Source organism: Kogia breviceps, chromosome 6 (assembly GCF_026419965.1).
Source record: "Kogia breviceps isolate mKogBre1 chromosome 6, mKogBre1 haplotype 1, whole genome shotgun sequence".
NCBI lineage: Eukaryota > Metazoa > Chordata > Mammalia > Artiodactyla > Physeteridae > Kogia > Kogia breviceps.
Genome location: NC_081315.1, coordinates 77,057,855 through 77,202,033, shown reverse-complemented (window position 1 = coordinate 77,202,033; position 144,179 = coordinate 77,057,855). Strand labels below are relative to the sequence as shown.

The 144,179-nt window shown below is 41.9% G+C and overlaps 1 protein-coding gene across 4 annotated transcripts; it reads right to left on the bottom strand.

Annotated features, from left to right (window-relative positions):
* Positions 1-57,294: 57,294 nt before the first annotated feature.
* KIT (KIT proto-oncogene, receptor tyrosine kinase) lies at positions 57,295-142,261 on the bottom strand. 4 transcript variants are annotated; one of them, XM_059066440.2, is made up of 21 exons: positions 142,111-142,261; positions 104,746-105,015; positions 101,026-101,307; positions 99,803-99,939; positions 93,422-93,593; positions 89,490-89,679; positions 86,955-87,070; positions 74,484-74,598; positions 72,644-72,825; positions 71,343-71,449; positions 71,122-71,248; positions 70,739-70,843; positions 70,348-70,458; positions 68,973-69,123; positions 67,007-67,098; positions 66,346-66,473; positions 65,149-65,271; positions 61,596-61,707; positions 61,381-61,480; positions 60,926-61,031; positions 57,295-59,570 (listed from the first exon to the last, which is right to left on the bottom strand). In XM_059066440.2, the coding sequence occupies exons 1-21, from the start codon at positions 142,175-142,177 to the stop codon at positions 59,442-59,444; spliced, it is 2,922 nt and encodes a 973-aa protein (XP_058922423.1). In that variant the 5' UTR covers positions 142,178-142,261; the 3' UTR covers positions 57,295-59,441. The 4 variants fall into 4 exon arrangements, with proteins under 4 accessions (XP_058922423.1, XP_058922421.1, XP_058922424.1 ...); XM_059066438.2 differs by having other exon boundaries at positions 72,632-72,825; positions 93,422-93,590; XM_059066441.2 differs by having other exon boundaries at positions 93,422-93,590.
* Positions 142,262-144,179: the final 1,918 nt, after the last annotated feature.

Here is a 144,179-nt window from a genome sequence, read left to right as displayed (position 1 = left end):
GGCTTAAAGAGGTTAGGTAAGCTTCCCAAGGTCTCAACACAAGAAAGTATCTGAGATGGAGTTTGAAACTGACCTAGCTGACTTAAAATATGGTATCTTAACCACAGCCATTGCTTCTACATTCCATCCAGGAAGAAAGGAAGGTAGGAAGTGGGGGGGAAAAGGCATGTGCCATCTGGGTATTACCTTTTATAAGGAAAACAATAACTCTGCCAGAAATCTCACCTGGTAGAAGTGCTCATCAGCAGAACTGGATGCATGGATAACAGGGGAGATAACTTACCTGGGCATATTGCAACACCCCAGATAACTGAAGCTCTTTTAATAAGGGAAGGGGGGAGAAGAGATACTTAATAGGCAACCAGAAGCATCTGCCACATTGGGCATCTTACATATGTGATGGCAGGATGTGAGGTTGCTAGATTCTGAACTAGGATTTTGGAAGTCTGAATTAGAAGAAACTAAAAAGATCCAAGAAACATTTTAAAGAAAAAATAACTCACTTGGAAATAGATTGGGTAGAGGTCCTGAAAAAGAAGGATGAATGAAAGATGATTCCAAGGAAAATGGGAGTGTAATGTATAGTGAAAAAGCAGGTTACACTGGACTGATGATGGATGAGGTTTTGTATATATTGAGTTTGAAGTGATGGTAGGACATTCCAGTAGATATGCCCTCTGAGTTGGTGCCAATCACCTGGGGGCAAAGGGTTAGTCAGGGCTGGAGGCATCAGCCTCAAAATGATATTGTAGGGAGCTTCCCTGGTGGCGCAGTGGTTGAGAATCTGCCTGCCGATGCAGGGGACACGGGTTCGTGCCCTGGTCCGGGAAGATCCCACATGCTGCAGAGCAGCTGGGCCCGTGAGCCATGGCCGCTGAGCCTGCGCGTCCGGAGCCTGCGCTCCGCAATGGGAGAGGCCACAACAGTGAGAGGCCCGTGTACCACAAAAAAAAAAAAAAAAAAAAAAGATATTGTAGGGATGGATGAGTTCCTCAAAGCAGAGAACGGAACTGAAGCAAAAGCAGGTCTGAGGACATTGAGGAACATTCCCACTTAGATAAGAAGAAGGAAGTAAGCTGGTAAAATGAACACAAAACTTTGCTAGGAGTTCACAGGAGAATCAGGAAAGTAGATTTTCACAGAAGACTGGGTTAGAGGGAGTTTGGTGGTGGTGGTTAACTGTCACAGGCAGCCGAGGAGTTAAAGAGGAAGAGAGCTAAGGAAGACCCTTGATTTGGCAAAAGGAGATAATGATTATCTGGAGGCCACAGCATGGAGAAGAATGGAGGGGAACAGAAGCCAAAAGATAGTTTTTGTTCTCAGCAGTGGCCCAGAGGAGCCTTCAGAAATACCTTCGAATGACCCATGGTTTTACTATATCCCCTAATTATATATTATTTTGTGACACTGAGAGTCTTTAAAATTTTGTTGTTCTTACATAGCAGCAACTTTTTATAAAACTGAATTAATTACTTCATTGCCATTCCCCTATCATAGCAGAAAACTTGTATTTAATGAGATTGCATAGATTAGGTGATGGGACAGATAGATAAGAAATAGTTTTATACTTTGTGTTTTTATTTTATCCATAGTTCACTTCTGTTAAAAACCATCCACCTGTCCCAGCCCTGAAAAGCATTCTCACACGCTCCATGCCCACTTCAAAGGCCTAGCACTCCCCAAAGTCCAGTTGCCTTTGAAGTCTTTGAAGTGTCAGTGGGAGAAACTGGAGTATTTGAGACAAAAAAAATGCCTTTAGGTCATCTGAGTGCCAAGTCTCCATCACCATTTCTTGAGACTAAAGGCTATTTTTAAAGTGTGACGGACAAAGCACCATCCTGAGCTATTGATGCTACAAGGACAAGGGCCAGGGTGGCAGGAAAGCTGTAGTCCATGATTTGTCAGGATATGGGTTATTCACAGGCTGTAAAAATTCCTTTCAAATAATTTCCCCAAAAGATTAAATCACTGAGTCATTTGAAAAAACACAGAGATGGCTTACAGTCGCCTCCTCATTCAAGCTTTCAGAAACTCAGAAATGTTTCTCAAAAGGCATAAGATTCTCAAAATCTTTTTTTTTTCTTAATTAATTAATTTATTTTTGGCTGCGCTGGGTCTTTGTTGCTGCACATGGGCTTTCTCTAGTTGCAGTGAACAGGGGCTACTCTTTGTTGTGGTGCATGAGCTTCTCATTGCAGTGGCTTCTCTTGTTGTGGAGCATGGGCTCTAGGCACGCGGGCTCAATAGTTGTGGCTCACGGGTTTAGTTGCTCCATGGCATGTAGGATCTTCCCGGACCAGGGCTCGAACCCATGTCCCCTGCATTGGCAGGCGGATTCTTAACCACTGTGCCACCAGGGAAGTCCCGGGTTCCCAAAATCTTATTATGTAAAATGACTCTAGGTAACATATGAATGGACATTTGATTAGTCAGCTTAGATGAAATTTGGATGTGGTAACCAATGACCTGTAAGAAAAATCTCAGTGGCTTAGAATAATAAACATTTATTTCTCACTCACATACATGTAAGTTGCCAGCTGGTTTCAGATATGCCTCATGTTTTCTTTATTTCAGGACCGGGTTAAAGCACAGATCCTGATTCTTGAGGCAGGAAGAATCATGCAAGTGCAGAAAATGCCTCGTAAATTGTCTGCTCAGGAGCACCATATGTCACTAGGCAAAGCCAGTCACATGGCTAAGGCTGACCTCAACAGGGCTGGAAATACATAGAATCTTTCCCAGCAGAGTGGGGCTCTGGAGGGTGCAGTACTGAACATTTTGAACAAATAATTTTAATCGTAATATATATGTCATAAAAACATAATTAGATCTATGATTTCACAGATAATTTTAAAAAATATTTAAGTGAAAGCATGAATCAATTTAAAGGTGCTTTTAAGTAAACAATTGTACATTTGCTCTAAAACTATGACAAAAATTATGACAGTGATATGCAAATGACTAGAATCTGAAAAACAATACACTAAAATTTCAGGTGTTTTTTCTTTTCCTGTTTTAGTAAAGAGCGTATGTTAAACACCACTGACTCATTTGTTGATTGAGAAACAAGCCATGACTCAGGATCCTTAATCATGCACCCTGGAGATTGTCTACCTATAATTTAGAGAGATACAAATGGAGGTCAAAGAGGATTTTATGGACTGAATTGTGTCCCTCCAAAATTTATATTTGAAGCCCTAACCCGCCCCCCCCCATGTAACTGTATTTGGAGACAGGGCTATTAGGGACATAATTAAGGTTAAATGAGTTCATAAGGGTGGGGCCCTAAACAGATAGGGCTGGTGCCCGTTTAAAGAGAGGAAGAGACCTCAGAGCTCTCTCTCTCTGAGCATAGAGAAGACGACACAGCAAGAAAGTGGCTGTCTACAAGCCAGGAAGAGAGGCCTCACCAGAAACTCAATTTTCGGATACCTTGATCTCGGTTTTCTAGTCCCCAGAAATGTGAGAACACAGATTTCTGTTGTTGAAGCCACCCAGTCTGTGATATTTCACTGTGGCAAGCCAAGCTGGCTAAAACAGAGTAATATTAAATAAGCATTTATACCAATTAAGTCCAAAAGTATTATACTAGAGCCTATGGAGGATACAGAGATAAATCATATGTGTGCCCTATCCTCAAAGGAAATTAAAGCATGTACATAAATCATGATGATGCAAGTGGAAAGACCAGTACAGGAAAAATTCAATTGGAGTTCTGAGTGAGAACAAGTGAGATTATGGAAAGCATCATGGCAGATGCCATTTTATGTTTGGATAGAGTATGGATACATGAAATAAAGGAAAGGTCATTCCAAGTGGAGGGAGTAGAAGATACAGAGGTACAAAGGTGGAGAAGCTTGGGTCACGATGTGGTCATAGAGGAAAACATTAGGAGGCTAGTTGGGACCTCCTAATGAAGGGTATGAGAGACATTAAATACCATAACAGAATGAATGATTTTTATTCTGTAGGTACTTTGAGAACATCCCCCCACCTGCCCCAGTTTAAGCTGGAGAGTGACTGTGATCAGATTTGGAGTTTATAAGAGGATCTTTAGGCTGTGACAAGAATGTATTAGATGAGGGAGAGCTGTTTGGTACAGGAAAGAGCCAAGAAAAGAGGGTGGGAAGGAGAGAGAAAAGGAGGGGTCTAGACAGTAAACTTCACAATTTCCAGGTGAAAGGTGAAGAGGCCCTGGCATAGAGAAGTGAGTATGGAGAAGAGATGGAGACAAGACATAAACCAGATTGATGTGAGGGGCAGTGAAAAAGAGAAACAAGAAATGATGCTGGAATACAGGAACCACACAGCAAGACACACACCCTGGAACAGTGATTCTCAGGCTCTCTTGAATTAGGACCCATTTGGAAAACATACACAGAAAAACACACACACACACACATGCACACACATGGGCGCACACACACATGCACCATTTTACCTTCCATTTCAAGTGGTTCATAGATCCTCTAAAGTCTATCTGTGGATTCCAGGTTAAGAAACCCTAGAAACTGGTTGACTGCTTGGTTTCCTGATATCAGATTATTTTCCTATGATTATCTTTCTCTCCTACAATTTGAATAGAGCCCATAGTGTTCTGGAAATGGAAGAATCTGATTAATCAAGGTTTTGCTCCTTCTATCTTCTTATTTATATATTGATATTTCTCTATAGTTGTATCCAGTCAGTGCACAAAGTGGTCCATAGGACAGAGACAGTGATCTTTCAGGAAGATGACAAAAGAGGCCACAGACATTAGCCAGCAATCCAGAAAATCACTGGTCATCACTGTGGGAGTGAGAGTCAACAGACTAGAGGAAGAAGCAGCAGCTGGTAAAGAAAAGGCAGGTAAGGCCCTCAGGTGAGCACAGCTCGTGTATTTGGCAAGTGTTGGAAAACAAAAAGAGGATGAAGAGGAAGTGAAGTGACAACATAAGATAAGCCAGCTTCTTCCAACGAATTAGCCCCTAGAAAGCTGAGTACTGGTGCCATCTCATCCCCATCACACATTCTCACATCAACCAGAGAGGTGACCTGTCAGCTCCCAGAGCCTCCAGTGGATACGGCGTCTTCAGGGATCACTAATCCTGATGTAAGAACCTACAGTCATCCTTTGCCGCCAGTTGTCTTCAACTCTGGCTTAACATTAGAATCATGCAAAGATCTCAGAAGAAAAAATAAGATGTTAAGGGCTTCCCTGGTGGCGCAGTGGTTGGGAATCCGCCTGCCGATGCAGGAGACACGGGTTCGTGCCCTGGTCCGGGAAGATCCCACATGCCGCGGGGCAACTGGGCCCGTGAGCCATGGCCGCTGAGCCTGTGCGTCCGGAGCCTGTGCTCCGCAACGGGAGAGGCCGCAGCGGTGAGAGGCCCGCATACCGCAAAAAAAAAAAAAAAAAAAAAAAAAAAAAAATAAGATGTTAAGCCTTCACCCCCGACTAACTGAAATAAAACTTCTGCAGGTGGGCCCCGGGCATCTGTATTTTTTCCACTCATCCCAGGTGAGTCTGATGCACAGTCAGGATGAGAAAACCAAGCTAAACTCTCCACAAGTGCTGAAGAGCCACCACACGCTCTGTTGGTTGAAGACCCTGCCCTGTTTTCTATGGAGGCACCCACAAAACTTCTAGATTTCGGTGAACGTGGAGTGTTCTTTCTTTTCTAATTTTTTTAAGTTAAGGGAAATAAATATTTTTTGCATAGATTACATATACACCTATGTATTTGGAAGAAAATACACTAAAATGTTAAGAATTTTCATTTCGGGGTAGCAAGATGATAATGCTGGGGTAGTAGAACTACAATGCTGTACACCTGAAACTTATATAATAGAAAAAGATTTTAAAATTATAGGTGATTTTTACCTTTTTATTTGTATGTTACATTTTCTATAGGGATGTTTTACTGAATGTTACTTTTTTTTAATAGGGACCATGTATTTCTAAGCAAAAGTTAACTAAGGAAATATTTGACATGAAAGTGCAGGGAACCCCAGAATCTAATATGTTCTAAGGAGAGGTCCTGCTAGAAAGAAAGTTTTGAGCCAAATCAGGTAGAGTTCAGGTGAAGTTGGGGAAAACAAAGAAGGAAATAAAAGAGGACAGAGGGAGAAAACTTAAAGAAAGGACGTGATAACAGAAGACCCTGGCAGTCCAGAACAGATGAGGGTGGACGTGAAGGCACAAAGACAGAGTTACAAAGACCAACTCTTAAAAATAAGGGGATTCTCAAGAACAAAAATTCCTCCTAAATGTGATGGTTTTTGAACCAGAGGTCAGTGGATAGTTTGACAACCACAAGATATGTTTGGAATCCTAAGTTGAACACCGAACATGGAAAGTGAATTAATCTAAATCCTCAAAGAGAATAGCCCATTCATCTCAATGCATCCCTCAGTCAAAAGCAAGCTGATGATAAATAAAGTTGGGTACTGGTGAAAGAAGTTGTTAAAGCAAAACTGGAGAGAATAGTTGAAGTGAGGAGAGGCGTACAGGGGGTAAATAGAAGATGAATGATGCGCAGGGAAGAGAGATTTGTTTTTTGAAGTCTGATGGCCATTATTTTACTCTTTAATTATCCCATAGGTATCTGGCATACGTCTGCTTTGAGTAAAAATTTTCCAATCGAAAATACAGAAGCAACAAGAGAAGCGAACGCTGACAGCTTTATCCTTTGAAGTTTAAATCTGAGCCATCAGCAAGCCACCATCATTGCCCTGACCAATGGCTGATTCCTTTTTCTAAGCCTTGTCCTTTTGACATGAGTGGTGCAAACATGACTTTTAACCCAGTTAGAGCAGCTCTCTAGATGCCATTTTCTGTCCTTGCACAGAGGGAAGATTTGTTGAAAGCTGACACTTCACCTCCCAGAAGGCAGAGCAACGTTTGTGGTCCTTGGGCACCCTGGTCCCTTGAGACTGTCTCCCTTGTCACAGAATTGTCAGGAACTGTCCTCTGCTGACGTTTGGGCTGCCAACCTTTCCAGATCAGCACAGACCAGAGTAAATTGGCACTAGGGAGCTCTCCTTGGCTCTCCTAGCTACCTGAGAGGAAAAAAAGTGCCTGGTGCCCAATTAAAAATCCCTCCATACCTCGAGGACCTTTCTCTTGCCCTGCCCTCCTAGAAGCCCACCCTTTCGGTCAGTGCTGGAGGTTACCAACCCCCTCTCAATGTTCAATCCTGTCCTGAACACTCACCACGTGAATGGACAGGTGGAAATGGTACTTTTTTTAAGTCGGTAATTTGTAGAAAGAGCTTTGGGGGGAAACCAGATTATTGCTAGCATTATTTTCTTTTTATAACCTAGTCTAACAAGGCGTTACCTCGTTGCCACTTATCATTAAAGAAATCAGATGTGATTACATTCTGTTTAGGGGCTTCTGTGGACATGTTGGACATCCCAGGCTGCAGGACTGGAAAGGACATTGACCTCACATGGGCCGCTTAAACCTTTTTCATTTTCTCAATCATCTGATGATCCTGTCTCTCTTTAAACATCTTCATTAATGGCAAGCTTATTATATTCCAAAACGCTCTGGTTCTGGACAGCTGTGGTGTTGGAAAATCTCTCCTTTCCTGTGCCTCCAAATCAGGGTGCCTTTGTCTAGATTTCTTCCATCACCTCGGTGACTGCATCCTGACATTCACCTCTTCGCCTTGTAAATGTTCATTAGCTTCTGGGGTTCCAACTCTGCTTTCGCTGTGATGAGAAGACGAGCACCGTGTCCCTCTGCAACACTGTATCCTTAGCTGAGAGCACAGAACACTTCCTTACAAGGTAATTAGGAACTGTCTGTCAAATGACTAAATAAATAAATGGTGTGCATGGGTCAGCATCCTTGCGCTTACCAGATAAGACTGGAGGAGAGTATTAACGACAGCTGTTTAAATAATATGCAGCAAACGTGCGAGCAGCCGCTAAGTGCCTTCTACTTCTGGTGTCTTCATTTTCCCATCTATACAGGAGAGGATTAAACTTCACTGTTCCCCACCAGGGGCACTACTAATCCTCCCCAGGGGGTGTATGGAAATATGTGGGGGGCATTTTGGTTGTCACAGGTTTTACACATGAATACTGCTGGCCCGGCGCCAGGGATTCAAAATGTCTTGTAATATCTGGGACAGTCGAGCATAATAAAGAACTGCTCACCTCCACTCCCACTGAACATCAATAGCACCCCATGGAGAACCACTGTGGATGCAATACAGAATGTGAATCAGGGACTCCGATTCTAATCCTGCCTCCGCCACCCAACTAGGCGTATGACCTTGTGTGCACTGATTCACCTCACTGTGTGTCAGTTTCCTCATCTATCACGTGAGCGTGAAAAAAAAAAATGCCTGATGTTTTTACCTCCCTGGGTAAAATCAAATAATGGTGGTGAACACAGTGCAAAAATGTCAGAGTACTATACACGTACGAGGCCTCACTGCTGCTAGATGAGGAGTCTAGCAATTGAGCCAGCATTTCTAGAAGTAAGAGGGATTATCCGTAGAGTGCTGCTTAGGAGTGACGTCTGTTAGGCCCCTGATTGTGTACCCTGACCCTGACCTCATGACCATCTCAACAGCACTGTTGTGATGGGAAGGAGGGGAGGAAGAGGCAGAGAGGGGCCACGCTGACCAGAGAAAGTACACACGTGGAAGGGGGCATACTCCTCCTCTGGCTGGAGCTGCCGGCTTCCGGACTTCCGCTGGCTGACTCCTGGGCAATCATAAAAGGCTGAAATCAGATCACACTCCTCTCCTGGTCTGAACCCTCCCATTGCACTGAGGATACTGTTTGCCATGGCTCATAGGCAAAGAGACCTTCCGATCTGACCTTATCTCAGACTATCCCCTCCCTCCGCACACTGGCTTTGGCATGGTTTTTTTCAACTTTGTTTTGTTTATGATTAGACCAAGCTAGTTCTTACCTTAGAACATTTACTCATTTCCTCTGCCTAGTGCTCTAAACTCTGGATTTTTGCATGGTTTGTCTTCTATCCTGTTATTCTGGTCTTGACTCAGTTTTTCCTCCTCTGGGGAAATTACCTAAAAGACTCTCTTCCAGCTCCATGTCCTGATTAGAAGCATCACTCCTCATTTTCTTCATAGCATTTATCTTGCTACCTGAAGCTACTTATATTTATATATTTATTATTCACTCATTTATTTTCTGTCTTGCTTCAGCAGAATGTAATTTCCATAAGAGCAGAGACTTTATCTGCTTGTTCACCACTCTAACCACAATGCTTAGAGCAATGTCAGGCACAGAGTAAATACTTAACATATATTTGCTGAATAAAGGGAGGGCTGTGTGGAAGGATGGATAGTTGGATGGGTGGGTGGGTGTGTGGATGGATGGGTGGATGGATGATGGCTGGGTGTGTAGATGGGTGGGTGGGTGTGTGGATGGATGGGTGGATGGATGTTGGGTGGGTGTGTAGATGGGTGGGTGGGTGTGTGGATGGGTGGATGGATGGATGGGTGGGTGTGTGGATGGATGGGTGGGTGGGTGGATGGATGGGTGGATGGATGGATGGGTGGGTGTGTGGGTGTGTGGATGGGTGGGTGGATGGATGGATGGGTGGATGGATGGGTGGGTGTGTGGATAGGTGGGTGGGTGTGTGGATAGGTGGGTGGGTGGATAGATGGGTGGGTGGATGGATGGATGGGTGGATGGGTGGAAGGGTAGATGGGTAGATAGATGCATGTGTTCTTCCAGATTTAGTTCAGGCATCACCTCCTCCAGAAAGTTGTTCCTAATTCCCCCAGGCCCATAAGTCTCCATGTTCACACACCAGTCACAGAGTTGACTAGCTCACACAAAATTATCTGTTTATCCATCTGTCTTCCCACCAGGCTATGAGCCCCTCAAGGGCAGGGATCATGTCTCCTTCATGTTTGTATCTTCAGTGCCTTGGGCATTGCCTTTTCCATAATCATTGAACTGAATGGAACAGAACGAAACAATGGCCATGGGCAACACACATTCTCTTCTTGGCAATACGCAGTGAGGGAGTGGAACAGGTGGTCTGCTTACTTCGTAGTGAACGAACCCCGCAGCCCAAAAGTCTTTGGCAGGAAGTAGCATACATTGCCGGCTGACTCCAAGTTGTCCCGGTGGCAGGGGAAAGTGAGCATAAGATTTCAGATATTCCTGCTATCTGTTATAAACTTTCAGGATTTCCCTTTTTTTTTTTTTTTTTGCTTAATTGATACATTCCTAGAGAAATACATATAAATTAAGATTTTGCCCTTTAGGTGGAAAATTATTTAAAATTCAAATTCAGAATTAATGCTGAAAATTTTAATCTTTAAAAGAATGAAAAAGATTTTCAATATTCATTTTGTGCCGGGTATATAGTAGGTATTTTGAAATCTGTTACCTCATAGCAGCCTAAGACATAAGTACTGAATATGCCCAGAAGATGAGACTGAGATTCAGAGTGGTTAAGTAACTTGTACCAGGTCTCATGGCTGTTTAGTAACTGGATCTGGCTTCGAATCCATAACTCCTACATGTAAGTTCTCTGTATCTCCCATAGCACCACTGGAACACAGCAGGAAATCACTCCTAATTTACTTGCTTTGTTGGTTAGAATTCTTGTATTCGGGCTTTCTTAAAGAAATTAAGGAATCCTCCAGAATTCCCCACCTCACTGCAGCTGTCCATCTCCACAACTCAGCTCCTTTAACTGCTAGCAGGGTGTTAGCACCATGAACTATACTGATTTCGTCTAACGTATGAGTATTCCTACTTGAATGATAGATCGTTTGTGTAGCAGGTCCCTTTATGATAAAAGTGAGGTACCTGAGAAGACGGAAAGCAATTTGGATTTAAGTCATTGTTGGCTTTGTGAGCCAGGGGGAATCAGCAAATGGACGAACATGTGCCTTCCTTAAAAATTGTATCAAAAATGTCATCACTGGGCAAAAATCAAACCTCCACAAAATGGAACATTTTTGTTTCAAATCCCTAGAACAACGATCACATCGTCTGCAAGTTCTGGCCGTACATTATTAATAGATTTTCAGAGAAAGGGTTTTAGTAAATGCAGGTTTTATGGATTTGACTTCAAGCACAAATACTTTAGAGATGTTTCAGGTTGCGTTTCTTCACTGGATGGGTTTTGGCAAGGTAGCTGGGACTCAAGAGATTAGCTCTGTTTTATTTTAGAATTCAGAATTTTTTTGAACGCTTGTATAAATACAATAATGTGGACTTTAGATCTAATATAAGTGTCATGTTTTCTTTAAGCTGACTCTGCACCCTTCCTGTCATTCCTCCTCGGCAGCCCTGTTCAGAATTCCAGTGGCATTCAGGGTGGGAAGGCAGCATGGTGATGTCGTGAGATGAGTGCTGGGGTCACATAGCCTGTCACCTGGGCACACCTCATTATATCAAAAGTGTTAACGTGTTGTGTCCAAATCTTGGCTCCACCCTTTATTAGCTGTGTGACCCAAGGCAAGTTGCTCAACCTCTCCGAGCCTCAGTTTTCTTAACAGTAAAGTGGAGATAATAGTGCCTACTTCAAAATAATGTTGCAAGGATAAATGAGATGATACATGTGAAAATGGCTGGAATGGTCTGAGACCTTGGGGGCACCCCTTACTTTGCCAGTTATGGGATAGAAAGTACTGGTACATGGACAATGCAACCTTGTATTTGTCAAGCTTTTTGACAAATTAGGTTCATGGGTTCCTGTGGGACTCATCCAAGGCCAGTCTTCGGAATGTAAGTTTATGTGTCCACATCTGCATGCTGTTTGGGAGAAAAAAAGATTAAATTGTGATACTTGGAGAAATGGTTAAGAGCATGAGTTCTGTAGACAGACTACATTGGTTTAACTCCTTGCTCTGCCTTGTACCTGCTGTGTGGCCTTGGGCAAGTTCCCTAGCCTCTCTGTGCTACAGTTTCCTTATCTGTAGAAGGGGAGAAATAATCTAGGGTTGTTGTGAAGAGTCATTGAGTTAATACGTATAAAGTACTTAGTAGCAGCTATTTTTATTTAACCTTATATTTGTGATTGAGCTGGAAATAGAGCTCTCTTTGGCTTTTAATCATCCAAGTCAACAGCTATGTTCTCCATTTTTAGGATCAGCAGGACATGGCAGAGGAGAAAACTGGGGCAATGAAAGTGACAGATTCCAGGGAGACTTGTGCTCAAGGAGGTGCTAGGGCAATGATCTGTGATGGGCACAGGCAGTAGGATAGAAGCCAAGTGCCTGCAGAAGTATCACAAGAGTGGGGGAGGAAGCAATTGTATAGGGCAGCATCCAGGACCCGTAGGCTGGGGTCACTCTCTGCCTCCCGCTGATGACTCAGAATTTGAGACTTGGGGTTTGGGAATATGGCAGGTTTCTAGGGTCACCCACATAGAGACGTAGTGAGGTAGAGTGGAAGAAGCTTGTAGCTCCTCCTTGATGTCTGTATAAGTGTTTAGGTCTCTTCCTAAAGCATTGTGTTCAGGGCACTGGCTAGTGGGGAAGGGAGAGGGCTCCAGGGGGTACATTTCCCCAGGAGCTGGAGGAATGAAGCCACTGGGGCGCTTGGTGGTGACCTGGGTTAAAGGCCCCCTGGACAATTAGCAGGTGACAACCAGGGTTAAGACAAAGGAGAAGGGTGATTACATAAACCTATCCCTGCAAATCTCAAATCTGTGTTTATAGATTTACTGCAACTTAGACCATTAAATGTGTGGAGTTCTGGGAACTGGGGGCTTATTGTCGAGCTAAATTTATTAGAGATGATAACATGGAATGGAAACACAGAATGTGCCATGTTTCATTGCCTGGACTCAGGAACCAGACTTCTGTTACTTCCTCACTGTGTAGTTTTGGGGAAAATTACTTCTCTTCTGACTCAATTTCCTCATTGTTATGGGCTGAATTGTGTTCCCCAAAATTCATATGTTGAAGCTCTAACCATAGTACCTCCAAATATGACTATATTTGGAGATAGGGCCTTTACATAGATGATTCAATTAAAATGAGGCCATTAGAATAAGCCCTAATCCAATCTGACTGGTGCCCTTATAATATCAGGAAATTAAGTCACATACACCAGGGATGTGCAGGCATACAAGGAAGACCATGTGAAGAGGCAGCAAGTGGGCAGCCACCTCTAAGCCAAACAGAGAGGCCTAAGAGGAAACCAACCCTGTCAACACCTTGATCTTGGACTTCTAGCCTCCAGAATTGTGAGAAAATTCATTTCTGTTGTTTAAGGTACCCAGTCTGTGTTGTTTTGTCATGGCAGTCCTAGGAAATTAATATACTTGTCTATAAAATGAAAGTTTAAAATAGTACCAACCTTGTGGGTTTGTTGTGAAGTTTAAATGAGATATTCCATGTAAGGCACTTACTATCTTGCCAGGGACATCGTTAACACTCAATAAACGTTAGCATCACAGAAGGTGCATCTGCAAGTTCTGTTATATTGTGGGGGTTGGATGGGATGCGGAGAGGTTCTCCAAAGTGCATAGGTGATGACTTAAGTGACACCTATCATGTACTAAGTGATTATTATGTTTAGGGTCCTGTTTAGGATGAAATTTGACTGCAAGCAACAGAAAAATAATACAATACTTAGATGAAATGTATTTCTCTCTCCTCTGCCAACTTCTGGTGGCAAAAAATCCAAGGCAGTTATGGTGCTCTATTATGTTAGGGACTTGAGCTCTTTCTATTTTAATTGTCATGTGTGGATTTCATTCACTAAGTCTCCTCATTGTTTAAGATGGCTGCAGGAGCTCCCACCATTGCATCCCAATTTTATACAAGACGAAGGATGAAAGGATAAAGTACAAACCCAGGACTTCCCTGGTGGCACAGTGGTTAAGATTCCACCCGCCAATGCAGGGGACATGGGTTTGAGCCCTGGTCCGGGAAGATCCCACGTGCTGCAGAGCAACTAAGCCTGTGCGCTATAACTACTTAGCCTGAGTGCCACAACTACTGAAGCCCGTGCGTCAGAACCCATGCTCTGCGACAAGAGAAACCACCACAATGAGAAGCCCACACACCGCAATGAAGAGCAGCCCATGCTTGCCACAACTAGAGAAAGCCCGCGTGCAGCAACAAAGACCCAACACAGCCAAAAATACATAAATAAATAAATAAATAAATAAATAAATTTAAAAAGAATAAAAGAAGTGCAAACCCTCAACTTAAAGACACTTCAAGGAAATTACCCACACTTCTTCCACTTGCGTTTCTTTGGCCAGGACTTAGTCCCATGGCCACACACAGCTGCCATGGAGACTGGGAAATATAAACTTTATTCATTCCAGACAGCCAAGAAGCCAGCTGAAAATCCAAGATTCTATTATGGAGGATAAAAAGGAGAAGAGATATTCAGTAACAACAATTGACCTCTGTCACAATGGAATGTGTGTGTACTTATGAAACAGCCACCATTATTATGTTACCTTTTTCAGATGAGGAAACTGAGGCTTGGATTCTTCTTCAAGGGCCATAACAGCTAGGAAGTGGCCAGGGTTTGATCTGATCCCCAGTATTTTTCTGCTACAATCTGTCCTCTTAACAAGTAAGAGCGACTGCTTCTCACACAATCAAGGTCCTCAAGGTGATGACAACAAGCTCCCAAAGCCCCACTGCCATCAGGTGGGTGATTATCAAGTTAGACGGCCATCACTTGTCAGACGTGAAGAAGAACTTTCCACGTCTTACCACAACGATGCATGGAAATGGGTCTTGAAGAAAAGTCTAACATCATCTTGCCCTTCCTTGGAGATGCTCAGAGATGGGTAAGAGAAAACTGCCTGGGATCTGGGGGGCCTTCTTCCCTGAAAGTTAGACTGCTAGTGCACCTGTGATTAGAAAGAAAAGGGCATATATACATGAAGAAGAAAACAATAATAAAGATTGCAGGATCTGGTTAGCTTAAAGGTTTCCAGGGAAAAATAAGTCTGACTGAAAAGCTGAAGGGGTAAATGTTAAATTGGAATAGGAAAAAAAAAGCTTTCACCAAAATGTCAGGGGAAAAAGAAATGCTGGGAAGCGAGGCCATTAACAAATGAGCGCCAGGTAAATTTGGCGACAGTTCTTCAAAGGGTGAGCTCCTGGGCTACTTTTCTTGAAATGCTCATTTCTTTTGCTTTTTCTTCAGTTCATTTATAGGTGTCCATTACAGAACATCTACTCTCTTACAGGCAAATAGACTAACTGGAAAACATGAAAGAAATCTCACTCTGATGAATTAGGACAAGACTGCAGCTCCAGGCAGCCCAGGAGACTCTACGGGGTGTTGGGAATGAGAGTCTCAGAAAAAGAAAATCTTGCCAACTCCAAAGCCATCAATGAGGGCAAAAAACCAACAGTGATGCATTGGACTAAGGGAGGATGGGTGGGGTGGAGGATGACTGAATCCAGACACTGTCAAGGTACATGGACAAGAGAGAACAACCAGAATCTTGCCGGAAAGCTAAGATCTTTGTTGGACTTTTGTTTTAAGGTTTATTTTATTTTATTTTATTGAGGTATAGTTGATATACAATGTTGTGTTAATTTCTGCTGTACAGCAAAGTTACACATATATGTATTCTTTTCATATCCTTTTCCATTATGGTTTATCACAGGATACTGAATATAGTTCCCTGTGCTATACAGTAGGACCTTTTTGTTTATCCATTCTACGTATAATAATTTGCATCTACTAATCCCAGCCTCCCAATCCTTCCCTGCCCCATCCCCCTTTCCCCTTGGCAACCACAAGTCTGTTCTCTATGTTTCTTGAGTCTGTTTCTGTTTCATAGATACATTCATTCGCATTGTATTTTAGATTCCACATATAAGTGATATCATATGGTATTTGTTTTCTCTAAGGGGTTCTTTAAAAAGGCCCTGACTAGCATATTCTTTCATTGGCTCAGAGGAGAAAAAGCAATGCTAGGACTCATGGAACGATGTCCCTCACATGCCAGGAATCCTTCAAACCGCTAGGCGGCCCCGATGTGGTCTGAGGGATAGAGAGCAGCCAGTACCCCACACGGATCTGTCTCTGGCCCCGCCCTAGTGTCTGATACCTTCTTGTGCTAACCCTCCTTTGGGGTAAAGTGTTGTTGATTCAAAGCACCTGTCGAAAGGCAACGATTCCCCAGGAGGCTAAGCCATTAGCCCTGCAGGGCATTTAGCAGGTAACTGTTTCTGAGATTAGAGAGCTACAAAGGCCTGAAGTTGGGTGAGTTGACCTGATTGGAACATTAGTGTGGAGTAGGGAAAAAGGAGGGGTAAGGGAAGGGTCCTTACAGGGAGAAGCATCGGGCCCTTGAGATGGGAGGGACTGGGAGAGGGTGAGATCAATTATAAATGGGAATATGTGGGGTTCCTGAAGGTTTCCTATTTCTCCCCACAAGTTCTACCAGGGTTAGACCTGTTCTCATGTAAGGGCTCTTATTCTTCCTCAAGTCTGCTTATGAATTCACCTTGGGGTAGTGCCTGGAGAGGAGATGCCTCGCTTTCTTTTAATGATTAAAACAATAAAATAACAGCACAATCATTAAGCTTTGGTTCTTAATTTGGGAGGGAAGTGGTCATTCAACTCATCTGAGAATCTAATGAAAATTATGCTTCCACTTCTCAAAAATGCATTTTATGCGCAGCCACACAAAATATTACATATTTTCACTTGATTTATGGACACTGTGGGAACCCATCTCTGGATCCCATAAGAAGTATAGTCCCCTGGTTAAAATGCTCTGATTTATTTTTTAATAACTCTAACAGAGATTTCATTTTTGCACATTTCTTCTAAGTCTTCTTCCATATGTATGCATAATTGTTAGCATGCAATCATAATCTGCATACAATTTATGTGTTCTACTTTATAAAATCTAACATCTTGTAAACAATTTTCTGTGTTGCTATATAGTCTTCATAATTATAAATTTGAATGAATGCATATTATATTGAATTGTGCAGCATACTTTTCTTTTTTTTTTTTTTTTTTTTTTTTTTTTGCGGTACGCGGGCCTCTCACTGTTGTGGCCTCTCCCGTAGCGGAGCACAGGCTCCGGACGCGCAGGCTCAGCGGCCGTGGGTCACGGGCCTAGCTGCACTACGGCATGTGGGATCCTCCCGGACCGGGGCACGAACCCACGTCCCCTGCATCCGCAGGCAGACTCTCAACCACGGCGCCACCCAGGAAGCCCGAGCATACTTTTCTTAACTGTTCCTCAATGATTAGGTGTTCAAATGGCTTCTAATTTTGTAGTAGAGGTAACTCTGCTTTGAATATCTTTATACATTTATCTTGCTTCTGTTGAATGTTTCCTTAAGACACATTCCTAGAAGTGGCTGTACCGAATCAAAGATTAAGAGCATTTATACAGCTCTTGAAATATGATGTCACATTGGTTTCCAAAGGGGTTATAATTTTTGCTACTGCCAACAACACAGAAGTGTCCCAGCTTCACTATACCTTTTCTTATAACGGATATTGTTGGGAAATTTTTTATTCTAATTTAATGTTTGTCAGACCCTCAAAGGGACAGCCTGATGTTAGGTTACCAAGGGGTGAAGTGGAGAATGAGAAGAATGGGTTGAGAGAGTGGGAAAAATCTGAGTCTATAATGGGAATGGGTAAAACTTCTCTATTTTTAAAAGGAGCTGGATCCAGGCAGGAGATGTGCCTTAAGGAGAACATCTACTCACTTAGGAAACAGTGCATCCCCGTCGCCTGCTTGTTCAATCCCTTCTCAAGCCTTCATTGTAAATTCCACCAGTCAGAATGGAAACTGGGAGCTGAGGTTCGGGCAGGACCAGCAGAATTACACTGGATCGCTTTATAAGGCTACTATGATACAGTCCATGTTAATGGTCTATCCTCATGGGTATGCTGTTCTCAAAAAATACCTTGTTCTCGATAGCAATGCTGTCCAATAGAAACATGCAAGTCACTGGTGGACTTTTCAGTTTTCTAGTAGCCACATTAAAAAAAAGAAACAGGTGAAATTAACTTGAATAATATATTTTCTTTAACCTATCATATCCAAAACACTCTCATTTCAATATGCAGTCGATGCAATGATTAAGTGGATATTTTACATTCCTTTTTTCCATCCTAAATCTTTGAAATCTGATGCATATCTTACATCCGAGTTCCGACCAGCCACGTGTCCAGTCCTCACCACTGCACGTGATGCTGGCCTGAGTGCGGCTCTGAGCCTCAGCCCATCATGGGTAAGTGGGTGGCACCTTTTAATGTTCTGAGCTACTGGGAAATCCGAACCATGCTCTTCATTAGGAAGGAGCACTTCATTAACAGTATAAAATATCCTGGATCAGAAAGCTCACAGTGGTTGTAGGGGAGACCCCAGGAAACACTGGCCATGGGCTGTGATACTGCAAAATATATAGACTCAGGTGCCACTTCAAACACTGAAACAGGATCTTTGGGGGGAGTCTGGAAGTCTGTACTTCTAAAGCAGATTTTTAACTACAGATTTTAACACGATAATACATGGTGCCGTTATTAGTAGGAGGAGAGTCCCAGAGAGAGGGAGTGACTCACGTGTATTCTCACAGTTGAGGGTCAGCCAGCCTTTGAACCTCAGTGCAAAGCACCAGGTTCCTTTCCACGCCACCAGCCCACCCCTGCCCCGCCCACTCTTGCCGGCACAGATCCTGCCAACAAAATACCTGCTGGCGTGTGACAGGCATCAGTGGTTTTCAGAACAGTCAAAATAACTTTCTGGGAAGGTAAAATATGTTTACCCAATTAACCCAAATAAGAAGAGGAAGAGGGCTTCCCTGGTGGCGCAGTGGTTGAGAATCCGCCTGCCGGTGCAGGGAACACGGGTTCGTGCCCCGGTCCGGGAGGATCCACGTGCCGCGGAGCGGCTGGTCCCGTGAGCCATGGCCGCTGAGCCTGCGCATCCAGAGCCGGTGCTCCGCAACGGGAGAAGCCACAACAGTGAGAGGCCCGCGTACCACCAAAAAAAAAAAAAAAAAAAAAAAAGAGAGGAGGAAGAATGAATTTCTTCCTCGAATCTGGCTTTGTCTCCGGTTGAAATTGCTCTCTTGTCAAACAGTAATAAACAAATCACGTCATAAGATTAGTGGGCCAAAAATGACACTCATGGCCTGTCTCTGACAAAATCTATAGCCCTAGCCCCTCTTCTTGTTTTCACTGTAGAAATACACAGTTGTATACTTAGGTCATAAGGTTTGAAATAAATGCCTCAGAGAAGTTTCAGTAACAGAGACGACCTAGGCAAATTGCCTCTTTGGCTAGGGCCATGTGGGAAAACGCTCTTCATACCCAAGTGTGATAATGAAACAAGAATGGCCAGAACAGCAGGTCTGTAAACATCCTGAGGACAATGGGGAACAAACAGCTGGGCTGAGACCAAATCAGTTCAGGCAAATGTACTCATGCTTTTGATCCAAGTGCAAGATGAACGGATACAGGGGAGGCGGCAGCTGCAACACAGCTGGACTCGGGATACATGTGATAGCGTGACTCGCAAATCATGCTTGAAAAATTCATCCTACTGAGCTTGGACATGAACATGGCCACATGGGCCCCCAATCAGCTTACACACTGCAGCCAAGAGGGAGACAGAAATGCAACTAGGCTGATGAGAAGCATTAGCCCTCACTTTGGGTTGGACATGGCTGTCTTTCAGGGAAGGAACTGCCCAGGAAATGTTCTATATTTGGAAATGACCCTAAATTTAGAGTAATTTGAATGATGGACTCTGGCTTGAATGGAGAGAGAGCTCGACTGAGAGATGCTTAAATGCATTCCCGAAACATGTAAGGTATTTATGAGGGTCTCTATCCCGGGGTCTGAAGTGAAAGGTGATTCTGAGCCCTTCTATTGGTCCAGCACTTGGGGTTTGCAAAGAGCCTCACATTAACTTTCACTTCACAAATGAGGAAATGAGGCTCAGGGAGATTAAGTAAATACTGGATGTTGTGTTGGGGGGGTGGTATGCACACTGTTATATATTCACCCCATGAATATACACAGTGTATTATACACACAGTTGACCCTGTGACCCTGTTGACAACACAGGTTTGAACTATGCAAGTCTGCTTGTATGTGTTTTCTTTCAATAAATATTTTGGAAAATTTTTGGAGATTTGTGAGAATTAGAACTGACTCACAGATGAAATGCATAGCCCAGAAGTATCAAAAAACTTTAAGAAAAAATTATGTCATTAATGCATAAAATATATGTAGATATTAATCTATCCTTATGTAGGCATAAGGTGAGTGATATTTAATATAAAATAATAACATTTTAGTTTCCTTACTGTTTTATAACTTTGCTTTCAAAAGAAATTGCATATCAGCCTATCATCACAGGTAAGTAGTTTTTTAAAAAATGTAACAATGTTTTCAATAGTATATTATGACTATGATATGTGATGACTATGACTGTGATGCTGTATGCCATAAAAATTTTATAGTGGTTCATTCATTAGTATATAGGCTAGGCTACCATAAAGCAATCATATTGCTGCTTCTTCGTTATCAGTGCATGAATGTTATACCTGTAAATATATATGAATTTGTTTTTCATATTATTTTTTTATTTTGATGAGTAGTGTTAATAATACATATGGCATCTACAGTGTTTTGTATCATATAGGACAATATTGATGTAGGTACTGACAGACAAACGATTCATCTTGTAAACGGTATCAAAAAGACAGTACAGCACTGAAAATGTATTTTCTCTTCCTTATGGTTCTCTTTATAACGTTTTGCTTTCTCTAGCTTACTTTAAGAATAAGGTATACAATACGTATGAGATACAAAATATGTGTTAATTGACTGTCTACATTTTCGGGTAAGGCTTCCTGTCAACTGAAGGCTATTAGTAGTTAAGTTTGAGGGGAGTCAAGAGCTATACACAGACTTTTCAACTGCTTGGGGGGTTGGCGCCCCTAACCTCCACATTGTTCAAGGGTCAACTCTATTTATGCCTCCTACAGTATAGGACTATGTGCATACATGCTTATATATAGTAGTATAGCATTCATTCAACAAATATTTATCAAACAATTACTATGTCCTAAGACCTGTGTAGCTGCTGTCTCAACAAGGGTAAGGGATACAGGTATGGCCGCAGCTCTCATGGAACTTGCGATCTAACAGGGAAGAAACCATTACATAAATAATCGCAACCTAAATATATAGAGTCTGGAGTAAATGCTCCAAATGAAAAGCACAGGGGTCCTGAGAATGTATCAGTATAAGAGGGGTCGGGCCCCGCCTGAGGGAGGGGCCTTTGAGCTGAAATGTCAGGATGAGCTGGTGTTAACTACAGTCTCTACGCTGTGTCTGCTGAGGATGTGGAAATAAAAACCACCGGCTCTGGGGTTTCACCATGGTTGAGGCAGGAGATTCTCCACAAAGTTCCAGTTTCGCAAAGTAAAATCATAATTCTTAGCCCAAATCGAAAGGTAGGGCTTCATGGAAAACGAGGTTAAAGCCCAATCAATTTACTAAACACTAAGAATGGGACATACTATAAAAATGGAAATCTGCGTGCAGACGAGGCCTCCAACTTGTTTGCTGCCCTTAGAAGTTGCGAAAAGACACTAGCAAGAAGCACAACGCTTAGTTCTGGCACCCAGAGCTCTCCTAGTTTTGATGTGGTCTGTTCTCTCTTCTCTCCTTCCCTTCATTTCTCTACTTGTCTCCTCTTCCCTCTACCTTCTTGTTCACTTTGATTGATTCATGTCAGCTAGTCTATTCATCTTGACTATAAATAGCTATTTTTTCATATTAAATGCTTATCAGGCATTTCTAGGTTCCAAAATTTTAAAATGTGTATACAACATGGCAAAATTTTTATTTTACCACAAAAGCAAGTTTTATTTATATTTACACATGCACACACACAGTAAATTAAAAGGGTTGCCTAGGTAGAGGCTAGAATCAAATAGTTTCTTAGTGTTCAATGCTTCAGGCCACACAAATTCTAGTTAGCTCAGCCGTTTCTAGATGACTATCTAATTAACCTTGAGGGTCTTTTTAAGCAAATAGTAAAATCAACATACTATCACAGCTATTTTCTCAAACATAACAAGTTTGAATTCTTGTTGTAGTCGTTCCTAAATTAAGGAGAGACTTCCTGCCCCTGGTTGCTCAAATTCAGCAGTTTCCAGAAGACAAGGATGCCGACAGTCTGGCAGAGGCAGAAGGAAACAAACCAAACAAAACAGCCAGTGGAACTCAAGTGAAGTTTCAACACAGTGGTTGCCTTGGAACCCATTTAGAGGTTAACTTGCTCTTATTTCCCCAGCATTTCCTTGCTTAAGGACACTTGTACTCCAATTCCAGCAAACTCCAATAAAATCGAGATAAGATGCCCTGGAGGGTTGAAGGCAGGGCTGTGGGTGTGAGCAGGGTCACATCACATCATGGGAACTAATGAGATGGGATTTTACAGAGTTTGAGTGTTGGTTGTTTTTCACTTGCCAACAGTGGGATGTTTGTTCTAGTTGTTAAATAATTAAATAGGCAGTTTGCATTCATTTAACATACAGATTCTAGCCAATTCCTGCTGACAGCTACCAAAATAACCCCACATTCCCTAGCTCCGAATTGCTCAGAAAACTGTTTCCTGACTGCAGAGGCATCACCGCAGAGCGAAACTCTCCTCCGAGTCTCCAAACACCCTTTTTCATCACTTCAAACAATAAATCAATTCACAGCCTGTGATCCAAAAACAATAGCCCAGGTTTATTGGATGAGGATCCTTCTCTGAGGGTCTTCCCACTACCAGCGCTGAGCTGTCATGAAACTATGCGTGGCTGGGGACAGAAGAAAAAGTCGCCAAGTTTTCCTTATTTGTGCGTGTCCAGTAAAGAAAGTGAATTTTGACCTAATGATTTAAAAAAGGAAAAAAGGATGATAACTTGAAGCAGAAAGTAAGGAGTTTGGGAGAAGCAGACCAGCTGGAGAGTCAGGAAAGGAAAATATTTAAATGCCACACTGGGTAGTCTGGGGAGCTTTGGAACAATCTATGGTAAAGTAAGGGCTGGTCCCCTGAGCTGGTAACGGGAGAGGGAAAAAACTGAGCTGCCAAAGACAGCATCCTCTTCACTGTTGGAGGATGATGCTAAGAAACATACTGGGAATATTTATATATTATTAAGGCTTTTACCCTATCACATGTGCAGAAAATGTTATCAGAGGAGATACAGACCAGACCCCTCCTGAGGGTTCCTGGAGCTCATACATAACGTTTGGGCTATTTAGGCAGTACGAATTAAAGAGAGGTCTTTAGTAGGGGAAGGATGCTATTTGCCTTGTCCTATTTGGCTACCCAACAGCCAGCAGCATGGCAATGTGTGGTACCACTGCACTGTACCATCTTCCTCCTGATGCCCTCACTAAAGTGGGCATCAAAGGACCACCCTGGAGGAAGAAGCAACCAAAGGTATGAAGCAGGAAGGAAGATTCTTTTCCTCTCAGTCACCGCCTCCCTGACTCTTGAAAGGTCTCTCCACTGTGCAATTTGCCTTTGAGTGATTCTCTTGACTGGCAGACACTGTGAAGGCCTCTGTGTGGTCAATATTAAAACTAAGCATTGATGAGTCAAAATGGCTCCACTTTGGAACTGTTCAATTTCAGCAACACCACAGAGATTGGAACTCGGGTAAAGAAAACCGTTCACACAAGTAAGAAGGAAGCAGCCTGTTAGGGAGGCGTCCACATTTCATCTGGACTGTCTGAAACAGGAGGTCTCTCTCCCTATTATCTGTGCGTTTTCAACCATCTGAACTCAGTTTCCTCATCTGTGAAGTGGGTCTGCCCCACTTGTCCTTGTCACTGCAGCATTATTCTGGGGGTAGAAATGAAACACCTCTGCCCTCTGTTATTCGTTAGTCTTGTCCTGTTAATCAAGCTTGAGGCAACACAGAGTTTATTCTACCTCTTCCAGAGATGCAGAACTATGGATGCAAGCTCAGAAGTCGATTTTTTTTTAAGTTGTCACTCTGCCTCTCATTTTCCATTTGCATTATAAAAGGAAGAAAGTTTTTAGTAAGATCTCCAAGGTTTCTTCCAACCTTAAAAAAATAAAATGCCAGCAGTCCATTAAAAAATGTCAGTCATGGAGTCTTGACCTCCTTTGGAATGAGAGGCAATGTCTAAGTAAACTTCAGCCTAATCTCTATAACTCAGCCAAGGAAACAGGTATTTTGGGCTTGGATGTCTCAGAAGCTGGGGAAGAGATTTTGGTGTATTTCTGAAGCATAATAAAATGGGTGTAGATAACAGAGAAGTGTGTCATCCCTGCTCATTATTTGGGGCCATATTCCTAGGAGGCTAACTCAACTAATCAACAACCAAGAAACTTTTTTTTTTTTTTTTTTTTTTTTTTACGGTACGCGGGCCTCTCACTGTTGTGGCCTCTCCCGCTGCGGAGCACAGGCTCCGGACGCGCAGGCTCAGCGGCCGTGGCTCACGGGCCCAGCCGCTCCGCGGCATGTGGGATCCTCCGGGACCGGGGCATGAAGCCGTGTCCCCTGCATCAGCAGGCGGACTCCCAACCACTGCGCCACCAGGGAAGCCCCAAGAAACATTTTTGATCACAGCCTCAAGTCTCCCATCAGAAACCTGCTCCTGACATATCACCTAAGGTGCTGTAATCCTTTCAATTCCCTGGATCATGAATCAATTGATTGCTGTCAGAAGCAGTCAAGTTGCTGGTTGTAGATTTTCTGGAAGGGTCCCTCACCTCTCTCTGCATCTGATCTCTTCTCCCCATCTTGCCCCAGCCCCTGGGACCCTCTACAATCTTTATCATCCCTTTTCTCCCCTACTCCTTTCTCTCTGCTCCATTTTTTTCCTTCCTCAGCACCTCTGATGGCAGATACTATTTTCCATATTTCTAAGTTTCGACTGGAATTGACATAGTCAGCTTCACTCACACTGCCCTCCACCTTTCCTTCCCTGTCCCATTTCAATTCCTTCCCATGGAGGACAAGGGCACTGTGTCCAAACTCGGACTGAATATAATCCACAAGGAACCTAATGATCCAAGCCTCATGCCCACAGTGCACTATATTCCAGTATAATATTCAGCAGATTACAGGACCAAAGATCAAGCCCTTATTAAGATGGAAGATTGTGGCTCCCTGTGCAGAATTAGCCTCTGTCAATTGAATCCCTTGACATCCATAATACAGAACTGGATAATGGGCAAAGAAAAAAGAAGATCACAAGTTGGAGGTTATGGGAAAGAAGGCAGAGAAAGAAACCAAGTTAATCTAAATACTGAGGGAGACACAAAAAGCTAAATGAGATGGAGAAGCGTTTTGTGGGAAGAGGGGCTGTTAGTGACTGTGAATGCAAATTAATATGTGGTGCAAGAGACTCAGGGGAGAAAAAAGGGGAGATGAGTAGTGTCGCTCAGTTATAAGTTGGATCCTCATAACCTCTTTTTAAAGATATGCAATTTAGAGCCTGGTTTCCTTCTTGATTACTTTTGGCTGTTTGATCCATAAATCCTTGAATAAAAGTCTCTCTACAAACTGAGCCACGTCGGTCAAGGAGTCATACAGGTTACACACCGAAGTTCAGGTAAGTATAGGGACTTCTGAGTTGTCTTTGGATTAAGGTCAGACCACTGAAGTTTAGAAACAATGATATCTGCAAGAATTTCCCCTACAGTACTCTCTCATCAGACAGATTTTTCAAAGGGCAGTCATTTCAGCAGGATTGGAAAGAGATAAATGGCAGCCCCATGCATTTGATATTTGATACATTCTTCCTCCACTGAGAATCTAATGCTTTAGTTCCAGACTTACCTGAAGCCATCAGGAGACTCTCAAAGATGTAAAACTCCTGTGCTATGCTGAAAGGAAGTAGGTTTTAGAGTTAGAAGAATTGTCTCTCTCTGTAGTTCAAATGGCATTCAGAAATCCAATTAATGTTTGGTTTTTAAAGCAGAATCTGTAATTGTGTTCAATACTGCCAGCTGTTCAGTTTGATAATAAAATGGGCTACTCTAAAGATGGCTTATAGTCATTAGGGAAAGTCTCGCTCTGTAGGATAAACTTTCTCTTTGGAATAATAATATTTTATGTTTTTATAATGTCTTTCATCCAAGAATTTCAAAGCATTTTAAAAGTTTGGGGTGATGGGAAATGTAATGCTTCATAAGTTAAGCTACATATGTCAATACTTTGCCTGGGGACAGAAATTAATTATTCCATGGAAGTAATGTTGGTAACTAATTTTATTCCATTTACACTTTAAAGGCATCATTATTATTAATTATGATAGCTATTATTTATTGAAAGCAGAATGCTTATTCATTTAGGCATTGCGTTGTTTTACATGTAGTATCTCATTTAATCTTCATATGGGTCTAATTCTTAATCTAATGTCATTCTAATATGATTCTTTGAGAAAAGTACTACTTTTATCCTTCTTTCACAGATCATGTAAATTAGGTTCAGAGAGGTTAAGTAACTTGTTCATTATCATAAAGCTAGTAAAAATGATAGTGTCCTTTATTTTATTTTTAAAATTTTATTTATTTATTTTTGGCTGTGTTGGCTCTTCGTTTCTGTGTGAGGGCTTTCTCTAGTTGCAGCGAGTGGGGGCCACTCTTCATCGCGGTGCGCGGGCCTCTCACTATTGCGGCCTCTCTTGTTGCAGAGCACAGGCTCCAGACGCGCAGGCTCAGTAGTTGTGGCTCACGGGCCTGGTTGCTCCGCGGCATGTGGGATCTTCCCAGACCAGGGCTCGAACCCGTGTCCCCTGCATTGGCAGGCAGATTCTCAACCACTGCGCCACCAGGGAAGGGAAGCCCCGATAGTGTCCTTTATTGAGTGAGGATCAGTTAGTAAACGTTCTGGTGGTCAGTTTCCTTTCCAAATGTCATTTGCATGGAATTTCATGATCATGAAGAGATGGTTTTCTTAATCCTGGAGCAGTGTGGTTGTAATCTTTGACGATCCTTGAATGTGTCAATGGTTTTGTTGTCCTTCGACACCTAGTAAGTAGAGAAAACTCAAGGGTGATTTTTAAAATGTAGTAAATAACACCCCTTCGCAACTGTCAGCCAGGTCTCTAGAATTACAATAATAGCGCACACCATAGCCAAAAATTCCAGGATTTAAAGATATAAGGCCATCAACTTTCCCCTGGATTGTTGCAACTTCCTCCCTGTAATTGGTCTCCCTGCTTCTACACTTGTCCTCTACAATCTAATTTTGATTGAGCATTTAGAATGATCATCTTAATGTGCAAAACCAGGTCAACTTCCCTGCTTCAAATCCCCCAATGGTTTCTCATCACATTTAGAATAAAACCCATGGCTAAATGCTCTCTGTGATCCAGCAAAACCTACCAATAATCTGATCTCATCTTCACATCTCTCTTTTCCTGGCTCACTCCATTCTAAGCCAACTCACCCAGCCTTCTTCAGATCTTCAAGCACACCAAGTTTGTCCTGCCTAAGGGTCTTTACACATGCTGCCACCTCCTGCTGAAATCCCTTACCCCTCCTCTTCTTCCAATTCCCTCCCCCTGTTTCTCAGGTCTCAAATGTTATAGTTGGTCTTCAGTGATACACACATCCCTCCCAACCAGCGTACACACAGACACACACCACATCTAAATTACATCCTTGCTACACTTTCTCCTAATACCCTGTGTTTTCTCTTCAGACCTCTTGTTCATATTGATCATTTTCTTTTTTTTCTTTTTTTTGCGGTACGCGGGCCTCTCACTGTTGTGGCCACTCCCGTTGCGTAGCGCAGGCTCCAGACGCGCAGGCTCAGCGGCCATGGCTCACGGGCCCAGCTGCTCCGCGGCATGTGGGATTTTCCTGGACCGGGGCACGAACCCGTGTCCCCTGCATCAGCAGGCAGACTCTCAACCACTGTGCCACCAGGGAAGCCCGATTATTTTCTGTTTTTTTGAGTACTTCTCTGTCTAATGAGTGTCTCCCCAACTGGACTGTAATCTCTACGAGGGAAAATTCCTTATGTCTTTGATCACCATTGTATTCCCAGTGCCTGAGACCTTGTCTGAACATGTTAGGTACCAATGAAATATTTGATTAGTTGAGTGACCCTTAAGTCTGATTCCCTCTCAACCACCTAATTGTTATGTGACCTTTGGAAATATATTCAACCTCTTCTCTAAGTCTCAATCTTTTCATCTGTGAATGGACTTCATAATAACCATGTTACAGGATCTGTAGGGAGAAGATATATGATAATGTATACAAAATGTTTCATAGATCATTAAACCGTATTATAAAATTTCAAACATTAGATCCAGCATCATGTCTTTGAAGCAAAGGGCATTCCCTCCCGTCTACCAAGCTAAACTTGCAGAAGAAGCAAATGTGGACAACATGTAGGCAATTTTTACAAGGCTTGTAACTGGGCTTCAGGGCATTCAGAGGTTCAGTAAGGAGAGAAACTGACCCAGCTCATGCCCCAAGGAATAAACTGGTCCCTTGACTGAGCCTACAGGCTCATGTTGCTGACTTAGGCTTCATAAACTCAACCACCTCCTGTCTGACCTTTTGCCCTCTTTCCTAACTGACTTCTCCTCCAAAGCACAAAGCCAAAGGGAAACCCACAGGGACATGTGTATCGACAGAGTAAATGCCCTTGGAGGATCAGAGTGGCTGGTGATTACTTTAAGGGACAACAAAATGGAAAAGTTCTGCAGGTACATGACACATATGGTTCTCATCTGTCCTTAAGGTAGACATCACTCTCTTAAATGTTTAACAAAGGAAGGGCTGTGTCCAGTGTAACCTAAAACTTTTCTCAGGGGCTTTGATAAAGTCTTATTCCTCTTTGTTGATCTAGATTTGAAAAAGCAGTAGTATTTGTAACTATGTTAGGGAAAAGGTCAGGATGGCTAGAGGTCATCTTCTGTGGGACAGATCAGAGTAGGTAGAAGTCACCTGTGGAGACCAAAGTATAGGATATATGTTTTCCTTTGACTTTCTTCTCTCAGCAGTGAGCAGACTGGTGACCTGGGCATCAGCATCCTTGGAACCTTCAAGAAGTTCTTTAATACCTTCCAGTATTTTGAGACAAACAGAGTGCCTCAGAACAGGCTAGATCCAGAGTTCTCCATTCCCCACGTTTTGGCTTCTGAAACAGGTGAGAAAATAATCCACAGTACAAGTGGTATTCCAAATAGCTATTTGGGGTTCTTTTCTGGTATTGAAGGGAGGAAAGCTTGTGAAGAGCCCCAGGGTCTGCTGGGTACTGGGAATCCCCCCTTTCTTTTCTACTACACCGAAACCTCATTCCAGGACCTCTCCCGACCCAGGCCCCCATCATCTCTTGCCTGGGCCACTGCAATGGACTCCTAAGTGGGCTCCCTGCCTCTGGTCTGGCCTCTGCTCCACGCCACCCCCATCCATTCTCCACACTTCACACAGAGCAACCTTTCTGAAACTTACCCAATCACGCAGCTCTCCTGCTTCAAGCACCTCTACTGTTCCCCATTGCTCTTGAGATAAAATCCACGCCATCACATGGCCTAAGAGGCCTGGCTACCTCGCCAGCATTATCTCTTGTTAATTCTACCCACCAATCACCCCCCACCTCTGCCTGCCTCTATTCCCAGCCAGGATTCCCTGCCCGCAGGTCCAAAACTGGCCAGGCTCTCTTTCAAGAGTCTGGGGCTTCACAGATGCTACCGTCCATGAATTATAAAGTCCATCTTGGGCTTCCCTGGAGGTGTAGTGGTTGGGAGTCCGCCTGCCGATGCAGGGGACGGGGGTTCGGGCCCCGGTCCGGGAGGATCCCACGTGCCTCAGAGCTGCTGGGCCCGTGAGCCATGCCCACTGAGCCTGCGTGTCCGGAGCCTGTGCTCCGCAACGGGAGAGGCCACAGCAGTGAGAGGCCTGTGTACCGCAAAAAAACCCCCCAAAAATAAAGTCCATCTTCTCACTGTTGTTTATTCCATACGTTTTCCCTGAGACCCTACGCTGCGCCTAACACTGTGCTTGCTAATGAATAAGGCAAAATTCCTGCCTTGAGGAGATTGCTGGCCAGCAGGGCAGACAGGTGGGTAAACAAAGTTCAAATGTGATAGAGGGAAATAGGTACAAAATGACAGGAACCCAGAGGAAGGGGCCACTGAGTGGTCAAGGAAGAGTCAAGGAAAACTTCACAAGGAAACTATAAGAAGAATACAAATCATAATAACATGCATTTATTGAACATCTCTTTAGCTCTGTGCTAAGCACTTTAGGAACATTATCAAATTTGTAAAACAATCCAATGAGAAGGGCGCTATTAGGAGGCAGGGGAGCATAACTGTTTAAGCAATGAGCCAGACCTTGGCTCAAACGATCTCTTTCACGTATCAGGTTTATGGCCTTTGGCGAGTTATTTAATGCCCAAAGCATTCCATCGTCTTGAAGATGAAGACGATAATTTTAAAATAAATCAGTGTTGCTTGTGTGTATTAAGAGAGAAGAATACATGTAAATAGCATGGTGCCTGGCACTAAGCGAGGGTCCATTAAAAGTTGGCTACTACTAATAGCCTTCTTCTTAGTTTACAGAGAGTTTAAGTAATTCCCCAAGGTCACACAGCTAGTAAACACCGGAGCCAGGGTAAAAACCCGGAATCGTCAGACTCCAGAGTCCAGGCTCTAATCCAGGATGTTTCTCGTGAACCTGAACAATGAGTAGAACTTTGGGATGAGTATTTGAAAGTACTTCTCAAACTAGGAGTCATAAAGAAAAAAGAAAAGGTGGTGTTGACATGGCACCAGCTTGGGAACAAATACTTGGAACTGAAATCTGCAAAACGGTGTGTCCTGCCTAGAGAAGAATGTGCTGAGGCTGATCCAGCTCAGGTGGGCCGTGCACACCTGCTGGGCAAGCAGTCCGCAGTTTACACTGGGCCCAAGGCCAGCTGTGCGGGGCTTGGGCGGCCTCCAGTAACGCAGGACCCACTCTCTCTCTCTCCCTCCCTCCCTCCCTCCCTTTACCCAGGCTGCTGCTGCTAGGATCTACCTTAGTTCCAAACAGCTCCCTCCTTAAATACCAGGCTGGGCCTTTCCCTGCTACTCTGGCTGTAATAAGAGCTGGAGGGCTCCACCAGTGAAACAGCAGAGCCAGGCATCCATTCCGCAAACTTTAATTGCTCCAAAGGAGCGGTTATGCTGTGTCTGTGTGAAAGACCCTAATTATCTGTTAACCCAATAAAACAAATTTCAGAGGGCCCACAAAGACCTATTACCCAAATGTGTAATCTGTGATTACAAATCATCCATTGGGCAATCAATAGACATTTTAAGCCATTGTTTGAAAGTTATGCCCTTCCGTGGGAGAGGGTTTTCCTGAGGACTTTTATATTTGTTTTTAAACTGAAATATACATAAAAATTGATCATGGGTTACCCATTTTTATGGAACTCACACATCAAGATGGAATATCTGAACTCTGATGAGTTTATTGAAATAGATTATGACGTTGAGAACAGTCCCTGAATCATACTAAAAGCAATGGATTTGGGGCCTTGAAAGTTGAAATTGAGTCTGCACTAATCAAATGCTGGTTGCAATCCAAGAACTAGCCGCTTTCAGTGTGTCCCAGCCATGAAGCCAGAGCATGCAGTCCAGGCAAAATGATCCTGGCTCTTGGGCTAGTAATACCCCTGTGAGGTGGTCTCATTCACATATTCATTCATTAGGCCAACAAATTGCTCCCACTGTATTGTGTATTGTGGTCCCACTCCATGCCAGACCCCACACCAGGTGGGGAGGATTAGATGGACAAGGTCCTGCTCCCATGGAGCTTATATTTGGAAGTTGGAAAGAAATAAGTAAATAGATAAGATAATTTCAGAGAATGGTGGTGGCTGTTAAGAAACTAAAAAGGTGATGAGACAGTGACTACCCAGTAGGAGGCTGGAGAGGGCCTAATTTAGATTAAATAGAAGGCCTCTTTGAGAATGTGATTTTTTTAGCTGAGGACTAAGTGATGAGAAGGATCCAGTAACATAAAGATCAGCTGCGAGCTTGCCATGTGTGAGAAACAGAGGCCAATGTGGCTGGAGAATAGTGAGCAAAGCGGTACCAGACAGTAGTGGAGGGGCAGGCAGGGACTAGCTCACCAGGGGATTTGTCATTTGGGATAGGGAGTTTGTATTTCGTTTTTAATGCAGTGGGAAACTGCAGGAGTGTTCAAGTACAGGGATGATGTGAAAATATACATTTAAAAAGAACATTCTGGATTTCCCTGGTGGCGCAGTGGTTGAGAGTCGGCCTGCCGATGCAGGGGACACGGGTTCGTGCCCTGGTCCGGGAGGATCCCACATGCCGCGGAGCAGCTGGGCCCGTGAGCCATGGCCGCTGGGCCTGTGCGTCCGGAGCCTGTGCTCCGCGATAGGAGAGGCCGCGTAGGTGAGAGGCCCGTGTACCGCAAAAAAAAAATAAAGAACATTCTGGCTGCTGAGTGGATAATGGATTCTAGTAGAGCAAGAGTAGACAGGGAGACGGCTGAGAGATGATTGCAATCATCCAGGTAAGAAAAAAAGCATAGGCTTAGATTACAGTGAGAACAGGGGAGATGGTGAGAAGTGGTTGGATTTGGAATGTATTTGGGCATCAGAGCCAACAAGACTTATTTTATATGGAAAATGAAGAAGGTGACAAATGGAGGCTAACTCCTGAGATTTTGATGTGAGCAATTGGGTGGCTGATGGAGGGAGTCACTGAAATAGGGGAAGATAGAGGAGGAAGAAGTTTCGGGCATGCAGCTTCAGGAATCAACAGTTCTGTTTTGGAAATGCGTTGTAGTGCCGGTTGGACTTCTAAATGAACATGGCACGTTGCACTAAAGGACTTAGAGCCCAGATGAGAGGTCAAGGCTGGAGCTTGAGCATATTGAAAATTACCCCCATTTTAAGAAAACTGAGACTTAGGAAGGTTAAGGGATTTACTTAAGGCCATGTGGCTCATAAGTGTGACCTGTAAAGGCCCCCAGAATGTGCTCTCCTTCTGCCCCACCAGCCACATCCATGACTTCCTGGCCTGGGCTGTCAAATCTCTGGCCACACGGACTTTCACTCCATTTCTCAGAGGTATACAGCTCTTTCCTGCCTTGGAGCCTTATACACAATCTATCTTCTGCCTGGATGTTCTTCTAGTTTTCCATCTACATCTACCACAATGTCACTTCTCAGGAAAGCTTTCTCTGACCCCCTGAGATAGATCACGTATTCCTAAAACATGCATGCATGGTTCCTTTTATGTGTTACATGTCATAATCAAATTTGAATATGTATAATTATTTTATTAATTTCTGCTCATGTACTACAATACAGGCTTCATGAATGGTCTCTTACTACTGTATACCCAGAAACCTGGGTAATCAAGGAATATAAGTTGAAATTGATCATTGATAAATAATGGTAATCAATAATTATGTGTGAAAGAATGAATAATTTTAAAAATTAATTGATGACTAGATAGATGGGTGGTTTTATTATCTGGATAATGTTGGAGGAGTTATTTAGCTTATCTTTATCTTCTACCAGATGTATAAAATTAAAATGAAAAAATCAAGGAGCTACTGTATAGCACAGGGAACAACTATACTCAATATCTGATAATAACCTATAATGGAAAAGAATCTGAAAAAGAATATATATATATATATATTTATATTTATATAACTGAATCGTTTTGCTGTACACCTGAAACTAGAAAACATGGTAAAAAAAAATTAAGATGAAAACATCTTATTTAACCTTTTGGGGATATTAAAAGGCTAAAGATAAAGTGCTTTGTTAGTTTAAAAATAAGAGCAATATAAATACAAGGTATTTTTAAATCCAGAGTAAATACCAAGACATCAATTACTTAGTAGCCACTCTACTTTACCAAACCTTTTCTTAGAGTTGCAAACAAATCCATTTCTACAGATTCCCATTTCCCTTGCCTCTACTCCTTTGTTCATTCACTTTTAGGAAAGAGAAATACTTTTAGAAAATGTACCAACTAAGAGCGGCCAGGAACGTCCCAAGTAATCCTCTAATAACTGCAGAATTAATCTCCAGCCAGACGTTAGAAAAGCTGACTGCATTTTTCTCTCCTGTTACTTTTTTCATTGATGTCCAAATGACCTGGGACCCAATAAAGTTTTCATAGGGCATCTGTGGGCCATGAGAAATAAAGTGCCATTTATTTAATAAATGAAATGAATAGAAATAAAGAGCCAGTTGGAGCCAGTCCAGCTACCCTGCTGCAAAGACCATGTGCAGTGGGAGAGGTCCTGAGAATATGTGGAGAGTGAGAGAACGGCCCAGCCATCCCAGCATCTCATCAGAACCCAATCTTCCTGCCATCCCTACCAAGTTACCAGAAATGTGAAAGAACAAAGTCTGGAGATTTCAGTCATCAACCCCTCAGGACTACAGGCACAACTGACACTATATGTGAAGCAGAAAGACTGCAAAGTCAGCCCCCAGAATCATGAGAAATTAAAAATTATTGTTGCTTTTACTCTCCAATTTGTGTAGTGATTTGTTAAGCATCAATAAATAGCAGAAGTAGAAATTGCTACCGTCAATGGGATGCTCTACAACAAAAGCCTAAAATACGTGGCTTTGAAACCAAATGGCAGGTAGGTACCAGAAGAGCCTTGAGAATACTTTTAGAAAAGGCTGGATGGACACTAAGAACAATTTTTACTGGAGCCTACAGAAAAGGTGACCTGTGTTAAGCAGTTGCAGAAAGTTTGGCAAAACTCTTACCCCGTGTCACAGGGAAGACAGAAAGCCTATGTAATTAGTTAGTAGTTGGTCAAGGAAATTTCCAGGCAGAATGTTAAAAAATGTCAACTTGTTTCATCAAGCTGCCAATGGTAACATAAGAAGAGAGGGTTTAAAGAAGGAACTGTGCAGTTTTCAAGCAGAATTTAGAGGAAATACAGAGATCCCAAAATAGTTTTTCCAATCTGAAAAAGGTTCTGAGAAATTAAGAAATGTTCTCAAGGAAAGATCAAATCCAAGGCACTGACTCAGATCAAACGCGGGGTAAGACTTTTTTGTTAAGACTCTGAGGAAGATATAAGGTAGTCCCTCATAGATCCTCCCAGTTGGGGGAAAAAAGGACTTCTATTCTTCAAGCACTGGGAAACAAAGGCAGGTTTTTGAGTGTCTAAATGGTGAGAAGAAAGAGATGCTTCATAGCAATTCCTCTGGCAGTGGAATGTAGGATGGAAAATCCTGAGAAATGAGGAGACCAAATAAGAAATAACCACCTTGGTGCTGGAGATTCCTTTTCAAAAACAGTTGCATTCTGTGTATAACTCTAAAAGAATACAGAAGATTCAGCACCTATTGTAGTGCCTAACACATAGTAGACATGCAAGAGATATTTATCAAATTAATGAATATATGAATTATTCAAAAATATTACACAATATTAACTGTGAAGGATAAATGGGGCTAGATTAACGCTCACAAAGACCCAGCTTCAAATCAGCTCATTGGATTAAGGTGATCCAACCCTAATCTAACTGCCTGCAGGAGCAAAAACAAACCTTCAAATTTATAAAGCAAAATCTGACACAGCTAAAAGAGGAAATGGAAAGATTCACAAAGACAGTGGGAGACTTTAACACATCTTCCTAGTTATTGATAAAATAAGCAGACAGAAATATTAATACAGATATAAAAGATTTGAATAACACTAATAAAATTGACCTAATTTATAAATATAACAGATATAAATGTATAAGTGGATAATGGATCTAAGTTGACCATTTGTATATATATATACATACTCATATAAGCATACATATAGTACACTATACCCAATCGTAGAATACATGCATTTTTAAAATGCACATGGAATATTTATTTAATGTATCCAAATACTGAGCGACAAAACAAAGTTCAAAAATTTCAAAGGATTGAAATCATATAGAGTATGCTCTCTGACCACTGAAGAATTAAGCTAGAGATCAATAACAAAAATATCCCTAAATGTTTGGAAATTAAGTGGCTTGATTAGAAAAAGAAGAGCAAATTAAAACTCAAGAAAGTAGAAGAAAAGTAATAAAAAGACAAGAGCAGAAATTAATGAAAGAAAAACAATATATAATACAAAGGATTAAAAGTTGAATCTTTGAAAAGACTAAAAACTTTATAAACTTCTTGATAACTGATTAAGAAAACAAGAGATGATGCTCAAACAACCAATATCAAGAATGAAAAAGTGATTGTCACATCTTACAGACACTGAAAATATAATAAAAGGATATTATGATCAATTTTTTGCCAATAAATTTAAAAATTTAGATAAACGAGAAATACCTAGAAAAACAAAACCTACCCAAACTGATTCTGGAATAAATAGAAAAATCTAAACAATCCTGTATCTGTTAAAGTCATTGACTCTGTAGTAAAAACCTTCCAGATGGCTTCACCAGTGAATGCTTCCAAATATTTAAGATATTTAAGGAAGAAACAACATCAATCTTATACAAACTCTTCCTGAGAATAGAAAAAAAGGGAGCATTTCCCAACTTGTTTTATTAGACCAACAAAACTTTGATAGTAAATCCTAATAAGCACATTGCAAGGCAGGTCAGAGTGTTTCATAAACATAGATACAAAATCCCAAGACGATTATTAGCAAATTGAATATAAGAAAGAAAACACATCAGGACCAAGCTGGGTTCATTCCAAGAATGCAAAGTTGATTTAATATTTGAAAATCAATAGGTGCAATTTACTACATTAATAGAACAAAGGAAGAAATAATATAAATTATCTGAATAGAAGCAGAAAAATCATTTCACAAAATTGAACACTAAGGCAAAATAAAAAACTCTTGCAAACTACAAATAGAAGTACACTTCCTTGGGCTTCCCTGGTGGCGCAGTGGTTGGGAGTCCGCCTGCCGATGCAGGGGACACGGGTTCGTGCCCCGGTCCGGGAAGATCCCACATGCCGCAGAGCGGCTGGGCCAGTGAGACATGGCCGCTGAGCCTGTGCATCTGGAGCCTGTGCTCCACAACGGGAGAGGCCACGACAGTGAGAGGCCCGCGTACCGCAAAAAAAAAAAAAAAAAAAAAAAAGAAGTACACTTCCTTAATTCGGTGAAGGGTAGCTACAAAAATCCTGCAGAAACTGTACCTTGAAATCAAGAGCAAGATAAGAATGCCCGCTTTATTACTTCAATTCAACATTATATTGAAGGTCCTAGCCAATATCATATAATTAATGTAATAAAAAGGAATAAAAGGTAAAAGAATTGAAAGACAAGAAATAAAACTGTCAGTATTTACAGATGATGTGATTTGTATCTATACCCAAGAAATCTTCATATAAATTATAAATAAGTTAGTTTAGTAAGATTGCTAAATACAATTATTTATATTTTTATATACCAGTCATAGTTAGCAAATAAATTTTTTTTTAAATATCATTTACAAAAGCATCAAAACAATCAAATACCTAGGACTAAATATAATAAAATCTGTTCAAGATCTACATTCTAAAAATTATAAAATGTTCCTGAGAGAAATTTAAGAAATCCTAAATAAATTGAAGCATATGCCAATTTTCATGAACCAGAAGATCAATTATATAAAGATGAAGATCTCCTCAAACTGATCTACAAATTTAATGCAATGCCAATATAAATTCCCATAGGTCATTTTCTTAAAAATTGATAAGCCAATTCTAAATTTTATATGAAAATACAAAAGGTCAAGAATAGCCCCTTGAAAAATTGGGAAGAAGACCAAATTTAGAAAACTTAGACATCTAGACTTACTATAAGCTCTGGTAATAAAGACTATGTAATGTTTGCACAAGGATATACAAATAAACTGAAGGAACATAATTGAGAGCACAGAAGTAGATCTATACATATATGGATAATTTATTAACAATAAAAGTGGCAAAGTAGAGCAGAGGGGAAGGCTTTCTGTTTTCAGTAAAAGGAGCCAAGTCAATGAAATATCCATACAGAAGAAAATCCTGCTTGACTCTTACACCACATACAAAAATCAATTCCAGGTGGATTCTAGTTTTAATGTAAAAGGTAAAGCTTCTAGAAAATAAAATATGAAAATATTGTCACGGTCTTGAAAGAAGAAGCCATTTCTTAAACAGAACACCAAGTGTAATAACCATAAAGGAAAAAATTACTATATTAGACTACATTGAATCTCTGATTCATCAAAAGATACCATTAAGGGAGTGAGTGAAGAGGCCAGCCACCTAATAGAAGAAATTTGCAATATAGAAAACCAGCAAATGACTTAGTCCACACTATGCATAGACCTCCCACCAATCAATAAGAAAATCTCAGAAAAAATGGTAGAACAATACACAAAAGACTTAAACAGGAACCTTACAAAAGTCGATGACCAAATGGCCAACAGGCCTAAGGAAAGGTCCTCAATAGGGAAGATGCATATTGAATCCACAATGAGATTGTGTTATTAATGCACCAGACTGGCCAAGTCTTTAAACTATAGTCAGTAAATTCTAAGTGTTAGGTGAGATGTGGAGCAATAGGAACTCTCACACACTGCTGGTGTGAGTGAAAATTAATATAACCCCTTTGCAAAAATGTTTGGTAATATCTACTAAAGCTGAATGTATTCAAAGACTATGATGCAGAAATTGCACTCCTGGGAATGGGCTCAACAGAGGTACATGCTTAGGTTCAACAAACTATATTTTCAAACCTGTTCTGGCAGTACTATTCTTAATAGCCCCAAACTACCAACTCAATTTGTCAATCAATTGTAGAATGGATGTACTGTGTTGTATTTTAAAATGGAATATTATACAGCAACATGGATGGACTTAGAGAATATCATACTAAGTGAAGTAAGTCTGACAGAGAAAGACAAATATCATATGATATCCCTTATATGAAGAATCTAAAATAATGATACAAATGAACTTATTTACAAAGCAGAAATAGAGTCATAGATGTAGAAAACAAATTTATGGTTACCAGGGGGGGAAAGGGTTACCAGAGGGATAAATTGGGAGATTGGGATTGTATATGTCAATATATACTACTATATATAAAATAGATAACTAATAAGGACCTACTGTATAGAACAGGGAACTCTCCTCTGTAATGTCCTATATGGGAAAAGAATCTAAAAAAGAGTGGATATATGTATATGTATAACTGACTCACTTTGCTGTATAGGAGAAACTAACACAACATCGTAAATCAATTCTACTCCAATAAAAATTAAACAAAAAGTAAAATGGAATATTATACAGCAATGAAAATGAATGAATTACAACTATATCAATAATGTGGATGAATCTTACAAACATAATGTTGAGCCAAACAAGACAAATGGGTCAAAACATATATATGACTCCCTTTGTAAACATACAAAAATAGGCAAAACTAATCTATGATATGTGAAGTCAGGTTAGTAATTACCTTTTGGGAAGGAGGAGAGAGGAAGGAGTGACTGACAGGAGACCCAGGGTGGGGTTTGGGATGCTGCTAATGTTCTACTATGATCTAGGTGGTGACTATATGGGTGCAATCACTTTGTGATCTCCAACTGAGCAGTCCATCGATTATTTGTGCACTTTTGTGTATGTATAATATGCTTCAACAAAAATGTTGCTTAAAAAGTTGCTTTGCCAGCACGGGACAGGTGGCTCTCCTCTGCCTTCATATGTGCGTCTTGAGACAAGCATGACATCACTCAGTAGCAATCCAGCCTGGAATGCGACCGCGAATCTAACCTTGGGGGAACGTCACTCAGACCCCAAATGAGGAACAATCTACTAAAAAGAGGGAGGAAGGATCATATTATTAAAAAATATCAGTGTCATGCAAGACAAAGAAGGTTGTGGAAATGTTCCAGATCAAAGGAGACCAAGGAGACACAATGGCTAAATGCAATCCCTGATCCTACACAAAAGGAGTCCAATTATGAAAGGTATGAGGTCAACTGAGAGAGAGCGAGAAAGGGAGGGAGGGAGGAAGAGAGACAGAGAGAAGAGCCAATAGATGGCAAATGGGGCAAGTATTAACAACAGGTAAATCCAGGTCAAGGATATTAATTGTGTTTTATAGACCATTCTTTTTTACTGTATCTATTCTCTTTTTTTTTTTGGCTGCACTGCGTGGCATGCGGGATCTTAGTTCCCTGACCAGGAATCAAAACCGTGACCCCTACAGTGGAAGTGCCGAGTCCTAACCACTGGACTGCCAGGGAATTCCCTATATGCTATTCTTATTCTTGCATATTTTCTCCAAATTCAAAGTCGTTTCCAGATAAAAAGTTTTCAGAATACATTGGCTTATTGGACAACTTCACTGCACTGATGCTAGTTGACATGGTTTCTGAGTTTACAAGTATTATGAATAAATCAATGACTGAATATCCTGCACAGCCCATTCTATTCCATTCTATGTTACTGAGAAGTATGCCAATCCCAGCCATATAGCTAAAGTTAAAGAAAAAATTGTCCCCAGTAACCCTGTCAGACTCCTGCCAGGAGAATTAGCAACGATTTGCGATTCATTTTTTAAAAAATTTATTTATTGATGGCTGTATTGGGTCTTTGTTTCTCTTTCGAGGGCTTTCTCTAGTTGTGGCAAGCGGGGACCACTCTTCATCACGGTGCGCGGGCCTCTCACTATCGCGGCCTCTCTTGTTGCAGAGCACAGGCTCCGCACGCACAGGCTCAGTAGTTGTGGCTCAAGGGCCCAGTTGCTCCGTGGCATGTGGGATCTTCCCAGACCAGGGCTCGAACCCGTGTCCCCTGCATTAGCAGGCAGGTTCTCAACCACTGCGCCACCAGGGAAGCCCCACGAGTCATTTTTAATATCCCTTAAGTCTGAGAAAATGTAATGTCTGGGACGCTTGAGTAGCTTTTCACATCATTTATCAATTCAATTATTGAGCAGCTGCTATGTATGTGCCAAGCCCAGTTTTAGGCACCAAGTGTAGCACTGAAAAGTAGAGAGAATATATGCTACCTGAAGTCCAAAAGGAAACCTAAGAAGGTAACAATATAAGAACAATAAAATGCAACCAGTATTTAATTTACAAATGCTTATCGACTGAATTCCAACACAATGCAAAAGGTTCCAAATGACAATTAAATACAAAGACAGTAGTGTTCTAAAAGTTTTGTTTCTCTAACTCTTATGGATCCAGAATTACCGTGCTAAGGAAGCATGTGTGTTGTCATTGTTGCTTTCCACCAGTATGTTCAGAACTACCCCATCACCATAGCTTCCCATGGAGTCCATACCAAAGAGAACAGAAAGAATAGGAGCAATCATTTATTGAGCAACTATTATGTACCAGGTAGTTAAAACAGTATCCCGTGTTGTGAGATAAATTGTGTTCCCACCAAAAGATATGTTGAATTACTAACCCCTGAACTGTGAATATGATTTTATTTGGAAAATAGGATCTTTGCAAACATAATCAAGCTAAAGTAAAGTCATACTGGATTAGGGTGGCCCCAACCCAGTGACTGGTATTTCTTTTTTTTTTTTTTTTTTTTCCTGGATGTATACCCAGGAGTGGAATTGCTGGGTCATATGGTAGTTCAATTTTTATTTATTTATTAATTTATTATTATTTTTTCTATTTTATTATTATTATTTTTTACTAAACATCTTTATTGGACTATAATTGTTTTACAATGGTGTGTTCATTTCTGCTTTATAACAAAGTGAATCAGTTATACAGATACATATGTCCCCATATTTCTTCCCTCTTGCGTCTCCTCCCCTCCCACCCTCCCTACCCCACCCCTCTAGGTGGTCACAAAGCCCCGAGCTGATCTCCCTGTGCTATGCGGCTGCTTCCCAATAGCTATCCACCCTACGTTTGGTAGTGTATATATGTCCATGCCACGCTCTTACTTCATCCCAGCTTACCCTTCCCCCTCCCTGTGTCCTCAAGTCCGTTCTCTAGTAGGTCTGTGCGACTGGTGTTTTTATAGGAGAAAGGAGAGGGAGATTGAACACAGAGACACAGAGACATACAGAAAGGGCAGAGGAGAATGCTATTTGATGTCAGAGGCAGAGATCAGAGTGATGCAGCTGCAGGCCAAAGAATGCCAAGGCTTGCTTGCAACCACTAGAAGCTAGGAAGAGGCAAGGGAGAATTCTTCCTTAGAGCCTTCAGAGGGGGCCTGGCCTTGCCTACACCTTAATTTTTAACTTCAAACCTCTAGAACTGTGAGAGAATAATTTCTGTTATTTTAAGCCACCCGTTTGGTGGTACTTTGCTAATGCCGCCCTAGGAAACGAGCACAACCCTGCTTTATAATTGAGGACACTGGAGCTCAAAGATCTTATGCAAGTTACTCAGGATCATACCACTAGTAATCAGCAGAAACAAAAGTCCAAGCAAAGCTGTCTGGCTCCTAAGCCCATCCTGCCAATTGCTATCTCCAACCTTGCCTTCTCTCTTGAATCATACCTGTAATATAATCATACCTGTAATGTCTACTTTATATTGTCATTTGCATGACGATAGGCATCTCTTCCAAGCCGTGCTCTGGGACAGTGTCTTGGAGAAGACTAGTCTTTTCCTGCCTTCAGACTTGGACTGAAACTTATGCCATAGGCCCTCTTGGTTCTCCAGGCAGCCAAGTATAGAGCTTGGCACTTTTCAGCCTCCATAATCATGTGACTCAATTCTAGAATAGAATAGAATAGATAGACATCCTACATCCTATTGGTTCTGTTTCTGTGGAGAACCCTAACATACCCACATACCTACCATTTGAATCAAGCTTCAGTGACTGCAGCCACTCTCTCTGGAAGGCAGCCAAAGTGGCACTGGCTGCTGTCCAGTGGAAGTGTCCAGTGACCGGGATGGTAGCACAAGCTCTAGCAATGTCAGTGTCCAGCTGCTGTCCCTTGCTCTTGTCACTTTTCCACATATGTCCTTGACAATCCTGTAGGCTACCTAAGTTCCTTTCAGTAAACTCCTTTTCTGATAAAATCGTCCAATCCGTCTCTGTTACTTACTGTTACTTACAAAGGGACTTGTAAATGTGTCTGATAAAACCCGGTCATTTCCTGCTTATCCAGTTTCATCACATATCACCTCTCCACTAGGTCTCTACACGCCATCCCTCCGGGTCTTTTTCTCCAAACTCTTCCCACGTTGAGTCTTTGGTGCTTGCCTTTCCCTGGGTTACATGGAGGCTCCTTTGTGTTATTAAAGATTCAGCTCAATGGATCCCTTTCAGGGAGAACTTTCCTGATTGTACGATTTAAAGTGAACACTTCCTCACCAAGATGCGTTTACTAATTACTCTATTTTTTTTCTATATTGCACTTGTAACTACCTACAAGTTTATTAGTCATGCTTTTACTTGTTCATGGTCTGCCTCACCCATTCGAATTTATCCCAGCAGAGCAGGGACCCCCTCTCCCTCTGTCCTGTCAGTGCTGCCTCCTTAGAGCCTCGAATGGTGTTAGGCACGTGATCAACGTGCAGGAATCGTTTGCAGAATAGAGAAAAGGGAGACCCCTCGAGGGAGATGCCCAGGCCAGACTTCTCGGAGGGAAGGGATCACTCTTCATGCTTGAGCATTAATTTCTGAGTGCAGTAAACTCGTGAAATTTGTCTTTCTGTGGATCCAGTCTTTGTCCCCCTCAGGGTGTCAGCAGGGGTGGTTCTGTCCATGTCGATTTCTGCCATTTAAACCCTGAAAACTGCTAGAGTGTTTGACAGTAAAAAGTTAGCAGGCCAAAAGCCGTGATCACCCCAAGCTACAAATGTCATCAAGAGAGCCCTGGCTGTGTTGGCAAGAAAAGGCACCCAGGGGTACTTTTCCCTGAGAAGCAACAATAACAACAACAAAAAGATTTATTTATTTGCTCTGGTCTGTCTTCGTTCTATTCTGATGCCGCTTGCTAGAGGAAGAGGGATGGATGAAGAGCAGAGGAGGGTCTGGTTGTCCATGCTTTGGAGAATGTTTATAGGGCCAGCTGGGCTGGGCTGGATAGGGGCAGGAAGACCAGGGATACAGGGAGAGGGTTGGTGGGGAGAAAGGGAGGACGAAAAGAGCAGATATCAGGGCTTCCCCGGTGGCGCAGTGGTTGAGAGTCTGCCTGCCGATGCAGGGGACACAGGTTCGTGCCCCGGTCCGGGAAGATCCCATATGCCGCGGAACAGCTGGGCCCGTGAGCCATGGCCGCTGAGCCTGCACGTCTGGAGCCTGTGCTCTGCAACGGGAGAGGCCACAACAGTGAGAGGCCTGCGTACCGCAAAAAAAAAAAAAAAAAAAAAAAGAGCAGATATCAGAGGTTGAAGGGAAGGAGAGGGGGGAGCAGGGAGAAAAATAAGAGAAGAAAAGAGGATGGAGCAAGGGAAAAAGAGAAGGGAGGGATGGGGTAGAGCATGAGGCTGGGGAAGGGAAGGCAAAGCAAATTCAGGGAACTGTGGATCCTGGGCCAGATATTTTTGTGTTTTTTGTGGTACGCAGGCCTCTCACTGTTGTGCCCTCTCCCGTTGCGGAGCACAGGCTCCGGACGTGCAGGCTCAGCGGCCACAGCTCACAGGCCCAGCCGCTCCGCGGCATGTGGGATCTTCCTGGACCGGGGCACGAACCTGCATCCCCTGAGTCGACAGGCGGACTCTCAACCACTGCGCCACCAGGGAAGCCCCTTTTGGTTTGTTTTTGAATGCTGATAAGAGCAAGTTCCGTCTGGGAGTTACTGAAAGGAACTCCTGTGTTTTTAATCTGGATTCCATCTTCCCCTCCTTTCTCTACGCTACCTACTCCTGTTCAGTACCCAGGGTCATCAGCACTGACCCACTGACTGCGTGACAAACATTGATTTGAGGACCTCATCTGTGTTGACATTTAATCCTCATAGCAACTCTGTGAGGTGAAGTCAGTACTATCAGCCCCATTTTTTTTTTCAGATGAGAAAACTGAGACACAGAAGAGTTATGTAACTTGCCAGAAGTCTCATGTCTGATGAACTGAAGGAGCTGGGATTCAATTCTAAGCAAGTCCACCTTCTCAAACACCCCCTCATTCAGGACGTATTTACTGAGGAGCTACTATATTCCACGCACCATAATTCCCCTTCCAATTCCCCAGGCAAAGCTAACTGAGCCCTTCTCTGTGCTCCCAACGCACTGTGTGTACCCTGATCCCCTGGTAATGGGTTGTACACGTGTGATCCATCTCCTCCAGGAGCCCAGACGTTTCTTGAAGGCACCATCCCCGCTTTGTTTAACCCTGTATGCCTGGCACCCAGTCCTGAGCCTCCTACGGGGGAGGTCCTCGGAAAATGTTTGTTGGATAATTGGGATTCAATGATTGATTAATTAATATCACCTGCTGTGATTTTGAAGCTAGTGCCTCCGGTTCTAGAATGGCAGGCTTCACTTGGCTAGTAGGGAAACGCCAAAGAAGCAGCTAGGGCAGCCAAGAGAGAAAGCGGACAGTTGCCTGTCTGAGTCTGGATTCATCTACTTCAAACCTGCGCAGCCCAAGGCAAGATTGGGGATGAGGGTGAGGCAAGCAAGGGAGAGCGATCGGATCGCCAAAGCCAGGCTAGGAGGCACTTTGCCAAAACTTACATTTCCCAGGAAGCCGTCCACATCCCAGAGGGTTCAGTCCTGACATTGTGTGTCTGGGTTCTGAAGCCATGACTGGGGCTGCACCTGTTATTTGCTCACGTCAAAGAGAGGGCCTGGGTGGGACAACGCACAAGAGGAAAGTCATCGCCCGTTCTTAGCAGATTCTGCTGCATTCACAGAATCACAGACCCCGGAGATCAACCAAGCCAGTGGTTTTTACAACCTTTTTCTTGCTTTGGGTAGCAGACATCTTTCTTCTAACCAGATATACGGACCAGATAAACGTCAGGTAGTTCTGGTTAAACCAAGGGTGGGAACTCAAAGTGTCACCCACTCCCATCCTCCTGTTTACTGAGTATTTTGGAAATTGCTGATAAATTGTAACCATCTCATTTCAAAGATGGTGAGTCCAACGCCCACCCCCGCACACACACACAGAGTTTAAACGGCCCAGCAGAAGGCACCTGGGCACCGAGCAGCCTTTTGTGGAATCAGGATTCGACAGATCTGAAGAAATTTCCTCCATTAGGTCCTGCTTCTTTTGTAATCAATACAAGTCCACTAAAAACAATGATGGGGGACAGTGCTGTGTACTGTCGAGCATGTGGCTGGCAGGGCACTCTCTGGAGCCCACAGCTGATGTGCTGCTGCTTGTTGGAACCAGCCGACAGACAGGTTAGACAAATAGTGAAGCCCTGAGTTATATTCTGTGCACTTGCAAAACACTTGACAGGTCAAAAAACTCTTTTTCAGATGTGGCAGTATAATTTGTTAGAAGGTTAATTTGTGTGACAGGCAGAAGCTGCTGGAAGAAAACATCCCCTCCCTTTCGGAGCCTTCATTTTTTAAAGCCCAGGTTCATAGAAGGCATTATGCTAGGTTTTCCCTGAAAGGGTGGGGAGGCAAGCGGGGACCTGCCAGGGAGGCTGGGGACGTATGTGGGGAGACTGTCTGAGACCCACAGGGTGGAGGAAATGGAAAGTCAGGCCCTCCAGGTGTCTAGACCCTCAGCCAAGGCTGCTCCAGGAAGACCATGAATTGAGTACTGTCCTGCCAACACTTAACCTGGATTATCTCATTTAATTCTACAAACAGCCAGTGAGCTAGGAGCTGTTCTTATTTCTATTTAATAAATGAGGCAACGGAGGCTGAGAGAAATTACATGACTCACCTTAAGTCTTAAAGCTAATAAATGGCAGAGCTGGGATTAACATTCAGGTCTTCTCAACTCCAAACACCAAACATTAATCACAATAATGTTCTTTTCACAATTTCCTTAATCTAAGGTGGAAGCCGATGGAATATCCCAAAGTATAATTCAGCAATGGTACAATATAGTCTCGTTCATACACATAACATTCTTATGTTCATGGATAGAACTTGCATTTCATAGGGTAGGAGAGATGAACTGATTATTCTTTAGACAATTGTGCATAAGCAGTTTCCATCAACTAGGATTTTGATGGATTCAGAATGTCAGGGAGTTGGAGGTTATACAACCTCCTGAAAGTACCTGGCATGAAGTTGTTTTCATCGTTGGTTAAGAGCGGGCTAAAGCTTTACTAAGCCCAAACAGGGGTAAGGATTGACATTCTTGGGGGTAGGGGAATCATAGGGCAATCATTGGAGAACAGTTCAAAGAGAAAGTGATAACCCATTGTTGTCTGAGCAGTGAATATCTAATGTAACCCTGGTGTGGTCTGGCTTTAGTTTAATCATAGGCAAATGAACTGTAGATGCATATGTGTGATTGGAAAATAACTCCTTCTCTTCCAATTTCCTTTAGACATCTGAGAAAAGCTAATAATCTTCCTTTTAAAATTCACTGAATAAAAATCAATCCAGGCACACTAATATACCTTCTACTTTCTCAGCCTTTTTTTACTTACTAAAGGATATTATACTTTCAGATTTAATTAACCTTTAATGAGTACATGCACCTTACCTGGCACTGCTCTAGGCCTTCACATGTGGATCATCTTTAACTAATAAACTGACTAAAATCGATTATCACATACTTCCCCCTGACTCTGCTTTTAACCCAAACAAACAAATGCATTCCAACCTCTACATTTGTTAGAAGTGGGTGCCAAATATAAGGTCTTAAACTTCCAGTAGCTAATGTGATGTTTCTTACCTGAAAATGCCAGGCGTTTGTTATGTCCATGCAATGTGAAATTATAAGTTTCATTTACATGTAGTGATCTGGAGTGATAATCATGATACAGTGGAAATTAAAAATGTAAGTTGCAGAATATATAATAATCCCATTCCTTTAAAGAACAAGAAATATATATACAGAGAGAGAGAGATGATAGACAGATAGATGATAGAGGTAGAGATATATTTGTATGAAATAGAAAGTTATGAAGGAACCATATCAAAGTTAACATTGATTACCTAAGAGAGTAACAGTTAATTTGAAAACAACAGCCTTTGTGCTGCAGAAGACTGGAAAACTTGCAGACAAGGAAGGTGTACTTCCTCCAGTATCTTTCTGTTGAGTCAAAAGAGGAGTCTCTGTTATAATGGCTGGGAAATGTTCCCCAAGTGCCTTTGGACAGGAAATCTTCCAGCAAGAGGAGACATCATCGGCCAGTCAACCACACAGAGTTGGGACGGGATTTTTCAGCTGCTAAACTGCAGAGAACTTTCAGGGTTTCCCAAATGTGGTCTGTGATGGACTAGAGAGTCTGGGGGGTTGCTGTGGGAAAGGGAGGATAAGAGCCTGCCAGGCGGGCCCCTGGGGCCCCATTGACACTGAATGTTTTGCTTACTGGGATTTCCATTTAACTGGGGATTCAGCAGCGACCCCAGCAAAAGGAATTGTAAATTTCTGATTCCATTGAGAAGGACTTTGTAGTCAAACAAAATTTGCTTACGCTCCCTGAGTCTTAGTTTCCTCACTTGTGTAATGCAAATGAAGTCCTATCTCCTAGGGCTGTTGTGAGGATAAGATGAAATAATGCAAGATAAGTGCTTAGTGCTTAATAAATGGTTATGTGAAAGGAAAAAGGCTCACCTGAGTGGTAAATAGAGGCATGGGTAGGGCAAGTGACGGGCTTGGAGTACCTTCCATGGTACAATTATCTTCAACTTTTCCTGTCACCTTTAGACATTATTCATTTCAGAGACCTGGGTTAACCTGGAACTGTGGTTGTCACCCACACATGCTGTGTGCACCTGGGGACTTCCGCCTTCACTGTGTTTAAAAAGGCCATCTTGTTTTGCAAGGTCAGATATCTAAGTAAGTCCTGGTCAGCCTGGGAGGAAGGAAGGGCAATAGAGACCCACAAAGTCCAGTAAGTAAGTATCATGGTGGAGAAGACCCCTTCTTGTATGTGATGCCAGGAAAAAATGTGAAGCTTTTACTGAATGAGGCTAACCCGGGTAGTCTGACTTGATTACAATAGGACAATAGAGGCAGTGTGACACAGTTGTTCAGAACCTAAACTCTGAAGCTAGACTCCCTGGATTCAAATCCTGCTTTGGCAATTTACAAGCTATATGACCTTGGTCAAGCTACTTGATCTCTCTATGCCTTCGTTTCCCCATCTATAAAATATTACATATGGTCGTTGAGAGGATCAGATTAGTTAATGTACGTAAAGGACTTAGAACATAAGTAGAGCTATATAAGAGTGCTGTATGGGTTAGCACATATACTGAATTCCCTATACCAATGTCTAGGCAGACATAACTAATCAACAGCAGCATTCTTTTTCACTCAACCTGTTTGAGGTCCCTGTATCCTTCTCAACAGTTGCTCCAAGTAGCTGTTGATTGATTAGCTCACCAAATGAAAACTGTTTTCACATCCTAGTCAACTGGAATATTTGGATGTAAGCAGTGGAGAAAGTCAGTTTACCCATACCAGTTTTCTAGACCACACACTCCCCAAGGATAAAGCATACCCTGATTAGAGGCAAATGATGCCATTTAAGGGCTGTTTGGCCCTTAGGCCCAGCAGCCTGTTGTGTCAACACAAGTGTTTTCAGCTGCCCTAGAATACATTCTGAGTCAAGCAACCACAACAAGAGTGCTTGCCTGTCCTCATTCTTCATTACCTATAGAACAAGAGCAGCTGCTAAGCCACAGACCACAAAGAAAAAGGTCAGTCTCATAAAATACACCAGGGTCCTGCTGATGTGCTTGAAAAAGCATGCACACTTCAAAGCCAACCACTGACGGAGACATCTAGGCGAGCCACTTGAGAACATTTATTTCAATTAGGAGCCTTTACCCTGAGGACCCAGCCCTTGTGAGGTTAAACCCCTCGATGAACCCACATCATAAAAGCTGCATTTAACCAACAAAAGTGGAATCAACAGTGAAGGAGACATATGGGCGACAGCTTGTTAATTTATAAGCAACAATAACAACTGTTGAAGCAAAGGCAAGGTGGTATTTTCACCCACACTCTCACTGATCGGCAGTTCTTGATTTGCCCTCTTTCTCTAATGCCACTCTGCTCTCTGCACTTCAGAACGCAGCCCCTTCTGCAAACCCAACATTTGGTTTTTCTCACAAGGCTTGAATGAACAAGACTGTTCTTTGAAATATAAAGGCAAAAATGTTCTTGAAGGATATGAGGAAGGTCCCATGGTACCTAAGGGAGGGGGCAGATCATGAACCTGGGAAATCAACAGATGATTCTGGAGCCTCACATTAACTTTGACTTCAACCACCATTCTCACCAACATTTAGAAGAGTTGGTAATCGGGAGCAAAATGGTTGATTTGTTTTCTCTACATTTTCTTATATTTTTGAAGGTGAACTGAAATGGCTAAAACATCATCCAAAGCCCAGAGAAGGGCAATAAAGAGCTTGCCTACATACCAACTAGTTCATAGTGATTAAAATTCAGAGATCAAACTAGAGCTTGCCTCTCAGCTCCACTGCTCATGGCTGTGAGGTTTAGGGCGAGACAGTGAGCCTCTCAGAGGCAATTTTCTCACCTTTAAATGGAGATAAATCATACCTACCTCCTAGTGTTATTTTGAAGCTTAAATAAGGTAAAATGTGTAAAACATCTGTAAAATGTGTAAAACATCTGAAGCTTAAATAAGGTAAAATGTGTAAAACAAAAAATGCCCATCGAACTGAGAAATTATCTTGAGACCAAAAAATGAGGTAGGCAGCTCCATTTAATCAACGGACCAGTTTATCATAGGGTAACTTACTCACAGGGTGGATTGGGCGGACAATGATCTAGAAGTATTTGCAGCTGCACTCCACACTGCCGAGGGGCCACTGGGATACTTTTATAGATAACCTAGGGTATGGGGGTATGTGCTTGGAAACAGGGAGTGCATTCCTAAGTCAAGATTTATGAATGCGTAACTAGTCTCATGGGCGCCGGAAATACAACAACAAAGGATTTCATCATGGTTTGGACACTACCAGAGCATAGAGGCCACCTGGTTGTAATGATTATTAAACAATATCTATTAACTACAAAGCCCTTAACAATGAAGAAGTGATTTATCGCACAGCATCATCCTGGGTAGGGACAGTGGAAGAAAGGAGGAACTGTGTGGGCCCAAGATGGCATCAGTAATGCTAACAGTCATACAACATCCGATGTAGGTCCAGGTAAAGAGTAGGCGTTCAACAATTGGTAGCCATCATCATTATCTTCATCACCATTGTCATCATCCTCACTGATAATATCCAAACAAGGCAACCTATCAATTGTCACTGTTATTTATAGGACCAAAACATCTAATCTAGAAAGATCCCAGAGACATAAGTGACTGCATGCGTGTGCTGAGCACCAAAAATGTGCTGTCATCTTACAAGGCAAGAATTATTGAAAATTAATTCATTTAAATTATTTGAATACTCATTAACTGCAAACAAGCATGAGATAAATTTTTGGGATAATGTTCTAAAAGTGTATCATGGGGATGGTTGCACAGCTCTATAAATTTAATAAAATCACTGAATTATACATTTAAAATGAGTGGATTTCATGGTATGTTAATTATACATCAATAAAGGTGCTAAAAAAAGTCTCCCTAGGCAGGCACTGAAGGGGGATTCAGGTAACAGGAAGAACAGAAATTACCTTAGCATGCAGCATAGAAAGACAAAAAGAAGGAAAATATGAAAGATTAAGAGACATGGAGGAAAGAGTGAGGGGCTCTAAGATGCAATGAATTGGAATCCTAGATGGAGAACTGAAACAGGAGGGGCAGAGGCAATTTTAAAAGGGCTAAGGGGGCTTCCCTGGTGGCGCAGTGGTTGAGAGTCCACCTGTTGATGCAGGGGACACGGGTTCGTGCCCCAGTCCGGGAAGATCCCACATGCCACGGAGTGGCTAGGCCCGTGAGCCATGGCCGCTGACCCTGCACGTCCGGAGCCTGTGCTCTGCAATGGGAGAGGCCACAGCAGTGAGAGGCCCGCATACCGCAAAAAAAATAAAAAATAAAAATAAATAAATAAAAGGGCTAAGGATTTCCTAGCATCGGTGAAAAACACCATTCCATAGATTCAGAGTCCAAAGAATCTCAAACAAGATAAATAGAAAGAAATTCGAGCTTAGACATATAATAGTGAAACCAAAGACAGAATGTTAGAAGCAATAAAGAAAAAAAGATAACTATCTTCAAAAGAACAATAGACTGATCTGGCTTCTCAACAACAATGGAAACCAGAAGAAAGCACGGAAATAAGCATGCTGAAAAGTTGTCAACCTTGAGTTTTATATCCAGTGAATATATCTTTCAAGAATGACGGTGAAGTAATTTAGACAGCAAAACCAAGATTTCCCACCTACAGACCTTCACTAAAATAAATTTCCTCCTCTGTTTTTTATAATCACTGAAACTCTTCATTTCTTCCACAAGCTGGACCTTGAATATTCCCAAAATCTAGACAGGGGTTATTAGATTTAGCAAACAAAATACAGGACACCCAGTTAAATTTGAATTTCAGATAAACAACAAATACATCTTTAGCATCTGTGTGTCGCCAATATTGTATGGGACATTTAACTGGGTGTCCTGTTTTATCTGGCAACCCTAGTCTATACAAGGGGAGAAATGTTAGAGACAGAATTGGAATCGTCTGTTTGTAGGTGATGGCCACATCCCAGGGAGGAGATGAAATAGACTAGGGCTTGCTGGGAGATGTCAGATGAAAAGACATGAAGGGCCAGACTCTGACCTTTGAAGGGGTGATGGAGGAAAACGGAGAGGAGCAGATCCAGTGAGGACAGGCCAGGGGACAAGTTCCAAGGAGAAGCATAAAACTTCATTCATTCAGCAAGTATTGAGTGTCTGCTACAGACCAGGTACTGTTCTAAATAATCAAATAATTGAAAAGAGTGCTCTGAAATCGGCACAGTGAAATGTAGTGAGTACGGGTAAGTGTCTCCTTAGACTAACTGCAATTGACAAGTACAGGCTTCCTGGAGAAAACTCATTTTCTTAGTTTTTAGAGAGCCAATTTCAGTACTCTAGTGAGGGTCAGGTCACCTGCCACAGTATTGAGACACTTTTTTTTTTTTGGTACGCAGGCCTCTCACTGTTGCGGCCGCTCCCGTGGCGGAGCACAGGCTCCGGATGCACAGGCTCAGCGGCCATGGCTCACAGGCCCAGCCGCTCCGCGGCACGTGGGATCTTCCCGGACTGGGCACAAACCCGCGTCCCCTGCATCAGCAGGCGGACTTGCAACCACTGGAGACACTTCTTTTAAGGATTGAACAGTGTCCCACCAATTCATACTGAAGTCATAACAGTAATCTCCAGTACCTCAGAATTGACCTTATTGGAAATAAGACCTTTGCAGACATAATTAGTTAAGATGAGGTCATACTAGAGTAGGGTGGGCCCTTAATCCAACATGACCGCTGTCCTCATAAAAAGAGGGAATTCGGACACAGACACACACACAGAGGGAGAACACCATGTGAAGAAGGCAGAAATCTACAAGCCAAGGAACACCAAAGATTGCCAGCAAACCACTAGAAGCTAGGAGAGAGGCAAGGAACAGATTCTCTCACAACCCTCAGAAGGAACCAAACCTGCCAACACCCTGATCTTGGACTTCTAGCCTCCAGAACTGTGAGACAACAAAGGTCTGTTGTTTCAGCCTCCCAGTTTGTGGTACCTCATTACGGCAGCTCTAGCAGACTAATGCACTTCCCTTTACAAATGTTCACTTGAAGGCTGCCCAGCTGGCACTAGCCAGGCTGGTCCCAAGACCCTCTCCTGGGAGCAGGGAGGGGTTTCCTCATGGAGAGGTTGGCTCGGCTGATCACTCCCAAGGTCAAGCCTGGGGTGGAGGTCTCCTGTCTTTTTTCTTTCTTTTTTTTTTATATTGCTGACCTTCATTTTTTACCTATAGTGATCTTTTGAGAGAAGAAATAAAAAAAAACTTTACAGCAAATACTTTACATAAATACAAACATGCATGTCTACTTCATAATTAAGCAAAATAAACTTTCAGGCACAAGATTTTAATAATCATTAAAGAATGAGGCAGTGAACCCAAGACAAAAATAACGGGAGCAACAAAAAGACATTTCATAAGGCTTCCGTTGGTCTTGTCATCCAACCTACTGGTTAAGGCCTGAGTTTCATGAATCCTACCTTCCTCGCCAAATGGAAATATTCAATTTGGCTGTACCTAATGTACATCCACATAACAGACGGTTACTCTCTCAAAATAATGTAATAAATACATCACACGCGCACACACATCCTACTTCACCAGTCTCTCAAATAGGGAACTAATAAGGATTTTGGAATTTTCAAGTTTTCCTACCACTGAAGCACATACATGTCAATACCACACATAGAAAAAAAAATGGTTCTGCTACAGAAATGAGTGGCATCATGAGAAATCTCTAGTTTGTTAAGTTTCCCCAAATCACGCCTTTACTGTGGCCTGCTTGCCACGGCTCCTCAGGTGCTTCGGACTTAAGTCCTCACACCTCACCGGACGACACAGTGTGGGAGATGTTACACAGAACAAAGAAAAGGCAATTTTAACCATTCAGTTAGACGTCAAAACCACGAATATCAGCATGGACAGCTTCCAGCTATCTCCGAACACCTGGAATGTTTCCTCTACGTTGGCCTCTGTGCTCCACTAGCTGGTTCTCTGCCCCCAGGGGCCTCCTGGTAGCCCCCACACCTCTCTCCACGTTGCATGAAGAAGAGAAGAGAACTGCCACTTTCCCCTTCTCTAGCCTTCCCCGGCCACCCAAACCCTCCTTTTCTCTACTCCTCTTCTCCTGTTCCCACAAAGCAGCTCTGCATGCCTCAGTGAGGCTGCCCAAAAGAACTTTCCTAGTTCCCTTCTCTCTTCTCCCCAAAGCCTCACCCCTAGTGTGAAATGAAACTGCATTCCAAGGTCCCACCCACTCTGGGTAAATGTTGTATGTTTCCTGTCTTTTCTGAACCCATTTCCTCCCAGATGGCTCTCCCTTACTCCATGCTGATGGAATGTTTAATTATTCATTCAATAAGTATTAATTAATCACTCATGAACCACTGTGCTAGACGCCTCAGCAGCATCTGAGAGAGGACACCTGTGCCTCAAGAAATCCGAAACATAGTGATCATTTAAGGGTGACGGGTAAGTCTCTCCTTAGGCTAACTCCAATTGACAAGTACAGGCTTCCTGGAGAAAGCTGAGACTTCTAAGGCATCTCCATGGGAAAGAGCGCTGTGTTACATGAGTGATGTCTGCACGGACATGGATAGGGAGATGCCAGCATGGGAAGACCAGGTACTTGCCACCACGGAGGTGCAGAGACTTCACATACCACTAAGCAAACTTGGGTAAGTCTTTACCACCTCCTGCAAACTCCTGAGTAATTTAACCTCTGGAGTGTCTAATTTTAACAAGCGAATGATATAACCAGAGAAACTAGTGACCCACCACATATAGGTATTTTATGTTAAGTAATTTTAACACTGACTACAGTATCGGTGGGGAGGAAATAAAACAAAAATCAAAATAATTATAGTACCAGGCAGAGCAATAAAAATGAAGGGTACCAAATGTCATGGGGATTCAAAGGCAACTTCCAATTGAGTTTATTTCCCTGGTCTTGAAGGGTAGGGGGCTTGTTGGGAGACAAGAGACAACATAAAGTCAGAATGGATGGAGGCAGAAGAGTGGGGCATATTTATGAGTCGAGGGTAACATGGGAGAAGCATGGAGAGAAGGCTGGAGCAAGAATAGAGAGCCTTGAATTCCTGGCTAAAAAGTTGCGATTTTAATAAAACACAGAAATCTCTATAGCAAAGTCAATTTTCAACAGCCAACTAGTATGGTACTGTTTGCATTTTAGAGAAAGACAACAGCTAGAAGCACATTTTTGACCGTATAGTTCTATGCGGGGTAACCACTGGGTTACGTTGGTAAGGGAGCATCTTCCTTCCTAACAAGCCTAGTCAGCCATGACAAAAGTCACCATTTTGGAATGCTATTTATGTAATAGGCATATGAAAAAGGTGGTCCGACAGCTTCATTTTAATACATTGAGGCAGTAACCACGGTTTTGGAAAATGAGATTTCAGGAGTTCATCTGCCCAATGTCACAGGGCAGTAAGGGGTCGAGACAAAGCTGGCACCTTTGAACCCAGTGAGAGACTGGACACCAAGCATCTACTTTGTGATTGAAAGCTGGGCCAGTGAAGGTAACAGCTACACTAATAATATAAGGGCCAGGGACTGCTTCTAACTCTTGATTGCACACACAGGAAAAAGTCTAAATGACAATGAAACCATTCATAAAGGATTTCTTTGTTTTGTGGTCAATTAGCATTCATTCCTGTCTGTAATAATATAATGGAAAATGCTTGACTGAAATGTGGGTCTGTTTTTCATTGATTATTGATGTTTCTGGCTGCACCATTCCCTCCTGATTTTAAAAGGATTCCTCTTCATTACAGTTCACCTTTCACCCCTTTTCCCTCTCCTTCCAGAAGTTACTTCTGCAGGTATAGATGCCATGTCAATAAAGAAAATAAAACTGATGGTGTTTTGTGTGCTTAACTCATTTTTAATAGGATTTTGTGGTTTGGGGTGATTCTTTGTTTTAAGCTAGAATAACACTCAGGATCTATGCAGGTTCCAATGGTCTGGACAGTCCCTCCTGACCACAAAGCTTGCTCCAGCCACAGGACAGTACCGAATTAAAAGGCACAAGTCACCTCCCTCCAAGCAAGTGATAGAACTTCACTTTGTTCCAGAAGCAAGTGAGAATAAAGATTAAAGGGTGGAGCACGAACATCTCAGAAGGGATGTTAAAAACGCAAGCCAACAAGAATACAAACCACGTTCTTGGGATTCCTCATGTCAACCTTGTGAATTACTTTACTGTTCACATTAATTTTTAGACAATCTCTTTTAGGAAGAAACATGCCAGTTATATTAGATTGGACCATATAAAATTGCTGCTAACCAGGATGTTCATTTCACATGAATCAACCTAATAATCATCATAGCAATGTACAGTAATCTCAATGTGTTCTATATTTATTTCTCAATTTAAATGGAGACCTTGGGTTGTAGAGATAAAGTGAGAAAATACAGCACACACAAATTCTTAACAGATATCTGCTGACTCTTTAAGTATATAAATCCTAGCAATCTGGTAGCCTCGCATGTATCTTATGCATACTAGGTACAAACCATTCTAATATCAGGGTGAATGCACTTTAACACTTTCAAGTTTAATTTCCCTGAGTCTGAAATAATTAAAAATTCCACTTGATTTATATATTTACACTTTTATTAGAATTCTTCAGAACTGTGAACAATTGGACAACATATCAGAGAAAAAACATATAGAACATCAACATCCTTTAAACTTGCACCGCTTACATATTTACACATAAAGTTACTTACTGTATATATAAAAAATATTTTCAAGGACTCATGGGCTTGGGAATATTCAAAAGACGTTATTGCTACATTTCAATATTTACCAAAAAAAGCCACAAAATAATTTCAAACATTAAGCCACTGCCAAAGAAACATGGGATGTAAAAAAAAAAAAAAAAAATTATAAAAATATAAACTTTCAAGAATATCCAAGACAAAACTCTCAGTGAAGTGCCCCTGAAGTACCTAGACATCTACAATTAACAACCATTTTTCTTACTATAACCAAAGTCAATAGAAACACAAAGGAAATTTTCAAAGTATGGCAAACAGCGACAACTTCTTACGTGACAACAAAACGCCCCAACCTGTTACCTTTGGAAAGGTGCGAGAGCATAGAACTCCAGTGCAAATGGTTACTTCCAGATAAATGGCCACAGTTCTCTAAATGAAAGCTAAGGGACCTAGGAGGAGAAAACCATGAGGGCAGAATACTTGAATCTCACGAGACAACACACAAACCTTGCCATGTACCCATGGATCTCTTATAGTTGGGCAGGAAAAATAAAAGGTAAACTCTAACAGTAATATCCAGGCTACAGCCTAAAGTGTAAAATTTAAATATGTTTCAGTGGGAAAGTAGCATTAATAAGGTCTAAGGAACAGGTAGAGTATGTTGAGTCTAAATAACAGAGTGCCTTAAGTGCAGGTGGATTACAAATAAACAGGTACTTATGCACTCCACTTCCTATATGCCTCTACATAAGCTTTTGGTAAGCTTCTCTACACAGCTATGTGGAGTGAAACAAGAGCTGTGCTGAAGAAAGCCAAGCGACTTCTTGGGTACTGAAGGACCCTCTTGGGCTCAAGGCAAGACTACTCCCAAATTATTTGTCTACAAGCACACACACGCGCACATACATACACACATATAGATACTGGCCCAGTGTCTAGGACATGTCTGCGATGGAGGCTGAATCTAAAGTTTATTTCCGGTTACAGAAGAATCCAACTAAGACAGTACTGTTTTGTCACTTCTGCCGGAGTCATGCAGTAAATCGGTCACTTTTTCAAACGGCATCAGATCCACTGAACACAATGCCATTCTGAAGCTGATCAGCTTGTTCTGGATTGTTCTGGACAATCTCTAGAGCAAGTTCATAGGCTACAGAGATCTCTGTTAAGATTGTGCTTGGTAATTACACATTTTCCTTAAAAAAGAAAAAAAAAAAAAAGCACTAGCTGTTCCCTTCAAACTTGTCTGGCTCTTCAGCTATTCCTACACACAGCAGACTCAAGCCAGAATCGTATCCAGAAACTACGCCTTGTGGGTTTCCCCCCTCAGATATGTGAATCTGTACAATTTATAGATGAGTATATACAAAATGCAGGCTGGGGAGGCCTTCTCTCAAATTCAGCTCCCTAATTGTGAATCTATTTAGAAAACAGGTCAGGAGCACAGAGGTTCACACCCAGCAGTCTTTATTCGTGCCTGGAAAGCATTTTTCCACAGCCTACGTCTCACTCCCAGCGTGAAATACTAGATTTCTTGAGCCCAGATACTCATAGGCTTCTGCCCTTTGAATAACATTCTATTTTCCACATCAAGGGATGAGCTTTCGGCTTCTAATCTTGCTGCATCATCATATCATTACAGACGATTATGAGGAATGAAGGTGACTACTGCCATGTATTCAAATAAACTATCAACTATACTTTTCAGGCAGAAATTGGAGAAGCCCTGGGAAGGACTCAGGGTGTCTATAGTCCATCCCACCCACCCTTTCTCCAAGTCTGAAGTTATTCTGTTAACGGGGGCTAGCTTGCTATTGGGAACATATGCAGCTCGATGGTAGCTGATGACAGAAGTCATCGGCTACTAAAGTGTGCTCATAAAGACAGGAGTACAGTGGGGTGCCCACTACCCTGGTGTAGGATTTGAGTTGAAGGAAAACAAAATAACCATTATGAAAACCAAAAGAATGGGGCCGTTCTTGTTGGGGAGTCCCCCCCACCCCCAGATGCGCATTCTGCTTCAGACGTCTTCGTGGACAAGCAGAGGCTGCGTGGAGGATGTGCTGCTGCCTACCGAGTTGATCCGCACGGAACGGTCCACCGAGGGTGTCTCCCGATGGGGGCTGCAGTTCGCTAAGTTGGAATAAATCTGAGGAAAACAAGTCCGCAGTTAATACGCCAGTCCCTATAATGAGCACAGCCAACAAAGGGGCACGTCTGCAGCCTCAGAATCACAACTTATGAAGACTCCTAAAGCCAGGAGGTTTACAAGACCTTACAGCCAAGAACCAAATCATACTGACCAAAGACAAGCTTTGTTCTAGCCCTCATTTTCCCCAAGGTCTGATTACCTAAGAAGTGATGGTGCAAAATGTGCTTTTCTGCTGGGACACATCTGGGGAAGAGAATGATCTAACTTTTATAAAAGGTGTATAAATCTCTACAGCCAACTCCAATCCAAAGGCTGATGTCAGTCACTAAGAAATCGGTGGTCCTTCCAGGGGTCTTCCATTCAGAACCAGGCTCTTGGGTGTGAAATGCTGTTTATTTATTTTTATTTTTTAATTTTTTTGCGGTATGCGGGCCTCTCACTGTTGTGGCCTCTCCCGTTGCAGAGCATAGGCTCCGGACGTGCAGGGTCAGCGGCCATGGCTCACGGGCCCAGCCGCTCCGCGGCATGTGGGATCTTCCCGGACCGGGGCACGAACCCGTGTCCCCTGCGTCGGCAGGCGGACTCTCAACCACTGCGCCACCAGGGAAGCCCTGAAATGCTGTTTAATTCAAAATGTGCTTTGACACCCGGAAGAGCAAGCTTCAACCCAAAAGTATCAGTGGTATATGCTGAAGAAAAGACAGTTCCAAACACACAAACCAGAAAAAAAGCAGCTTAAGAAAAATCTGAGTCAAAGTAAGGATCACTCATTCTTCCTTAAAAACCAAAGAAATGATGGATTTGAGTTTTGATTTCCCCCCCACTCCTCAAATCACTGGGAGGGATCTCCCAACTTCAAACAACTCTTCATTCTCTATGGCTTGTGGCCATGACGGCTATCTGCCACGTTCTGGTTATGCTTTCTTGAGCAGAAGGTTTATTTTACTGCAGCAACAAGCTGTCTTTTCTCTGATTTTATTCTAGTGCACATCACCCCAACCCTACAAAGGCTGAATAGCCTGACACATGAGGCAGAGCGCATGCTGACCCCATGACCAGCACTTGGGGTGGAAGAGGAAATGTGGTAAATCCTTATGGAAACATCTATGTCCACACTTCTGCGTGCCAAGCCCTCTACTCTTTCACCTCCTCATCTCATAGCCCTTGGCCCAGAATGGGGGGTTGGGCAAAAAGAAACTGTTTCCTTGCTTTACTTTCCTACCCAAAGCTCAATTTAGCCTAAGCCAAGGAGAGAAAGGGTGGGTAAGCTTAGTCCTTACCCCCCGAGCCTGAGAAGGACACGCCTGGAACCAAGAGAACGGAGGCCTTGTGCCCGGCTAGAGTGTACTCACATGATTGCTGCTCTCTGAAATCTGCTTCTCAATCAGCTGCACAATCTGCTTAAATGTTGGCCTTTTCAGGGGATCAGCATCCCAGCAAGTCTTCATGATGTCATACCTGCAAAATGAGGGCAATTTATCACTCCTCAATGCCCTTAACTGGTCCTCAGGTGTATGCCACGCAGCAATTTCAAAAGTAATTCCAGGGCTACGCAACTGGACATAGTGAACGACATGGGCATAAAATAAAACTGTGTCTATGAGATGCTGCCAAAACTTTCTGTATATTTGGTGACAAGAATTATGAAAATCAGCTACAGAAATGACATTTGACCAGGATGTCATAAAAAAGGAACCAAGCAACATTTCAAACTGTGCTAATGAAAACCCTCAACATCTGAGCTTGTCTTTAAAAAGGAAAATAAAAGGGGAAACATTATCTGAAGGAAGAATGTCTGGGCCCTTACATTTCCGCAGGTGCGTGCTCAGGGCTGAGCATTCGGAAACCTTCCTTGATCATCTTGTAGAATTTAGAATCGACTGGCATTCCAGGGTAGGGGCTGCTTCCTGAGGCACAAACAGTTTGCAAATCAGTGTAACAATAAGCAAGCAGGACGCTGACAACACCTTAAAGAAGATGCTCTGAGTCTGATCAAGGAGGCTTTGGCAAGGCTCGATTTACCTAAAGAGAACAGCTCCCACAGAAAAATCCCATAGGACCAGACATCACTTTCAAACGTGTACACACAGTTGAAAATGCTCTCTGGTGCCATCCACTTCACAGGTAGCCGAGCCTGCAATGGAAGCATAATAGAGTCAACAATGTTAATTATGAAGCTCAAAAAAAAAAAAAAAAAAAAAGGAACAGAAAATATTCCTATAAATGTTGCTTCTGCTGAGAGGTGGAGGTGAGAACTTGATGGGCATCTCACGGAGGCCTTCCACCCACATAACCTCAGATGACCCCGACTGCCTCTGAAATAGGTGGATCACAAGTACAGCTGACCCTTGAACAACGAAGGTTTGAACTGCATGGGTCCACTTACACATGAATATTTTTCAATAATAAATGCTACACGGTCTGTGGTGAGTCAAATCCAAGGATGCAGAGGAACCGTGGGTACGGAGGCCTGGCTCTAATTTATACTGAGATTCGCCCCTGCACTGTTCAACTGTATACTGTACCCATTTTCAAGACGGGGACATTGAGTCTGTACAGTGTGGTGGACAGGAGCACAGATGTCAGACACAGATACATGGGTTCTAACCCTGGCTCCACCACTGGCCTTGTGTAACACAGAGGTTAGCGACCACTGAACATTATTTACCCTTTTTCCTTAATAGAAACATGGCCTCCCACGGTAAGGACTGCATGCAGCCATGTGGCTCAGTTTCGGCCACTAAGGTATATAAGTGTTGTGTGACAGTTTTAGGAAAACTTCCTTAAAATGAAGCTGGCATGTGCCCTGTAGCCTTTTTTCTTCTTGTCTCTTCCTCCATTATCCTGCCTTCTGGATGTGTTGGCTGGCTCTCTCATGGCCATATCATGGACCATGATGATAAGGGCTACACCAAGAATGGTTAAAAAAAAAACAAGAAAGGTGGAGGAATTCGCTCCCCTAGTGCATCATGGAACCTCCATACCAGGCCCGGCCTGCTACTCCTATACTTGTTTTACTTTTTTTGGGGTGTTCTGTCATACGCAACCAAAACTATCCCTTCCTAATACAGTGGGAAAGTCACTTATGCATCTATAATTAAGCCTCAGGATATTCTTCTGTAAAGCAAAAATAATACTTCAAATTCCATGAGTTGTCTTGTGGGTTAAATGAGATAATATGGGTACCAGTGCTTAGCCGGGTACTGCTGACTCACTAGTGTCTGAAAACTTGCCCTGTACAAGCAAGCACGTGATAGGGAGTAGCGGATATGCTGACTATGCCTATTCCAAGGTGGTGAGTGGCAGATTTGGGCTTTAAATTCAATGGCCGAACTTCACATCCTGAACTCCTCCCGCTAACCTCGAGCCAAACTTTCTGTGACTATTCCTCTTCGAGACATTTCTGGATTCCTGGATCTTAATTTACCATAAAAAGCTAAATCAATCCTTCGCTTAATCCATTTAGGATTGAAAACTGGGAAGACAATATTTTCTGGTCTTAAAGTTATTTTAGTCAGTAGGAAAAAAAAAATGCCTTCCAGTATCCCCTCCCAGATTTTGTGCTAAAGCTCTTATAGAGGCCCTTAACCTGAGATTTACAAGGTGTCTGGAATTCAGGGGCTTGTACACTTAGAAGGGAAAAAAATTACATTCTTGTGTTCACTAACTAAAGTTGAGCATTTCCTTAAATTATGAATGCAGGCAATAAAGCAAGAGGTCTTAGCAGTGCCTGTGACTTTGTCACCAACAGTAACATAGATACCTTCATATTACAGTTTTACATTCATCACTTAGAAATTACAGCAGTTGTTAGACCCACAGTTAGAACATGTTATTCTGTGTGACAAAGAAGCACGTGTAATGAATATCACAGAGGTACTTTTTAATATTTTAATAACTTCATTTCCATTTAACGGCTTTTCTCAGTATCCTATGTATTTTATGCATTTAAAACTGTTCTGACAAGGGATCCACAGGTGTCACCAGACTATGATAGGGGCCACAGCACAAAAACGACCAAGAAGGCATGTGAAGAACTTTCAGAGAAACTGACACAACGAGGAGGTCTCAAATGACTATAATGTAAATTTGGGGCCAATAACATGTTGTGTGAGTTCCCCTGCTTTTAATTTTGTCCCATTAGGTCTCCTTACCCAGTAGCCTGGTGAAGAGTGATATCGGCAACTGGTTAGTTGAACTGGCTTAGCTGGAGTCCACAATCTGAAGCCTGGTGGGACCTAACCACCTGACCCATCCTTGTTAATTCCAACTAAGGTCACTAGCCAAGAACGGGCTATTAAGAAGCTGCAGCATAACCACTGTCATGATTATTTAGATTCCAAATAAGACATCTAGCCAGAGTAACAAGTGCCTCATATAAGTATTAGCCACAGTGTGCCTGGCACTATTCTAAACACCCTACTATGTACATTAACTCATTTAATCCTCACAACAACTTTATGAGGCAGGTGACAGTATTATTAACAAAAGGAGAAAAACCAAGGTTCAGAGGTGCTGGGGTGATCCTTGCCAAATATTACACAGCCACTAAATGATAGAACCAGGTTCAAACTCAGCAAGACTGGGTCCAGAACCCAGTAGCCTTCTGTCAATACTCAAAGGCCTGGATAGAGAACCACCTTTCATTCTTTCTTCCAATAGTGTACCAGGACGGAGAGGACTTGGTGTTATTAACACTCCTAGCCTTAGCGAGTTACTAGAAACACATGCTATTATCAGCAAGTAAATCCAGGAACATTTCTGCAAAGAAATAAGTCTAGTACAGCCCACCCACAGAGATGCCATAGTGATGGAGAAGGAAATATTACATCATCCTAAGACACACAAGAGCTACCTCCAGGAATAGGTCTGGACTATGGGTATGGGCCTGGGAAAACATATGTTCAAGACTATTGGCTTCCCATACTAATGGGATATTCCTCTAGAAATCATAGGCTCTGGTTTCAGCCTCTACTGACCTGTGTCATCTCAGACAAATATCACTAAGATACACTGTTTTTAGTTTCTCCAACTTTTAAAATGTGAAGACTTGCATTCTAATGCCAAGGGTTTGTCCTGATGATACAATGAAAATTGGCAATGAAAGTACTTTGAAATAAAATCACTGTGTTCCGTAAGCCAATTATTCCGTATGAATGTCTTTAATAAGCTCTCTTGATTATAAGATTCAACATTGTATATACCTAACTCTGAACATTATCTTAGAACTTAACATTATCTTTTTTACGTAGCATGTCAATCTCAAAATAAAATTCTCCTGCTGTGACCTTCAGGTCCACATTTGTTTCACTTGAACAAAATCAAGTTCATTGCTATTCTCAGGCTATAATGAAAACTAAGGCTATTTCTGTTTCCTTCACATGCTCCATAATTACACAATTAGAATTAGGAATTCTATTATCAGAATTTTGCTAAAGTACACTTAATTTGACTGCTAAAATGAGTGGTACCACAAAGGTAGGATTTACATTATGAAAATCATAAAAAGCAGTACTTAAGAAAACTTGAAACAAAAAATCCTTCACTGGACTGTCAAGAGAGAGTGCGTACTCACGTTTCCTTTGACCACGTAATTAGAATCATTCTTGATGTCTCTGGCTAGACCAAAATCACAAATCTTTGTGATTCGACCATGAGTAAGGAGGATATTTCTGGCTGCCAGGTCTCTATGAATACACTATTAGGAGAGTGGGAGACAAAAGAAAACCATTTACATTTATTTTAAACTTTTAAAGAGTGAAAGCTATGTTTAATACTAGAATGCTGCTTATGTCATACAGTGCCAATACTTTTGCTTTACATTTAAACTATTCAGTGCACCAAAAATAAATATCTAGATTACACTCTGAATGATGTTCAAATTTGTGTTTCACATTGTTAGGACCTTAATTACTATAATCACTTTCAAAACCAACTTGAATAAATGATTCTTTTTTTCCTTAGGACTACTTTCATTCATAGGAAAATACATTATAAATAGTCTCATCATTTTTTTAAACGGAAAACTCATTTTACATGCTTCTCTTTGAATGTCCTTTTAAAAAGTTTCTAAAATGTCTACAACTTCAATTTGATACCTCATAAGGACAAAGGGAAGAGGGTCTTTATTTCAGCCATCCTATATCCTCTTTTAGTTTGGTAATTGTTTGGAAATGTCACCAATGATAACTTAAGGGTAGGTTCTGTAACCTCATTCTATTCTGCTTGTCCCATTTCCTAAGGAATTCCTCTCACCCTTCCAGAGACCATGTTCCTTGTTTTGGTTCCATCATTCTCTTCCCACCCCAACCTTCTGATCAAATGTTTATTGCTCTCTCTTGATTCCTTAACTCCCCTGCCACTTTGTAATCCATACATGCAATATTTGAGGTCTAACTTCAAAAAGACCCAAGTATATGCTTCACCGAGCACTGCAACTACATGAGGTACCCCCTCCTTTGGCTGATAAAATAATTATCTCTTTATTTTCTAAGAGCAGCTCCTATATCCTAAAAGCCAAGTTTTAAATGAATTCACTGCATATAAAAATATATTCATAGAAAGCTCATTTAGACAGGCTTGCACTTTAAAGCTTATAAATGAGAACATGAATTCCGAAGAGACAGCAGTTAAAACATGAAGAAACTGTATTTCCTCTGCTTTTGGTTACCACATTTCAAATGACACTCTGCCTTCTAACTATAGCTCTAAAATGCCCCTTGGGGGCCATGAGGGCAAGGAGAGGACTCTTCTGAGAATCATGCCCACTTACATTCTTCGAGGCGAGGAATGCCATGCCCTTTGCCACCTGATAAGAAAAGCTCAGCAAGTCCTCCAGGTCTAGGGCCAACTCATCATCTTCCATAATGGCAGGAGTCACGTCTCTTTCTATGTATGAACCTGTTAGGAGGAGAAGGGATTTTCCTAGCAATTAAAACCTTCAAGATAAGGAGAGTAAAAGACAGTGACAACAATACCTCCAAGGGCTGGTAATCAAGGAACTGATGTGAACTTGCAGGCAAATCACCTCCCCAGTGTTAAGGACAGGTAGGTACTGAATCACAAAGCTAATAATATTCCCAGTCCTGGGTTATGTTACAAAATCTTCAGGGAAGAAGAACAGCAGATGAATACAAAAGTCTCATATTTTTATATGCAAAATATGTATTTGATATATTTTGATATGCATGTTATCATATATGCAGTAAGATGCTCAGATACAATAACATACACTCTGACCCCAAATATCCACTTGCAATCCTTAACTGCCATTGACCACTGGCATTGCCACTGGATCCTACAGCAATGGATCCTAGGCCATTGGATCCTATCCTAAAGGAGAACTGGTCACTACATGAATGGTGTTAGATTCCACAGTGGTATGAGAAACCCGCTATCAGTGAAGTTGTTTTTATTGCTTGATAGGTACCCACCTATTCTTGCAGATCTCCTTTTGTCTGCCTTGGTTGGTACAACATAAGAAACTCCAGGTTTCATGTCCATGTACTCATTAGTACTATCACCGCTGGGAGAGATGAAACATCCATCAAATCATGATTAAATAAAATGGGAAATGGGGGAGCACACAAGGGCCAGGCTCTATCTCCCCATCCCTTTTTGAACATAAGAGGCTGCTTTTATTTAAAGAAAGCATTGCCAAGTTTCATTGAAGAAAATCTTGTTCAGTAAGATATGAGTTTTTAACATTCAACATTCGGGTCCAATCCCCAGGAATTAGATGGCCCTTTTTGTGTTCAATTGTAGATGGAACTCAGGTCAGAAATTTCCCATCTCTTGACACCAGGGATTTAATGAGAAGCAGAGAACCAAAACCATTATCCCACATTACTTCAAACTCTCTAAATTAGCCTCAAGAGAGACAAGATGAAAGAGACAAAGAACCAGAGCTTCTGAGATGTGTTATTAGTGGAGGAAGACAGAGATCGCTAACATATAGCAACTGATGGAAGAAGGTTTAAAAAAACCAAGTTTGGTTCAGATAAACACCAATAATTTGGATGATTTTCTGAACCATCTGGACCTCTTGAATCTGCAACATTTGGCTGGAGAGTCTTCAAGATTTCTAGTACTTCCTGCTTCTGATTAGCATAGAAACACCATGACAACAATCTCCTTCAGAGTGTGCTGGTGGTTCCAATCCCATATGGGATCCCAAAGCACAAAAAACACTACACAGGACTGAACAATTTAGGCCATTACTTCAGAAACTTAAAAAAATATATAAGGGGCCAAGGTTTTAGAAATAAGGCAAAGTGGCTCATTTATTCATATAAAGAGGATGTAAACTAGAGAAACTAACAAAAGATGGTTTGGTTTACACTGTATTTTACTTCCACTTGTCACTACTCAAAGTTTACAGGATTGAAAAAATAAAAATAAAAAGCTTCACCTAGGATTTAAAACTTTAGCCAGAGGTATAGAAAAACACTTTAGGAGGTAACCGCCTATCAACAATATTTACCAAGGTCTCCTTGAGGGCCTGGGGTTAAGTTTAGGAGACAAGTCTTGCCTTCTCAAAATGTAGGGGATATAGTAAATAAAAAGGAAAGAGGAAACCCACCACACAACTGCAGAAATATAAAGTATAAGGGATTAGACATGATTACTATGATTTCTGTTGGGCAGGGTGAATCTAGGAAATCTTATATAGAGTATCTTAACAACACTTGGAAAGAAAAGGCAAGACATGGCACAGAATTCTATTCTGGTTGTAAACAACACCAATTCTCCTTAAAGGAACTTGAAGCCCTTGACACATCATTCAAATTCAGAATGGTATCAAAGATGAAAGGGATGAAAATAAGGCACAATTTTTAAAAATATGCTGGAGTAGTTGTGCCTTTTGAGAGCATGAGTTAAGAAAAGAAAGGGTAAGGTATACAGAAATAATTCAGAGGTAGATGGTGAGAAACGTATGTGCAAAGAGCTGTTTGGAGCTCTTTGCCATTCTGTTAAAGGTTTTAAAGGAATTTACTGTGACAACTTGGCAGCCTTTCCCACTTTCCCTATGAACAGTGTCTCACTGTAAAGATGCATACAGTACCCGGCTCAACAGTATAAAGAGAATGACACACAAGAACAGAACGATGATAAGAGAAATAGGTACAGAATTCATTCAACTGAATAGAACTAAAGCTTAGAAAAACACTAAAGATGCATTTTTAAGAATCAACAAAAATTTCAGTTCAACACTATTTGAATCTTTAAAAACACTATTTGAACTTTCTAAACCGTTAATCACATTTAAATGATTTAATAATTCTGATTTTGTACCTCAAAGTACCTCAGGTTCACTTTTTTAAAGAATCAACCTTGATTGTAAACCCTCATGACTCCATGAACTGCCTGTCAACAGCTATTTATGTAAATCCGTCTTACCAGGAAGACTCCTTTGAATGGAGAAGGTTTTTATAAAGCGCCGCTTCTGCATGATCCTCCTGCTTTGAGCAAATAAATGAATCACGCTTTCTTCTCAAAAAATTCAGAAGATCACCATAGCAACAATATTCTGTAATGACCAGGGTGGGCCCTACGAGCACGTAAGAAAAGGTTAGAAAAAGGTGAGATATACAGACCATCCAGCCTTCCATAAAAATACCCAAGGGTGATCACGGCCATTCACACTCAGGTTCAAGGCTAAGCCTACTTAGTACAAGTACAATCCTATCTATTAACATTGCTTAGCAAAAAGCAGCAGAGTAACCTTTTTACCTGAATTTCTAAGTGATTAGGGGCCAGGCATGACTGCTGGATTTAGATAGGAGTTATAGCTTTCACCGTTATATTATTATCAAGCTTCCTATATGAATCTTTTGATTCACTTCTGTTTACAATGGGGCTTCATGCCTCTTTGTAATGTTATTATGGAAATGATGATGAGCACACACAAAAAAAACCTGTGGTATAACAGGAAAACCAACCACCAGAACCACCAGCTGAGACTGGGAGGTGGGGGAAACCCTGAAATGACGGGGCATCACCTGTGTTCCAGGGCCTATCTGTTGAACTTTTTTTTTGGTGTTGTGAACGCCTAAAAAACTGTAGCTCTGAAGTTAACAGGCAACTAATTAACTCGGGAAGAAATCTCTCAGGAACAATTCATGATGTGGTGAAGCAACATTTATGGGGGCTGTTTTAAGAAATTATATAAACCTGTCAACTTGACAGTGGATCTCTCCAGACCTTGAGGAATGGCTCATTTTACACATCTTTGTTCCTTCTGACCAAAATGCCTCCTGGCAACATCACAGGAAGCCTTGATGAGAGGACTAATGACTGCTTCCAAATTGGAAATTTCTTTTTTATAGAAGTGAAGTGTTTGCTCATTTGGTGTATATTTGAGGGCTGGAAGGCGTAGAGGCCTATTTTTAATGATGGTATGTACATGAACATTAACCTTTTAGTGGCTAAATGTCATCCAGCAAAATACAAAAGCTCACAAGGTAAAAGAAAAGCTTTCTGGAGGAGATGAGACATTCTCGAGATATTCAAGAGGTCAATGTCAGTGAGACATACATGACTGTAAATAGGGTATGTCCTGGGCTGTCCTGCCCCATGATGATAAAACCTGAAATATACATTCTTAAGTACAATAGCTTGGGTGGTGGGGTGCAGGAATCCAGCAAGAGGTTAGCCGCCTGGGTCAAAATCTTGCAAGGAGCTTATAATCAAGCATTGTCAAAAACCATTATCAAAATCTCCCATCTTTTGATAATTTGACCCATAACAAGAGTCAGGTTGGCCATGGCCTTACCTCCAATGGTGCATGCTCCAAGAAGATTCACAATATTCACATGATTACCGAGGTAGCTTAAGACTTTGAGTTCAGACATTAGAGCTTCTCGTTCCGTTAAATGGGCACTTGCTAAAATTAGAAACATCTTATTTTAGCAAAAAACAAATCTGGTGGGGGGGTGCTTGGGATGAACTGGGAGATTGGGATTAACACATATATACTAATATGTATAAAATAGATAACTAATGAGAACCTGCTATATAGCACAGGGAACTCTACTTCACTATACGGTAGAAACTAACTGAACATTGTAAAACAACTATATCACCCCCCAAAAAAAAACAAAGCCCAAAAAAGACAAATCTGGGACACTGATGGTGAGCACGCACAGTAGCCTGTAGGAACTTACGTTTGAGCATCTTCACAGCAACAGTCAAGGCCGCATCTGACTTAATTAGTCCGTATGCAGTGGCCTCAACAACTTTCCCGAAGGCGCCGGCACCCAAGGTTTTCCCTATAGAAAGGAAGACAAGGAAGTAAGTGATAACGGTGTGGTGGGACTGAAGGACTATTTGTGTCACTTCAAAACCAATAAAGGATTTGGGACAAATGTGTCTAGATACACTTCCTTAAAGTGTGCTTGATGCCAAATCTATCAAAGGTGGTGAAATCTCACAAAAAAACACTTATTGTTTCAGGTGGAATAAAACAAAGGAAGTTACTGGGGTTCCCTAAAGTCACCGTTATGTGTACACAAAAAGGTTACGTGGAAAGCCCCTGTTGCATACTGACCAAAACTCAGCCTGTTTCTGGGAAACTCCCATTTGTGATCATAAGGAAGTTGCGTTGGGTCTATGTAAACATAATTGTTTCCATTTATCTCCTCAACAACCTTCCACTGTACTTCATACATGGGTTTCTGGTGGAGGGAGAAAGGGAAAGAGGCATCATCTTTTAATGGTTAATGGTTCAGCCATTACAGCGTTCAAGGCAGTGAACAAATAAATGGTTACCTGCAAATATTTGTATGTAAGAATCATCACGATGATACACATCATACCAGCTGCGATCACAAAACCAATCAGCAAAGGCGTGAACAGGGTATGGGCGTGGATTTGTTCTAAAATGAAGGAGGAACGTGGAATCACAACCTGTTAGTGGGGTCGGATCTTCACCACGACCACCTTGCCCCCACCTCGCCCACCTCCCACCTTACTGCCCATCACGGCAGAAGTCAAACCAGTTGCATCTGAGGTCCTAGCCTTGATTATTATCTTATTCTTGTTATTCAAAGGAATCTTTTAAAATGACAGCTTTAAACCAGATGACTGTGGAAAAAAAGTTGCGATTTCCATAGCACAAGAATAATGTTACGCTGTTTCGTCAGTGAAAAGCGACATCTCGATGAACTTTGCACTTCAAATTCCTGCCTTGAACTTTAAGGTGTTTCCTTTATGGATATTTTATAGTTTCTTCTTTATGTTTTCCTGATTGTCCAAATTTTCTACACTGAACATTGAGTTTCTTTCACAACCGAGAAAAACACTTTTAAAGTGTTCTTTTCATTGCGCTACCTGAAAAAAACCTATGATGAAGAACAATGTAAGATTCTTCCCCTCGTTACTCAAAAACTGAACAAACACCACTTTCTGGCACTCGTCTTTGCCAACTCAAGAAACAAAAACCGAGCCCTAAGAATGTAGGTGTCTAGTTCCTTTGTCTTCTGACTTCATACCAATTCATCAATTTGTCCACATGGATCATTCAACTTATGTTAGGAGAGCTAGTCACTCATGAATCAAATTTTAAAGATGGTAAAGAAATAGCTCACTAACATGATTTCATAAAAGGTAATGTTAACTTTCTGATATGGTGTCTGGCAATCTGTTAAAATAACTGATTTTAAGTCACAACTTAAATAATTTTTAATTGAATTTAAATCTTTAAATTGCCCTAGTTCTGTTTCTGTTTGGATATAAAGTAAGCCTAGTTCTCCTATTTTCTTTCTCTACCCCTTTCTAATGGAAACCACTGGAAGTACACAATTAATTTTATATAGATACATATGCACACACATACATACATGCACACATGCATAAAATACATATAGTACACAGTTACTGCACACATTTTATTAACCAACTAGCACAGAATGAAACTAGGTAAGTTTGATGACAATCAAATGTGCAATGTGACTATTACCAGAAATGACATGGCCAGTGATGGAATGGACTTAAAGTCATGATTGACATGGCAGGCAGAGCCTAAACGTCCCCTTAAATTGGATTAAAAAGAAATATACCTTTGCTGTTACCTTTAAATGCAAAGTTAAAATAGGCAGAACTCTTGCCCACATCATTGTAAGCCCTGCACTCCACCGTGCCATTGTGCTTAAAGGCGCTGTCATCAATGGAGCTGTAAACCACTAGTTTTCCAAACGGTGACACAGATGAGTTTTGGATCTGCACATCCACTGGCCCAACGGGGACAGAACATCTAGTGGGAAAAAAACAGCAGTGCATACTTACTCTAGGAAAAAGAATCAATTGATCAAACACATTGGATGTGGCATACTTTTAAAAGTAAGTCAGAGGTTTGTAATCAGACATTTCCTTTTAACAACTGAAGAGTGTGATGACGGATGAGCACGTCTATGGCACCGTGAGCAAGAAAAGCGCTTGGAAAAGAAGAAAGAGGTTTCAGAGTGAGAAGTGGGTTCGAAATCTGGACTCAAACACCTATTCTGTTGACTTCAGACTAGTACTTAAACTCTCCAAGACTCAGTTCCTACAGCTGTAAACTTGGGGTGGTAATACCCATCTTGGAGGGTTATCGAAAGGATCAGAGATGAATTCAATAAGACAGTTGGTTCATATCCTGGCACACAGTAGCCTTTTATAAATAAATGGTGAAAGAACGTATGAAGGATTGAAAAGCAAGAGCGTGGAGGAGGAAAGCAGTAAAGTCTATGAGGATGAAGACAGGGCCAGCCACCAAACACCAAAAGTGAGGACCCTTCGTCTTGAGGTTCCATGGAGGGAGATAGAGATCGTGCCGCTGGGCTGGACTCCAGGTGGCAAAGACTCAAATGACCCTATTTTAAATTATCCCCTCCCATATGCCTAGCAATTTTCTATTTCCTTACCTTGCTCTTTACTTTCCCCCTTAGCACTTAACACCTGCATATGGTAGTTATTTATTTCATCTTCTGCCCATCTCTGCCCATTAGAATATAAACTCACCAATGGGACTCAGGTGTTTTGTTCACTAGACCCATGTCTGGCCTAGAGGTGGAACTCCATAAATATTTGCTCAAGAGATGTCTAAAACTACTGTGGTTGCTTCCCCTGTGGGCATACTTTCCAGGGGTCTTAAACCCCCTATTACTCCCCAAAGAAAACACTCTACTAAAACTCAGCTGAGAACGGCAATCCTATGCAACCTCTTCCAACTTGGTGTTGATAAAAAAGGTCTATTCCATGAAAAATGGTATTTCTATTATTATCCTGACTATTTGATTGTGACGTTACACTGGCCTGAGTGTAAAATAGCATTTGATGGATAAAAAACAGCAATGCTGACCCCATTTTCATCTTCAGGTAATGTGAACGGACAATTTAAGGTTTAAGTGTGGATTGTGAGCGAGAGGAAGTACAATGCCAGAGGTGCTCTGCTCAGGGCCTGGGCACCTCAATCAAGGAGAAAACCTTTTTAAAACACATAGCTCCCACACGCCGTACGTATGTGGTAATTGTGCAATCATTACTTTTTGGTAACTTGGCAATTAACTTCCGAGGTAATTTTTTTCATGATAACTATAACCACATTTCCCACACATATTACCTCCTGTGTATAGATTGGAAATCTAATTACTCTGTCCTGGAAAATTGCTTTATCTACCTGCAGGGTGGAAATTGCATGATAAGTCCAAGAAGATAACCACCAAAATAGAAAAGTCATTCAGTAATCATGTTTCAGCAAACAAAATTCATGTCTACCAAGAAAAATCTAGCAATTATGTCCTTTAAAAAGCCACGTGGATAGAAAAAAATTAATCAAAACGAAGTTTGGTTTTTTGAAAACATATTTGAAATTCAAGTGAATTGCAGTCCTTTCCTATGCATGTTAAGTAGTACCCAAAATAATCATCTCACCTCTGCTCGGTTCCTGGACAAAAATACCAATCGATGGTAGGCTCTGGGAATCCTGCTGCTACACACTGCAGCATGCCATTCATGAGCCTGTCACGAGTCAGGATTTCTGGCTTTGCTGCAGGGAGAGAGAAGTGGCCTTATGTCAGACTGCTGGAAAACCTCACCAAGGCTCACTCCACTCTTTCTGAATCCTCAAAAACTTTCTCGAGGCCGAAGGGGACCCCGAGGAGCATGTTGTTCAAAGGGGAGAATCTGAACCAGTGAGTGGAAGGCACAGGGAAGGCGGACGTGGGGGTCTGACCAAGAAAGGCTTTCCCGGTTAGAGCTGCCCGGCCCCCATCTGGACTGTCCATCCTGCGGTTGCCGGTGTCTCCGAGATCTCCCTGTCCTGGGGATGGCTGAGGTCGCAGGACCACCGGGCAGGGTTTCTGTTTCCAGTGAGGGGGAACCTGAAAGACGGCATCTAATCAGGATTCTAGGATTCCCAACTATCGTAAGGGTGGAAATCCGGTTTAAAGGTTTCCTGCCACCAGGATTTCAAATTATTGAAACTTTCATAGGAATGTCAAGTTATTGCAGGAACTAGAATAGAATAAATTAGGAGGAGTTACAGGAAAAGAGAAGTACCCCCCTCCTCAGAAATTTCCCCTTCTTTTGGGCGGGGGTGTGGAAGGGGGTGGTGCAGATAAGGAGCTGAATCAACCTTTTAGAGAAGCCAAAACATAAGAGTAAAACCCAATATGGGCTTTTAACGCCAAACTTTTATTTCAAATACAAAACAGGAAGAGAAAATGAGAAGAGGAAACCAGCTCAAGAGTTTTATTTATACATATGTCTAAACCTGAGTATAATCACTGAAAAAGTAAACTATCAGCAGGAATGCTCTAATTTGACATTTCTGTGTAACTATAATAATCAACTGATGTTCAATCAAGGGTGCCCTAAAGCACTGCAAATTCTTGAGATTATTTCTAAAGTGAGCAGAAGATGAATTTACATACAGTTGTTCTACTGGTAATATATCTGAAGGATTCTAACTCTTTGAGAATGAGTAAGCTCCACTGTAAGCACCTGATGACAGGGATGGTGATGTTCTCATCCTGCATCCCTGGTACATGATCGCATGTGCCGACGCCAAGCATGAGCAGAGCTACAGGCGGCCGCGTGCGGCAGACAGACCTGCACCCCAGCTCCGACACTTAGAGGTTCTCTGCCTTCCGCCAAGTCTCCTCGGGTGTCCAGTGGGAATAACAAGAGTACCCATTTCAGAGGGATGCTGTGACAACTAAATGAGATGGCGCACACAAAGAACCAAGAATGATTCACAGGGACGAAACAACAAATGTATTAATTACTAATTTATTGGTTATTCAGTTATTCTTTTCTATTCAGAGTACCCACCCTCCTTGGTTCATCAAGTTTGCTACCAATTAGGTTAACTGTATTTGCCACTCTAAATATTCTCTTCAATATCTAAAAAGTGCTTCAAGATAGCCTGATAACGTGTGTTTTAACCCGCTGCATTGGGAATTTGACATTGATTACGTTGCAACTGATAGGAAAAATATACGTGGTCAGAGGAAAAGACTGACAGATCAGAAGCTTATTTCCTCGAAGGAAGGAAATAAGCTGATAAATGACATCTTTGTAGAACAACCTCTCAGCACCTCACCTCCTTGCAGGCAAATGGCTTGGCAGGGATCAGAGTGTCTGCATGCATGGCACACCCACCTGTCATTCAACCTGGCCCTGCTGATGCGCAGGCCATTTGGCTAATATACACAAAAGAGCAACACTCCAAAAGCAGTCTCAAGGTAGGGGCATCCTTGAGAGTTTGGATCCAATGCCAGCTTTCACAAATAGAGCAAGAAGACAAGCCATCGTCTTGTGAAAGCATCCATCTGGCAAGTTTCATTTAATTATCATGGGCAACTGTGTGATCGGGCTGAAAAGTAGGACGTAACACAGAAAGCAGTGGAACTTTAGGAGAATGCTATTTGCTGAAGACTGCAGGCACCATACGGCAGGTCTCTCTGGACTCAATTCAAGTGTCATCTTCTCTTCCAAGCCATCCTCAACTCTCCAAAGCCAAGTTGGTTAGTTTCGCCTCCCTACTCCTGAAGCCCTTTAGAGCACCTGACGCGCTTATACAGTATCCTGGTGTGCCTCCTCCTCCGTCAGACTGTATGTTCTCAAGGGCAAGGACCATGTCTCACTGACTGTACCTCTGACTCCTAGCAGAGTCTGACCTATGGCAGACATACAGTAAGAGCTGTTGAATGATTAAGTCCCCCCAGAGGAACAAGTCCCTTATATTCCAAAGGAATTCAATTAGAGTCACAAAAAGGGACCTGGAAGAACAGCCTAATGGTGATTTTCCTGTGTAGGGGCAGGATTTACACTACTTTTGCAATAGTGGGCCATGACATAAGAAATCCACACATATACCTGGCTGTGTGATTTTTTTTTTTTTGCATACTGAGATTAATGATGAGAGGGGAAGGTCTACACATAGACAGTAAAGATAACTGGATAGGACTCAAATGGGAATCAAGTTCATAAGACAGATCTCCTCATACCAACCTTCCTTTTGTCATTCATTCTTCCTAACGCTACATGACGGAGTTTTAGTGGAATTAAATATTACTCAGTATGGGGGAAAGGGCTGAAAGGATGCCTGACGATATTTACAGTGGTTATCTCTGAGTAGCAGGGTTATGGATAGTTTCCATTTCATTCTTTTGACTTAGTTTCTAATTTTTTTTTTTTTACAGTGAACACATAGCTAATAACAAACCTATAAGACATTTTTAAATTAAAAAAATTGTAACAGCTGAAAATTACATAATCAATTGCATTTAGCTTTGGTTACAAGTGCTCTAAGATCCAAGCCTTCTAGCGTGACACCTGGTGGCAGTTATACAACGGCCAGGGCTGGCAAAAGGTATGGTCTGGCTGACCTACTTGTTCCTGTGTGCTGCTTAATTAGGCAGATTTTTAAGCTACTATCCCAACCTAACCTAAGGCTAATAGAGCAGCTTTTGTCCTGTTGGACCTTAGGCTGGCAAACCAAGCTCAGAGGGCTCCTTACACTTCAGTGTGCATTTGAAGCATGAGGAGACAAGGTTAAGATGCACATTCGTGGGCCCCATCTCCAGAGATTTAATAAGTTGAGCATCTGACCCAGCAAAGGGCTTTTTTAAAGAATCTTCAAGGGACCCTATCAGGGCCGGGACTAGAGTGCGGCAAGAAGAGCACCTAAGGCGAGGAACTTAAGAAGGTTCTCACCCTCTAGGTCTTGCAAATACAAGTTGGCACCCTGAGTGAGCACCTCCTTAAATTTGGCAACCTAGGCATCTCTCCTGCCTCATCCTAATTCCAGCCCTGTTCCTAATGTTGGTGACAAGAGACCTCATTGTGAAAAGGCTAAATTACATGAGTACAGTTCGGGCTGTACATGGCAAGTCGCACTACAAAAAATGTTTAATGCATAAAGAATGAGCTAGGTATAATTCTGATTCCTAAAAATGAAAATCTGGGCTCATCTGCATTTTGTAAATGCCTCAACGTACCGTCTAAGGCATTAAATATACATTTTGCTTTTAAAGACACATAACTCCCTGCAATTCTCCAGGTTAAATCTGAGCTGTGTTTTCTTAGATATTCTGCAATCAGCAGTATGCCAAATGACACATTCCTTAATTCCTCCCAAGTTGGAGGTTTAGATAAGCCTAAGAGGTGTATAAGCTATGTATTTCCCGTGGAGATAAAAATTAGCCTTGTCTCCTTTCAAAGCATTGTGGACCTCAGTCATCTGGCGTCTCCGACAACACTGATCAGCTCGTAGGCAGATTTCAGAGTGCTTATAACTCTTCTGAGAATTTATTGCTCATGCAATTAAAAATCCCAACCATTTGCTGACTTACCCCACAGATATGTGATCTTACAAAATATTCCTTTTCACCAACATCATGTCCATACGGAAGGCAGGAACAAATCGAATTTTAAAGAACACAGCACAGATAACAAGAGCTGGGGGGGATGGGGTGGGAGGAGGTGCACAGGTAACTGGTGGGGAAGCACTGAGTATAGTTCTTGGCTCAACTTAACTACCTCCACCAACTCCTGCTTCAAATGCGCATCTGCCCACACTCTCTAATCAGCAAAGAACACAGACTTAAGTGTCCATACAACAAAAGACCAAATGAAGAGGGATCTTACGGATGAGTATGTTTTTACAATTGTAGGTCCCATGATATTTAATGGCAATACGGCAATGCTTTGTAGCGATTTGTCATTATCCTGGTTTGGGTCTGAGTCAAATCTACATTCCTGGCATAATATCGTTACAATAAAGGAATTTAAATCAAGTGAAATAGAAGTATTAAGAAACTCAGGTTAACTTTTACTTATAAAAGGAATATCATACTTTTTTAATACTTAAAAAAAAATCCCCAGAACAGATATTTTGAAAATATATTTTGGATACAAACTATTATATATAAAATGGATAAACAACAAGGTCCTATAAGGGAACTATATTCAATATCCTGTAATAAACCATAATGGAAAAGAATATGAAAAAGAATATATGTACTATATATGTATGTTCAACTCAATCACTTTGCTGTACACCAGAAACACAACATTGTAAATCAACTATACTTCAATTAAAAAAAAAAATTAAAGAAAATACATTTTGTTTTATACATTCTTAAAGATATCCAGCAACTGGTGTATGGGTACTTTAATAGAAATCTGTTTAACAAATGAAACAAAACTTCAACTATAGCGTCCTACATCCAGTTCTGTTTAGCAGAGTGTCTATCATTTAAAAAAAAAATCATTCTCCTACTGAAGTGATGTCCTAAATGAAAGGTATGCAAACTTTTAATGTAAAAGGTGAAACAGTAAATATTTTACATTTTAGAGGCCATAGGTCTCTCACAAATACTCCATTCTGCCACAAACATAGCCATAGACATGTAAGCAAATATGCAAGGCTGTGTTCCAATAAGATTGTATTCACACACACTGAAATCTGACTCTTATTTTCACATCTCACAAATCTTCTGTTTTGTTTTGTTTTTTCCCAACCATTCCTACCACCCATCCGCCACCCCAAAGAAAGAAAGAAAGAAATTCTCAGCTTATGGGCCATTCAAAAACAGGATACTTGTCAAACCTGGCCAGAGGGCTATAGTTTGCCAATCCTTATTCTAAACAGCCATCAAAAAAGATCTCCCTATCCTGAAAGTTAGCTTTAAAAAAAATGATGAAACTACTTGGAGAAAGCCTTCCTCAGCCAGGATCACTGAGCCCAATTTACAGGAGCACCATGGCTGGGTGACCTAGACAGGGAAGGGGGATGTGTACACATATCACAATGCAAACCTCCCTGCTGCCAAGGAGTGCAGGCATGTGATAAAGTGCTATTTTTCTACTCTGTATGAGTAGTGAATTCAATGTGCCACATAATTCAGAAGTGGAAGAGAAGGGTTACTGACACAATGCCCATGGAAAGATTATGTACCTATTCTTGGATTGATTTAAATTTCCACTACATTATAGATGACGCTGTATACATTTGTAACTGAAGGGGGCTAATTTGATGTAAGAACACATGTGGCTCAATTGGGAAGGAAATTTCCATAGAGCAGAAGTTGCACTAATATGAAAGGGACTACTCATGTTATTTTTACAAAAGTATATCCCAAGTCCAGGGTCAATTCTAGCTGAAGCTTACATGGTTCCAAACCTAAACCTCTTCTGCTTTTCCACCATAAACATGAAATAATGGCCAGACCACACCAACAAAGGGCCTAATGATCTAGATGGGTTACCCTGTCCTCCAATTGGTTCAGCATTTAAACAGATCTCCAAATTACCAACAGACCCCACCAGACCAACTTTCTAATGAGACATGAACGAAAAATGATACCAACACATTTCCTAAATTTTTTCAAAATATAAGAGAATCAAACTCTAAAGTAGGTTGCCATGATATTCCTTTTTTCTTCCAATTTAAATGTCTATAGCAATTCTTGCATCCACAGAGATCCTCTTTATAAGGAGAAGGAGATATTAAAGTATCACATCAAAAACAACACTCATAACTCCCAAGCAATTTAAGAACAAAAACTCATTTCAAGTTCAGGAAAAGAAAATAAAAACAGACTTCAGATACTGTCAAGTATCTCAAATTACCTATAAAAAATTAATGTAGAAAGATAAGAAACTATTTTTATATAGATTAACTACCCATACTAAGAAGATCTGAAAATTATTCCTTAATTTGGAACTGTCCTGCAAGCCAGCACAGTGTATCTTCCGTGACATATGTTTGAGACATAGGAGCACGAAAGATGACAGATGATAACCTTATCAACTTCCAGGCACTTAGCTGAGGTCGCTCATTTGAGATTAAACAAGATAATTATAAACTTTAAATAATCATTATGTTGATTTCTTTAAAAACTCTGTCACCTCATTTCAGAGTCCCACCCTCACACACAACAATGTCTCAAAATGGTATCAGATACGGGTTAAAGAAATTATGAAATAGCCATGCAATGAGATTACCAAAGCAATACTGTAGAAGAAATATTATGGCATGGAAGGTTGCTTACAATGCATTCACTGCTCAGCACCAAAGCACACAAGTTTAGCAAAAGAACCTCATTCTTGTTCCACCCCCCGGCAAAAAAAAAAAAAAAAAAAAAAAGTTTTAAAAATGGTCTGTAAAGATATATATAAGAGATATATTAGCACTGGTAATCCATAACATGTAAATAAACTTCAAAAGGTACAATTAAAACTTGTTTCTTATTTTTGCCTATTTGTATTTTCAAGTTATCCTATCCTTCACATAACATTTTTATAATAAGAAAAAATTGTTTAAATCTAAAAACACATGTATACAAATGTTCGCACAAACCAGGTTACATCCTGTTTACTGTGGTAGCCTTATAACAAACTCTCAAAAGCAAGTAAATAAATCAGAGAAAGGAGGTCTATTTAGCACTAGCTTTATTTAATGTTGAAGAATTCTAGTAATTTAGTATAGGAATAGGTCTAATAGAATCCACCTAGTAGGAAAAAAGAAAAGAAAAAACAGAAAAACATTAAACAGCAGAGCTTCTCAAGTAAAACATGATAAGTGTGTTAGCAGTAAGTCTTAAAATTTTAGCCTCTACCGCATGTATGGTTTGGACACCCAAATGTTTGGAAGGCCCTATCATCTTTAAAAAATGGAAACAGAAAGGCTAACAGGTTAAGAGGTAGGAAAACATTTCCACCTTCCCAAAAGACAAAGTCCTAGTAACTTTGTTCTCTTGACTCATGAGGATCTGGAAAGGTGCCCCAAACCCCCAAACTGGCACAGCCACCCCAGGTATTATTTTACCCTGGATAAAGTCACTGAAACTTCCAGCCAGGTGGATGACCCAGATGGCTGGCTGGCTGGCTGGCAGACTGTCCAAAGCCATCTAGCTACACAGCTGTCCTGTTAGGTCTACCCTCACCTACGGCAAATGGTGGGCTGCGCATGTGCTTTATTTGCACAGCGTTGCACTTCGGGTGGCTTCTCCCTGGAAGATAGTTTAGCTATCCACAACTGGATTTAATTATGCCCCAAAATAAAAAATACATAAAAAGCAGCTCAGATTCTCAGATCAGCTCAGATGTGGTCAAAGGGAAACATTCCCATGAAGAAGCCTCGTTCTGGATGATTTATTACTTTGACTGATTTGGGTATATTGTATGATCTATAAATAATCGCGTACACCAGACAGGATGTTAATTATATGATGCCGTGGTTTAGAAATAATACATTATTTAGCATTTCCTTAAATTGTTTCAATCCCCTGTTAACACTGCCATAAATGGAGGGAAATCGGTGATTTTGAGAATTAATTTGGTGTAGAGTTCTGCAGTTGTTTGGATACCCAATCGAGCTTAACATTACGTGTGTTCCATGTAATCCCAAAGATGAAAGGCAAGTGCCTTCTTCTCTAGACCTTACTTGTCCTAATGGCCTTCCTGTACCACCACTTGAGTACCACCATACTCTCACTCAACTGATAGGTCTGTCATTAAAGGATAGACAGACCTTTGAAATTGGAGAGGGATCTATTTATGGCTCCCGGATATCATTTGCTACAAATTTTAAATTCATAAAACTGATCTGGAAATGCTACCAGATAACATTTTATAATGCTACTAGTGTCATTTTAAGTTACTGGCCAATCAAAACTATAATGAGATATCTCCTCACACCTGTCGACATGACTATTAACGAAAAGACAAAAGAAAACAAGTGTTGGCGACAATGTGAAGAGAACTCTTATATCCTGTTGGTGGGAACGTAAATTGGTATAACCATTATGGAAAACAGTATGGATGTTTCTCGAGAAATTAAAAATAGAACTACCTGTGATCCATCAATCCTACCTCTGGGTATAAATTCAAAGAAACAAAACTATTATCTCGAAGGATTATCAGTACTCCCACGTTCACTGCAGTAATATTCACAACAGCCAAGGTATGGAAACAACCTAAATTTCTTTCAGTGGATGAATGAGTAAAGAAAATGTGGGGTGTGTGTGTGTGTGTGTGTGTGTGTGTGTGTGTGTGTGAGGGGGGCGGGGGCCAAGTGGATAATCAGGGTTAAAATACGTGTTTGGCCTCTTATTTGTCCTGGATCTGATAAAAACCTTCACTGTATGACATTTATCATAACCAAAGAGACCATAGGTTTCTAATCCATTATCACAGGCTACCTACAGAATCTTTGGTGATGTCACTTTTTCTAACATTTGCAGGAATTTTGGAAAGAGTAGTGCCTATTAAGAAAGCACTTTTGGGTAGTTTTATAGTTCTCAGAACTCTATTTTCCTCCCAATTTTGATCTGAAAGGGAAACAAATGGCCACTTTCACCAAAGATATCAAACTTCTTTTTAGAACAAAGAATCCGATTTCTGCATACATCTTCAATAAGCAATTCAAGAGTAATTATAGTAATGCAAGTTCAATGCAAAGAATCACTGATTTTTTGTTTCATTTTTTGGCCATTATAAACCACCTTGAATGTCAGTGAGCCTACTTACCAGACCCATGTAAATCATGGCTTGTTAGAGAAGTTAAAAACAGTATTAAAACATCTTCAAGTTTAACATGTACATATTTTTCTCTTAAAGGCTCCCACGTAAGTGATTAGAATACACACACACACACACACACACGCACGCACTCACTCACAAGATCCTCAAATCTACATGTGGAATTTTCAAAACAAATGGATTCTTCAACCACCAAACATTTAACTATTCAAAATCAAGGATCTTCCTGAGCATTTCTCATAGCTGAATCTATTAAGCAATTATGCATCTCTGTCACTGAGTGAAAGTAGCCTGAATTTCTACACTAATAGCATGCATTTATTATTCTGATTTTTATTCATTCTAGTTTTTGCAGAGCACAATTCCTTTCACCCTTGGGGCTAAGCTTATTTACAGAATAAAACATGCAGCAGATCTACATATGTATTTGGCTCAGCTAAAATGGTATGTCAAAATAGACACAACTGGTCCAAGTTTAAATTTTAAAACTATTTTTAGCTTTTGATTTTAAATTTAACATTAAAAAAAATCTTGCCCCATGATACATCAACTAGAATTTTTTTTTCAATCCAAAAAATAAAGTTAACAAAGAAATTAGCTAACTATATCTGTGAAGAGCAATTGGGACATACTTCATAAGAAACAGATAAAAGATTCACACAAAAATACTACCTCTGTCAAAGCATTTAGAGATCAAGAAATCCAACATGTTAGGTAAGTGAAATAAATGCCTTTATAGTCAGCTTAGTGTTTGTAATAAACTGACATCAATGAAGACTCCCTGAAGAGCTTAACCTACGAGGGCAGACACTACACGGCCTCATCCGTGTGCCCAGTGCCATGAAGCAGGAGCTCAGTATGTGCTGGGAGGTATTTGCGACCCAGGCCCCAGAATATACAATAGAAAGGGCCTCCTGCACTAACAGGGAATCCAAGAAAGGATCATTTGGGACAGTTCAGGCCATTTCCTCTCTAGTTTCAAACAGGCGTGAACTCACCAGCAGAGGTCATTAACACCGATCCTATAGGATGGCAAATTAGGCCGGTAAGTAAAAAAGTAGCAATTTTGTCACCCTGACTTCAGAGATATCTTTCTAAGGTCAATGACTCATGACTGACTGGCAGACCACACACACTGGCAAATGGAAGCAGGAAAACGGGGGAAAGAGACAGATCTTAATGTACCCTGGACCTTGAAGCCAGGGAAAGAGAAATGCAAATGACACTATTTTATAAAATTCTCAACTACTAAGCTTCTCAAAGTGAGGCCTGTTGAGTAGCCCATGTCCATGATCTACTGGTACTGGTCCACAGGACCTAAGCATAGAAACCGAGACTAAGCGTTTAGAAGGAGCAAATTGACTTAATTGTATCTGTTGAATCTAATAATAAAAAAATCCATTCTTGGGCTTCCCTGGTGGCGCAGTGGTTGAGAGTCCGCCTGCCAATGCAGGGGACACGGGTTCGTGCCCCGGTCCGGGAAGATCCCACATGCCGCGGAGCGGCTGGGCCCGTGAGCCATGGCCGCTGAGCCTGCACATCCAGAGCCTGTGCTCCGCAACGGGAGAGGCCACGGCAGTGAGAGGCCCGCGTACCGCAATTTAAAAAAAAAAAAAAAGTCCATTCTTCGATTTTATGTATCTTTGCTCTTTTCCATCTCACTTTTCTTGTGACTGGTTCTTTCTGTATTTTATAAGAAGTATTGATCCAGAAGGAACTGGAAATTAAAAATACAAAAGGTCCTTTACCACAGACAGTTTGAGAAGCACTGCACTAGGACACCCTAAATAAAGTTTTGTATGGACAGTATGGATATGATGCTTGCAAGGATATTGATTTACCTGCAATCATCTCTTCAATTACTTGAACGGTAAGCAGGTAGTTTTGCCCATGTGTAATACATTAAACTCTTCTGATTAACATCTGAATTAATCTAGAGAGATTTGAATTGCAGGCCAATGAGATACCATATAATCAAAACTGTTTCTAGGAACTGAGATGTTAATTAACATGTTTCCCTTGGAAAAGGAGAGTTCTGTGGTCATACAAATGTGAGATATATGCTCATTCCCATGCCTCCTCCTGGGCAGCCAAAATACACATTAGCCTATGGAGGATGCTGAGAAGGTCCCTAGGTAAGAAAAATGTTTATGCAGATGTGATGCTCCTTATCTAAATACAAGTTAACACCTTGTTCAGGAAATAAGATTCTGGAAATGCTGGAATTGACAAAAGACTTCCAGATTAGCAATCGAAAACCTGTCTTGAGTGTCACTTGTTAGCTGTTTTCTGTCTTCATTTGTAAAGGGATCACACTCGCCACCCCACCACGCTAGTGAGCCGGCAGCATCAGCGAAGTAACGATGGAAAATCACTCTATGCAGCGAGTAATAAGCTCCTGGAGGACAGGGAACTGGCTCCCATCCTGCAGCGCAACACACACAAATTGTTACTAAGCTGTTCTCTAGGGAATGTTCCAGGTTGTCTCCTCACATCCCCGTCCCCCCCCATGCCCCGATGGCTAATTCCGATGGTCATTTTGTGGGCCGGTCCCTTGGGATTCCGTGTCTTTGGAGGCCTCCTGCCTCTGGTCCCTTGGCTGGTGTGGTGTGGCAGGCACCTGCCACCCTTCCTGGCAAATGCAGGGGGCCCCAGAGCAGAGCCAAGAGCAGGCCCTACACTTGGCAAAAGTCCCAGCTGGTGAGCACAGCCCCAGGCATCAGGCTCTGTGCAGAGAAGCTGCCCCAAGACATTGTGGGATGTGGGCCACACAGGGCTCAGGTGTTCAGGTTCCCACGTCCACTGCCATCCTCCCACCCCAAACCACCTGCTCCCTTCTCCCATGGGCTCCACACGATACGCAGTAGGGACCCACTGAGATGAGCGATACTGCATTCATCTCACACGAAGAATACCCCAACCCCGAAAGAGAAAGCGTTGTAACGAGAAATTGTTTGTCAGGGCTTGATAGTACTTCTTTCCCACCTAATACCATAATCTAGCTCCTATTCAACCTCCAGCTCCCCATTTCAACCATCAGTAAGAATACATTCTCCCTCAAACTGTTTGCTATTTTTAACTTCTATGGCTCCTCTGTTGACTTCAAAGGCAGCACCCAGCATCTGAGTGCCAGCTACAAGGTCACGTGGTCAGTGAAATGTAGGACAAGGAATCGGTTTTTGTACACGGTCTTCCAACCACCAAACCACGAGGTCTTTGTTAAGGTCAAATTATCATGAAATGTTATTGACCCAGTACACAATGAACTCAGTGAAGCAGCTGTTACAAACACTAGCCACAACTTAAAAGAATAAAAAAATAAAAAGATAAGGAGCCATTCGTTCTACTCACTGTTCACGTAAACATTAAATGTCACAGAAGAATTCGCATCAGAATTGGACACGAGAAATGTGTAAATGCCTCCTTCGGTCCCTTTTAATCTGGTTAGATGAAGTTCACTTACATATCTACAAAGAAAGGACAACCCATCAGTCACCTGTGGATGGCCTGCCTCGGAGCGTGTGGCTTTATCAGTTTCTACCTGGAAATACATGCTTATTTTGGAAAAATATGCCCCACTTAATTCAGTATTAACAAGATCCACATTAACAAACAGGAACACACACATACGTTTCATTTGGGACAGAGGCCTGGCATGTGAGAATACAGAGTGGGGAAAGGCTCTCTCGGCATAAAGGCAACCTCACAGAGATGGCAGCCTCTTCCTCTTCCTGAGCTGTCCCCACGGCCGCATCCTTCTCTGCCCTGGTCCTCTGTTCAACCTCCCTCTCATCAGTGTCCTGAACTCGCCTGCCCTGCTTTAACAGAACCTGCCTGGCAAAATGCCAGGCTGGCAGGCATCTCCATGTAGGTGTCTCCATGCAGATGCTTCAGGGTCACACAGCAAGGTCAATACCGCTGTCCTCACCTTCCTTCTTGTGACAACACCGTCTCCTGGCTTTCCTCCTACCCCCCCGCCCCCCCGCTGCTTCTTCCCAGTGTCCTCTGCAGCATGTGCTATTCGACCTTCTGTTTCACAGCAAGAACATCATAGATGGCTGTGATAACTGAGCATGCAGTACCACCATTGGGGGCGTTACTGACACGGGCTCCAGCGTGGACGGAGCGCTGTGGGTGACCCTTGACCCCCACAACCGACTCGACACGCGGTGGATGGTTCAGTCTCTCCTCTCACGCTGCACGTGCTTCCTGGGCAATCCATGCTCCCCTGAACTACTTACTGTCTGCTCACAACTTTCAAATCCTGACCCCTCTAGTCCAGATCTCCCTGTCCTATGCCTTCTTCCTCTACAGACCTATGCTCACGTCCCACACCCCCCAGTCCAGAGTGCCCCTGGGACTGGACTGTGGCTCACCCACACCCTTTCTCCTCTCCTTTCCCCTCTCTACCCTGTTCCCCCCAACTCCCTGCCAGGTCTCTCTCTCCTTTAATGAAGACATTGCCTGTGAATCCCTTCTGCAGGCACTGCATCCAGGGAACCTGACCTACGATACATTCTACCTGAACATCCCCGCTCAAGATCCCACAGTCAACCTCAAATTCAACAAACCCAAGCTGAGCTCGTTGCCTTTACCGCCTCCCTCTCCCCTCCCCCTCGAATAGTATTACCTCTTACCATCCAATCTGGCTGCCACAGCCAGACTCCTGAGAGAATCTTCAGCTCCTGCCTCTTTCCTACCCCTTCAATCACCTTTAAGGAGGAAGCCTGGACACCTCCCAATCCATGCTCTTCCCTCCAACCCTGAGACCGAGGCCCAGGACAGCATCCTTTCTTATCCACACTCTTACAACAGCCAAGAGCTCCTGACTAGGAAAAAATACTAACTCTATCTAGGCACCTACCTCTTATCAGCCGTGGGCTCTTGTCAAATTAACCCATCTAGGTCTCAAATTCCTCTTCTATAGAAAGAAGGGAAGTAAGAGTGCCTCCTCATTGGATTTGTGAGGACCAAAATTATTGAGTTAATGTACATGAGGGATTTTGAACAGCACGTGGCAGAAAAAAAGCACACACAGCTTACATGAAGTGTCACTATTGCTACCGTTTTTATTGTAAGTGTTTTGAGGATCATATGAGAGGCCTGGGACTTCCCTGGTGGCGCAGTGGTCCGCCTGCCAGTGCAGGGGACACGGGTTCGAGCCCTGGTCCAGGAAGATCTCACATGCCACAGAGCAACTAAGCCCGTGCACCACAACAACTGAGCCTGTGCTCTACAGCCAACGAGCCACAACTACGGAGCCCATGTGACACAACTACTGAAGCCTGTGCGCCTAGAGCCCGTGCTCCTCAACAAGAGAAGCCACAACAATGAGAAGCCCATGCACTGCAACAAAAAGTAGCCCCTGCTCACCGCAACTAGAGAAAGCCTGCGCGCAGCAACGAAGACCCGACATAGCCATAAATAAATAAATAAGTAAGTAAGTAAAAATTTTTTAAAAAGAGAGAGAGAGAGAGGTCTGATGTAAAAGGAACTTGGGTTCACCGCCTGGCCCAAAGATGCTTAATGATTCTTAGTTTTCTTACAGTTAAAAAAAAATGATTAAAGGCACTAACATTTCTCTTTCTCTGAAGAGAATTATTTAATGTGTCCCTAGTATATGCTAGTCACTGCTTTGAACTATCCTCAGAACTCTAGGATAGAACTATCCTCCAATGTACAAATAAGAAAACTGACACATGGACTTTTCTGTGTGCTCTAAATACACAACAAAATGAAATCATGATGACTCAGGAAGCAGCCCCAAACTTCCTTCTGTATCAGCTGTCCTCTCACACATTGACGGGTCACAGAAATAGGATGGGGTAAGCCAAGGGGACAGGATGGGGGGAACACGTAATTCCCCAAATGAGGCCCTTTTCTTACCTGATGTTACTTTCATTCTCAGACTTGGGGTAATCTTCCCACTTGTCAGTGGAAGTTCTGTTCATATATATCCACTGTGGGTGTTCAGGTTTGGGATATGCCTCATACTCAACAACCAGATCCACGTTCTCACCATCGTTTACAAATACTGTTGTATTCATCATAGGGAAGATATTAATGAATCCTTTATCTAATCACAGCAGAATGAGACAGAAAGAAACTGTTATCCCCCAAATCTTGACAAATAACAAAACTTCATCTTTGGATTATAAAGATATTGACTGATTTCCAGTATTAATTGGCAAGGACAAGTAAGAATTTTGACTAGCCATTTTACATTTTATTTTGCTCTTGGAGAATCACGGTCATAAAGTCAGAAAGGACACACGTTGGAAATATTTATTCTCTTATCTCTGTCTCTTAAGCAAGTCTGTTAAAGATCTATCACCATCTTATAAGTCTTCTAGAACTACCAGTCCTGATGTTTATTAGGCTAAAAAGTATTTGGACTAAATATAGTTACCCCATACCCAGATCTAATATAATTGTATATGTGATAAGAAGATGTCATAAATCAAGAAGGGGAAGAGAACCCCAATATTTAATAAAAATGTGGCAAGAATATCATTTAGTATTTAGAGAAAAATAAACTTAGATCTTCTTATCATATCATATATCACAAATGAATCAAGGACAGCATTTTAATAACTAAACCATATTTTTAACTAAACAATGGAATTTACCTCTATCAAACTTTGTGGAGGGGAGGGCGAGGGGAGTTTTCTAGGCTTTTTAGAAGCAACCAAAGAAATAAAAATCATAAAAGACAAATCTAAATACATAAACATTTTCAAAAAATATCTATGCATAGGAAGATTAATTAAGGTAATAGGAAAAAGAAGACATAAAAATATAGAAGGAAAAATAAACTACTAATTTAAATAAGGCATTTCTTTTCACATATTAAAAGTAAAGCTGTTAAAAATAATGTATATCCACTCTATGGAAAAATAGCAAAACTAATCTGAAATAAACAATAATTTTGCAAGTGTAATTAAAGTAGCACACTGAATTACACTTTGTAAATGGGCACAACTCTTTTGGAAAGCATTTAGCAATACAGATTTTTAAAAATTATCTATTTTTCAATTTAATCCAGAGAACTCTTCTTAGTGAGGTAGATGGCTACATGCAAAAAGAAGTGCTATTTACACTAGTCATAATAATTTTAAAAATGAGAAAACAGAGAACTGGCTAAGTAAATAAAGCAGCCCTTAGAAATTATTATATAATACAAGGAAGAGCTTGAAAAAGACCATCATAAAATAATTGCCAATATCATATTTATAGCCTCCATTTATGGAATGCTTACGATGTGCCAAGAACTGCCTTAAGTTCTTCAGCATACACTTTATTTAATAATTATGACAAACATTTAACTTATAACAATACTGAAAGAGAATGCTTGTAACCCCTAATTATAGATGAAAAAGAAATCAAGTCCTGGAAAGCCATATAGCTGGCTACCCAAAGCAGAGCCTACATGTGAATACAGGTCTGTAAGAAGCCAAGGCTGGTCTCTTTACTGTTGCACAGCCTACAGTCTCCACATACTTTAAGTGAGAAAGAGAGAGAACATAAAGTTGTATGTATAATTAAAATCCTGTTACATATAAAAATATAACCATATACCAAATCCTAAAAAAGGTTATATCAAGTTAGTGGAATTATGGAAGAGTTTTAATCTTCTATTTATTTTTCAAAATTTGAAAATTAATTATAACATTTTATATTGTTATTTAACCAAACAGTACCATTGTCTTTGGTGAAAATCAAAAATTATCCAAATGAAATTAGAACACCTTGTTCTAATACCTGAATCATAAATGGTACACCCCTGCCATTCTTTAAGCTAATTTAAATTAATTTTGAGGAAATAAATGCTTTGTCTGAATGTTACGTTAAATTTTCAGGTACTCAAGGTCATAAATTCAAAGATATCACACAATGCAAAATATTCAAACACCATAGACAACAATATTTCCACTGATTTCTCTCCCTATCATCATGTACAAAATACTAAGGTTCTCCTGAGTTTTCTATACTCCAGTTTGCTCAATATAGTTTTATGTCCTATAATAGGACACAGCTTCAAATTCATGAAGTGGAAGAATTATTAGACTCAAAGAACCCCACCTGGGTTGTTACAGAGGATGATTTAAGAAATTGATGAGACATTTACATTTAATCTAGTGCAAACACTGTGCCAGGCACATTTGCAAAATATATGGCCTTTCTCCCTCCACAGCCTTGGGAGTTAGAGGCTATGTTTTTTTGGAAGAGAAAATGCAGGCAGAGTTAAAGTGGGGTGCATTTGAAAGTTAAGTGGCAGAGCTCCAACTCAAAACCAGGTTGGGCCCACCTGGAAGCCTTGTGCTTTGCACCACTCCACACTGTGTCCAAATCCTACTCCCAGTCCCTAAATAAATTACTTTTCTCTTTGTCTCTTACTGTTCGTCCCATCCCAACCCACTCCTGAAATAGTACAAAGCCAGATTCAGGTTCCACGGCCTCAAGTCTTTCCAGTTATACAGTTATATTCTTGGAAATTGATGAATGGATTTTAAAAATCTGATTACATACAACAATAAGCTCCAAACACCCTTACTAATTGCTTTCTGGAGCTGAAATATCAACACGCTCCCTAATCAACTTAGCAAATTAGCACTTATGGAGTTTAATATTTTAAAAGCATAGCCTTTTATTCAAATTAATAAATGGTTCACAATCACGTTTAGGGTCAGAGTAGTACCCTTTCTCTGGGCTGGCTCTGTAATTGCAAGTAAAGTGTCTTTTTCACGTTCAGTCTGGTGAGATACTTTCCATTACACAACATGGGCAGAAACGCCAAAATCATATGAGATTATTGTGGGATAAATCTCAGACCTCTAACATTGGTACATAAATTACTGAAGAAATATGGGGGAAAGGAGAGAAATGAAAACAAATATCACATCATTTTATTATTGCTCATGATGAATTTCACCACCCTACAAGTACTTAATCAAAGTCAAGCGCTGAGAATATGGTTGCATTAAAAAGACAAGAAAATAGATTAAATGCAAACAGTACTCAAAAGACAAGAAAAGTGTAAAGAAAGTAATTTTAAAAGTATTATTATTTTCAGTAATTCAAAATACTACACTCTGATCTCATTAAGTAGACGCTTGGGAAATAAATATTCAGTAAGATCTGAAGCATGGAAGATGAAACCAGTTGTGTATACCAGATATGATGGGGTTAGGGCACAGGTTACCATGTTTCAGTTTATGCTCTGTAGAATCAATGACCCATGCCTGGTGGGCTGCCTTCCTGAAGGTTTATGCTACAGACTATAAGGCTGGAGGACAGGGTGAGGTCAGGGGTGTACTGAGGAGGAGAAGCCAATTCAGTCCTTCCTGCTACAAAGGATGACTAGAGCCCATGAATCATAAAACGATAAACCAAAAGGCTGAGGAACCTCACCAAAAGATTCAGAGAAATACATTAAGCTCTAAGCATAGGCCTTCCTCCATAGAGAAAAGTCTCCATCCGTTTCCAAACTCAAGTCATTCAGCAAGGACTAGAGTTTCTGGAAAGGCTCAACCTACATTTTATTTGTTGAGGTAGGGGAGGTAAGCAGAGAATGACATGTTCAAACAGCTTCACAGTTACAACTTTCCACTTGCCTCTATTAAACTGGTAGAATTTGATTTTGTGCTCTAGTTGGAAGAGGTTACAAAGATCATTTTCTTTCATATATTCATCCATTCACTCAGTAATAATAAAAACCCTAAGAATCTGTTCAACATTCCATTTACGTAAAAAGGAAACTATCTAGTAATTTCTTAATTCACTATGCCAGTAATTTATCCATTCCCAGAGATATTTACCTACTACTTCTAAGGTTGTTGTGACATTTGCTGATCCAAAAGTATTATTGGCATAACACATGAACACGCCAGAATCGTTAACTCTTGCTGAGCTGATAGTCAATCTTTCCTGGCGGAGAAAATTGAAGTCACCCTGATGCCAGCTATTCCTCTTCACCTGTTCTTTAGTCTGCTGGTTTCAGAAGCGGAGGGAAAAAAATCAAAGATTACCATAAAATTTGTATTCAGGATCTTTCCTAGATAAATTTAAAATAGCAGCAATTAACTTCTCTGTATTAGCATTCATTATACACTACTTAAGTAAGTATAATAAAACATCATGACAAGTCTGTCATTGGAACACTTCATATTACAGGATTATATTGAAAGATAGTCATTATTAATGATTGTAAAAACATGAAAATTCATTTCTTAATAACCAAAGCATACGTAATTCCAAATTCTCTGCAGTGCTAAATATTTTTTAACACTGCCAAATTTTAAAAGTTCTTATATAAGAAATAATACAGGATACTGATATTTTACAAGTCAGCATATTTATATCCTATCAATATTTCCTGTTGTATATATTTTTTTCTATTCTACATCCCACTGATTGAAAGAAAACACATCACTAGCAACAATCGTTCTATTTTATTAACATTTATATTATTTTCATGAATAAAAATAGACTTACAGTATCGAAGACTAACTTGAAAATTCATCCTATAGTTTTTACCCAGCAGAATTTTGGCAAGTACTAAAGGGAGTTCCAAAGTATATAAGACATATAAGACAAAATCCCAAATCATTTACACATGAGCTGAAGAGAAAAGGTTGTGCATTTACTCTTGTGATATCACCATCCCACTGTTAATATTTATCTGCAGATAAGACATGGAGAGATTTCTTGTATGGAAAACGTCATGGGGAAACAACCATAATATAAACTATAACCACTCTCTGAAAAGATTAAAAGGAATAACATAGAGCTTTCTGCATCTTGCAAATTTTCTGTAACATGAACACATTCCTATTACAATGGGGGAGGGAAGCAACTAAAAAAGAAAATAAACAGGAGCTGATATTGACATGGAACAAGATCAAGGGTGATTGCCTGGCCAGGCTATGGTGAACCTATTAGCATTAGACCATTCTGACAGTACTGTAAATCCGAACAGTCCTTCTGGTAAGCAACTTGGAAGCATGTTCAGACCACTGATCAACTCCAGCAAATTTATCTCAAGGAAACAACTCAATAGAAAACAAAAGCTCCAAGATACTTACTGCGGTGAAAAATTGGAGATGACCTAAATGTATACCAGGTATCAAAATTATGAATACATGAAAATAAGAAAAATGCTTCTTTCATATAAAAAGCATAAAATGAGTGTACCTTAAGACAGCAACCATGTGTTAATACATATGCATGAGAGGAGAGAGAAAATAAGCATGAAAAAAATGCGGGCAATATAGCATTTATAAGGACGTATAACCACTTGAGACTACTGAGCACTTGAAATGTAGTAGGTCCAAATTGAGTTGTGTTGTAAATATAAAATATGTCCCAGATTTTAAAGACTTAACATGAAAAAAGTAGTGTAAAATATAGCATCAATAATTTTTATGTTATGAATTTGGTAAAGTAGCAGGATACAAAATTAATGCACAGAAATCTCTAGCATTCCTATATACTAATGATGAAAAATCTGAAAGTGAAATTAAGAAAACACTCCCATTTACCACCGCAACAAAAAGAATAAAATATCTAGGAATAAACCTACCTAAGGAGACAAAAGACCTGTATGCAGAAAATTATAAGACACTGATGAAAGAAATTAAAGATGATACAAATAGATGGAGAGATATACCATGTTCTTGGATTGGAAGAATCAACATTGTGAAAATGACTCTACTACCCAAAGCAATCTACAGATTCAATGCAATCCCTATCAAACTACCACTGGCATTTTTCACAGAAATGGAACAAAAAATTTCACAATTTGTATGGAAACACAAAAGACTTCAAACAGCCAAAGCAATCTTGAGAAAGAAAAACGGAGCTGGAGGAATCAGGCTCCCTGACTTCAGACTATATACTACAAAGCTACAGTAATCAAGACAGTATGGTACTGGCACAAAAACAGAAATATAGATCAATGGAACAGGATAGAAAGCCCAGAGATAAACCCACACACATATGGTCACCTTATCTTTGATAAAGGAGGCAAGAATATATAGCGGAGAAAAGACAGCCCCTTCAATAAGTGGTGCTGGGAAAACTGGGCAGCTGTATGTAAAAAAATGAAATTAGAACACTCCCTAACACCATACACAAAAATAAACTCAAATGGATTAAAGACCTAAATGTAAGGCCAGACACTATCAAACTCTTAGAGGAAAACATAGGCAGAACACTCTGTGACATAAATCACAGCAAGATCCTTTTTGACCCACCTCCTAGAGAAATGGAAATAAAAACAAAAATAAACAAATGGGACCTAATGAAACTTAAAAGCTTTTGCACAGCAAAGGAAACCATAAACAAGACAAAACGACAACCCTCAGAATGGGAGAAAATATTTGCAAATGAAGCAACTGACAAAGGATTAATCTCAAAAATTTACAAACAGCTCATGCAGCTCAGTATCAAAAAAACAAAGAACCCAATCCAAAAGTGGGCAGAAGACCTAAATAGACATTTCTCCAAAGAAGATATACAGATTGCCAACAAACACGTGAAAGAATGCTCAACATCATAAATCATTAGAGAAATGCAAATCAAAACTACAATGAGATATCATCTCACATCGGTGAGAATGGCCATCATCAAAAAATCTAGAAACAATACACGCTGGAGAGGGTGTGGAGAAAAGGGAACCCTCTTGCACTGTTGCTGGGAATGTAAATTGATACAGCCACTATGGAGAACAGTATGGAGGTTCCTTAAAAAACTAAAAATAGAATACCATATGACCCAGCAATCCCACTACTGGGCAAATATCCTGAGAAAACCAGAATTCAAAAAGAGTCATGTACCACAATGTTCATTGCAGCTCTATTTACAATAGCCAGGACATGGAAGCACCCTAAGTGTCCATCAACAGATGAATGGATAAAGAAGATGTGGCACATATATACAATGGAATATTACTCAGCCATAAAAAGGAACAAAACTGAGTTATCTGTAGTGAGGTGGATGTACATAGAGTCTGTCATACAGAGTGAAGTAAGTCAGAAAGAAAAGAAGAAGTATGGTATGTTAACATATATATGGAATCTAAGAAAAAAAAATGGTCATGAAGAACCTAGGGGCAAGACAGGAATAAAGATGCAGACCTACTAGAGCATGGACTTGAGGATATGGGGAGGGGGAAGGGTAAGCTGTGACAAAGTGAGAGAGTGGCATGGACATATATGCACTATCAAACATAAAATAGATAGCTAGTGGGAAGCAGTCGCATAGCACAGGGGGATCAGCTTGGTGCTTTGTGACCACCTAGAGGGGTGGGATAGGGAGGGTGGGAGGGAGACGCAACAGGGAAGAGATATGGGAACATATGTATATGTATAACTGATTCACTTTGTTATAAACCAGAAACTAACACACCATTGTAAAGCAATTATACTGCAATAAAGATGCTAAAAAATTTTTTTAATGTTAATTATATGATAAATTATTTTGGATATATTGGGTTAAATAAAATACATTAAAATCAATTTTACTTTTTTTTTTTTTTTACTGTCATGTACCTACTAGAAAATTTTAAATTACACAGGAGGCTCCCATTCTATTTCTACTGCACAGCACTGCTAATGTACAGTGGTAGAATTATAGCTATTTATCTTTTTTTCTCATGTTATTATATTTTTGGAAAGTTTTTTCACTAAGATAAGCATACATAAAACCTGACTGCCAAAGTTGAATGTTTTGGAATTGAAAAGAAGAGAAACCTGCTTGGTTAACTAACTGTGAGATCTTGGGCAAGTCAAGGATGCCACCCACTATGGTCTCAGCTTTTGTTTCTAAAAGGCAATGAGAGAATAAAGGTCTTTAAAGGCCTTTCCGGTTTGGAGCACTGCGTCGACTTGAAGATAATTCCGTCTAAGAGATTCTTCTAATAATTGGCAGAAAGCTGACATTTTCCTGCCTAAGAGTAATTGTTAAGAAGAGACAAAGGGGAAGTGACATTTTTCTCTGGCCTCTTCTAGTCCATCATATTACAGACTTCTCCTTGGCAAAGGCAGAGGGACAATGGACAGGTCACAGACTATATTCTAGATTCCCAGTATCTTCCTTCTAGTTCCTGCAAGAGCCCAGGAGTCCCTGTTTAGGGAGCTAAACAGGACAATGAATACATTGGTGCTAGAAGGAATAGTTTGTTAATAATTGATACAACATCAACATCCAAACTCGAAGGCCATAATTTAGGATACTGTCAAAGATCATAATAAAAGCAAGCAAAAATATGAGGGTTTAGAAGCCTTAGAAAAGCTAACCAAGATTCACAGTGTTGAATAAACTCCAAGACTCTCTTACGTTTTGAAACAAACAGTTGCAAAAATACCACAACAGTTGTTTTACCCTAAATTTCATTGTGAGTTAAACTTATTGTAAATGATCCAGATCAAATACTATGGATTTTTAAAAGAATTTGATGGTGCTATAACAGTGTTAGGTATTCCAAATTAAGCCAAAGGATATCAATAAAAGATTCATGGATGAACCCTGGCATACAGCCATGAGCCCCATCTGCAAGTCACACATTACATACTGTTTGCACGTGATTTGCTTTTCCTTAACCCTTGGAGGTGCTCACTGGGATTTCCCCAAAGAGTTCCCAACACTGCAGGCTTATCTACCAGCACCAGTGGATTAATTGGGAATGGCATGCAGGACTCTTGGGAAAAAACGGTTCAGAACAACACTGCCTGGGGCAATTTAATTCTCATCTCCAAAAGGCTAATTTTCAAGTTATGCAGAGGCTCAGTTACACACACCATAAGCTGTTCTCTCATCTGAAATCAAGGATCATAGATAGGCAATTAATATGGGACTGTGCTCTATAAGGTTAGTCAAAAATTCATACGTAAGCTATTGGTTTTATGATAGGACTTGTTTCTCTGACCCATTGGTTCCATTCTCCTGTTAATGGCAGGCTTCACTTAGCAAGGTATCATCCATCACAGGTCTACACGAATGCCATCATAATGGTTTGCATTATGCTAATCACCATAGTTACTTGTTTAGCGAAGGATTCTCTAAACAGGCATGAAACGGCCAATGTTGAATACACAGCATGAGGCGGAAGAAGATGAAGAGGAGGATGAAAAGACAGTATTTCCTTTCTTCCAATGTAATACGCACGTGTGTACTAAAGAAAAACTACCATGATAGCAAATTAACAAGTTGGCCAAGATCATTCAAACAAAAATTATTAAAAACTCAGTCAATGGGAATCTTAAGGTAAAATACTAGGGAAACTGGACATTTTAAAGACCTTGTTATTAATATGAGTATTAGAGAGGGAGAAAAACCTTCAAATATAACTGGCTAAAATTTATTTAATTTTAAGATATGCCTAACACGGTATCTGACATACAGTAGACATTCAAAATGCATTTGTTAAATGAATGATAACCTAAATGGGTCCAAATGTTTCAGATTGATGACAACCATTTTATTAATAGCGACTAAAACAAATAGAAAACCATTAGCAACCTGATCTCGGGTAAGCAGCCTCAAAGGAAGAAATGAGATCCATACAAAAAGAAATCTCTCAAATGGATTGGTCTCTCCGTGGCAGAGGGAAGGGCTTCTTGGCTAACGTCTGAGACCACTGATTTATGTTTTTAATATGGAAGGGAAAAAAATGGCAACTTTCCCCAATATTTTAAATAATCTGGCCTGAATAGTTGCCATAGTAGCTTTAAAAATCAAGGTAGTTACTCACTGAACCATTAATTTTCCCCCACGAAAGTCATTCAAAGAAACAGCATGGAGTAATAGCAAGTCTGAAGTCTTCTCTACAACTTTCTCAAAATAAATTTACAAAATGACATTTCTTTGTTACTCATAATGAATGTACACATCTACATATGGTGCAATGAAAGGGGTAAATACACATCTGTACACACTCCAGACAGTTCCACCCCTGACAGACACACCAGCTGAGCCATCCCCAGGACAATTAACAGACTTTTCTAGAATATGTAAAAGAATGTATATGTATGCATAACTGAATCACTTTGCTGTACAGCAGAAATTAACACAACATTGTAAATCAACTCTATTTCAAGAAAATAAATTTTTTAAAAAATAGACTCTTTTAAAGAAAAACCTTCAACTCCCACACAGAGAGAATGATACATTGAGGCAAATGGAGAAAACAATCCACTCACCTGGCTGTTTTCCCTTATCCACATTGAGTCCACAGAGCTAGACACGTCTTTTATCAAGCACATCACTGCAAATTCTTCCCCTTCCCTGAGAAGATAGCTGGCTTTGGACACAGACACAACAGGCACAGCTCTGATGGCTAGAATAAAACGAAATGTGGCCCTCAAATAACTGGCTGTAGTATAGCATAACGTTTTAACTTACCATTTTTCCTCAGCTGTGCCCAGCTCACTTTGTGGTCTTTTAAATAAGACATAAAGTATGGTACTAACCAATCTGTATTACTTGTATATTTGAAGACATCATCAATTAAATTGAACATCACTCAAGTAACTTCATTAACACCGAGTGAAAAAGATAGACTGTCTACTTTGAGATTATAATGATCCTGAGCAATGCTATTTTGAAACAGGTAGAAGCCCTGGCATAGTGAAGCTGCCTTCATCTTTATTTGACTTGCTGGTTTCATGAGACTGTGACCAACAACTAATTATATTCTTTTAACCAAACAGGCATCTTTCCCATGCACTGTAAAAATAATGTCTTAGTTCTTAAAATCACAGGTTTTAAATGATCAAACTTTCCTTAATTCCAAAGAGCATCCTTTTTCAAAAGCCTTAATAAAAACTACTCAATAGCTAAATGCCAACTGGTGTTGAGTTAGATGATCTCTGAAATACAAAAATTTGGGTATCTTCCAGCTATCAAAATATTCTACATAATGCCACATTAATAATAAGGTCCAAAGTCAGCTGGTACTTTCCTCCTCAGGTTGTGAATAGTTTGAGAAGGTATTAAAATTAAATAGCTGAGGAGGAAGTCAACTCATAGATCAATAGTTAAATCAAGGAGTGAATAATCTGTATGCTAATCTTTTCAGTGTAACTAAGGCTTCCCAATGAGTTTCTCTTGGAAGGAACGGTTTGTGCAATTATGAAACTTTGGGATGTCCTGATGTCAGTAGGTTTAAAGACTGTCCCCAGGACTCTCTGAATGCCCATCCTTGGTAGATACACCCAGCTGGAGGTGGTCATGGACCCAACACATGGGATGGAGACTGTGAAATAAAGTATTCACAAGCAGCCGGCATTATTTTGAGGCTGGGGGAAACAATCCGAGAAGCTACCTGAGTGGCATACTAAGTTGGACCAGTGAGAAGAGAGAAGTCTTATTTTAGATCAAAGGATGCTCCGACTCCCAGAAGAAAGCAAACAAGGGCCCATACCTGCCCTCACTTTCAGGGTGAATTTCTTTGACAGCACAGACTTGCCCTTCTGGTTCGCCGAGCAGTGTAGACAGAGCCGATGATACTCGCGCTTCACGTTTCTGATGGTGATGCCGGCCTTGGGGTCAGCGACAAACGTCAAGTCCTTGGGAAGAGGTTTCCCCTCGCACCCCGTGAGGGAGTAATTGGTCACCTCTGGGTCTGTCAGAGGACAGCAGACCAGCGTGTCGTTGCCTTCCTTCCCGTACAAGGGAAGCTCAACCAGGAAAAGCTTCTCAGGATCTACAGCATATCAACCAACAATCAGTAGTTTGAACGGCTGGTCACAGACACTGATAACATTTTATAAAAATCTAAAATATTGCCGCTCATAACAACAAACCCTAGTGGGCCAAATGGCTGCTGACTTTATTCTTTGCAAACAAAAGTAGAATTTATCCAAATCATACTAATAAGGAAGAGTTAACACTTAGTAAACACTTTCCATGTGTCAGGCACTAAGCCTGGACCATTACACACTTCTCACTCTCCTTTAATCCTCAATATACCCCTATGTGACAGGCGCTATCATTATCACCATTTTATCGATAAACTGAAGTCTCAAAAACAGTAACTCTCCTTAAGTGACACAGCCCAGAAATGGCAAGACAGAACTCAAAGCCAGGTCTAACTGATACCACAATTTCAACTCTTAAAGCTCTGGGAATATTTTATTGTAATGGTTACTTTTTTTCTACAGCAGGTAACACTCCAAAGAAACTGGTCCAAGAACAAGTCAGCCTGATGGTATCTAATAGGGTGGGAAAAAGTGGAATTATACCTTGTTCAGGACTTTCCCACCTACTGTCCAATCTGGAATTTGTTTTGATCTTATCTAATTGACACAACTTCTACTTTTGTGTGAGTCTTTATCACTTTTTTGAAGTGTCCAAATATACTTCCATGTTGTACCAGTTTCTGAATTAATCATACGTTGTTTTTTTTAAAATCTATTTAACAAGTAAGAAGACCTATTTAGTTCAGAAAGGTGAAATAATTTCCCTCTGGTGATACAATAACTTGCCTCATTTGTCCCCAAGTGCGCTTGACTTCAAAGTCAAATATGTACTATATGCCTCCGAGACTAAGGGAGAAGCATGGGAAAGAGTCTATGAATTAAAAGAAGAACATAGAGGTTTAGAGGGAGGCAAAATGACCACGATCTAGGAGCCATGTGAGGCTATTCAATGAGAGGAAAGGGAAAAAAAAATAAGAAATGTTTAAAAAGGGGACTAACCCATGTTATCAGTACTCAAGATGTGCTAAGAAGAAAGGAATATGGGAACCCCATGGGTCAGCCTGAAGCTTGGATGATAATCAGTAGTAAGAGTGCAGAGTACATCAATGTGGAGAAGGAGCTGGAGGGATCCAGATGTTTTTCCTGATAAAGTGAGAGAATTACCAGCATCTCCATTGTTTGTAACACAGGTTTCAGGAAGTTCCTAAGAACAACCAGGTGAACACCCTGAGCAGAGACTTTCCACACAATTCTTTCTTCATTAAGATAAATTTCAATCAGCTTGTAAGTAACAATAGAGTACAATTAAGACTGAAAATGAACAAAACTGAATCATCATAAAACTGTCGTTTAGCGTTTTCATTCCTACAAAACCCTAACCCCTCTGTGTGGGCCTCTTTCCAGAGTTCCCAGTCTCCAGGATCTTCCAGCTTCTGAATAGAATCTAGAAAACTATCAGGAGGCCACACAGTATAAATAACATGTGGGCCTCACTCTATTCATATTCCTTGAAAGATATGTATAAATAGAACTTCTAGAAATCACATAAATTGATATGCAAATGGGGAGCTTATGAGTTTCAGAAATGCTATGGCAAATACTTGATCGTCCAAACCAGGATACTTGTGACTGAAAGAGGTACTCTTAATAATTGTGCCAGGACACCAGGCATGGACTGGGAAAGCCTCCGGTCGACTGGGACCTCATAAAAGCAAATACAAACCTCATTCTGTATACACAATATGCTGCCACCTCTACTGTGTAAAGATAATACAGATACAGGGTTGGGCCAACAGATTACACCTAAAATGTTTTAAAATTGTCCTTTCCATCTGTAAATCGGGTGTTCCACAAAAATCAATGACATAATTGAAATACAGTTATCATATAATTTTGACCAATTTTCAAAGAGTTTTCCAAAACAAATTATGCATCTCCCAGCCTTACTAAGTTATTCTGCAAACAAAGTATCTCAAAATGGCTGAAATATGGTTCGAGGCTATAGCTTGTTAATTTACCATCTACTCTTTCTCAGTCACTTGAGTCACAGTTCCTACAGCAATGCTCCAATTTCCTTCATTGTTGTTTAAGACAAATTACTTAAGCATCCAAACATCTTAAATCGGTAATAATTAAGTATAGTTCTAAGTTAATGGGGATGACTTCCCCCATCAAGAAAATCTGTGAGCTCTGTGAGACTGATTTGGCTAATGCAGCAGTTTCCCTGTTTATTCAGCTGTCTACCCATCCTATTAATAAGCAGAATGATACTTCATTACCACCTGGAAATTACAGAGTACCTTCTTGAATGTCAAAGAACAGAACATGGTTGGCTCAATAATTATGGAACCATACCCGGAGGCTAGCTGTGGCTTTTCAACACATCTTTCTTTGCAGCTACCCACCCAGGAAAGAGTAAAAGATAAACTAAGGAGAGGCAGCGTCAGTTTCACGGCAACCTTCTGTACAGAGAACATGAGAGTCAATTTTACTAACCCTTGACAGAACTAGAATTTGCACAGTTTCGTCTCCCTGATAACAATTACATAAGGAAGACAAAGCAGACGATCTTATCCAAGTGTTGCCGTGAGGAACTGTGACTCTAGGGGTGGCTCAGATCCACAATCTAGGATAAATTTATTCGGTCCTCTTCCACAATACCATGCATGAGGTTGCAAGGACAACCTCAGGCCAGGTACAAACCCAGGACTAGAACTGAAACTATTTCTCCTCTTATAATGTGGGTATGTCTCTTAAGCTTTAAGTGCTTCCGTTTTTACATCAGCAAAGAGAGACTCCTCCCTTATCCCTGCCCCTAGCCCCCTAGGAAATCTCCTCCTGACAAGGATATTAAAAGCACAAACACAGATGAATCACTGCATTCATCGCATGAGATGTGGTACAGAAATCCAACCATCACATTTTCCTTTTGTTTCTAAGAGGTCACAATTTTTTACATGAACGAACTGCTTCTATTAAGAACCTAGGAAGGACAGGGGGTGCTTAGCCAACTGAGTTATTTTTCTGGAATTTACTCCCTAAAAGTGGGTCAATTCATTTGAAGCTTTGGTCTGTTTAGGCCTTTAGTTCCCTGAAATGTTTTTACTAAGTGGGAGTATCTGGAATCTCAAGGCATTAAAATGCCACCTTCCCAAAGGGCCTAATTTATTCTCAGGGTTTACTCACATCACCAGGACAAATGGGCTAAACCATATTGTAATCTCATTAGGAAGAGTATTGCAGCCTTGCAGACCTTCAGCTGGAGTCATACCCAAAGCCACTATGTATCAAAAGATAGGGGAAACAAAAAAAGTTTTTTATTATGCTTCCTAGACCCAGCCAGTAACATTTTATCCATGACTCAGCCATCTATATGTCATCCCTAATTAAGGACAGGATATAAAGTTCTCTAAGTATAGCATCAAAGAAAGCTGAGCATTTACCTCTAACAAACACATAAATGGAACCGCTCAAGCCGCCTTCATTGGTGCACGTGTAATTGCCTGTATTTGTGGCCTCTGCTTTCTTGGTGATCCATTCTGGGTATGTTTTCTCTCTCAATTGACCCAGAGTCTCAAAAGTCCACTTGACAAATCCTGGGTCGGTGCATAACAGCCTAATCTCATCGCCGACACTGACAATTAACTCTGATTTTGCTGGATGGATGGATGGTGGAGACAGTTCCCCTGGACTCACAGATGGTTGAGAAGAGCCTGCCAAGAAAAATAAAAATCGTGTTGAATGTGATCTTTTTCTTAGCGAAATAAGGATTTCTTCCAATATTGATTTCCATCTTCTGTGTACTCGACAATAAAAATAGGACAAAGCTGCCCAGCTATTTATGGGGAGAGAGTTCTTTTTAAAGTTTCTTAAGTTCATCTAGAAAATTAAGTTATTTTCTGCAACCCTCAATTAATCCTGAGGGTCACTCTTGGTATGCAAGCCAAGACTTGCTGGATGCCATGGCCTTCTCTGGGTTAAACACACAGCGGGGTCAAGTTTCCACTCTGAACATGGGCCATTGCAATGATACTGACATGCTGACACCCAGTCTAGAAACAACAAAAACAAAATCTTACACTATTAAAAAAAAAACTACTAGGCTGTCACTCTTTAAGCAAAATGTACATGATCATGATTAACTTGGCTTTTTCTTAAAACTTTGTGAATTCAGTTATTTCTATGCAATTCTCTTTATATGGTGATGGTCATCAAAAAAGGACTATCTAGGGCTTCCCTGGTGGTGCAGTGGTTGAGAGTCCACCTGCCGATGCAGGGGACACGGGTTCGTGCCCCGGTCCGGGAAGATCCCACATGCCGCGGAGTGGCTGGGCCCATGAGCCATGGCCGCTGAGCCTGTGCATCCGGAGCCTGTGCTCTGCAACAGGAGAGGCCACAACAGTGAGAGGCCCACGTACCGCAAAAAAAAAAAAAAAAAAAAAAAAAAAAGACTATAAGTTTCAAATAATAAGGCAGAAAATGTCAGCTCATGAGATTTCCTGGCCTACGTTGGGTTGCAGCCTGATCAACCTAATGCCTAGAGAGGTTTCCTACATAGGAAACTAGTTTAAAGATATAAACTATAGACTCTGAATATGAAACTTGAACCTTAGAAAATTCACAGCAGCCAATTTATTCATTCATTTGTGCATGCATGCATCTGTAGCATGAAGGCAAGTATCTGTTCATTACCTGTGCTCTACAAAAGCATTGTTAGGTGCTGGGAGAAAATCCACATAAATGGGACACACAGTCCGTACACTCCAGAGCTTAAAGTACACAGTGTTCAATATCAGAAAAATGAAACAAAGACACAAAGTTTAGCTTTAGGCTAAAGTAAAAGAAGTGGGCTGGATTTTCACGATATCAGAAGAGGGGAAAGAAAAGACAGACATGTCTTTATATACCACGGAGACACCCATGCACAGTGAGATACCAGAGGTCAACTAGATTCAGGGAAACCAGTGAAAAGCTCTGGTCCTCAGGTAGGCAGAACCCACAGCAAGGATCTGAGACAAAAAGAGGAAGATCTGAGACTGCCAGAGGAAGAGCACATTAGTGGCTAGAGTGCCATGAAAAATACAAAAGGTTGACTCACACATAACCTGGGTGAGATGGGCTGGGGCACCAGGTTAACAGAGCCCCCTGAGGGGCTTTCAGCCACTTCTGCAGGATCATGGGGGGAATGGTTTATGTGCCTGGGATTTGTGCCCCCTGCACACATACAAGGTCAGAGACAGAACTGATGTGGGTTATGAAGAAGCAAAAGCCATCCAAGCCAGGTAGAGGAAGGGGCGGCAGCAGGAGTAGGCCATACCAGGAGGCTCTCCACAAGTTCAGGACAGAGATGGAGACCGAAAGGGAGGGTCAGGCCTTCCCTGGTGGCTCAGTGGTTGAGAGTCCGCCTGCCGATGCGGGGGATACGGGTTCGTGCCCCGGTCGGGGAAGATCCCACATGCCGCGGAGTGGCTGGGCCCGTGAGCCATGGCCGCTGGGCCTGCGCGTCCCGAGCCTGTGCTCCGCAACGGGAGAGGCCACAGCAGTGAGAGGCCCGTGTACCGCCAAAAAAAAAAAGGAGGATCAGAAGGGACAGGGACCAGAAAAGCAAGAGACCTGCTCCCAGGTGCTACCTGGGCGGTAGGTGGACTTCTCACCTGACAACCTGAAATTCCGATGGTGGAGGAAGAGTAATACCTGTGAAGTTAAAAGACAGGAACAAATAATCCAAGGAAAGGGTTTGTAGACAAAAGAGGAATACAATGAGTACCGATTGTACCAGCTAAAAGTGGGTAGGAAAGAGTTAAAAGAGATTTTTGAAAATGAGACCACCAGAAAGGAAGGGGAGAGGCTAAAGAGGCAAGGCAGGCAACACACAAGAGGTTTCAAAGAGAAGTTGGGTGGGTCCCAGGGCAGATACGAGCAAGATCAAAGGGAACGAACCAAGCCTCCCCAGACTTGGTTAGAAAGACACCACAGGAAATCCAATTTCAGTTGAGTGGGAATTTCTGTTGGCTTCAAGGTTAAAGGCTGCAAGCGTAGACCTCTTCTTAGAGAGCTGTGTCAGGAGAAAGCACAGAAGAAATCTGTAGTCAAACAAGGTTAAAAGTTAAAAAAAAAAAAAAAATAGGAGACCTGCTGGCATTTGAAGATAGAAGAAACATAATCCATGGAGAGGGACAGACCAAACGTGCTCTAAAGAAGGGATGAAGTTGCCCCCTGAAGGTGTGTATAAATGACCAGTCTCAGTTCCACTTTGTTACCCAGACAAATATTTCATCTGAGCACCTTCCAACCATGGCATTAATTGTAGCTCCATGACATCATGCAAAGTACATCCCCAGATCAGAAGATGCTCAGCAGCCCTGATTAACAGAAGATTAACAGTAAGTTCAATCATAATCATCAAATGTTACTGAGCACCCAATATCAAAAAAACAAACAACCCAATCCAAAATTGGGCAGAAGACCTAAATAGTCACTTCTCCAAAGAAGATATACAGATTGCCAACAAACACATGAAAGGATGCTCAACATTACTAATCATGAGAGAAATGCAAATCAAAACTACAATGAGGTATCGCCTCACACCAGTCAGAATGGCCATCATCAAAAAATCTACAAACAATACATGCTGGAGAGGGTGTGGAGAAAAGGGAACCCTCTTGCACTGTTGCTGGGAATGTAAATCGATACAGCCACTATGGAGGTTCCTTAAAAAACTAAAAATAGAACTACCATATGACCCAGCAATCCCACTACCGAGCATATACCCAGAGAAAACCATAATTCAAAAACAGTCATGTACCACAATGTTCATTGCAGCTCTATTTACAATGGCCAGGAGATGGAAGCAACCTAAGTGTCCATCGACCGATGATTGGATAAAGAAGATGTGGCACATATATACAATGGAATATTACTCAGCCATGTAAAGAAACGAAATTGAGTTATTTGTAGTGAGGTGGTGTAAAGAAATGAAATTGAGTTATTTGTAGTAAGGTGGACGGACCTAGAGTCTGTCACACAGAGTGAAGCAAGTCAGAAAGAGAAAAATACTGTATGCTAACACACATATATGGAATCTAAAAAAAAAAAAGGTTCTGAAGAACCTAGAGGCAGGACAGGAATAAAGGTGCAGATGTAGAGAATGGACTTGAGGACATGGGGAGGGGGAAGGGTAAGCTGGTACGAAGTGAGAGAGTGGCATGGACATATATACACTACCAAATGTAAAATAGATAGCTAGTGGGAAGCAGCTGCATAGCACAGGGAGATCAGCTCGGTCCCTTGTGACCACTTAGAGGGATGGGATAGGGAGGGTGGGAGGGAGATACAAGAGGGAGGAGATATGGGGATATATGTACACATTTAGCTGATTCACTTTGTTATACAGCAGAAACTAACACAACATTGTAAAGCAATTATACTCCAATGAAGTTGTTAAAAAAAAAAAATGTTACTGGGCACCAACAGTATGAGAAGTGCTATGGACAAGACTATATGTGCCCACTAGGCTGAGCATCTAAATGGAGGCGCCAGAATGTGATAATGAAGTGGTTAGGATTATTTTTAAAGTCATACAGTGCATTAAATAATGAAAATGGGCACAGTGGTAAATGGAGACGCTATTATTTCAATTATTTATCCCCTTTAAAAAAGGAATACTTCTGGGAATTCCCTGGCAGTCCAGTGGTTAAGACTTGGTCCTTTCCCTGCTGTGGGCCTGGGTTCAATCCTTGGTCGGGGAACTAAGATCCCACAAGCCATGTGGCACGGCCAAAAAAAAAAAAAAAAAAAAGGAGTACTTCCTAGTCCATATGAGCGACGTTGATGGTAAACTGAATCCAAAAATTCTCAAGAATTTATATAGCAATATATTTCAATCCAATCTTTTCATGAGTGGATCTTAAGGGCATATGGAGACACTACAACCTGGCTGAATAAATACTCTTGACTTCCGGAGACCTGCCACCCCAATGTAGGCAAGGCTTAGCTGTGTGACCTAAGGCAGGCCACTTGAGCTTTCTGTGCCCAAGTTTCCATATCTGGAAAATGATGATAGAAATACCCTCATTTCACAGAGTTCTAATGCAAATCAAACGCCATAAATACACTCAAGGAGCTTAACACAGCACTGCAGTTTGTAATAAATGCTAGTTATTACAGTGAAGCAATAAAGCATCCTAGGTAAGAGCTTGACTCATTTTTTTTGAGGTTTCTAAATTTTTTTTGAATTTATTTTATTGAAGTATAGTTGATTTACAATGTTGTGTTAATTTCTGCCATAAGCAAAGTGATTCAGTTATACACACATGTATTCTTTCTCATGTTCTTTTCCATTATGGTTTATCACAGGATGTTGAAATTATAGTTCCCTGTGCTATATGGTAGAAACTTGTTGTTTATCCATCCTATATATAATAGGTTGCATCTGCTAATCCCAAACTCCCACTCCATCCCTTCCCCTTGGCAGTCACAAGTCTGTTCTCTGTCTGTGAGTCTGTTTCTGTTTCATAGATGAGTTCATTTGTGTCATATTTTAGACTCCACATATAAGTGATATCATATGGTATTTGTCTTTCTCGTTCTGACTTACTTCAGTTAGTATGATAATCTCTAGAGATAAGACTGTACAGATTTGCATCCTGGCTCTCTCTGCCACTTACTAAGTGTGTGATCCTTAGGCAAGTTACCAATCATCACTGCCTCGGTTTCCTCATCTTGAAAGTAGGGACAGTAACAGCACCTGTTCATAAAGCTGTTATGTAAAGCACTCAGAATTGTGCTCAGACACATAGAAAACACATAATAAATACGAGACACAATTATTCTAAAAACAGAATCTCTTATCTTCCCTCCAACCAGTCCTGACTTACTTCCTATGGATGTGAATGGGTCCATCATTTCCCAAACAGATTTCTGCCTGACTCTGCCCTCCTTGGCAGTAAAATCATAGCAATCTTTCCCCAGAGCCTCTGCCACACATCCTTGTATGCCTTTCTACTCCTGCTGTCCCACCCCAGACTAGCCATTTACAATGTCATGGAGAGAACATCCTCTCCTGAAAGATCCCCATGCCTCCAGCCTCTATTCACCCCACCCCCAAATCATCCAACCTCATAATCCTGAGACCGACCCATCAGCCTAAAACACCACTTTTTCAACAACCCCACTCCCAGCCTCAAAACCCCTAACAGAGACAGCAGCAGCTAACACTGACATCATGTGAGGCTTACAAAGCATTTTCATGGGATTAATTTCTAGCTGTTTCCTCTGGACCCAACCTGCCTCTCCAGTCAGACAGACCCTTAGGCTAAGGATGCTGCAAACACTCTTCAGTCTTTGCTAGGCCCATCTCTCTGCCCATGTCCCCAGGACACAGCTACTCCACCAATTCACCTCTTTGTCATACGGAAAGCCCAGTCTTCATGGCTGTTGTTCCCGAACCACTCCAGGTCGTGATCACCTGTCCCCACTAAATCCCTCTAACATGTTCAGCCCCATCACCCATTTGGCTTCTACTGCTGTACCACAGTGGTCTACATCTATATCTTACCTTCTCTACCAACTGCAAGGTCTTAGGGCCCTCAGGGTAAGGATCCTAAACTGTAATAGTCATAAAAAAAATTCCCTTCAATCCCTGAACATATAAAAGATTGGAGGAAGGACAGGTTCCAAAACACCCAGCTCCTGTAACAGATGTTAACAGTCTTCCGACCTGTCCCCCAAAGAGCACAACTATCTATTCAGCTGCTCCACTAAGAAAAGGGAGTGGCTTAATTCATCCATTAAAACTACTATGGATACCTCCGTTTGATATCATTAGTTTGCACTTTACTTCTAGAGTTTTAAAAAATAAATTTTAAAAATAATCCCCACCAGAAACATTCAGGGTTTTATTTTCAAAATAAATGATAAGTTCAACTGTCAAACTCATACTATAAAATGAAAATGGAGGGTATATCAGAGTGGGACTGTGGATATTATTCTCTTGTCTCCAAACTATAATGCTCTCACAAGAAAAAAAAATAAAAAACTAGAGATTCCTGTTAAAAGATATATATGTGTGTATATATATACAAACACACAGACATATATACACACATACTTTTATTATATTTAAAAATCAATATCAATAATTTATTCCAACTGACCTCTGAAATTGCTCTGGAATCACACATTTTGAAATATATCTGGTACAGAGCAAGTTCTCAACAAACGTTTGTTGAATTGGGTTTTATCTGTATCAGGACCCTTTGCATTTGAACATAGACTTCCCTAATTATGTTTGGCTAATAAAAATATCAAGAGTTGCTTTCTGTTTCCTGAACACATGTTCATTAATGAGCCCCCCAAAAGATGACAGATGGCAAAACCCACCATTCTGGGGACCAAGTACCATAATGAATGATGGCTCTGGGCTATGAACTCCAGGACCTATTGACCAAATACTGATCCCAGGTACCTTGCTAAGTGCTGGACCTAGGAAATAGTCCTTGCTCTCAAGAAGCACAAATAAGGGAGGAAAAGGGCACTTATGAAAAGTCAACAATGCAAGATTTTAACAATAGTTCAAGATAAATACCAACATACCCTCTGTAACCTCTTTCTAGTGTAAAATTCAACCATACCCAAAAGAATTGAAATCAGGATGCAAACAGATACTTGCACACCAACGTTCATATCTGCATTATTCACAATAGCCAGAAGGTGGAAAAACCCAGTTGTCCATCAACAGATGAATGGATAAACAAAATGTGGTATATACATAAAACAAAATATTATTCAGCCATAAAAAGGAATGAAATTCTGACATATGCTACAACATGGATGAACTTTGAAAACATTATGCTAAGTGAAATAAGCCAGACACAAAAGGATAAATATTGTATGATTCCACTTATATGAGGTATCAAGAATAGGCAAATTCATAGAGACAGAAAGTAGAATAGAGGCTACCAAGGGCTAGGGAGAGGGAGGAATGGAGGGTTATTGTTTAATGGGTTTCTGTTTGGGATGATTAAAAAAAAAAAAAAAAAAAGTCCTGGACATGGATATAGTGATGGTTGCACAACATCGTGAATGCACTCCAATGGCACTGAATTAGACACTTTTAAATGGTACGCTTTATATTATGTATATTTTACCACAATTTTTTTAAAAACTAAAGTTTTTTAAAAATCAGTAATTCTTCAAGGCCCGGGGGAAGCCTCAAATTTTCTCAGCTACCTTGGCTCTTTCTTATCTGACCACTCTGACCTCTAGCAGTAGCCTCTGTGGGCCCCCCAAGTTTATCTTAAATCACAGCGTTAAAAAATTAATCACTGTTATTATTTTTATTTGTTCCACACAGCTGTGTTTGAGGGCTTGAACACCAGCTCTCTTTCTTCCCAGCTCTCTACTACCTTGTACAGAGTAGCCATTTATAGCAGAAGCCTCTTTTAGCGCTCTGGGCTGAATAAGTTGGAAATTTTAAACCACACTGACTACTGCCCAAGAGACTTGAATGCTCAAGGCTACTAGAGGTCTTCTCCTGTACATCTTTGCTTTTCTCCTCACACTATCTGAGTCCTTTGGTTTTATTCTCAAACCTGTTTATGGAAGTTGGACTTGGTATTATGTTATATATAAGTACATGTTATGAAAATTGATGAAATATGAGTGTGTGTGAGTGTCTGTGTACGTGTGTGTGTGTTTGGGGAAAGCTGTTGATTCTCTGATAACTAAGCAACACTCTATAAGGTGGCTCAACTGAAAAAACCCTACAGGTACTTCAAGTTAATTGTGGGTGAAACATTAGAAGATTGGGGGAGGGTCTCCACTTCACAAACACGGGGGGGGGGGGGGGGGATTCTGCATTCTGACTGTCTCACAGGCACTACGTCTAAAGAAACTGAAATTAGAAACTGCAGGCCTTATATTGTGGGTGTGGTGTATGGAGAAAAGACAGCAGCTCAGACTACCTGAGAACTCCCATCAGTCAACCCAAACTCAAAGTCAACTAAAACTCGAAGAAAAAGTTCTGTTTCTCCATCAAAAAGAACAAAGCCATCCATCTTTCTTAAGTGAAATAAACCATTCAAGGTAGACTTGTATTTTTTGTGATCTGTGGCTTAAAAGACTCGAGTCCAGAGTGGGCTTCTACAGTACAAGCTTCTTAATGACCTGTATAAGTCGGGGAGACTGGCTTGAGCACAGGGTGCTTGTTCCCCAATCACCTTCAGTAGCGGTTGGACCATGTCAACTGTTAATCAATCTGGAGTCTCAACTCTCCTCCTAAGGTCTTTATACCCTTCACAAATGTCTAAAGCTGCAAAGACTGAATTTATAGCTGGGGTTAAAAGTAAGGAAGTCATTTCAAAACCTTCTCCTCTTTGGACACAAATATAAGGAACCAGGCAAAATAATGGCAGGGGAGAAAACCCACATAGAGAGGCCTATTCTAGTTTTGGGGAAGTAGACCTATGAATAAGGCAAAGCTCCAAGCTCCATTGTAGTTCAGCTCCTCTCTGGTTCACATACTGTTCAACCACAATTCGTAATAAAAGGGCTAATGATTTGTATATCCTACTGCTTCTGACACACTTTTATATTCCCATAGGAGTAAACTGGATAAAAATCAAGATGGAAGGATTGTAGTAATTGCCCACAACACCCATGAGGCTTTAAAAACAAGTAGATGATACAGGAAATAGAATAAAGCTGGGGTGGCGGGTATGAGCTCAGTAAAATCCACCCAAGTCCTTAAAAATGCTTTTGCCCAGAGACAGGGAGAGTGTGAATCCACTCTGGATCCCCACGCAAATTGGAGGAAGCCACGCCATGGAGGATCCAGCATGGTCCCCATTCCACTCTGGTGAGGCCACGCCACCAGAACCATTAAGAAATCTTTCATGTCAACATGCATCTATTGCATAATTATCACCAGGGTAGTGAACGAGATGCTGATGGGGAACTCAGCCTTGCATAGGAGACAAATCTAATACAAATAAAACAAAAATACTGAGAGGTCACAAAACAGGTCCGAAGACTCAAAGGAAGCAGCTATCATTCTGCCCAAAAGGACCATGAAAAGCTCTAGGGGGAGGGGCCATGAGAGCTGAACCAGGAAGTCTTTGTCTGTGTGTTTGCATGTGCCCGTGTTTGTATGTGTATTCCAGGAAAAGCTCATCCTATGAGGATCCCATCCCACCCCGCCCCAAACTGTGAGCTCCCAGAATCCAAAGCAAGGTCTGTAGCCATCACTAGCCTCAAAGCCTCACAGGGCATCAGGAATACAGCATGTGCTCACTAAGTGCACAGCAAAGGAATGACTACATATAGGAAATGCAGAGGTGCAGGATATGGGAAGATAATCTGAGACATCATTTTACAGAGCAGTGCTTTCCTCATCTAGGGTGTTTGCTAACAGTCTTCTTGAAGGTCAATTTCACTCAGTGACAAATAATGGTAAACATCCTTTTATATTATAATACATAGCATAAAATAGAAAGAAAAAAATGACTCATTTTTTTCAGGGGGAAAGCATGAGCTTTCAAAGAAACTGAGCTGCCTCACGACTTCATACTCACAAACACACCACCCAAATCCCGACCATCTCCAACCTTTATAAGCACCTCCATGGGGCTTCCCTGGTGGCGCACTGTTTGAGAGTCCGCCTGCCGATGCAGGGGACTCAGGTTCGTGCCCTGGTCCGGGGGGATCCCACATGCCGCGGAGCGGCTGGGCCCGTGAGCCATGGCCGCTGAGCCTGTGCGTCCGGAGCCTGTGCTCCGCAACGGGAGAGGCCACAGTGGTGAGAGGCCCGTGTACCAAAAAAAAAAAGCACCTCCATGGAGGGAAGAGATATGGGAACATATGTATATGTATAACTGATTCACTTTGTTGTAAAACAGAAACTAACACACCATTGTAAAGCAATTATAACTCCAATAAAGATATTTTTAAAATTTCAATTTAAAAATAAAATAAATATAATGTAATTTCAAATTCACTACCAAAAAAAAAAAAAAAAAAAAAAAAGCACCTCCACGGACAAGTTTGAGAACAGTCCTAAATGGATCACTTGAATTCCAATTCACAATGGAACACTGTCCAAAGGATTTTCTGGGTAACAGGAAAAGTTCAGATATATCTTTAATCTTATAACATAGAGGTTTAAAGTACTCAACTGAGCAGAACTCACTGCTAAAATCTACTCAGATTTAGATGAGATAAACAACAGGTAAATTGACACAGTCTCCTCACCATCCTTTAAGTCTCTCACTGTAATACCCCTATGTTCAGGGACTGAAAAAAACAATTCCTTGGTACAATGCAAATTTGTACTTAGCTTTTAAAACTAAAATTTCTCTCTGCATGCCAGATCTTGGTACTACATTAGGTCCAGGATATTTAGTGATTATACAAAATCTGTTTCCATATTCGAGACAGCTTAGGGTTTCAAGCAATGGCAACAGACCATTATAAAATGATCAGCCATTTGAAAGTCAGTTTAAAATCACAAAATATCAATAACAAAGACATCCTGCAGCACAGTCTTTTGTTTTTAAAAGCAGCTCCTTAAGCATATTTCAATGTTGGTGTGAAGATTATGAACTAATTGACAGAAGGGAACCGAAGGACAGAGAAAGAAAAACTGGAGCATTAGTCATTAGTGGCAAAGAGAGAGGGCTCTGTAACAAAGCCAGCACTTCAGAAACGTGTCTTCATGGATGCAATGGTAATTGAGCTCCTACCATTTGGCCTGGGTTGGGCCTGGGTTCTGGGAGGACCAGAAATACAGATCAGGGCATGACAGCCCAGTGGGGAAGCTGAACTCACACACATAGTGACCATACAATGAAACAAGAGCAGACAAAAAGAGCAACAGACCATGTGGGCAAGAAGAGGGGTCAAGGGACTTCCCTGGTGGCGCAGTGGTTAAGAATCCCCCTGCCAATGCAGGGGACATGGGTTGGAGCCCTGGTCCGGGAAGATCCCACATGCCACGAAGCAACTAAGCCCGTGTGCCACAACTACTGAGCTTGCGCTCTAGAGTCGATGAGCCACAACTACTGAGCCCATGAGCCACAACTACTTAGCCCTTGTGCCACAACTACTGAAGCCCATGTGCCTAGATCCCATGCTCTGCAACAAGAGAAGCCACCACAATGAGAAGCCCACACACCGCAACAAAGAGTTTAGAGAAAGCCTGTGTACAGCAACAAAGACCCAACGCAGCCGAAAATAAATAAATTTAAAAAAAAAAAAGAGGGGCCAGAAAGGATTCCTAGAGCTCAGATTAAAAAATGTGTGTGACCTGGCCAGACTGCAGGCACAGATGGTCTATCGAGTGGGGGAACCACAGGAGCAAATGTCACAGAACTAGCAAGACGCATGCTTAGAAGTCAGGTGTCACTCAAAATCCCTGCAGCATCAAGGTGTGAGGCCAGAGACCCACTAGGGTCTTTGTCATGGTAATGAAGTGAGCCTGCCCAGATGGGGAGCTATTGGTGTGTGTTTTGGGGGGGGGCCCCTCTGGGAGCAGTGAAGGATAGTACTGACAGAACAGGACTAGAGACAAGGACAGCTAGGAGACTAGGTCCAGACAGGAGCTGATGAGAACATAAGCCAGAGGTATGGGACAGACAGGAGAGGTGGGTGTTTACTGCGTGAGTACGGGGCCTTGGCATGGGCGGATCTAGACAGTAAGGAAGCAAGAGGAAGGAAAGAAGACACCACTGTTTTTGGCTTACACCTATGAGAAGATGGGGTGACAACAGACTGGAAGGGGAAAAAACTGATTTAGAGGCGTTTGGATCAGCAGGTGGCAGCTGGAAGATTCTGCAAATTGATGGGGGCAGGGGCAGCAGGGGAGGTCAGGGCCACAGACATATTCACCAGTGAGCAGGAAGGCAGTGGCTGATGGGGAAATGGAAGACGTGGACACTGCCAGAGGTCTCGCATGAAAAGGTGGGAGGGATGAGTATCCAAGGGGGCAGGCAGCCAGGGAGAACAGCAAAGGAAGGAAGAAACGGGAGTCAGGGACACAAAGGAGTGACTAGCAGAGAAGACCATGACACAGACTGGCTGCAGAGGCCTAGGCGGCTACTGCCTGACCTCAAGGGCTGATGAATGTGGCCATGAGGTGACTGAGGTGGGGTAAAAACACTATTTTTAAGCCCCTCTTTCTCTGAACACGCCCTTCACAGAAAAACATCTGTGGCACAAAGGAGCCGTGCTACCACATGTGGGTCCCACATTCTCATGGATGTCTGAGCAAGAGTGATTCACCAGGCTCCCTGGTGCTAGAAAGGGATGCCCCAGTGCAAACAGGGGTGCCCTTCTCTGGAGAGTCAGGGTTGGGCCACATCACCCCAACTCCCACCCCACACTGGCTCACCTTTCCGCAGGCTTTCAGCCAGGGTGGATTCACCTGTGGTTTGGGCCCTTCCGGCCTCTGTTCCTGAGAGCGGTTTCCTCCTGGGGGCCGAGTCAGCTCCTCTATTTTCTGCCTTAACCACATGGACAAACCCAGCACTAATAAATCACCTGTGCTGATCACACCTTTCCTGTAGCATGTGTATTTTCTGCTTTTCTGGCTGTTACTGTGATCTCCCTGGGCCAATCACGCAGGCCTCATTCTCTGCTATAAAGCATGTCCCCACGCAGATCCCTCAACGATGCCCAACTGGGAGCTTCCTTGTACTTGAACCCTCAACTCCTTCTTTCCACCAATTCTCCATTCACAAGCATGCCACCTGGGGCCAAGAGAAGCTGCCCTCAGGCTGCTTTTGCTGTTTGAAAAGCATACCCAAGATCAAGGAGATGTTAGATGTTCTGCATTCTTCTAAGGAAACTTACTAAGAGGACTCAGCAGCAAGGATTCAGGCTTCCAATAAATGCCTTCTAAAGGTACGACATCTGTCAAAGCTTTTCTCAGGTTGGAGGCACAAGCAAAATCACTGTTTGGTGTCTGCTAAGATATTTAATATTTGTACATTTTAGATAAAATGTGTAACTATGTATTTTTGCTCTGAAGCAGTGAAGGAAAAATGTAATGGTGGGGACATAGAGAAATTCTGGATTCTAAATGGTGGGCAAGTCCCTTAGGTTCGAGGCGTCTGTTTCCTCTTCTTAAAAACTAAAAAGAGGCCATCAAAAGCCCTAAGATTCTAGGACCGTAATCAAATAGTTAGGCCATAATAGGGTCAAAATAAAGAATCTATCTATCTATCTATCTATTTTTGCGGTACACGGGCCTCTCACTGCTGTGGCCTCTCCCGTTGCGGAGCACGGGCTCCGGACGCGCAGGCTCAGCGGCCGTGGCTCACGGGCCCAGCCGCTCCGCGGCATGTGGCATCTTCCCGGACCAGGACACGAACCTGCGTCCCCTGCATTGGCAGACGGACTCTCAACCACTGCACCACCAAGGAAGCCCAGAAACCCTTTATTAAAAAAAAAAAAAAAAAAAAAAAGGCTGGACATAAAAAGTACTCAACTATTTTATGGCAATAATGAATAGCAGTGATTCTCTTATGATATAAATAATTATAACTAATCACCTGCTTTGTTTTTAAACCACTGTTTGAACACAGAATTAAATAAGGGCCTAAACATGAAACTTGATTCCTGGCTCTTACATCTTATAAAGTGAACAGTAAGTGTGGAGATGCATGTATCATCCATTTGACAATGAAAGGAGGATCCTTCTCAGCTTATCACATTGCAAAACTTCTTCTAGACACACATACATCCGCAGCAGCAAAGGCTTATATAGAGCTACTTAATATATTTCCTACGCAGTCATCCTACGAAAAATACAACCCAATGTTTGAGGGAGCAGGACTTCCCCTTTTGCTCTCAAAGATACACATGGCCATTATGAAGTGGGTCTTTGAGCAGTCAGATGAGGTCTGGATTTGACAAGCATAATGTATGAGGGTCCATCCCTGCAGCAGAAAAGAGGAACGTCCTAATTTCCAGTGGGTTTTTCCTGATAGCCCAGTGCAGGCAGCTCCTGTTGTAAATACGCAGATGTCCACATTCTGAATTCTGTAAAGCACTTAATGAAATAAGCAGCAGATAAGAAGCAGAGGTCTCAAATCCAACAAACAGAACAAGACCCTTACCATCTGTGAAGCTGGGGTGGAGAAGCTCCTGACTGCTTTCAACATTAACTTCCTTGACTTGAAGAACAACAAAGAGCCAAGTGAAAAGGAACACAGCAAGAAGAGCATGGAAGGTTGGCCGCACTAGTCAAAGGCCAGCTTCACTCCAGACCCCTACCAAGTACCAAGGAAAACAGGCGTGTGCACGTCTCATCTCCAAGCAGACCTCCTGGCTGCACGCTCTACAGAGGGCAACAGCTAGACCCTTGAAAGGACCTGTCAGGCGTAAACTGCCTTCATGTTAGCACTGTCCTGGACATGTGTGGTGCAGTGTGCGTCTGTAATCACTATGCCATTTCCGCCAACCAAGGAACTGACAATTCCTCAACATGCCAATTCCCAGGCTCAGAAGGGGAAATGAGTTTGTGTTAGCAGCAAATGAAAACTTTAAGAAATAAAAATACGCGACACTCATAAGCTCTGGTTCTAATTCTACAGCATTTCATTCTAATGACATCAAATGTTAATACCAAAAATCAAGGGATTGTCTGGTGTGTGTGTGTGTGTGTGTGTGTGTGTGTGTGTGTGTGTGTGTGTGTGTGTGTGTGTGTATTTTTTTTTTTTTTTTTTTTTTTTTGCAGTACACGGGCCTCTCACTGTTGTGGCCTCTCCCGTTGCAGAGCACAGGCTCCGGATGCGCGGGCTCAACGGCCACGGCTCACGGGCCCAGCTGCTCCGCGGCATGTGGGATCTTCCCGGACCAGGGCACGAACCTGAGTCCCCTGCATCGGCAGGTGGACTCTCAACCACTGCGCCACCAGGGAAGCCTGGTCAATATTTTTACACTCATGAACATAAATATATGCCAACTGGGTCATTTAAAAAACATTTTTTGGTGGTAAAATATACATAACATAAAATCATGTTAACCATTTTTAATTATACAAATTTTGAGTGGCAATAAATACATTCACAGTGTAGTGCAACCATCACTACTATCCATCCCCAGAGCTTTTTCATCATCCCAAAGTGAAACTCTGTACCTATTCAAGAATAACTCCCCATTCTACCATCACCTCCTCACCTCAGCCCCTGGTGACCACCATTCTATTTTGTCTCAATAATCTGACCGCTTTAAGGACCACAGGTAAGTGGGACCATACAATACTTACCCTTTTGTGTCTCGCTAATTTAACTCAGCCTAACGTCTCCAAAGTTCATCTGTGTTGTTAGCATGGGTCAGAATTTCCTTTTTTAAGGCTGAATAGTATTCCACTGTGTGTAAATATCATATTTTAGCTTATCCATTTATCCTGACATTTGAGGTGTTTTCCTGAGGCAGTTTTTAAACTCTGTCTTCAAATGTGACCTACATTTTTCAAGGCCTCTCTGCTTTTCTAGTTCTGAAAGATTGGAATAATACTTGGCTTAAATAGATATTTAAGCTAATTTTCACCATAATGGGTAAATCAATACATTTTACTAGTGATTATATGCTAAATTCTGTTGTTGTTTTTTTGCGGTACATGGGCCTCTCACTGCTGTGGCCTCTCCCGTTGTGGAGCACAGGCTCCGGACGCGCAGGCTCAGCGGCCATGGCTCACGGGCCCAGCCGCTCCGCGGCATGTGGGATCTTCCCGGACCAGGGCATGAACCTGTGTCCCCTGCATCCGCAGGCGCACTCCCAGCCACTGCGCCACCAGGGAAGCCCCTAAATTCTGCTTTTAATAGACCTGTCAGATAAGGGAAATTGTACCTTCCCCTCCATCCCATACATAGAGCAGAGAGAATGTTTTTTCCTTCTGTTCCAGTTTCAAAATGTCGTTTTATAGCCACTGGGCTTGTTTAAAACAAAGGAAGTAAAAACAAAAGTATTAATTTAAAAAAAAAAAAAGAAAACGAAAAGGCAATTTTATCTGAAGCAGTTGACAGAGAAAAGGTTACCAGCATTGGTAACTGTCTTGAAGAGACCTGAATTAGCAGGGGCCAAACAGTTTAGCTGCAGCCCTGGATAACAAGCTGGGGCGAGTCCCTGGTCTCCCACTTTTTCATGAAACAGGTAGAAACATATAGGGAGTCCCCTGTTATTTGCCTGTGTTACCCTGCCATAGAAGAGGTTCTGTTTGTTAGGTGCTGGAGAGAGCCAATTTCCAGAAAGGGAGTTGGGTGGGTTTTAGCGTCTGAATTAAATTTAAAGGAATGGGACTAGGGCTGAGGGCAAAAGTGAGCTGAGTATCCTTCTTTCGAGCCAAGCCCCAGCCTAGAGGCCAGGGGGAAGATCACACAGGTGGTGCGGGCAGAAGAAGGAACTCAGCCTGGGTGGCCTCAGTGTTTTCATCAAACCCAAGGCTGAGGCTCAGATGTGTTTTCAGGGGAGCATGTTAGCAACTTACTCTTAAATGGGTCAGAAAAGCCAATATGTATATACATGGACAAAGTAAATGTGGCGAAATGTTAATTGGAGAGTCTAAGTGAAGGGTTATATCCTGCTCTTTGTAGTCATCTTGCAACTTCTGTAACTTTATTCAGTGATATTGTAAAGTCTAGAAGCAAGCTCAGAGACTGGAGATTGATGGTGCTTTTCTGAGCTTGGATGAGTAGAGGCAACAGAAATATAATGGAAAAGGTGTGCGTTTTGCAGATTCCAAGCTGAGCAATGTGAAACTTTGGGGAAGTTACGTGATCTCTCCAAGCCTCAGAGTTTTGACATCTATAAATTGGGGGTGAGATACATCAGGATTCATACATTAACTCCAAATCCTATACCTACCTTACGTTCAATAAATGGTTGCAAGTGAGAAACAGTGTTTATGATGTTTGTCCCAAAACTTACTGTTTATTTTCACTATATCTAACAGGAGTTTACACTGGGTATAAGAGAGTATGCTGAGGGGCTTCCCTGGTGGCACAGTGGTTAAGAATCCGCCTGCCGATTCAGGGAACACGGGTTCAAGCCCCACTCCAGGAAGATCCCACCCACAGGCCACGGAACAACTAAGCCCATGCGCCACAGCTACTGAGCCTGCGCTCTGGAGCCCACGTGCCACAACTACTGCAGCCCGCGCGCCTAGAGCCCGTGCTCCGCAACAAGAGAAGCCACCACAGTGAGAAACCCGCACACCGCAACGAAGAGCAGCCTCCGCTTGCCGCAACTAGAGAAAGCCAGCGTGCAGCAAAGAAGACCCAACGCTGCCAAAAATAAATACAAAAAAAAAAAAAAATTGGAAGAGGATGTGCTGAGCCCCAAATGTAAAACAAAAACAATCAACTAATTGGCAAATAGCAGATTATCAGTTCCTCTATCAAAAGCAAGATTCCCGCAAGCCACTCTAGATCTTAAATCTCCATCTTTAAAAAAGATTTTGAGCCCTTGCTCTCAGTATGTGTACTTTTATAAATTACACCCACGTGTGCCATTGCCAGCCCTTCCATGAATTATCAATGTAAGGCTTACTTAGTTTCTGACTGGAGGCAAAATGCCCCTCACCTTGAAGCTGTTGCCTCTGGGAGTAACTCCTATGCTGTCACCTATAGGAATGAAAACCCCTGGCTTTACCCAGGTCAAGACAAATTGAGGCAAAGGAGTACATCTCTGTTCTTCCACCAAATAGATCTGAAAGTGGGTGGGGAGAAAGAAGCTGCCCCAAAATCAACTTGTAGGAGCAGAGCGGGCAGCTCTTCCAGGAAGCCCTGAGGGGACTGGGGACAACAGTCATTTCCTGGAAACTTCGCAGGTGCCACCTTTACCACTCGGGCTACTGGCTTCTGGCCTGGGTATTATGAACATCTCCAAGGTCAGAGGATTTCCCTCCTTTCCCATATCCCTGGAAGCATAATACTCAAGAACTTCTCCTGGGTGGTCCACAGGCCAGACCCCAAATTAGAACCAAATCATGAGATTCTGCTGCCACTGTGCAGGGGACTCACCTTTCTAGCAGGAGGATTAGATGATGGTGACAAATATGTTCTTGTAAATAGAATTCATTAGGTGACACCTCCATCAAAATTGCATACATTCACCATCCCACATGTCCTAGGGATAAAAATGGGACTGCCCCTCCCACCCACCCCTCTCATTCATTCATTCAACTAAAATTTTTTTCTTGAATGCTTGCCATGGGCTGGGCCCTTGGGCAGCAGGGAAACAAGGCAGGGTCTCTCGTGGAATTTATATGAATTTATATTTAGCTCCACGGGTGAACCGTAAACCAATAATTATACAATTATATAATTACAATGTGCAGAGTGTGGAGAAGTGCACTGTACACAGGAGCACTGACCTGACCTACCCTGGGGGGTCAGAAAGGACTGCAAAGGAAACATGTGAGCTGGGGTCTGAGGTGCACTAGGAGACCAGGGAGAAACACAGTGCCTCTGGCAGTGGGCAGAGGGGGCAGGGTGGCTCCTGCAGCTCCAAGGAACAAGGACATCTTTAAGGAGTGAAGAAAGGAAGCACGGGCAGCAAAGGATGAGGCAGGTAATCTGCAAAATGGAGATCAAGAGGAGCCACTGGAGGCGTGGGATGGGATCTACAAGGACAGACTTTATTCCAGGAACACTGGAAAGTCCCTGAAGGGTTTTAATCAGAGAGGGACACGATCACATTTATTCCTTTAAAATATCACCAAGAGGGGCCTTCCCATCACCCCTCCCCCTGGTACATGCATGTTTTCTGAAGGCCCCTTGCAGCCTCTGCAGGGCACTGTCCCACAGTACTGCAATTGTCTGCTTTCCTGTCTGGACCAAGTGAATCTCCCATCTATCTTTTTAGTGCCACAGAAAGAGAACTGAGAATTGCACCCTCGCCTGACAATCAAGAGGTCACACAAAGTTTAATCTTTTTTTAATGATCACTGCCCAAAGCTGTGACAAAACCCAATCATTTTTGCATTGAAGACTGGTGGTTCTCAAACTTTAGTCTGTACCAGGATCACCTGGAGAGCTTGGTAAAAGGGACCGCTTGGCCCTCGCCCCCTGGTCTGGAGTGGGAAGGGAGAGTTTGCATTCCTGACAAGCCCCAGGTGATCCTGCTGCTTGCGGGTCCAGGACTACATGTGGAGGACCAGTTATCCCCTCCCCCTGCAAGGCAGGCAGCTATCAGGAGAAACCCGCGGCATTAATGCAGCAAAAAAATTTTTTTTTACCAGAATCTGTATCTTGGAATTCAAAGCAAACCTGCAAAACAGATTTTCTTGAGTGAGCAAATCTGCCTGGCTTTTACACCTAGAAATCGGCCTCACACTGGGTCCCCCTGACAAGCTTTGGCAGCCACTCGGGCACAGATTTCTCGAATCCCCAAGCTTTAGAAGTGGGAAATGTTGCAGAATTCACCAGTCACAGCTACAGGACTCTGGAATAGTGACACTGGGTGGCAAATACAACTTCTGTAGCACATCAGACCTCAATCTGGTGCATGACATCTGAGGGCCCTGAGCCCATGATCACAGCCCATGCTAACCCAGTGACGGCCTCTGCGCTCTCATGTGCAGTGGGTGAGAAACAGAGAAAAGAGCACAGGCTTCTCCTTAGACTGTATGTGGTCCTGCACCAGCCCTATCAAATGCCAGGATTTTCTTGGTGAGTAGTCAGATACTATTCACCAATTTTCTAAATTGCTGATCAGATAATTGCTGCAATCGTAAATTCTGCAGCCATTCTACATTTGAATACACAAAATAAAAAATAATTAGACCAAAACAATCACATTGGTCTAAAAGCACACTAATGGACAAAATTCGTTTATTCAAATTTGTTCCGACATTCATCAAAACACTTGGCTGGTCAATTTGCTTAACGAGTGTTGACTTTTCCCTTAATTTTTCTTGAGTGACATTCACTTCAAGCAATACATTAAGCCTGCTACCCGTTTGCAAAGAATTCTTAATGACCAGCCCCATTTTGAAATGATTTCTTCTCAATCTCTGTAGAAAACCAGAGGGAATGTCTGAAAATGATCTTACTCTATTTTCCAGAATTAAAAAAAAAATGTTTCCAATATACCCATTGAGAAAGTTTTACTTCTTCCTTCTATGGCTTTAGAATAATGGCTATCCCTAAATACAGGAGGAAAAAAGGGCCAATTCTAAAATTGTCACCTTTTAGTATGTAACTTAAATCAATGGCCAACTGGAGGAAACTCAAGTTGGAGGAAGGAAATTTAGTATTTTTGGAAATCTAAATTAATATTATGTCAAGTCCTGGCAGCATTTTTTTTTTCAAATGACTATAATTAGAGATATGCAAATTCTTCACTGGGGTAAAAAAGGCTGAAAGAGAAAAATGCACCTAATTAAGTAATGATTTTATCTTTATTAGATGGTATTAAAAGTGTAAATGTGGTTTAATCCTTTTAAAACTATAAAATAGCATTATCTCCTTCAGAACTCAAGCAATATCAAACCAAACAAATAATGGCAAAAGTGTGTCACTCTTTACACCTTTTCCTCAGATATGGGCTTCCTGGTACTCAGATGATTTCAACTATTACATTTTGTCATAAACAATAAGCTTAGAGTGGGATGAATTGGGAGATTGGGATTGACATATATATGATAATATGTATAAAATAGGTAACTAATAAGAACCTGCTGTATAAAAAAATTAATAAAATTCAAAACCAAAACAAAACAGAACAGTAAGCTTAGAATATGGCTTAGGTAGCCCACAAAGTGGCCAGTTTTCAGATAGTTAAAACCATTAAGTTTTCTCTCTACTTTCTTATATTTTGGAAGAAAATTATTTTTATTTTATTTATTTATTTTTTTTTTTGCGGTACGCGGGCCTCTCACTGTTGTGGCCTCTCCCGTTGCGGAGCACAGGCTCCGGACGCGCAGGCTCAGCGGCCATGGCTCACGGGCCCAGCCGCTCCGCGGCATGTGGGGTCTTTCCGGATCGGGGCACGAACCCGTGTTCCCTGTATCGGCAGGTGGGCTCTCAACCACTGCGCCACCAGGGAAGCCCAAGAAAATTATTTTTAAAGGCAGGTACTACTGATTTAATGTTTCAAGACTTTGCTACTTTCGTCCTGACTTGGTAGACCCAAAGGTCTACAAATTTTATGTTAAAATGTCCATATAGATTCTGGCAAGATGGTGGTGGAAGCATAATTATTGAATATCCCCAACTCACCCTAACCATAAAAACAGACAAACAGAGCAGAACCCAAAACCCCATGGATAGCATCTACAACAAAACCAGGTGATAAGGTATCCCCTACCCACAAAACCAGGTGATAAGGTATATCCCCCTCCTATGTATGAAGGAGGTGGGGACAAACTACCAACAGCTTCAAGAACTGCCGTTAGGTACGCAGTGCAATACTTAGAGGGCCATTCTTGGGATACCCACAGAAGCTGGCAGAGGACTCTGCAGGCTCCAACTTCCCTAGGAAGTACAGAGGGGATTGTGACCCATGTATTTCTAATGGGCTGGAATGTTCTGGGGTGGGAGAGGTCTGATCCCTATGAACTAACAAACTAGGTCAAAGCCCCACACTGAGGAGAAACTGCCAAGGTTGAATCTAAGATGAGTTAATAAATAGGGCAAAGGAAAGGAATGGTTCAGATAAGTAGGGGCTGAGAACGGAGACCAAAGAAAGATCTTAGGTGTAGAAAAGTAAAGACCATTTTTTTTCACCACTTTGTGAAAACAATGTTAAGTGGGTACTCTAGAATTGTGAAGCTAGAAAAGCTATAAAATGGCTCTACTAAGAGTATACGAAAACTCATAGAGAACAACAGAAAAAAATAGCAGTTGAATTCCAAATACATTATTTAAAGAAAAAATAAGGAACAGAATGACATCCCTAGTATAGAAAATAAAATCATGCCAGAAAGACACAAAACAAATGAAAACTATAACCTAATATTTCAAAAATGAGCTAAAAGACATTAAATAAAAAGAAGCTATAAAGAACAGCCTAAATCAGAATTTTTAAAACTCAGAAATGAGCTGATTAAATATATATATGTAATTGAATCGCTTTGCTGTACACCAGAAACTAACACAACCTTGTAAATCAACTATACTTCAATTTAAAAAAAAGGAAAAAAAAGAAATGAACTAGAGAAAAGGAAGATTTGAAAATGGAGATAAAGAACTAAGAATTAGAAATGAAAGAAAAAAATCATTTCAGAAATAAAGGGTAAATAAAAAGAAAACAAGAGCAAATAAAATGAATAATGTCTCAAAAGAAGAAGATGGAAAAGAGAAAACTTTTTTAATTCAAACGAGTTATGAAGACATTAAAAGGATTTGAGAGAAAATGATCTATATAAAAAGACAGGCAAAGAAGATCTAACATACACACAATGGGAGTTCCAAAAGCCAAGAATAGAACAAACAGCAAAAGCTACACTACAAGAAAGTTTGAAATTACAGTCAGCCCTCTGTGTCTGCAGGTTCCACAACCACAATTCAGAGAGCTGGCTGTACTGTGCCATTTTATATAAGGAACTTGAGCATCCAGGATTTTGGTAGCCGTGAAGGTCCTGGAACCAACCTCTTGCAGATATGGGAGGATACTGTACTTACTAAAGTAGCACAGTATGTCCCTGAAAAAATCAAACCAGAGCATCTAACAATACAGAACTACTGGACTTCAAAGAATAAAGGCAAAAAACAGGCCTTTGGGTATCTAGGCAAACATACCAAGTTAAATATGAGGGAAAGAAAATCAGATTGCCAGCAGACTTTGACAACACTTTATGGCAAAAGACAATATAGTAAAATATTAAAGATCCTTGAGCAAAGAAAAGATGAGCCAAGGATTTATATCAGACAACCTGACTTTTAAGTATAAAAGCGAAGGCTACAGACAAGCTGTTGTGAACATAATTCAGGAAACACTTCCCATGAATGCTTCCTGAGGTATCTGTTAGAGGATGAGCTTCAGAAAACCAAAATGTCAGGAAAGACAGAACATAAGAACTAGTGGCAAGCATTAAACATATATTTACTTGTGGAACTAAGATTAAATCGTGGTAACAAAGGAGACAGCAGAGTATGTGATTGCTGTATATTCTGATAAAGTAGTTTTGGTGCAGTTACCAGAAAAATTAGGGGAGGGAGAGTATCTGCAAAGTAGAATATGCTTGCTGATTGCCTTATAGTAAAAGGATATTACTTCAAACCCCAAGTAGGGGAGAAAAGGGAGAGGAAAGAACAGGCTATTAGCTAATTTAAATTGTTACTCACAGAAGGAAACCAATAGAAAATAGGGCCCCAGAAAGAGTGAACCAAGGGTATCGTATAAAGGTATAAGTATAAAGGCAACCATTAGAACAGAAAACACAAATCTTTTTGAGTACCCAACGGTATATCCAAAAAAAAGGGAAAGAAAATAGAATAATACAGGAACACACCATCTATTACGTCATCTTACTAAAAAAGAAATCAAACCTGAGTATGATCAAACATCTAAATGACCAATTTACAGGAAATTCAGGGAACAGAGAACATGTTAAACAGCACCACAGGAATGCAGACAGCAGCATTTGGACTGTGGATAACTGCATAGGACTAATCCTCAGTTTTCTTCAACAAACATTGGGGAATAGAACCTATAAATAAGAAATGACCTAAAAGGCCATATCCACAAACTGCCATATATGGCTCTTGCTTAGAGTCTATCAAATATTTATATATTCGTATATGTTTTTATGTTTATTTTCAATAAGGGAAATGTGAATCCTGGTTACTCAATGACACTATGGAATTTTATTGCTTTGGAAGGCTGTGACATTGGCATTATCATTATGTTTCGGGAAGGGAACCTTTCTATTTTAGAGCTACATACTGAAAATGTTCACAGATGCAATTCTATGATGCTTATGTTTCAAAATAATGGGAGGGGGGAGGGAATTCCCTGACGGTCCAGTGGTTAGGACATGGGCCGTCACTGCTGTGGACCCGGGTTCGTTCCCTGGTTGGGGAACTAAGATCCCACAAGCCGCGTGGGGCGGCCAGAAAAAATGGGAGGATGAAGTGGGTAGAGGTAAAGCAGAAAGACTGGTGTTGATCCAACTGCTGAAGCTGGATGATAGGTATATGAGGGTTCGTTCACTATTCTCCGTGTGTGAGATGGTCCCCTGATAAATATATAATACTTACATTTCTACGTATGTTAAAGTTACATATTTTTTAAAGTTAATGTGAGATTTAATTCCTCCATCTTGAAATAAAATGGCTGCTAACAGGTTTTCAACTAACCCAGCCTAGAAGTCATAGAACAACCCCCTTTTTCTTTACATCCTTTCCTAGTCAACTGATAGCAAACTTAAACAGGGTCTATTTAAATTTAGGCCCTGAAATTCTCACCCAAAACAACAGGTGCTAACCAATGATGATGACACCAGATAAAAATAATTCTCTGGCTTAGAAACAGTAGTCTTTCGTCAAATCTAAACCAAGTGCTTTAAGGCAACTGATTTCATAATTACTTAAGCATCCACACTTGTATACCTAAAGCTGTTGGTTTCATTGAAATTATTAACTGACATGGTACCACGCACCTGAGTATCTACCTTAATGCCTTCAGTCACAGCTGTGGTCAGTGGATGCCTTCCTGCCCATAACTCAAGAAGGTACCACTTTCTGTCCCTGGACAGTCTTTATCTTGGATTCCTTCCTGAGGATCAACACTAACAATACTAAAGGCAGCACGAGTCCTATTCCATGCCCAAGACTTGAGAGAGAAGGAACTTTCCAGTTCTGGGTACCAACAGTGTCAATTCTCATCTGGGGGGAGTCCCTGATTTGAAGCTGGAGGGCTTATCACTTTATGGAACTCTGAAAGGCCACCCTAAGGCTAAAATGCAAAGTCAGATGAAGTCACCCTGTCACCTCACCCAGGCTGGTTGCAGCAACACAGAAGTTGACACACCATGCCCAGTATGACGGACGGTGGCTAAACGGTGCTCTGTCAGACTCAAAAGTGCCATTAGTTAAATACAGGTATTATTAAAAACTGAAGGTGGTCAGATTGTGACAAGGAAAAGATGAAAGAATTAAAAAGGAGGTGCAGAGCCTCCACTCCTTGGAGACATACTGGAGAGCATTCAGCCTGGACCCCTGAAGAATCCTCTCTCAGCTGTGCAAAAGCATTCTGGGAAAAATGGTTCCAAAGCCACAGACGGACAATGCACTTTGGCACATTCAAGGCTCCACAAAGTCCCGAAAGTACAGACACCTATCTGTGTTCCCCCGGTGTTGCAGACATTTCTGCCACCCACTTCGGTACATCCTCACACCTGCTGGAGAGGCTGAAGTTACAAAGACTGGAGCCGTGACAAGCTGGAAGACTGGCGTGTGATGCTCAGCCCTTCGAAGGGCACTGACGGGGCAGACAGGACTCAAGTGACAAACATCTCACAAAGCTCCTACTGAGTCGGCCCCGACACAGGCCCTTCCCCAACCCACCCCTACCTAACTTCATTTTTGCCTCCTCTGGTCCCTCCTTCCCTGTGAACCCCATCCCCCAACCCTCTGAGAAACCTTGCCTTTCTCTGCTTCCTTCCTTAATTGACCATAATAAGAAACTGAAATAAATCTAAATGAAGGCGCTTTCTCTGACTCTAGACTTTTTCTTCCTTCTGGGCTCTTTGTGGACCTGGACTCATGAAAGAAAAAGAATTCACTAGAACATAAGCCCCAAGAGGACACAGATTTTTGCCTGGTGTGTTTACAACTATACCACTCGCCCCCCTACTGCAGTCAATAATTATTTGTGAACAAATCTATAAATTCCTGGTACGTGTAGGGTCCGTTTAAAAGATACTGAAGGGACTAAAAGAATGAAACTGTAAATCTTAAGCACTACAGTTTTATGCCCAGAGTTGCTGTTCCAAGTTTTCCGAATGGAGAGAGAAGCTATCTACACCTGCCTTGGATTTGTCCTCACCTGATGGCATGCCACTCACTACCTGAGCTCTTTCAGCATCCTGGCCAGCTTCTTCTTAGAAGGCAGTCATTCTGAAACGAAGGTGATCATTTAAAATACTATCCCTTGAAAAGACTGGAATGGAAATTAGGCTACACATTCAGATCTCCTAAAAAATTCATAAACCCTTCTACATATGCTAGTTTATTTTAAAAAGCTGGAAAGGGGGGTTCTTTTTCATGAAAGTGATGCATTTTGCTTGAGCTAGAAACTTGTCTACTATTTCCCTGTAGTAAATATACGGATTATACTAAAATAAGGAGAAAAACCTTTAAACATCCCAATTAACTGTTTTCAAGTGGTGATTCTAATGACATATTTTTGGAGTAAGAATCCTGGTTTGATTTAACAATGATGAAAACCCGAAAGACCAGTCCGTGCAGTTTTAGCAGACCATTCCTTGAAATGAAAATCTTCCATCAGCCGTTAAAAAAGAAATCTACATTGTAAAAATTAGGATGGAAATGCATTTTAACATTTATAAACTTAAAAACTTATCACTTTATAATGGACCCATAGTCTTTCCAAGTAGTATAATTTTCAATTTTTTAAACAATAGTTTTGTTTTTAACCATGCACTAGCCAAGTAGAATAACAGCCAAATACCACACAAAATCGCTAGTAAATGTTTTCCTCAGAAGCCACATCTACATTAGATCCCTTTCTATAAATACTTCCAATAAAAAGAGACACCAAATAGTTTCCAAAGTTCTTTGTGACAACGCCACCTTTGTTCTAACCCTGCAAAGCAATTCCTCTGCTAACGAGTCTGCATAGGCCATCATATTTAAATTACTGGCAGCCCTGATTGTTTTCAAGAATTTTATAACACCCTTTGAAATAACGTGAGTCACCTGGGATAAACCCAAATGAAGCGGGATGTTTTGCCTCACTGAAGAACTTAGAGACACAAGGAGAAAAGTAAGGATTTCTCCTCTTTTCATTTTCCCTATTATTTTTTAATCCATTAGGTCAAGAACAAGGCATTCCCTGGAAAGTACCATCACTCACACTTTTTCCTTAAGTGATAGATTTTTGCCCGCCACAAACAGCCACCTCCTCCCCAAGGCTCCCTGCTTTGGGAAGGGCAGTGACCAGCACCCCTCATTACCTTTTAATTACCTTCTAAATGCAGGGCTAGGGAACCTACAGCAGAATCCCAAGATGGCCTAAGCCAGTCAGGACTCTTATCAGGCTTGGGGGTTTCATTTGTTGCCAGGTTGGTTGGTTGGTTGGTTGAACAAGTGAATTTATGCAGACTGTTACATTCCTGACTTATCATTTTAATAAATATTTAAAATTTGTTAAGAAGCAGAGACTCAAGGATCATCTCTTGCTACTCTCAGATGTTGAGCCTACAAAATCTGTGATCTTGGCTGGGGGGTGGTGGGGAGTCAGAGGTAAGGGAGGGTAATTAGCCCTGGACTTAAAAGCAACTCAAAGTACACATCCGTGGACCTACTCTGGATTTGCATTGTGCATACAATATATGTAGTATCATGCAAAAGTGAGACCTATACTCTTCTGTTCTCTGAGTAAGCATCTACTTGACCAGATTACACATACAAAAATCTCATCACATATGGTACCGCAGGAGACACTGCAGTTATTGAAGAAAAATCCAGGTGCCCTAAAAATGATCCTATCTCATCTTCTGCTAAGTCTCCACAGAGATTTTTTCCATGGGAGTCTTTCAGCTAACTGTAAACCTCTACTTCTGCTGTTCACACCTTGACCAATTCCTGCCCCATTCTTCAAGATTTAACTCAGGTCCCAGATCTTCCTTGGAATCAGCCATTCTACTCAAGAAAAGATGCTCAGTCCTCCAACCTAATGCAAATGAGTATGTGTCCTGGCTTCTGGACCAGCACTAGTATTTAAACCTTATTACAAATCTTACTATGTTAGCATCTACACCAAGCACTTATGTTTCCACAGATCCCAGGCTCCTTGAAGGCAGGGATCACATCTCAGAAATCATCATGCATGTTGACATGACAAGTGAAATGATATAATCAACCAGAGACTGCCCAATTGCAATTTCATTTCTACCACCTTCCCCTGCTGGACCACTGGCTGATCTAAAATGCCACTGAGCCATGACCATGAAATGACCAAAGGGAAGGGACAGGTGGGAAGGGAAGTGAGGGTGCTGGGTAAACCCCAGACTGAACAGTCCATCCCTGAGTAATCAAGGGAAAAGGACTTCCTTCACCCTTACAGATCTGTCAGCCTACATGCAGCATGGCTGGCTGTGTCTCAAAATCAACAGTCGGGTGATCACAGAACACAATCATTCTTAGGTTAGGGCTAATTATGGTCGATTATAGATTTCTCTAGACCTCGAACTTCCTTGTTTTTCTTATTTTGGCACTCAGCTTAAGCTATTGTGCACTGCACAATTCATTCTGTGGTTAGATGATCCACTGTCCCCAACTGCAATAGATCAATTAATAACCCATTTTTAGGTATGGGTTCTTTATTGGCTATTTTCAATATAACCCAAAACTGTGAGGATCCTGTTAGAGTCTACCCAGAATTTATAAGAAACAGTCCCCCCCCACAGCCGAGGCAGTGAAGAGAGAAAAGCAGCTGGTTATTTTATTTAGAAAGATTTCAGCTGGGCCGTTAAAGGGTCATCAAGCCAACTGAGGTGGGCAGGACCTAACCATTTCAGAATGACAATGACTTTTGGCTTTTCTCATACCTGTACCCAAGCCCCTATAAGTCTGGTAACACAATAAAGTCTTTTCCAACCCTTCCAATCAAAGAATTTTCCCTAAAAAAAAAAAAAAAAAAAAAAAAAAAAAAAACCTCAATTTTTTTCTGGGGCAATTTAAACTATTCTCATTTTGTCCCATTCTTCACTCACATACTACAAATATTTGAAGACTGTCATTCACTAAACCTTCCTTTACCTTATCTTCTCCAGGCTTAATAAATCCAATTCTTTAAGTTGCCTTCAAAGGGCCTACTTCCCAAAGCTTTAATCAACTCTACGTCCTCTTCTGTGCCTAAAACATCCATTTTGTTCTCTGAGAAAACCAATAAACATACTTTTAAAATATAATCCCCAAATCCTACTGTAATATTATAGAGCCATGTTCTGTGACCTTTGGGGTTTAATTTTTTACATGGACCTGACTCTAAGAAGATTTTCATTTATATCTATCATCGTGTCTATGAAATTAAGTGTCAAGTAAATGCAGCCTGTAAATAATCAATAAACAAACATAGCGGAGTCCAGCATCATATGCCCTCTTTCAAACGGGCTTCCTCTTCTTGGCTTTATTTCTGTGAACTCCATAGCACCCCCAGATCTCCGTTACCACGGAGATAGTTCCTGCTCCCCTTCCCCACAATCTCGTCAGTGCCTGGCACATCCAAGATGCCTGTAAATTTGCCAAGCAAAGTAACTAAGTCTGCCACCTCTATCTTCCTCATGTCTCTTAAGTGTTCCCCCTTCTTTCCCGAGCATGCACCCCAACACGCAAGCACTCACTCCTTCATCCAGAGACCACCTAACCATCTAAAGAGTATGACCAATGGTCCCTCTGACGAACTCCCCACCAACACTTAGCTCTCAGCCGTGGGCCTAACCGTCCTAACAGAGGCCCCTCAGAAACACTCCCTTAGATATCTGTACACCCGTGTTCATAACAGCATTCGTCACAATAGCCAAAAGAGGCAAGCAACACAAGTGTTCATCGATGGATGAATGGAGAAAAAAATGCGGTCAGTACATACATACACATATATATACATTGCCTTCCTTAAAAAGGAAGGAAATTCTGACATGCGCTATAACACAGATAAACCTTGAGGACAGTATGCTAAATGAAATAAGCCAGTCACAAACACAAATACTGAATGAGGTCCCTAGAGTGTCAAACTCATACAGACAGAAAGTAGAATAATGGTTGTCAGGGGCTCAGGGAGTGTTTCATGGGTAGAGGGTTTTGGTTTTGCAAGATGTAAGTGTTCTGGATATGGGTTACACAACAATGTGAATGTAATTAACACCACTGAACTGTACACCCAAAAAATGGTTAAGATGGTAAATTTTATGTTACGTGCATTTTACTAAAATTTAAACACACACACACACCTCCCATAGTTTTGGCTGCCCACAGCAAGGGGATGTCCAAGTTTTTGGAGCAGGTTGGGGAGTGTGCTGAACAGGACAGAATAGTAGAGCGAACAGCCCTAGACTATAGCAAGCAAAGCTGGGAGGCCCACTACTGGGTCAAGTCTACCGTAGCCTTGACTTCAAAGTTTTTTTCAGAATCTGGACCAAACTCAACACTAAATATACCCTCCCCCTCCAATGCTCCTTGAGGCTAATCAGAGTCCACCTTTCCAACCTCTTCGCCTCCAATTCTCTACTCCCAGTCCTAACACCAATTGAAAGATTGGAAAATCTTCAAATAAGATCTTAATTTCTTGCTCCCTGTTTCAGGGGCTTTTTCCAACACAAGCCTCAACTACAGACACTCTAACCTCTTTTTTTTTTTTTTTTTTTTTTTTTTTTGTGCTAGGCGGGTCTCTCACTGTTGTGGCCTCTCCCGTTGTGGAGCACAGGCTCCGGACGTGCAGGCTCAGCGGCCATGGCTCACAGGCCCAGCCGCTCCGCGGCATCTGGGATCTTCCCAGACCAGGGCACAAACCCGTGTCCCCTGCATCGGCAGGCGGATTCTCAACCACTGCGCCACCAGGGAAGCCCTCTACCCTCTTTTAAAGTTTAGAAATTAATGTCAAATATTATCTCCCACATGGACTGATCCCTGATCTCTATCACATGCCCACCAAGATGTAAACTCCTCTTCTGTGAAAGTGCCTGGGCACTTTGCACTTCTTACGACACCAATTCTCTTTGAATTGTTGGCTCTGCTCTTGCTCTGTTCCTACCCCACCCCCAGAGCCCACACATACAGTCCCTACAAGGACCAAGGCATAGGGATTGATCATCCTTTGTTAAACTGAATCTGAAATGCTGACTCAGCATTCACTATGTTCAAAGCTCTGTACAAGTGCTGGAGAACAGGAGAGAAGTTAAACCAGTATTGCCTAAGCACTGCTGTGTGTCCAGCCCAGGGCAACGGACAAGCTCAGCTTGGTCCCTCACAGCTAGGGCAGGGCCTCATATAGTCACGGAAAAGCTCCTCCCTCTCAAGGTGCTTTCAATGCCACTTTAGAAGGCAATAGGGTTCATGGACCCTCTGTGAGCTACAGTTACTTATTCATTGAGAAAATGGGCCATTTACAGAACTTTCCCCTCCTAAACTTTTATACAGAAAGCTATATTCCCTTTGGTGGAAAGCAGCATGTGAATAAGGTTAAACAAAGAACCAGGGAGAGAAGTATGCGTTAACACTAACTGTGAACCTTTTAAAAAACTAGACATTGAATGGATAAACTTCATCTTAATACTGAAAGAAACCCCTCTATACAATCTGGTTTAAAACCATTTCCAAATTTCTTCCCTAAGAGACAAACGCTGAAAAAGAAACATAAAATCAGCCTGATGGTGGAGTCCCCGTGCCTTCCCTGTAAGGGAAGCTATGCAAAGTGTGGTTCGTGCATGATCTAATTTACTCCTTTCAGTAGGCCTATGCCATCATCCCCATTTTACAGATGAGGAATTGAAGCTTAGGCAGAGGTGAAGGGTCTCGTCCCAGGTCACAGAGCTGGCAAGAGGCCAAGCTGGATAAACTTGTCAACTTCAGAGCCCAAACCCTTAACTCTGATGCCACATGCCCTGAATAACAATTTAGCTTAAACTTTAAAGTTTGCAAAAGCCTTAAAAACCTGTCAGAAAGGTATGCAGCGGAAAATACCTAACCAACTCATTTCATAAACAAAATGTAAGCATTAAGGCTAAAGCATAAGATGAATGGAAAAATTAGACGGTATGAATGTTTTCACTAGAGAAATCTTCTGGGGGATATATGTATACATATAGCTGGTTCACTTTGTTATACAGCAGAAACTAACACAACATTGTAAAGCAGTTATACTCCAATAAAGATGTTTTAAAAATCTTCTGGGTTTTTTCCCCCCTGGGGGAAAAAAATAGTCTAAGATCTGTTCACTCTTTAACACTAGTGATTCCCAACTGTTTTGTCAAAAGCTATGTAAAACTCAAGACAAAAATTAAAGTTTATTTCATTTTAAAATCTGTCAAGTTAGTACCTATTGGTATCTGCGTGCAAGGATTATAAAGAGAAATAGTCAGATTCTACATACTCATGGAATTTCTTCATTGGTTAGGTGCCTATGCCATCCCAGACCCTGTGCCAAGTATCTTTACAAGAATCTGTTTTTAATCTTTAGAGTAATCATATTAGAGAAGGCATTATTCCCATTTTAGGGACAGCAATAATTCCTAATTTACAGGTAACAAATATGTACAGAGCTTGACATGTATTGAGCTTGTACCATGAGCGTGCCAGGCAGTACCATTCTAAAAACTTTATATGTAGCCACACATTTAAAGGGACAGAGAGGTTAAGTAATTTTCCCAAAGTCACACAGCTAACACTAGGATGAAAGAGTGAAGCTCAGCAAGGGTAAGCAATTTGTTCCAAGGTCACAAAGCTGTCAGTCATGGAGCCAGCAGACTAATACAAGGCTGTTTTCATTCCTTAGGCCTGTGCTCCTTCCACTAGGTACCTGCGTGGTCCCACCTGTGCTCACTGGGACCCAAGACTAAATGCCTAAAAGCCCGACTGGCAGTATAGAGTGGTATTATCTAGAGCAATGGAAAGAGTAGAGATCCCATCTAAAGACGGAGAGTTTTCCATTCTTCGAGAGAATAAAGAAACCTAGATCTTGATATAAATTCTCCATATTTTAAATACTGCCCCAATGTTTTCTAAAAAAGCATCATGTGGGCCAAACGAAACACACCCAAGCAAGGGCTATGAGTCTGCAATTAAGAGTCTTAAGTCAAAAGATGGGCTGTCTCAGGTCCAAAATGTCAGAGACTAGAGCTGCCAGGCTAGGCTTCCTCACAAGTCCTCTCTGCTTTCAACAATGATTTACACTGGATTCGCCCTAGATTCAAACTTTTACCTCTGGTGACTCCCTTGTAGGCCCTCTTCACTCTGGATTTGCAGCCACGAAAATATCTATTCAAGTTACAGAGACTGCAGGTGAAATTCTGCATGCTTAGGGTTTCTTCAAAAGTCCTTCAGTCCCCTTTTTCAAAAAGTTACCATATGTGAATGCAGCAACATTAAGCACTTCCCTCGCCTATCAGCTGTTAAACTAAATTCATTCTGGAGAAAATGCCGCTGCAGCCTTGATCGCTGCCTTTGAGGGGTCCCTGCACTGCAGTCCAGCTTCAAGAATTCCTGCTCAGGACACCGCGGCTCATTTCCTGGTGTCCTTCTTTAATCAGCTGGGGGAGACTTGAGGAAATGAGTCAAAATCCTCAGGGCAACTTCTAAGGGCCGTCAACAACAGCAGCAAAATCCATCACAACAACATCTGTACATAAACCTGCTCCAAGGGAAGCCCACAAAATAACTTGGCACATTTCTGATGAGCATTTGTTTTGGAAAAAGAAAGGTTTCGAGTGCTGAGCTGCCATTATATCTCATTGTGCTCGCCCAGGGTAAACAGCCAATGATGTTACCCATCACTGGGAGTTTTCTCTCTCACAAGTACCCCACAAGTATATAATGCTAAGAGACCACTTTTAGGTTTTTGCAGTGGGGATGGAAAAAAATTTCAACTAACTTGCACCATAATTTTAGAGACAGTGTGTCTTCATTTTGGAGGGACTCTACCTGGAATAAGACAGCTAACACCTAAAGCCCTCATACCCAGCGTCAAATGCCTACATACCACTCAGGGAAGCTATCATTGAATGACTCCCCCTTAAATGAATACTTCCCTCAAATTGAGAACACTAACTCAGACATCGTATGACAGGCAATCTAGCTCTTTTTCACCAACACTGGGAAAGTAATGATCTTGGCCATCCTATATTCCCAGAACCTCCAACAATGCCTGGCATATGATATAGAATAGTTTCAAATAAATCTCCCTTTACAACTGATTCTGAGAAATCAGGTGATTGGATATACAGCTGGGCATATGGGGCCAATCTCAGGCTTCACCCCTGATTATTCTGGGAACTGGCTTATCCTCAGCCAGTTTCTCCAGTTTTATTGGTAGGGATGGTAACAAGACTACCTCCAGGGCTTGTGGAGAGGAAAGGCCCCAGCACTGGGTCTGGCACTAATGTGAAATTGGAGGCACCCTAGAAAACATGTTGCAATAGCACAGCATGAATGGTTTATAAAGTCTGAAGAAAAAATGTGTGGATGGGTGGGAAACACCAGAAAGGGGATAAATGAATTATCTGGGTTCCCTTTTATAAGGCCATCATGTTATTTCCATCAGGATAGTAATTCAGAATGTTATGTGTCCAGCTGCTGGGGATGACTCTAGCCTCACACCTGCAGGAACGAGGGGAGGGTATGATTCACTATTCACTGCAGGTTCATCCTGCTGGGCACAGGAGTTGTAAACACTGGGGCGGGGCGGGGGTGGTGATGATGGAGGGTCCTGCAGAGTTGGCACCTCCTAGGCCTCAAAGGGAAACTGTAGGGGAGCATGAGTGGACTGGAGAGAACTTGCATCTCCCTGCTTTAACCAGAGGCAGACCAGTAGGACCCCACCAAGCGTCGCTGTGACCAGGAGGCAGTGGAATTTCAAGCAGACAGGAAGGACTGGGGGAAAGAGTTCAGAGGAAGTGTAGAGTCTATGCTCATAACACTGGAAGAGGAGAATTCGGAACCCATAGGATCCTTCATGGTGCAGACCCTTTACTGCCCTGTTGAGGACCCCGGGCTCCCCCAAATTTAAGGGACAGGCACAACGGCACACAGCCAATAGAAGAGAAATGGAGCACCAGAAAGGCAGCACAAGCCTTTGTCACTACACCACACTGCCCCCCAGGAGCCAGACCTTAAAATCCCCTTTGCCAAAAAAATCTGTTGGATGGAGCTGGCTAATTATGAGGAATAAGGGAGCAATTGATTCATTTAATTTTAAAAATGGGAAATAGTATGTGTGGTCTACCTTTCTTGTGCCCCTGTCGGGTCCAGTGCACACCCCTTCACTGAAATGAAAATGTCAAGGCACAAAGATGGAAAGGACCAAACGTGTAATTCGAAGCTTACGCAGTCAAATCCGCCACGGGAATCCGGACACTCATTCATGATCCCTCCCTACCTCTCTTCCCCCACAGGAAAGCCCTCACAATGCCTTATAAAGACCGGGAAGGGGAAGGCTGCATCTTAAGACTTTATGGGAAAACTGATCAGCAGTAGATAGAGTCCCACAATAGTTCATAGCGATGCTTCCTTTGGAGCCCTTGAATTCCAGTTCAGACTCACTTTCTATCCTTACATCATCAAGTTAGCCTTAAAGGTTATTAAAAAAAAAAAAAAAAAGACCTGGGAAAAAGCAGGGCTTCAGGGGTTTGCCGTGCGACCTGCACTCGCTTGCGCACCAGCGACGCCCAGAAAAAAAGAGAAGGGGCAGGAATCTGAGGGCTTCCAGGAGCCTGCAAATCCTCCTCCACCTGAAGACCCAAGTTCCCGCGCAGATATAACCGATTTTCGTAACAGCTTTAAGATGTAAGTAAGATTTGCAGAAAGTTCCACTCCATCTCCCACCCCTCACCTCAGGCAGCCCTTCAGTAGAGATATCATATGGGAGGGAGTGTTGTGAATCTCTAAATTCCCAAAGAAAACAGGGACCTGCGATTACAGGTCGCAGACACCGTGTGGAGGGGCTTGCAGAGCCCTGCCAGCCTGGCCGGTCACTCCGGCCGTGAGTGGGTGGCAGCTGGGGTCAGGAACCGCAGTGTCTCGGCGCACCGTCCCCGCCTCCCCCGGGAGCAGGCAGCAAACGCAGCCCTCAGCCGCTCCGAGGCGCGTTGCAGGAAAGAAACGGCACCCGGCAGAAAGGGGAGCGCCTCGGGCACGGAATCTACAAAAGCAAAAAGTCTGCAACCTAGCGGCTGCTTTCCACACGCCCTACGCAAGTTGTCTCCGGAGCCGCACTTCCAGGTTCGCGGCCACAGAGCCGCACGCGGCACGCTCCCCGTGCAAAAGGCATAACCGGAGGACCCGGGGACAACGCAGTCTTCGACTCGGGTCCAGGATGGCGCCTGGAGCAGAAGAGGCAGCGGGTCCGTCCCCTGCTCTGGGGCACAAAGAGCGCCGCGGTTTGGAGAGCTGCCGCCGCAGATTAAAGAAAAGGCTCTTCAACTTCGCCCTCCGCGCGGCTGAGAACCTGCGGGCCGGTCCTCCGGTGCGCCGGTCACACACGCACAACTTTTAACAAAAGGAAGCAGCGGTCGCGCCGCGCCCGGCGAAGATTAACGCGCTGGATGCGAACCCCCTCGCCGCCCGTCTCTGCGCCCGCTCACCCTCCGCACAAAAGCATCCCCAAACTCGCACACAACCCGCTGCCCTCAGCCTCACCTCGCTCAGCCTAAGGCCCCTTCGCCACCCCCATTCCTGGAAGACCCCCAGCTCAGCGCGCCCACCACCAGCGACAGGGAGCTCCCTGCGCAGGTGAACAGGGCAGGGCTTAGGGGAGTCCCAGGGCCGCCCCGAATCTTCCCGGAGGCTGAAATGCCCCGGCACCAGAGGGCCGGCAACCACCTCTCCCGACACACCCCAACGTGTTCGGGCCCTAGGGGGACACAGGGTGAGCCGGGGGACGCGGTCCCAGTGCCCGCAGCGCCCTCCCACCTGTCTGGACGCGGAGCAGGAGCACCAGGACGAAGAGGAAATCCCAGGCGCCGCGAGCGCCTCTCATCGCGGCGGCTGCGCTGGGAGCAGAGCTCCCTCCCACGTTACGGCTCTCGCCCAAGTGCACTGAGCGCGGCAAAGCCGGGCCCCCAGAGCTGCGAGCGCCGAGCAGCGGCCCCTCCTCCCAGCGCCCTCCCACTGCGTGCCGGCCACGCCCCTTCTCCGCGCCCCTCCTCGCTTCCCCTCCCTCCCTCCCCCACTCCAGGGTCTTGCTCCCAGGCTGCAGCGTGTAACCCCTTCTTCTTCGAAGAGCTGATCCCGGGAGACCGAGCCCGCGGGTAGGGAGCGGGCACACCGGCCCTTGCCGCCGGCTCCTGACCCCAGAGCCCCTTCATCTCTCCACCTCTTCTCTCCTGTGATATGGTAGGGCTGCCAGAGGCGGTTCCCGGACGAGAGTGGCGCTGCCCGCGCGCTTTGTGAAGCTGGGCACCACGCGCACATCAGGGGACCGGCCCGCCACCTGGCAGGTGCTCCCCAGACAATAAAGGTCCGCCTCCGCCCCTCGAGCACGCTCCCAAGGGAGGAGGCTGGACTCCGCTAGTGGTGGAGGTGGTGCGGAGGACAGGAACGGGGGGGAGGGGGGACGATGGGATTGGGCCCCGACATTCTCCTCTATTCCTGTTATTCGAAGGGGACCAAGCGTGGCGCCAGGCGCCGCGGTCAAAAGCTGAGCCCAGGCGTAGGTAATTATTAATGCTCTGTCTCTCCACCTGCTCCTCAACCTGTAAGATCACAGTTGGTTTCTATTGCTCGGCGTGGCGTCTGCCCAACAACCCGCTGCTGAGACCTTTCTGGAGACTGGGGCTTTGGGGTGGGAAGAGGCCTTGAGAAGTTTACTCTGGGAGCCCGAGTTTTTAACCAATTTGCGCCAAAGTCGTCATTCTAGAAGCCCTCTGGGCACTTTTTTTTTTTTTTTTTTTTTGCGGTACGCGGGCCTCTCACTGTTGTGGCCACTCCCGTTGCGGGGCACAGGCTCCGGACGCGCAGGCTCAGCGGTCATGGCTCACGGGCCCAGCCGCTCCGCGGCATGTGGGATCTTCCCGGACCGGGGCACGAACCCGTGTGCCCTGCATCGGCAGGCGGATTCTCAACCACTGCGCCACCAGGGAAGCCTGCACCTTTCTTTCTTTCTTTTTTTTTTTTTTTCTTGTAGGGTTTCTCTGCCTCTCTATCAGACGACAGTTACAGGGGTGGGGATTCTTGTGTTCCTCTTAGCTGCCCTAGCCTGTACCAAGGCAAAACAATGGTAAAATGATCCTCTTAAACCAAGTTTCATGGTCTAGGAAGTGCTTTACCCAGGGAAACAACAGTATCTGTATAGGGTTTTATAGTTCCTCCTTACGCTGAATGCTATTTCATACTCACAGCAACAGCTCTGTGAGGTCGTGGAACATATATGTATATTATTTCAGTTCTAAAAGTAGCCCAAGATCACACAGCTAAAAGAGGGGAGACCCAGTCATTATAAGACTGACCTCAGGTATGATGAGCTTTCCCTGTGCATTCTAATAAATCAGTAAACACCTCTCCAGAAAGCTTCAGAATGGAAAAGAAATGGGAAGTGCCCATAAGAAAAAGCTATGGAATAATTTAGATACACCTAGACTCTTCTCTAAAGTAGCAGCCAAATTTATAATTAACCAATTCTCTGCCACCCCCTTTATTTAATATTGAAAGCTCACCTGTTCGATGTTGATAGGACCTAAATTGGTTTTAGAAAAGTGACTTTTAAAGCCAATCACTTGGACGTCCCTGGTGGTGCAGGGACGTCCTCCCAATTCAGGGGAGGTAGGGGTTCGAGCCCTGGCCCGGGAAAATCCCACATGCTGCGGAGCAACTAAGCCCATGCGCCACAACTACTGAGCCTGCTCTCTAGAACCCACTAACCACAACTACTGAAGCACCTGCGCCTCGAGCCCCTGCTCTGCAACAAGAGAAGCCACCGCAATGAGAAGCCTGCACACCACAAGAAGAGTAGCCCCCGCTTTCTGCAACTAGAAAGCCCGCAA

Excerpts from the sequence above, each read along its gene's own strand:
- KIT (XM_059066437.2), bottom strand. The coding sequence starts at position 142,177 with ATGAGAGGCGCTCGCGGCGCCTGGGATTTCCTCTTCGTCCTGGTGCTC. Across the intron at positions 105,016-142,110 it reads CCTGCTCCGCGTCCAGACAG|GCTCTTCTCAACCATCTGTG; the intron begins GTGGGAGGGCGC and ends TTTTCTTGGCAG. Across the intron at positions 59,571-60,925 it reads TTTCAGAGAGCAGCAATCAT|ATTTATTCCAACTTAGCGAA; the intron begins GTGAGTACACTC and ends TGTTTTCCTCAG.